This window comes from Pan troglodytes, chromosome 1 (assembly GCF_028858775.2).
Source record: "Pan troglodytes isolate AG18354 chromosome 1, NHGRI_mPanTro3-v2.0_pri, whole genome shotgun sequence".
In the NCBI taxonomy this organism is placed as follows: Eukaryota; Metazoa; Chordata; class Mammalia; order Primates; family Hominidae; genus Pan; species Pan troglodytes.
In genome coordinates, this window is record NC_072398.2 from 120,247,112 (window position 1) to 120,391,290 (window position 144,179).

Genomic DNA, 144,179 nt, shown 5'->3' on the forward strand with positions numbered 1-144,179 from the left:
GGACAGATGTTCTGCCATCACAAATTGACCAACAGAATTCTGTTTCTCCTGATACTCCAGTAAGAAAAGACACGTTACAGACAGTGAGTTCAAGTCCAGTCACAGAAATATCCAGAGAGGTTGTAAATATTGTTTTGGCTAAAAGTAAATCTTCCCAGATGGAGACAAAATCACTTTCCAATACCCAGCTTGCTTCCATGGCCAATCTAAGGGCAGAGAAGAATAAAGTGGAGAAACCATCTCCTTCTACCACAAATCCACATATGAACCAATCCAGTAACTACTTAAAACAGAGTAAGACTTTATTCACAAATCCAATCTTTCCAGTTGGATTTAGTACAGGACACAATGCCCCCAGAAAAGTAACAGCCGTCATTTATGCTAGAAAAGGAAGTGTCCTCCAGAGCATAGAGAAAATAAGTTCCTCTGTTGATGCAACAACTGTTACTTCACAACAGTGTGTTTTCAGAGACCAAGAACCAAAGGTAATTTTCCCATGTCAGGGTGCTCTTTTTATATATCTATATAGAAAAGTTTGTTTTCTTAATTCTCAAAGTTATCTATGATACCTCTTTCCCCCACTGCCAACCCCATCACACACAGACTATGCACATATGAGTATTTAAGTCAAAACTTCCATCTGAGCAAATTTGAGGAGGAGTACAATTGGGTACAATCTTGTACAAAGGAGTACAATCTTTCTCTTGAATCACTTGGCATGCCAAATCTTTAAAACAAAAAATTCACAGAGCAAAAAGGTTTAGAAGAGTTGGGGAAGGATAATGTGAATTCAAAGCTTAGTAAAAATATGTGAGTATATGTATATACATACATGTATATATGTATGTTCATATATAATAGCCTTTTTAGTATATGAGGAGATCAATATGCATGTAAAAGAGTTGGTTTTGGGGTTTTGTGGGGTTTTTTTGTGGTGGTGGTGGTGGTATACCATGGGAAAGGTGAGACAGGGCTAATCAATACCTTTCAGTAGTTTGTGGAAATAAGATTTTATCAGCATCTTTGATGGGTTGATTTTTTTTTTGGTAGACAAATTTCATTTTCCTTTTTATTAGCTCTTTGTGACTCCTCAGCCAGTTACCCAACATGCCCACATAGTTACCTTTATGTTCGACTTAAGGTTTGTCTGTCTGTGTGCTTACTAGATATTTGTACCCATCTTTTCCTTGCTTACTTAGAGGTCTACTCAATAATGTCAGCATTTCTCCCCTTCAGTACAGAAATTCATTGAACTCCAGAGATGTAAGGAGGTAAATTCTGATTGTTAAATACAAGATCGATTAAAGGCATGTGTGACTTTTCCAGAAGACTACAATTTCTAAATAATGTCATATATGTTATTTTAACCTTGTCATTAGTCTGTATTCTCATTTTAGTTGTTTTAGAATTGACTACTTATTACCTTTCTAGTGCAACAAATTAATAGAGAAATTGTAGGGGGGAATATTTTAAGTTTGTACTTCCTTATATTCAGTTTTTTGAGTGTGGGTGGTAAGGCAAGGATAATACAAACCAATCATAAAGCATGATATGTTCTTTTATGTAAGATGAAATAATCACTTAGTTGCTTAATAAAGTAACTTGAATAATTAGCAGTATTGTTTGTGTGTTTTCTTTTCCTAATTCCAGATCCATAATGAGATGGCATCAACATCAGATAAAAGTGCCCAAGGAAGAAATGACAAGAAAGATTCTCAAGGAAGAAGTAATAAGGCATTACATCTGAAGAGTGATGCTGAATTTAAAAAGATATTTGGCCTTACTAAGGATTTGAGAGTGTGCCTTACTCGAATTCCTGACCATTTGACCTCTGGAGAAGGTTTCGATTCCTTTAGCAGTTTGGTAAAGAGTGGTACTTACAAAGAGACAGAGTTTATGGTGAAGGAAGGAGAGAGAAAACAGGTAGGTAATACATTTTAATGTGCTCTTCATAGGTACTACAAATGATACATGAATATTACTTTTCTTGATTTGGTTTTAACCCTTGTGCATTAGTATAAATGATGGTTGTTACTGGTTTTGCAAATACATAATACCAAAATGATAGTTAAAACAACCAGGCCCCAGCACTTTGGAAGACTGAGGCAGGTGGATCACCTGAGGTCAGGAATACAAGACCAGCCTGACCAACATGATGAAACCCCGTCTCTACTAAAAATACAAAAATTAGCTGGACCTGGTGGCGGGTGCCTGTAATCCCAGCTACTCAGGAGGCTGAGGCAGGAGAATCACTTGAACCCGGGAGGCAGAGTTTGTAGTGAACCGAGATCGCACCATTGCACTCCAGCCCAGGCGACAGGGCAGGACTCCATCTCAAAAAAAAAAAAAAAGAACCAGGCCGGGTGCAGTGGCTCACGCCTGTAATCCCAGCATTTTGGGAGGCTGAGGCGGGCGGATCACGAGGTCAAGAGATCGAGACCATCTTGGCCAACATGGTGAAACCCCGTCTCTACTAAAAATACAAAAAATTAGCTGGGTGAGGTAGCGCGCACCTGTAGTCCCAACTACTTGGGAAGCTGAGGGCAGGAGAATCGCTTGAACCCGGAAGGCAGAGGTTGCAGTGAGCTGAGATCGCACCACTGCACTCCAGTCTGGCAACAGAACGAAACTCTGTCTCAAAAAAAAAAAAAATATATATATATATATATATATACACACACACACACACACACACATACATACATACATATATATACACACACATACATATATATATATATATATATATAAACCGCCCCCCCCCCACACACACACACACGCACAGGTAAAAATGCATCCCAGTTAAAGATGTGTTTTAATTTTTTTTATTCACCTCCTACATTTTTTTCCCATTATATTACAAGAAAATGGCCATAGCTTTTTAACTAGTCATCCTACTTTGAGGACTCTATCTAAAGGAAATAATTCAAATGTAGTAGAAGATATAAGCATGCATATGTTCTTAATAATAACCTTTTAAGCAACTTATATAGCTAATAATGATAAAAAGAAATGTCTATAACTTTGCCTACTGTTATACTTTGACTTATGAGTATGTCATTATCATGTAATATTCTGAACTTTAGATCAGAGACTAGTAAACCTTTTCGAATGAAAATCCTCCATATGTGCCTGCTGTGCAAAGGAAAAGAAAAAAACAATCAATTTTATATCTCAGGCACTTTACAAGTGCTATTATATTTCTGTGGTGAGTCAGTATGGCTTCTAATACTTGACTTGAGCAAGAAAATGTGAATTAGGCAATTTCTTCTTACTGAATATGATTAAGACATTTTGGTACCATACAGTGGGAAATATTTCCTTCTTGCTGTAGTTGTCTTCCATAAATTTTGTTAATTGTAATAGCTAAATATTTGTTTCTGCAGACGTTGTTAAATTTGATAGTACCCGGTGCATTTAGCAGTAACATTTTGTTTTTGTTTTGGAATGTTATTCAATATTGCAGCAGAATTTTGATAAGAAAAGAAAAGCAAAAACTAATAAGAAGATGGATCACATAAAGAAGAGAAAAACAGAGAATGCTTATAACGCAATCATAAATGGGGAAGCTAATGTCACCAGTTCCCAACCCCTAAGCAGTATTTTACCAACTTCAGATGTGTCACAACATAACATTCTCACGAGTCACAGCAAAACCAGACAAGAAAAGAGAACTGAGATGGAATACTATACCCATGAGAAGCAAGAGAAAGGCACATTGAATTCAAATGCAGCTTATGAACAAAGTCATTTCTTCAATAAAAATTATACCGAAGATATTTTCCCAGTGACACCACCGGAGTTAGAAGAAACCATTCGAGATGAAAAAATAAGAAGACTTAAGCAGGTGCTGAGAGAGAAAGAAGCAGCTCTTGAAGAAATGCGTAAGAAGATGCACCAAAAATAAAATCTCCTATAAAGACTTCAGTGAAATAGCTGTTTTTTAAAATATACTTCAGCATTAATAAGTTAATTGTAGATGTGTTCTGAAACTGTCTTTGAATATGAAACTTGTTTTTTCATCAGTCGATTATACAACTTTAAGGAATACAGAAAAGGTTGATTCACATATGACTTGTGAATAATTTACATGGGGTATCTATACCTTTGTCTTAGATACCTTTTTTTGGAAGGATAAATTTTATATTTTTCTATTATTTTAACTAGAATTCTCCAAGTTTGAATATTTGGGCAGGGTTTTTGTTATTGTTTGTATCTTTACCTAAATTGCTCAGGCATTATTCCAGTGGTAGATAGTGACTGTGTATTACTGAAATTTTACAATCCAAGAGAGGAAATCAGCTGCAAACTTAGCTTTTCCAGTGGATTTGTATATGTACTTTCTTTATCTCTTTACCCTTAAAATGATGATACCTTGTATTCACCACTGTTTTTTTTAATGTTGTGAAATAATATGTATTATGGCAACACTATTTAAACATTCAAACATTTCTCAAGAATGAGCAACATTTGTAACTTCACAATGTAATTTTATATAATCCAAAGGTATTTTAGAATTCAGGCCATTTGATGTTTTGTTTGCTTATAGTGATGTGTTCCCAGGCAAATGCTGCTTTTTTTTTTTTTGGACTATGTACATATGTTACTGAGATTGTGTAAAAAGTAGATCCTGAACAGTTATCACATTTAATATTTCTTAAACTGTAAAAGTGTATTTTCTCTGTCTGGTTAATCTTTGATTTGGGAAAGTTTGGGAATGGTGTAGGGATAGGGATAAAGAGATGGGGAGTTAGCTGAGCGTGGTGGTGTGTTTGTAGTCCCAGCTACTCAGGAGTCTGAGTGGGGAGGATTGCTTGAGCCCAGGAGTTTGAGGCCAGCCTGGGCAGCACAGTGAGACCCTGTCTCTTAAAGGAGGAGAAGGAGAACAAGGTTATTAAAAAATGATCAGGCCGGGTGCAGTGGCTCACATCTGTAATCCCAGCACTTTGGGAGGCCGAGGCGGGCGGATCACCTGAGGTCAGGAGTTTGAGACAAGCCTGGCCAACATGGCAAAACCCTATCTCTACTAAAAATACAAAAATTAGTCCGGCACAGTGGCGGGCACCTGTAATCCTAACTAAGGAGGCTGAGGCAGGAGAATCGCTTGAATCTGGGAGGCAGAAGTTGCAGTGAGCCAAGATTGTGCCACTACTGCACTACAGCCTGGGCGACAGAGCCAGACTCCGTCTGAAAAAAAAAAAAAAAAAAAAGATCAAATCTCTGGAAGTAAGAGAGGTTAAAGAAAAAAAAAATCTGTGCAATGGCAACAAAAGAGTAAATCAGAAAATACTGTAAAGAAGTGAAATACACAGATCAGCTAGATTTTGCTGCTTTTTATTAACAGCTGTTTTGCAATATAATTCATGTACTGTAAAATCCAGCTTTTTAAAGTACACAGTTCTCTGGTTTTTATTATGTTTACAGAGTTGTACAACCATCAACACTATAATTTTAGAACATTTTCAAAATGTTCAAAACATCCCCCAAACAAACCTTATACCCATTAGCAGTCATTCCCCATCACCTCTCCTTATGCCATAGGCAAGCACTAAAAAGCTTTCTGTCTTTATGGAATTGCCTGTTGTGAACATTTCATATATATGGAATCATACAATATTTTTCTTTGTGATTGGTGTTTTTTACTTAGTCTAATGTTTTCAAGGTTTATCCATGTTGTAGCATTTATCAGCACTTCATTATTTATTGCTAAGTAATATTCCATCATGGATATACCACATTTTATCCATTCGTTATGAATATTTGGATTGTTTCCACTTTTGGCAGCTACAAGTAATGTTGCTGTGTATATTTGTGTACAAGGTTTTTTAATGGGTATATATTTTCAGTTCTCTTGGGTATATACCTAGGACTGTAATTGCTGGGTCATACAATAACTGTGTTTAACTATGTTTTGAGGAACTGCCAAACTATTTCAGTCAGGTTTTGCTCTCCCCACACCACATAAACATATTGTCAAGGTCACCAGTGACTTCCATATTACTAGATTCAGTAGTCAATTGTCAGTCTTCTTGATTTATCAGCAGAATGTAATTTCATGAATCATCACTTCCTTTGAAAAATGTTGAAACATTCTGTCATAGAAACAGTGCAAATGTATTGTAGAAAATATAGGCCAGGTGCAGTGGCTCACACCTGTAATCCCAGCACTTTGGGAAGCCGAGGTGGGCGGATCACCTGAGGTAAGGAGTTTGAGACCAATCTGACCAACACTGGTGAAACCCCGTCTCTACTAAAAGTAGAAAAATTAGCTGGGCATGGTTGTGCATGCCTGTAATCTCGGCTACTGGGAAGGCTGGGGCAGGAGAATTGCTTGAACCCGGGAGGTGGAGGTTGCAGTGAGTGGAGATGGTGCCACTGCACTCCAGCCTGGGCAACAGAGTGAGACTCCGTCTCAAAGGAAGGAGAGAGGGAGGGAGGGAGGGGAAAGAGGAAAGGAAGAAGGAAGGGGGGGAGGGAAGGGCAAGTGAAATATTAAAAATTGAAAATATAGCAAGCAAAATACTAAAAATTAGAACTTCATATTCCCATCCAAAGTTTACCACTAATACCTTATATATCCTTTCTGATCATTCTGTGTGCATCATATATACATATATTTTTGATCAAAATGAGGTCCTTATTTACACTATTCTGAATCCTGCTTTTAAAGTCAAGAATTGGCCTGGCATACTCCTACCTGTAATCCTTACACTTTGGGAGTCTGAGGCAGGAGGATCACTTGAGGCCAGGAGTTCAACACCAGGCTGGGCAATGGCAATAGACCCCATCTCTGCCAAAAATTTAGCCAGGTGTGGTGGCATGTGGCTGTAGTCCCAGCTACTTGGGAGGCTGAGGCGGAAAGATCACTTGAGCCTAGTGGGTCAAGGTCAGAGTGAACTGTGAACATGCCACTGCATTCCAGTCTGGTTGACAGAGTGAGAACATACCTTTAAAAAAAAAACAAAAAAACAGCAACCTTGAGCTTTCCCTTTCAGTGTTTTCATCTCTAATACTAAAGCTAAATTTACCAATTTGGCCTCAAAACATCTTTTACCACTGGTTTTTCTAAAGCAGTATTAAATCTAGGTCTATGTGTCTTATCTAGCTGTTATACCCTGTAGAGCTTTTAAGTGAGCGGTTTTGTTTTAAAATTTTTTAATGACATTGATTTAGAGACCAGCTATTTGTCCTGACTCCTTTTCTCCTTAATATACTTTCATTTCACTTCTGAAAGACCACACTTCTGCCTCATTGGCTAGTCATTCTCAGTCTCCTTGCTGATCCCTTCATTCTCCCTAATCTCTTTACATTAAAACACCTGAGGACTCAGTCCACGGTTTGCCTCTTTGCTTATACTCTCTCTTGGTGATCTCATCCAGTTTCATGGCTTTAAGTACTATCAATGTACTGCCAACTTGCAGTTTTTATCTTTTATTTCCAGGCTTTCTTGAATTCCAGCTGCCTATTTAATATCTCTATTGGATGTCTAAATAGACATCTCAAACCTATGTTCAAGACAGAAATCTTGCTCTTCCCTCAAACTAGCTTCACCCACAGGTATTCTCATTTCAGCTGATGACAACCGCATCCTACCAGTTGCTCAGGCCAAAATCTTGAAGTCATGCTTTACTCCTTGCTCTCACACCTCACACCCAATACAAATTTTGTTGGTTCTGCTTTCAAAATACTCCAAATATGACCACTTTTTATTGTCAGTGCTATCATCAGCCCTGAATTGGATTATTGGTAGCCTCATAAGTTATCTTTCTTATTCCACTTTTGTGTCCCTGCTTTCATCTCAGTAAAACAGTCAGAGTGATCCTTTTAAAACATAACCTAAGCCATTCCCCATAACCCTTCAATGTTTCCTCATTTAATGGAAAATAAGAACCACTATCTGAGGACTAGAGATTCAAGGTGAGCAAAGTGGATTAAGCACAGCTCTTAAAATTTCTGTAATATGCTACTGTAGCCCTCTACTTGTCTTTAGATAAAGAAGTTGAAATTTTTGCCTCGGAGATGATGGTTGAACTGAGATCTGAAGAAAAAGCAGGAATTAAATAAGAAAAGGGACAGATTAAAATAACTTTCCCAGCAGAGGAAACAGCAAACTTAAAGGTTCTAAGGCACAAGAGAGCATGGCATATATGAAGAACCAAAAGAGGGGCCAGATATCTAGACATCTAGAAGGTCTAGCTAAGTACTTAGGGAGTAGTATAAACAGAAAAGAAAAAATTGTGGCCTCTTTTTTAAAAAAATGATTTTAGTTAATTTTAAAGACTGGAAGAAGAAGAGATTAAATTAGTTATATTTATAAATACTTGGAATAGTACCTGACACGTAGTAATCATCAATGTTTGGTTAAATAAATCCTAATAAATATATTGCATCTACCTTTTTTGACTTAAATTTAGCCTCCTTTTTTATTTTTCTGCTCCTTATTAAAGCTTTGCTGCTCATGAAAGTCATCAAACACCTGTATTTCTTCTGATGTTGTATTTCATGACACTGAAATGTGCCTTGAATACTTCACAACATTATTCTTCATAATTTGTCCAATGCTGCTGGTCTCTTACTTAACTTTATTCTGAAATTCAGTCAAATTAGAGTTTTATCTTTTCTGCAAGAGCATTCTAAAGCTGCTGTTGTCAAGGTCTCCAATAACTATCATATTGCTAAATCTAATGGTCAATTCTTAGTCTCTTACTTGACCTGTCAGTAGCATTTGACACTTTTGATCATTTTGTCTTCACTGCAATTTGTTCTTCACTCTGCTTCAGGGACATAATAATCTTTTGTTTTCCTCATACCTCGTTGACTGCTTCTTCTTAGTCTCTTTGGCTAGTTCCTCCCCTTCTCTATGATCTCTTAATGTTAGAGTTATTTAGAGCTCAATCTTTTTATGTCTCTCATTTTACATCTATATGATCTTACCTAGTTCTCATGGATCAAAATACTGTCTATATTCAGGAACTCCTCTTTTGACTCCAAAATTGTATATCCAATTGCCTTCTTGACATTTCTACTTGGAAGTCTAATGGGCATCTCAAAATCAACACAGGCCAAAATCAGCTTCTGGTTATTACCCACACAAAATTTGCCTCAACCAAGATCTTCTGTATCTTAGTTAATGATAAATCCAGGCTTCCACTTGATCAGGTGGAAATCCTTTGGAGTCCACCTTAATTTTTCCTTTGTCTCGTGCCTTACAACCAGTCTGTTAGGAAATTCTCTTGGTTTACATTCAAATTATACCTGGAATCCGACCATTGCTCACCACCTCTACTGTGATTAGCTTGCATTATATCTCTCATCTAGATTATTGAATAATCAACTAACTGTCTCTCTGCTTCTACCAGTGTCCTACAGCTTGTCCTCAGCACAATAGCCAAGCGATTTTGTTAAAATTTAAGGAAGGAGAAAGGACCAAAAACTCAATAGAGAAATGAGAAACATACACGAAGAGAAAATTCACCCTAAAAAAATAAAAATGACCTTAAAACATAGGGAAAATGTTTAAATTCACTTGAAACTAGGCGTATGCAAATTAAAACCACTCAGATACCATTTATCACTTTCCAGACTCCATGAAATGTAAAAATATGGCAATACATTCTGTTGGGAAGGCTGTGGGAAAATAGGTACATTCATACATTGCTGATGGGAATGCAAAAGTTTATTAGTTGCAATATTGTTCTTAGTTGCAAAGTATTGGAAGCAACCTAAATTCCCATCCACAGGAGAGTGATTTAATAAACTATAGCGTGTCATGCAGTGGAATATTAAATAGGTATAAGAAAAGAATGAGGAAGACCTCTATGAACTAATATGGAGTGATTTCCAAGATGGACTGTCAAATGAAAAAAGCAAAGCACAAAAGAGTATCCATAGCATGCTACCTTCATGTAGGAAAGAAAGGATATAGAAAGTAAATAGTTATCTGCTCATTTGTTCAAAAGAAATACAGGAAAGATAAAATACTAGTAAGGCTGATTACCTAGAGGGAAAGGAATAAAGAAGGAAATGAGGTTAGCAAGGATGAAGTACAGTAACATTTCTTTTACTATATCTTTCTGTATAGCTCTGACCCTTGGAATCATAATTATGTCTCACATACCCTTCACATAATCCCAAATAAATAAATGATAAAACCAACCAAGAAGTGTGGGAAACCCTAAATGGAATACAAATACTAACAAATGAAAGTAAATGTATTAAGAATGAATAACAACCACAGTTAAGCAAGTGAGGAAGAAAATAACTAGGTAACTCTAAGTATCTTTTCTGGGCACTAAAGGCTAATGACAAAAAGAATGGTACTAAAGTGCTGTAATCTAGTTAGTAAAAGGGTTTCTTGCAGGGGTATGAATTAGTGCTACTGAAGCTACCTTTACATGTACATTAGAATTGAACAACTAAGTACATATATAGTAGATAATAAGAGCCAGGTTTCTCACTGTTGGAGAAAGACTTATTAAAAGAAAGGAGGTAGGCCAAAATACACCCTGTAATGTTGGATTGGAGTAAGAGGTGTCAGTATAAATTAATGGTTCTTTATATAAATGTAGACAGATTAAGAAATATACATGTGACTATATCTGTGGCATAGTATATACATTTATACATTTCCTAACTCTTAAAGGGCCTAGAAGCAGTGAAACTTCAGAGTAATGAGCACATTTAACACCAGATCTTGTTTTTTATCTTCTTTTTTTACTTTAAACTTTTTATTTTTAATTTTTGTGAGTACATAGTAGGTGTATATATTCATGGAATACATGAGATATTTTAATATAGGCATGTAATGAGAAATAATCACATCATGAAGAATAGGGTACCCACCTTTTCAAACATTTATCCTTTGTGTTACAAGAAATCCAGTTACACTCTTCTAGTTATTTTAAAATGTTCAATCAAGTTATTGTTGACTAGAGTCATGCTATTGTGCTATCACATAGTAGGTCTTATTCATTCTTTCTATTTTTATGTATCCATTAACAATCCCTACCTCCCCCTCCAGTGCCCAACTACCCTTCCCAGCCTCTGGTAACTATCCTACTATCTCCATGAGTTCAATTGTTTTGATTTTTAGATCTCATAAATAAGTGAGAACATACAATGTTTGTCTTTCTGTGTCTGGCTTATTTCACTTAACATAATAACCTCCAGTTCCATCCAAGTTGTTGCAAATGACAGGGTGTCATTCTTTTAATTACTGAATAGTACTCCATTGTGTAAATGCACTACATTTTATTTATCCATTCATTTGTTGATAGACACTTAGGTTGCTTCCAAATCTTGCCTATTGTGAACATTGTGGCAACAAACATGGAAGTTCAGATATCTCTTCAATATACTGATTTCTTTTTTTGGAGGGTACATACCCAGCAGCGGGATTTCTGGATATATGGTAGCTCTATTTTTATTTTTTTCAGGAACCTCCAAACTGTTCCCAATAGTAGTTGTACTAATGTACATTCCCACCAACAATGTAGGAGAGTTCCCATTGTCCACATCCTAGCCAGCATTTGTTATTGCCTGTCTTTTGGATAAAAACCATTTTAACTGGGGAGAAATGATATCTCATTGTAGTTTTGACTTGCATTCTCTGATGATCAGTGATGTTGAACACATTTTCATATGCCTGCTTGCTATTTGTATGTCTTCTTTTGAGAAATGTGTATTCAAATCTTTTGCTAATTTTTTATCAGATTTTTTTTTTCCTGTTGAGTTGTTAGAGCTCCTTACGTATTCTGGTTTTTAATCCCTTGTCAGATGGGTAGTTTGCAAATATTTTGTCCCATTCTGGAGGTTGTCTCTTCACTTTGTTGATTGTTTCCTTTGCTGTGCAGAAGCTTCTTAACTTGATGTGATCCCATTTGTCCGTTTTTGCTTTGGTTATCTGTGTTTGTAGGGTATACTCAAGAAATTTTTGCTCAGACGAATGTCCTGGAGATTTTCATCAATGTTTTCTTATAGTAGTTTCATCGTTTGAGGTCTTAGATTTAATCCTTTAGTCTACTTTGTATATTACTTTTGTATATGGCGAGAAATAGGAGTCTAGTTTCATTCTTCTGCATGTGGATATCCAGTTTCCCAGAACTATTTACTGAAGAGACTGTCTTTTCCCCAGTATATTTTCTTGGCATCTTTGTCAAAAATGAGTTCACTGTAAATTCACTGTAAATGTGTGGATTCGTTTCCAGGTTCTCTGTTCTGTTCCCTGGGTCTGTCTGGTTTTATGCCAATGCCATGCTGTTTTGGTTATTATAGTCCTGTGGCATAATTTAAAGTCAGGTAATATGATTCCTCCAGTTTTGTTCTTTTTGCTTAAGATAGCTTTGGCTCTTCTTGGTCTTTTGTGGTTCCATATAAGTTTTTGGATAGTTTTTTTTTTCTATTTCTGTGATGAATGTCATTGGTACTTTGATAGGGATTGCATTGAATCTATAGATTGCTTTAGGTAGTTTGGACATTTTTAACAATATTGATTCTTTTGCTCCATGAACGTGGAATTTTTATTTTGGTGTTCTCTTCAATTTCTTTCATCAGTGTTTTATAGTTTTTATTATAGAGATCTTTCACTTCTTTGATTAATTCCTAGATATTTAATTTTATTTGTAGCTATCGTAAATGGGATTACTTTTTTCATTTCTTTTTCAGATTGTTCAGTGTTTGCATATAGAAATGCTACTGATGTTGATTTTTTATGTTGTTTTTGTATCCTGGAACTTTACTGATTTTTAAAATTAGTTCTAATAGTTTTTTGGTGGAGTCTTTAAGCTTTTTGACTATAAGATCATATCATCTGCAAACAAAAATAATTTGACCTCTTCCTGTCCAATCTGGATGCCCTTTATTTCTTTCTCTTGGCTGACTTTTCTAGCTAGAACTTCCAGTACTATGCTGAATAACAGTGGTGAAAGTGGGCATCCTTATTGTGTTCCAGATCTTAGAGGAAAGGCTTTCAGTTATTCCCCATTCAGTATGATACTAGCTATGGGACCATCATATATGGCTTTTTTAAATGGTGAAGTGTGTTCCTTCTATCCCAAGTTCTTTGAGGGTTTTTGTCGTGAAAGATGTTGAATTTTATCAAATACTTTTTCAGTATCAATTGAAATGATCGTATCATTTTTATCTTTCATTCTGTTGATATGATGTGTCATGTTAATCGATTTGTGTATGTTGTACCATCCTTGCATCCCAGAGATAAATCCCACTTAGTCATGATGAATTATCTTTCTAATATATTGTTGGATTTGGCTTGTTAGTATTTTGTTGAGTATTTTTGCATCAATATTCATCAGAGATATTGGTCTGTAGTTTTCATTTTTCATGTGTCTTTGTCTGGTTTTGGTATCAGGGAAATACTGGCCTCATAGAATGAGTTTGGAAGTATTTCTTCCTCCTCATTTTTTCAGAATAGTTTGAGTGAGATTGGTATTAGTTCTTCTCTCGATGCTTGATAGAATTGAGTAGTGAAGCCATTGGGTCTTGGGCTTTTCTTTACCAGAAGACTTTTTATTATGACTTTGATCTTACTATTTTTATTGGTCTTTTCAGATTTTGGATTTCTTCATAGTTCAATCTTGGAACATTATATGTGTCTAGGAATTTGTTCATGTTCTCGGGTTTTCTAATTTATTGGCATATAGTTGCTCATAGTAGCCTCTAATGATCCTTTTAATTTCTGCAGTATCAGTTGTAATGCTCTTTTTCATTTCTGATTTTATTAATTTGTGTCTCTTTTTTTCTTCTTAGTCTGGCTAAAGGTTTGTAAATTTTGTTTAACTTTTCAAAAAACCATTTTGTTTCATTGATCTTTTGTATTTTCTCTATTTCAATTTCATTTATTTCTGCTCTTTATTATTTCTTTTCTTCTACTAATTTTGGGTGAGGTTTGCTCTTGCTTTTCTAGTTCTTTAAGATGCATTGTTAGATTGTTTATTTGAAGTTTTCCCCTTTTTGATGTAGGCACTTATAGCTATAAACTTCACTCTTAGTACTGCCTTTGTTGTATCCTATAAGTTTTGGTATGTTGTGTTTCCATTATCACTTGTTTCAAGAAATTTTTCAATTTCCTTTTTAATTTCTTCATCAACCCACTGGTCATTCTGGAGCATATTGTTTAATTTCCATGTATTTGTATAGTTTTCAAGGTTCTTGTTATTAATTTCTAGTTTTATTCCATTGTGATCAGAGAAGATGCTTGATATTATTTCATTTTTTTTGAATGTTTTAAGACTCGTTTTGTTACCTAAAATATGGTATATCCTTGAGATTTATTCATGTATTGAGGAGAAGCATGTGTATTCTGCAGCCGAGGGATGAAATGTTCTATAATTATCTGTAAGTCCACTTGGTCAATAGTGCAGATTAGGTCTGATGTTTCTTTGTTGATTTTCTGTCTGAAAGATATGTCCAATGCTGAATATTGGGTGTTCAAGTCTCCAGCTATTATTGTATTAGGGTCTATCCCTCGCCTTAGCTCTAATAATATTTGGTTTATACATCTGGGTGCTCAAGGCATGCAGATTTAAAATTGTTATATCCTCTTGCTGAATTGACCTCTTTATCATTATAGAATGACCTTCCTTGTGTCTTCTGATAGTTTTTGTCTTGTAATATATTTTGTATGATATAAGTATAGCTACTCATGCTCTTTTTGGGTTTCCATTGGAATGGAATATCTTTTTCCATCCCTTTATTTGTAGTCTATATGTGTCTTTATAGTTGAATTGTGTTTCTTGTAGGCAACAGATTAATGAATATTGTTTTTTCATCCACTCAGCCATTCTCTTTTAATTGGAGAGTTTAGTCCATTTACATTCAATGTTATTATTGATAAGTAAGAGCTTACTCTGGCCATTTTGTTATTTGTTTTCTGGTCTTCTCCTCCTTCTTTCTTTCCTCCTGTCTTCCCTTAGTGAAGGTAGTTTTTTCTGGTGATATGATTTAGTTTCTTGCTTTTTATTTTTTGTGTATTCATTGTATGTTTTTTGTTTGAGATCACCGTGAAGCTTGCAAATACCATCTTTTAAACCATTATTTCAATCGATAACTACTTAACACTGTGTGTATAAACAAACAAAGAAGCAAAAACAAAGCTAATAAAAAGTATATGCCTTAACTTCATCCTTCAACTTTTTAACTTTTTCCTGTTTCTATGTATATCTTATTGTACTATGTCATGAAAAGTTATTGTTATTTGTGATTGGTTCATTGGTCAGTCTTTCTTTTTAGGATAAGAGTAGTTTACATACCACAGTTACAGTATTCGAATATTCTGTGTTTTTTCTGTGTACCATTACCAGTGTGTTTTGTACCCTTAGATGATTGCTTATTGCTTGTTAATGTCCTTTTCTTTCTGACTGAGGTACTCCCTTTAGCATTGTTGTAGAATAGACCTGGTGTTGATGAAAGCCTTCAGCTTTTGTTTGTCTGGGAAAGTCTTTATTTCACCTTCATGTGTGAAGAATATTTTTGCTGAATATACTATTCTAGGGTAAAAAGTTTTTTCCTTCATCATGTTAAATATGTCATGCCACTCTCTCTTGGCCTATAAGTTTTCCACTGGAAAGTCTGCTGCCAGATATATCGGAGCTCCATTGTATGTTATTTTTTTTTTCTCTTGCTGCTTTTAGAAATATTTCTTTATACTTGATCTTTGGGAGTTTGATTATTAAATGCCTTGAGGTAGTCTTCTTTGGAGTAAATCTGCTCATTGTTCTATAACTTTCTTGTATATGGATCTTGATATATTTTTCTAGGTTTGGGAAGTTCTCTATTATTATCCCTTTGAGTAGGCTTTCTAGTTCTATCTCTACCTCCTCTTTAAGGCCAATAACTCTTAAATTTACCCTTCTGAGGCTATTTTCTAGATCCTGTAGGTATGCTTTATTGTTTTTTATACTTTTTTATCTCTTCTGACTGTATTTTCAAATAATAGGTCTTTAAGCTCACTAATTCTTTCTTCTGCCTGATCAATTCTGCTATTAAAATACTCTGATGCATTCTTCAACATGCCAACTGCATTTTTTAGCTCCAAAATTTCTGCTGAAAAAATGGTAATTCTTTTAAATTATGTCAATCTCTTTGTTAAACATATCTGATCAAATTCTGAATTCCTTCTCTGTGTTATCTTGAATTTCTGTGAGTTTCCTTAACACAGCTATTTTGAATTCTGTGTCTGAAAGGTCATATATCTCTGTTTCTTCAGGATTAGTCCTTGGTACCTTATTTAGTTCATTTGGTGAGGTCATGATTTCCTGCATGGTGTTGATGCTAGTAGATGTTCGTTGGTGTCTGGGCATAGAAGAGTTAGGTATTTATTATAGCCTTCACTCTCTCGGCTTGTTTGTACCTGTCCTTTTTGGGAAAGTTTTTCAGATATTCTAAAGGACTTAAGTGTTGTGCTCTAAGTTGTATCTGTTTTGTGGGGCACCCCAAGCTCAGTAATTCTGTGGTTCTTGCAGACTCATAGAGGTACTGCCTTGATGGTCTTGGACAAGATCCAGAATTCTCTGGATTACTAGGCAGAGGCTCCTGTTCTCTTTCCTCACTTTCTTCCAAAGAAGCAGAGTGTTTCTCTCTGTCCTGAACCACCTAAAGCTGGGGATGAAGTGACACAAGCACCTCTGTGGCCACCACTATGACAATGCTGTGTCATACCTGAAGCTAGCATAGCACTGGATCTCACTCAAGATACTACTCCCTGGCTATTGTCTATGTTCACTTAAGGCCCTGGGACTCTACAATCAGCAGGTGGCAAAGCCAGCCAGGCCCGCCTCCTTCCCTTTAGGTTGGAAAGTTCCCTCAGGCCCTGCGTAGGTCCAGAGGTGCCACCTGGGAGTCAGGGACTAGGGTAAAAAACCTTAGACATCTACCTGGTGTTCTATTATACTGTGACTGAACTAGCATTCAAACTACAAGACACAGTGTTTCCCACTCTTCCTTCCCCTTTCCAAAGGCGGAGGAGCCTCATGCTGTAGCCACTGCCACCACAAGCCATGGAGAGTACTGCTGGAGGACCTCCAATGTTCCCTTAAGGCCCAAGAGCTTGTCAGTTAGCTGTGGTGAATCTTCCCCAGCCTGAGAATCACCCTTAATGGCAGGGGGCTCCCTTCCGACACAGGGCAAGTCCAAGGATGCCATCTAAGAGTCAAACCCTGGAATCGGGGAACCCAAGAGCATGCTTCGTTCTTGATCCCCCTGTTGCCATGCTGGTACCTAAGGTGCAAGACAAAGTCTCCTTTACTTTTCCTTCTGCTTTTCTCAAGCAGAGGAATTTCATCCAATAACCACCATAGCTGGTAATGTGCTGAGTCTCACCTGAAGCCAGCAAGTCTCAGTGGCTCACCTAAAGCCCTCAACATAGTACCTGAGTATCACTGCTAATAATTCAGGACTGAAGGGCTTTTCAGTTAGCAGGTGATGAATGCTGCCAGGACTGGGTCCTTCCCTTCAAGGCAGCAGGTTCCCTTCTCATCCAGGGTGTGTTTAGAAATGTCATCCAGGAGCTAGGGTCTGGAACAAGGGTCTCTGAACTCTGACCTGTGCCCCATCCTTCTGTGGCTGAGCTGGTATGCAAGATACAAGACAAAGTCCCTCCTACTATTCCCTTTCCTCTCCTCAGGCAGAAGGAAGGGGTCTCTTTTGGAGCTGTGATCTGTGCACCCTGTGGTTAGGGGAGAGGTTATGTCAGCACTCCTTTAGCCACCCCAGCTGGTGTCTCCATAGGTCACATGTCCCCCAAGTCCACTGCTTCTTGGCCCAGTTCAGCACATGGACTCACCTGTGAGTTGTAGTCCTTATAGTCTGGACTGCCTTTCAAGTTTATGAAGCAACTCAGAATACTGTAACTCTCCATGGCAAGGTTTGCATTAACTCAAGTTTCGACCTCTGGGATGGGTGATTCCCCTCTGGCTAGGGCTGGTTTAAGTTCTCCCTCCATGGGTGGGCATCAGGTGAGTTTGGTTTTCTCCAACAAGACAGCACTGAGTTCAATGTCCCGCAATTGCTGTGCTCTCCCTCCTCAGCACCCAGAGATGCCCTCCACACAACCTGGCCTCTACACCACCTGGCTGCTGTTGGGGGGTTTGGGGAGGGGTGGAGTCAGTGATTCAAGGCTTTTTTTCCCTATGTCTTCAAGGCCTCTTTCAGCAGTACACAGTTAAAACCAGGTACTGAGTGCTCACCTGATTTTTGGTTCTTATGAAGGTGTTCTTTCTGTGTAGATAGTTGCTAAATTAGTGACCTTGTGGGGGCAGCAGGGACCATTGGTGGAGCCGTCTATTCTGCCATCTTGCTCTGCCTCAAGATCTTGGCTTCTAAACACCATTCTCAACATGAGAAACCAATGCTTTTTGGAGAAGCTGATTTCAGAGCTGAGCAAGGAAAATATAAGATGAGCCTAGAACATCTTGTGATGTCAGAAGGTAAGAAAATATTTTGTAACAAATGGGGGCTTATCAAAGAAACAGAGGAGCCAACCTAAAGAAGTTACTAATGACCAAAGTTGGAATAATTTGAACAATAAAATAAATAGTATTTGACCGCTAGAATAAAATATACCTATTAATCTATACCAATATGAGACTGAAGCACTGCCAACTATCCCAAGAGGGAAACTTTTTAATCTATACCAATATAAAAATCAAATAAATAAAAGAGGGGAAAGGAAGCGTTCTTCATTACAGTTGAATTCCAATTAATAATTGTCGATGGAAAGAGAAAATAGAGATTCATCATTGCAAATGCCCTAGTAATAGTAGCTGCAGACAAGATTCACCAATGGATGCTAAAATGAGTGGGCAAAAGTTCGAGGAGAAATAGGATTTCCATAGCCTCCAAAGAAGATACTTATTAACTATAAACAGAAAGACAGCAACTTTGTAGCAGAGAAACCTAGCAGATACCAACAAAAATGATCAAGATAAACATCAATAATAAAACATTACATGCTCATGGATAGGAAGAATCAATATCATAAAAATGGCCATATTGCCCAAGGTAATTCATAGATTCAATGCTACCCATTAATGGTAGCCCATTAAGCTACCACTGACTTTCTTCACAGAATTGGAAAAAACTACTTTAAAGTTCACATGGAACCAAAAAAGAGCCCACATTGCCAAGACAATCCTAAGCAAAAAGAACAAAGCTGGAGGCATCATGCTACCTGACTTCAAACTATACTACAAGGTTACAGTAACCAAAACAGCATGGTACTGGTACCAAAACAGATATATAGACCAATGGAACAGAACAGAGGCATCAGAAATAACACCACACATCTACAACCATCTGATCTTTGACAAACCTGACAAAAACAAGAAATGGGGAAAGATTCCCTATTTAATAAATGGTGCTGGGAAAACTGGCTAGCCATATGTAGAAAGCTGAAACTGGATCCCTTACTTACACCGTATTCAAAAATTCACTCAAAATGGATTGAAGACTTAAATGTAAGACCTACCACCATAAAAACCCTAGAAGAAAGTCTAGGCAATACCATTCAGGACATAGGCATGGGCAAAGACTTCGTGACTAAAACACCAAAAGCAATGGCAACAAAAGCCAAAATAGACAAATGGGATCTAATTAAACCAAAGAGCTTCTGCACAGCAAAAGAAACTCATCAGAGTTAACAGGCAACCTACAGAATGGGAGAAAATCTTTGCAATCTACCCATCTGACAAAGGCTAATATCCAGAATATACAAAGAACTTAAACAAATTTCCAAGAAAAAAACAACCCCAACAAAAAGGGGGCAAAGGATATGAACAGACACATCTCAAAAGAATACATTTATGCAGCCAACAAACATGAAAAAATGCTCATCATCATTGGTCATCAGAGAAATGCAATCAAAACCACAATGAGATACCATCTCATGCCAGTTAGAATGGCGAGCATTTAAAAGTCATGAAACAACAGATACTGGAGAGGACGTGGAGAAATAGGAACACTTTTACACTGTTGGTGGGAGTGTAAATTAGTTCAACCATTGTGGAAGACAGTGTGGTGATTCCTCAAGGATCTAGAACTAGAAATACCATTTGACCCAGCAATCCCATTACTGGGTATATACCCAAAGGATTTTAAATCATGCTACTATAAAGACACATGCACACATATGTTTCTTGCGCCGCTATTCACAATAGCAAAGATTTGGAGCCAACCCAAATGTCCATCAATGATAGACTGGATTAAGAAAATGTGGCACATATACACCATGGAATACTATGCAGCCATGAAAAAGGATGAGTTCATGTCCTTTGCAGGGACATGGATGAAGCTGGAAACCATCATTCTAAGCAAACTGTCACAAGGAGAGAAAACCAAACACCGCATGTTCTCACTCATAGGTGGGAATTGAACAACGAGAACACATGGACACACAGAGGGGAACATCACACAGCAGGGCCTGTCGGGGGTTGGGGGGCTGGGGTAGGGATAGCATTACGAGAAATACCTAATGTAAATGACGAGTTGATGGATGCAGCAAACCAGCATGGCACATGTATACCTATGTAATAAACCTGCATGTCGTGCACATGTACCCTAGAACTTAAAGTATTAAAAAAAAAAAAAAAAGGTCATGCTGCCTTTTGATGGTACCCACAGGCTGGATGACAGGGTCAAGATGCCAGCCCACTAAGTCCATCATCAGAAAGAAACTTGGGGCCAGCCCGTCTCCTAAAAGCTGAGTATGTTGCACAGATTGCTGGTTTTAAATAGGATATTCTAATAAACATTGTTATTATTTAAAAAAAGACATATCAACATCATCAATACCTTAATATAATGCACAATGAAAGACTTTTTGTGCATATTGTGGTAGTCTTGCCAAAAATACAAAGCCTTCTGTAATGGACTGAATGTTTTTGTCCCCCCCTAAAATTCATATATTGAAGCATTAACCCCCAGTATAACTGTAGTTGGAGATGATGCCTCTATGAAAGTAATTAAGATTATAGTTACTTGAGATCATAAAGGTGGGACCTTAATCCAATAGTATATTAGAGTCCTTATAAGAAAGGGCATCAGACAGCTCATTTTCTAATTCCCCACCGCTCCATGCCTGCACACAGAGGAAAGGCCATGTAAGGAAACAGTGAGAAGGTAGGCATCTGCAAGCGGAGAAAAGAGCCCTCACCACAAACGGATCAGCTGAACTCTTGATCCTAGCTTTCAAAACCGTGAGAAATAAATTTCTGTTGTTTAAACCATCCAATCTGTGTTTCATTGTTATGGTAGCTTGAGCAGACTATTACAATTTCCAATCATGAGAAAAATGCTTTAACAAATAAACCCAAATTGAGGGACATTCTACAAAATGGCTGATTAGCAATCTTCCAAGTGTCAAGTCATGAAAGATAAGGAAAAAATTGAAGAACTGTTGCCGACTGGAAATGACTAAGAAAGGAAAACAAAAACAATATATGACTCTGGATAGGATGCCAGACATAAAAAGAACACATAGGAAAAAACTGTGTGAAAATCAAATAAGGTCTGTAGTTTAGTTAATAATATCACACCAAATGTTGATTTCCTTTTCTTCAAAAAACTTTTATTTTAGGTGCAGGGGTACATGTACAGCTTTATTATGTGGTAAACTTGTGTCACGGGAGTTTGATGTACAGATTATTTCATCACCCAGGTGCTGAGACTAGTACCTAATAGTTCTTTTTTCTGTTCCTCTCTTTCCTCCTACCTTCTCTCCTGGTAGGCCCCAGTATCTGTTGTTTCCTCTTTGTTTCCATGTGATCTCATCATTTAGCTCCCACTTATAAGTGAGAACATGTGGTATTTGGTTTTCTGTTCCTGCGTTAGTTTGCTGAGGATAATGGCCTCTAGCTCCATCCATGTTTCTCAAAAAACATGATCTCATTCTTTTTTGTAAACTATGCTTCTGACAAAGATCTAATATCCAGCACCTATAAGGAACTTAAACAAATTTATAAGAAAAAAACCCCATTAAAAAGTAGACAAAGTACATGATCAGACACTTTTCAAAAGAAGACATACATGCGGGCCACAAGCATATGAAAAAAAGCTCAATATCACTGAGCAGTAGAGAAATGCAAATCAAAACCACAATGAGATACCATCTTACATCAGTCAGAATGACTATTATTCAAAAGTCAAAAAATAACAGATGCTGGTGAGGTTGTGGAGAAAAGGCAATGCTTATACACTGTTGGTGAAAGTGTAAGGTAGTTCAATCCTTATGGAAAGCAGTATGGTGATTCCTCAAAGAGCCAAAACCGAATTACCATTTGACCCAGCAATCCCATTACTGGGTATATACCCAAAGGAATAGAAATCATTCTATCATAAAGACACATGCATATGTATGTTCATTGTAGCACTATTCACAATAGCAAGGACATGGAAGCAATCTAAATGCCCATCAATGACAGACTGGATAAAGCAAATGTGGTATGTATACACCATGGAATACTATGCAGCCATAAACAATTTCTTGTTTTGATGTTGGGTGTTTACGTTAGGGAAAGTACAGTGAGGGATATAAGGAAGCTCTGTATTACGTTTGCAATTTTTATGTAGGTATAAAATTCGATGAAAATAAAAAGGTTTAAAACAAAGTCTTAAAAATATAAATCACAGCAAGTCACTCTCCTGTTCAGAACTCTCTAGTGATGTTTTATCTCACTCAAAGTAGATGGCAAATTCTACACAATGACCTAAAAGCCCTACATTAATTTTCCCCATCTGTCTGTCCTCTCTAACCTCACCTACTAGTCCTCTGTCACCACTGAACTTCAGTAAACTAGCTGCTTGCTGGTTGTTAAATATAGTAGGCATATTCCCAGTCTTTGCATTGATTTTTTCCCCCTCACTCTCTGGAAAGTTCCTCTTCTAGCTAGCTGCATGGCCTGCTCCCTGTCCCCACCACTTTGTTTAATATTACACTCACTAGCTTCTTAGAATCTCGTATTCTAACATTTTTTCCTACAGCGCTTATCATTGTTCATATTCTAAATAGTTTACTTATTTAATTCTATTATTGTTTGTTGATACACACTAGAGTTTAAGATACACAAAGGGAGAGACATTTGACTGTTTTGTTCACTGATGAATTACCACTGAACATAAATGCAGAAGGTATAAATAGTCACATGAAGGCTGCTTCACCTCCAATGTCTCATTCTAGTTTCAAGAGCAGGAAGAAGGAAGTGATAAAGGAAGAAATATGTTAGAAAAGCAAAACCTCTTTTCATGTGTCATTGGATCACTGGCCAAAACTGTGTTACATAGCCACCTCTAATTGCAATGAAGGCTAGGAACATTACTATTCAACAAACAAAATTGTATTTTTATTGGTAAGAAAGCAAGGGGACAAATTACTGGATAGCTACTGATAATATCAGTATATCTAGACACTTGTAACAAAAGGGTTAGGTTATAAAGACAAAGAATGAATACAAAAACTATTCAGACCTACCGCGCCAAAACTAGTGTTACTTAAAAGATAGCCAAAAACTGCCAGGAATTTTTACTTTTGTTTTAATAATACTGAGGGAAAACAGCACTTTTACAGAGTTCAGAGGGAAAACATGTAGATCAAGGATTTTCTACACATGCACTTCTTGAATGATGTATAAGATGAAGGAAAAGATATTTTCAAGTATTCAAGAACTCAGAAAAGATACTCACATTTCTTTTTAAATAAAATTTTTAAAATATGTACTATAACAGCTGCTTATTATGTGTTTTTTAAGAAAACTATTTCTACCTCTGATGGTTTTGTAATATGTCAGCCTGGCTAGGGTGAACTACATTTCCCAGAATTCACTTTTTTGTAGATTTCTAGTTAGGGTGGACTGCAAGAGACATTACTGTGGAAAACCTGGAAGGCAAAAGTGAAGCAGCAGCCATTTTGTAGCTGACCCGTATTGTCTCTGATCTACTGACTCATCTCATTGGCATGAAGCAGTGGCCACATCTGAAACTACTCCATCATCCCCTGGATCTTTCTTCAGCTTCTCTTACTCCTTGCCCAGGTAATTGTGTTTAGCTCTGTAACAAAGACTTCTGGCTACTGGAGGCCACCCATACCATTAATGTCAGAGACACTAAGAACCAACATAGGTTTCAATAGGTCCTCATGAGCTTCAGGTTATTCCTCTGTGTTCCAGCGTGTTCTTGCTCGCTCACACTACATTTATCTTTTTTTAATTCCTGACTTCTTATATTATGGACTCCAAGTTCTAGGATCAGGAGGAAAGACAATAGCTCCTCACAAGGAGGCAAGAAGTTCAGATCCCTGGAGCAAATTACTTTACACACACATACAGATTCACACACATACTCCACATTTTAGTGATTCTGCTCCTCTGATTGAAACGTAACTATACACTATTCTGAATTTACAAAGAAATTATCACATAATTTCTTCTAAGAGTTTTTAGAATTTCGCCTTTCAAACAGACTGGTCTTTAATTCACCTCATACTGATTTTACATGTATAGTGTGAATGAAGAGTCCAGTTTCATTTCTTTCCATATGGATAACCATTGTCCCAACATTCTTAATTGAAAAGTCTACCTTTTCTCAACTGATCTGTAATACCAAATTTATTATATGGCAAGTGTCCATATATGTCTGGGTTTATTTTCTAGTCTTTCTCTTAGGTTCCATTGGTATATCTATTTCTCAGTGCACACTTATGTCTTAATTACAATAGCTTTAACATAAATCTTGGCAGATACCCTATTTATTCTTTTTCCGCAGAAGTATCTTGACATTCTTGATCCTTTGTACTTTTATACAAATTGTAGAATTATCTTGTCAAATTCCATAATGCCATCTGTTGGCTATGTATTGGGGTTGAATGGAAACAATAGATTAATGCGGAGGTAATTGATACATATAAAATGTTGAGAGATGCAATCTCTAAGCATGGTACATTTCTTCATTTATTTAAGTCTTTTGTAATGTCTTTCTAAGTTTTACTTTAAACTCTAATATTTTCTTTAAAAGGTCTTGTACAACTTTTTGGAGATTTATTTTTAGTTTCTTAATCTTTTGATATATTAAAAACAGTAATTAAAATATTTTTAGTGTGAAGTGTAATATATAACTCTAAAAGTGCTTAGTATAAATATAATATATATATTAATGTGTAATTTTTCATTCAATATTCTAGATTCATCCATCAGTTTCTTTCCGTTGCCATGTGATATATTATTGTATGAATATACCACCATTTCCATTTTATTGTTGATAGACATTAGGGCTTTTTATCTTCTATTCCCTTAGCCTAACTATCCTTGTGCCAATATTGTGTTGTCATGATTACCCTAGCCTCATTATGTCTTTATATTTGATAGATCAAGTCTTTTACCTTATACTTCACCAAGGATATATTGGCTATTTCCAGTTCTTTGAATTTCCATATAAATTTTAGAATTGTTGTCTTACACATACACAATATTGTGCTTTTGATTATGATGATATTTAAAACTATAAATCAATTTTGGGTGAAAATGACATTTTTACCAATCTTTTCCATCCATCATATTTATCTATTTATTTGGGTCTATCTTAATTTCTCTCAGTAAAATTTTGTGGTTTTCTCCATAGAATTCTTACACATTTGTTATTAGATTTATTCTTTTATTTGCTTGATTAAAGTATTTTTATAATATCTGGCTTCAATTTTGTTTTCTACCTGATTATTGTTAGCATATCAAAATATAATTTACATTTGTATATTGACTATGTACCCAATAACCTTGCTAAACTCTCTCATTCTAGATAATTCATCTCATTAGATTAAATTGGATAGACCAATTCTAACAGATTGGTTTACCTGCAGATGTTTTGGATTTTCTACATATACAATTACATATTATATGTAACGAATGATGGTTTTGTTTATCCCTTTCTCATCCTTTTATCTTATCTCTTTTTTTGTCTTATTCTCTTGCTGTAGAATCTCTAGTATGATACTAAATTATTATTTCCTTCTCAATATGAGAGAGAAATTTTTCAACATTTCCCCATGAAGAATGATGTTTGTTGTATTTTTTTTGTAAATACTCTCTTTTACTGTGTATTGGTCCGGGTTCTACAGAAAAACAGAACCAATAGAGTGTGTATGTGTATGTGTATGCGCGTGTGAAGAGAGAGAGAGAGAAAGATTTTAAGAAATTGGTTTATGTGACTGTGGAGGCTGGCATGCCCAAGATCTGCAGAGTAGGCTGACAGGTTGGAGACTGACCTGAGGAAAGAGTTGCAATTTGAGTCCAAAGGCAGTCTGATGGCAGAATTCCCTCTTTGAGGAAGGTCAGTTTGTTTGTTTGTTTGTTTTTCTTAAGGCCTTCAACTGATTGGATGAAGCTCACCCACATTATAGAGGGAAATCTGCTTTACCCAAAACTACTGAGTTAAATGTTAATCCCATTTATAAAAACCTTCACATAAACATCAAGAATGTTGTTTTACCAAATATCTGTGTACTGTAACCTAGCCAAGTTGATACATAAAATTAATCATCATTGTAGATTTTTAAAGTTTCCTTATACTACTAGTTCATTAAAAGGTGTTTGTTTTAATAATTAGTGAATGTTAAAATTATGTGAAATACTTTCTGGACATCTGTTGAGATGATCATATGTTTTTCTCTTTTATTTGATTAATATGATGAATTATGTTAGTTTTCTAATGCATTCCTAAAATAAACTTAACTTGATCATAATCTTTTATCCATTTTTCTAGGATAAATGCTGCTAATATTTTGTTTATAATTTTTGCATCTATGTTCATGAGTGAGAATGGCTATAATTTTTCTTTATCATAATGTTCTTTTTAAGTTTTGGTATTAAGCTGATATGGTTAGGCTTTGTATCCCCACCCAAATCTCATTTTGAATTGCAATCCCCATAATCCCCATAATTGTCACATGTCAAAGGAGAGACAAGGTGGAGGTAATTGAATCATGGGGGCGGTTTCCCCCATGTTGTTCTCATGATAGTGAGTTCTCACGACAGTGAGTTCTCACAAGATCTGATGGTTTTATAAGGGGCTCTATCCCCTTCACTTGGCCCTTCTTCATGCCACCTTGTGAAGAAGGCACCTTGCTTCCTCTTTGCCCTCTGCCATGATTGTAAATTTCCTGAGGCCTTCCCACCATGTGGAACTGTGAGTCAATTAAACTTCTTTCCTTTATAGCAGTATGAAAACAGACTAATACATAAGCCTGGGGAGTATTCTCTTTTTTTAATCTGGAGTTTTTTGAGAAACATTACAATAATTTCTTTTTTAATATTTTGTAGAATTCACCAGTGAAACCATTTGGGACTAGATTTTCTTTATGGTAATATTTTTTATTATTGATCCAATTTTGTAAATGGCTATCGGACTAGTCATGTTTTCTGCTTGAAATATTTTTGGTAAATTAAATTCCTAGGAATTTTTCCAGTTCAACTAACTTTTAATGTATTGTCATAAAGTTATTCACAATACTTTTATATCTGTTTAATGTCTCTAGAATCTCTAGTGATATCTCCTTTTCATTCTTTGTATTTGTAACGTGACTTTTCCTTTTTATCTACAACAATCTTACCAGAAGGTTTCATTTTTGCTAAATTTTTGAAAGAACCTGTTTCGAGTTTTATTGATCCTATCTTCTACATGTTATTACATATCTTTAATTCCTGTATGAATGTTAATGTTTATTTTGTTCTACTTCTTACAGATTATTTTTGACATTCTGTTTTTACTTCCTAAGGTGAATGCTCAGCTCTTTAATATTCACTCTTTTTTCTCTTCTAATATATGAATTTAGAAAACAAATGTCACTCTGGCACTTGTTTAACTGCATCTCCTACATTTTATCTGTTCTGAAAAATTTTTGGCCACTATCTCTCAATGGTATTTTCTCTGAGTTTTAGTTTAAACATTTTCTAATTGCCATTGTTTATTTCTTTAATTCATGGCTACTTAGGAGTGTATTTCTTATTTTTCAAATATATAAAGATTTTCTGATTCTTTTTGTTATTGATTTCTACCAAAATTGCATCATGATAAAAAATTTTCATGTGATTTTTATCTTTTTATTTTTTTGAGACTCGATTTATGACCCTTGCACATGATAAAATTTGGTAAATGTTCATTTATGTGGTAGACTAATAATGCCCCTTCCCCAAAGATGTTGATGTCCAAATACCTGCAACCTATGAATATTTTTTCTTACATGGTAAAAGAAACTTTGTTGATATGGTAAGTTAGAGTTTTGTTGTTGTTGTTTTTGAGATGGAATCTTGCTGTGTCTCGCAGGCTGGAGTGCAGTGGTGCGATCTCGGCTCACTGCAACCTCCGCCTCCCGGGTTGAAGAGATTCTCCTGCCTCAGCCTCCAGAGTAGCTGGGGCTACAGGTGTGCACCACCACACCCGGCTAATTTTTATATTTTTAGTAGAGATGGGGTTTCACCCTGTTAGCTGGTCTGGAATTCCTGACCTCAGACAATCCGCCCGCCTCAGCCTCCCAAAGTGCTGGTATTACAGGTGTGAGCCACCCTACCTGGCCAAGTTAGAGTTCTTGAGGTGTGGAAGTTATCCTGGATTATCCAGGTGGGTCCAATGTAATCACAAGAGGAAGAGAAGGACAGCTTTGACTATGGAGGAGATAAGGCAATGTTACGATGGAAGCAGAGTCTGGAGTGATGTGGCCAAGACCCAAGAAATGCCATAGCCTCTAGAAGCTGAAGAGGCAAAGAATAGATTCTCCATTAATGCATGCAGAATGAACAGAAATGCTGAGACTTTGACTTTAACCTTTTAAAACTCATTCTGGGCATCTGATATCCAGAACTATGAGAGAACAAATCTGTGTTGTTTTAAGCCATTAAGTTTGTGGTAATTTGTTACAGTAGCAATAGAAAACAACTACAATGTGTGTTTATTTGAAAACAGTTTGTATTATTCATATTGGACGGATAACTTTATATATATGGGTTTGTTAGGACAATTTTATTAATCACGTTTCCTAAATCTTCTCTTTCTTTACTGATTTTTTTTTTACATCTACTAATTCTATTTACCTGTTTTTGTTTTATGCTGCTATAACAGAATATCTGAAACTAGGTAATTTCTAAAAACAGAAATTTATTTCCCCACAGTTCTGGAGGCTGGGAAGTCCAGGATCAAAGCCCCAACATGTGGTGAGGGCCTTCTTGCTGCATCATAACATTGCAGAAGGCACATGATATGAGAGAGGGAAGAAGGCTGAACTCATCCTTTGTAACGAATCCACTCCCACAATAATGATTTCACTTCCCCAATAATGGCATTAATCAATTCATGAGGGCAGAACCCTCAAATCCTAATCATCTCTTAAAGGTACTACCTCTCTACATATACATCATAGAATACTATGCAGCCATAAAAAAGAACAAGATCATATTTTTTGCCGGGACATGGATAGAGCAGGAGGTTTATCCTTTTCCTTAGCAAACTAACACAGGAACTCAAAACCAAATACCACATGTTCTCACTTATAAGTGGGAGCTAAATGATGACAACTCATAAACATAAAGAAAGGAACAACAGACACTGAGGTCTACATAAGGTTGTAGGGTGGGAGGAGGGAGAGGAGCAGAAAAGATAATATTGAGTACTGGGTTTAACACCTGGGTGATGACATAATCTGTACAACAAACCCTCATAACACAAGTTTGTATACCAAACCTTCACATATACCCCTGAAACTAAAATAAAAGCTTTTTTTAAAAAAGGTACCACCTCTCATCACTGTTGTCTTGAGTCTTAAGTTTCTAACACATGAACTTTAGGAGGCACGTCTAAACCATAGCACTATCACTGAAAAAAAGTTTGCTAGACATATCCCACTATAATTATCTACTTGTCTATTTCTCTCTATGGTTCTGTCAGTCATCGCCTTTATAAATTTTGAGACTATATAATTTGACATATAAAATTTTTTAAATTGCTATTATTTTGGTGACTTGAAGTGGTCTTTCACTTATAATAATGTTATTTTCCTTAAACTATTATTTTGCCTGATTTTAATAAAGCTTTTTTGTTGCATTAGTTAAATTTTGTTTTTATTCAATTTTATGATTTTTTAAAAAGTTGGACCTTTAATTGTTTTACATTTGGTGTTTCCATTGAAATATTTGGATTCACATTTCCATTTTATTTTTTATTGTTTATTAGTCCCAACAGAAAAGTCCTTTCTTGATATTTTTTGACTGAATATGTTTTCCTTTTTAATCATTTCATTTTTTTTCTATTAGTTTAGAAGTTATTCATACTATTTCTGTACTTTCACTGGTAACCCAAGCATTGAAAACATGAACACTTAACTACCAAATTCTTAACTTAATTAAAACCTTTACTCACCTACCAGATGATACAAAGCTTTTAGAACACTTTAACTTCATATACACACCTCACAATTCAAATGTTATTGTCTGGGAATTTGAGTAGACCTTTTAAGTACATTTTAAACTTCATAAACATTATTCTGGTTTTAGAAAGTCATGTTCATTTATACTTGCCCACTTTTTTCCCTCTCTTCATTTATTCTTGTATCTTAGACATTCTCCCTAGGACCACTTTCCATTTGCCTGAAGTATATCTTTTAGAATTTCTTCTAAATAGATTTTGCTGTTCATAAATTCTCCCACTTGTCTCAAATTGTTTTTATTTCACTTCAACCTTTTAAATTAATACACTTTATTTATTAGAGCAGTTTTAGGTTCACAGCAAAATGGAGTGGAAAGTACAAATTTTCTATATATGCCTTTTCCCCACCGCATGTACAGCTTCTTCCACTATCGACAGCCCCCATCATAGTGGTGTATTTGTTACAATCAATGAATTTGCACTAACACATCGTTATCACCCCAAAGTCCAGAGTTTAAGATTCACTTTTGGTGTTGTACGTTTTATGGGTTTTGACAAATGTTATAATGACACGTATCTACCATTGTAGTATTATAAGAAATAATTTCACTGCCATAAAAAATCCTCTGTGCTCTGCCTATTTATTTCTCCCTCCCCACTAACCCCTGGTAACTACTGATCCTTTTATTGTCACCATTGTTTTGCCTTTTCCAGAATGTCTTATAGCTGGAATCATACATTAGGTAGCCTTCAGATTGGCTTATTTCACTTAGTAATATGCATTTAGGGTTCCTTCATGTCTTTTTGTAGCTTGGTAATTTTTTTTCGCATTGAATAATATTCTATTGTCTGGATTTACCACAGTTTGTCCATTCATCTACTGAAGTATGTCTTAGTTGCTCTCAAGTTTTGGCAATTATTAATAAAGTTGTTATAAACATCTATATGCAGGTTTCTGTATGAACATAAGTTTTCAATTCTTTTGGGTAAACACCAAAGAGAGCATGATTGCTGGATCATGCAGTAAGAGCATGCTCAGTTTTGCAAGACTATATTCCAAAGTGGGTGTACTTTTTTATTACCACCAGCCACTAGTGAATGAGAGACTTCTGGTTGTTTCACATCCTCCAAGCATTTGATGGTGTCTGCATTTTGGATTTGGGCCATTCTAATAGATATGTATTATATCTCATTGTCTTAGTTTGCAATTTCCTAATGACATATGATGTTGAACATCTTTTTATATGTTTATTTGTCATCTGTATATCTTCTTTGATGAGATGCCTGTTCACATCTTTTGCCTATGTTTTAATTAGGTGGCTCATTTTCTTATTGTTCAGTTTTAAGAGTTCTTGGGTTATTTTGGATAACGACCCTTTGTCAGATGTGCCTGCAAATATTTTCTCCTAGTCTGTGGCTTGCCTTCTAATTCTCTTTTTATTATTTTCATTTTGAAAGACATTTTCATTGAGCATAGAATTCTAATTTGGCAGTTATTTTTCTTTAGCTTTGAAGTTATCATACTACTGATTTTAGCCTCCAGAAAAGTTTAGCCAATTTACCACTTTTTGGAAGATAATCTTTTTTTTGTTTGGAGGTTGTATTAGTTAGGGTTCCCTAGAGGGACGGAACTAATAGGATAGATAGATAGATATAAAGGGGAGTTTAATAAGTATTAACTTACACGATCATAAGGTCCCACAATAGGCTGTCTGCAAGCTTGAGGAGCAAGAGAGTTAGTCCAAACTTCAAAACTGAAGAACTAGGAGTCCGATGTTTGAGGGCAGGAAGCATCCAGCACAGGAGAAAGATGCAGGCTGGAAGACTAGGCCAGTCACACGTTTTCGAGTTTTTCTGCCGGCTTTATATTCGCTGGCAGCTGATTAGATTGTGCCCACCAGATTAAAGGTGGGTCTGCCTTCCCCAGCCCAGTGACTCAAATGTTAATCTCCTTTGGCAACACCCTCACAGACACACCCAGGAACAATACTTTGCATCCTTCAATCCAATCAAGTTGACACTCAGTATTAACCATCACAGATGTTTTAAGGATTTTTCCCATTGACTTTGGTTTTCTAGTTTCACTATGTTGTGCCATTTACTTTGTCAGGTACTTGTAGGTACCACTCATAAGAAACCACCTCAAAGTAAATGTATAGCCAGCGATTTCTTGGCTGACCTAAGCTATGTCTAACTCAGGTGTAAACTGGAGGGCCAGGCCGTGGCTCCCACTTCTTATGTCCAGTTTTGTATTCCCTAAATATTATGCTCTGTTTCCTGGCAGAGAAACTCCTTCCAACTGGGTGGAGGGAGTGGTTTTTCTTCTGGTTGGCTCTTAATCTGAGTGTGTAGTTCTTTAGTGTCCAGTGTAATGTGTGGAGAAGATCTCCTGTAAGACTCCTTGCCTGGGGAAGTTCTTCCTCTGACTTCTGTGCCATGAAGACTCTGAACCAAAGCCCAAGTGTGTGAGGTCTCTAAATGCTCAATACACTTTTGGGTGCTGATGTTTTGCCTGTCTTTCTCATAAAATTGGCCTTGGAGTTTTCTCACTGTCTCTTCAAGTTGTCCATTCTTCTAAGGTGATTTTACAAATATTTTATCCCTCATTTCTATTATTTTCAGTGAGATAGTATATCCAAATAACCTCATCACAATTATCAGAAAACTAAATCTCCTGAGTTTTTTTCTTTCATTTTATAATTCTTTGTCATTTATACATAACGTTTAATTAATCTTTGGATTTGATATATCTTTATCAACTATGATACATTTTTAAATGTTTTGTCTATTAGTAATAATGGATTGACTATAAAATAAAATCATTATCATCTATGAGTAATAACAATATTATTTCTCCCTTTCCATTCTTATTTTTTGTTCCTGTCTTACTACACAGTCCTGATCTTCAGGACAGTGCTGAGTATTAGTGACAGCACACAATCTTATCTTGACATCAGTCTCAAAGGGAATGTTCGGCACCTTATCATTAAGCAAGGTGTTTGTTGCAGAGTTTAGGATTTCTTTTGGTTTTGTATGTGTGTGTATTTATGTTTGTGTAGTGGAGGGGAGGTAGGTGTTTTTAGATACCTTTTATAAATTTAAGAAAGCCAATTTTTAAAGTAATTTTGTTAAAAGTTTTTAATTTTAAATTTCATTCAATGCATTTTGATATATTAAGATAATCTTACATATTTAATCTATCAATGAATTAAATCACATTTAATGATTTTTAAAACTAATGTATTTAATTTCTGAGACAAAATTATTTGAGCATAAAACACCATTTATATGTTGCTGGACAAATTCTGTTAGGATTTTGTTTAGGATTTGTATGTTATGAATAAGATGGTGCTATAATTTTCCTCTCTCATATTGTTCTTTGCAAGTTATAGATCTCAAACTAATCCCAGTCCCTTACCTATATTACCCCTTAGCTGATCTAATTTTTTTCCATAGCACATATAACTTTATAACATACTATAGAGTTTAACTGTTTACTACAGCTATTTTTTTATGTTGACCTCTCTCCAAAAACAAAACAAAACAAAACAAAAAAAACAAAAAAAAATAAGCTCCTTAAGGGCAGGGATTTTTGTTATGTGCATTGATATATGTCAAGCGCCCAAATTCCTGGCATATCATAAACTTTGAGTAAATATTTTAAATAAATGAGTTGAAGACAGAGATTGTGGTACAAATTACCCTATGCCCCTAATTGTGGTCAGTTTCTGCAGATGTTTCACGTGCACTTGAATATACAAATACACACATAACTTGTTACATAAATTTTACTTACACAATTTTGGGAGCTGGTTAAACAATCTCTGAAAAGACATTGTCTTCCCGTCTGATGTTAGAGCTGGAAGTCTGCAGGGTAAGCAATTGGGAAGGAAAGATGGATGGAAATTGGGAGAGAGTGGCAACAAGTAGGAACCAACTAATGTAAGTTGGAATCTGTGAGGACACACGAGCCCCTGTCAGTCCTCACTGCTCCAATAATGGATAATGTAGGTGTCCTGCAGGAGAAACTTTGTCCTGATGCTAAACATAACTCTGGCTCAGGAGTAGGAGAACCTGAAGGAGGATCCAGGAGAAGGGGAAACAATTGCTAGACTGGCTGCTGCCCACACCCACAAGGTGAGTCAGCAAATATGGTGGCTCTGCCCTGAACTCGCTAGTGTAAAAAAACATGACTGCAGTTTCACTATCATCCTCCAAATCTCATGTGAAAATATGTCTTGTGGCACACCCTAAGCAGGAAACATAATTTAGTTTAGACAAATTGGACAAAGTCACAGCAGGAGTTTACAAATTTGAAGTTTTATTTTTTTCCTTATGAGTTGACAGTTTTCTCGTTATAAAGTGACCCTCTTTATTTCTATAAATGCTGTTTGCCTTGAGGTCTATCTAATACAGCTTCATTGGCTTTTATTTGGTTAGTGCCTGCAAGACATATTTTTCCAACTATTCACTTTCAATTTCAGTATCTTTATGTTTTAGAGCTATCTCTTATAAACAGCATATATTGGAATTTATTTTTTAAACAGACAGTTTGGGGCAAGTTTTGTCTTTTTTATTTGTACATTTAGAATATTTACATTACTTATAATTACTAAGATGTTAGTGTTGACTCTTCTTATTTTTATTGCTTTCTATTTTCCAATCTTTTCAATATTTCTTTTTTGGTATCATTTTATATTACTTTGACCGAATTAGGTTTTACTTTTTATCATTTTTGAGTTTTATATGTTGTTTCTCTGCATTTACTGATTAGTTCATGTAACCACGCATATTTAATGTTAGTTGATGTAATGTGTTATTCGACCCTACAAGTCTAAAATTAATCAATATATTCGTCTTCTTTCCAGCAATGAAATTACATTTTAGCACTTTAACTTCATTTGCCACCTTTCCTGTGTCTACAATACTCTTAACTTTGCAAGATATTATTATCATTGTTTATAAAGTCAAAATATATTTAGATTATTTATATATTTATCATTTTACCAGGCTCTTCATTTTTTTCTGGTTTCAGACTTTTCATCTGGAATCACTTTCTGCCTAAAGTACATATTTTAGAATTTCTTTTAGTGAGTAAAGGAAATTCCTTTACCTGCTCTTGATAAACACATTCAGTTTTTGTTTTTTTGAAGGTCTACATTTCACATACATGCTAAAAGATATTTTCCACTACGTGTAAAATGTTACACTGACATTTATTTTCTCCTACCACATCAAAGATAGGCAACAGTCATCAAAGATGTGCTGTTGTCAATCAGCCATCTACTACTAGCTGTTGAGAAGACAGTTGACAATCTGTTGCTTTTTAAAAGTTAGTTTGTCTTTTTGTTTTCACAGCTTTTATTGTTTTTTAAATTTTTACCCTTGTGTGACATAATATCTAAAAAATGAATAAGACATAAATAGCATTTGAACAAGTAGTGATAAAAGAAACACTGGCCTTGTGTACAACACCCGGATCAAGAATGAAACATTACTGGCATCCCAAGAGTTTCCTGCATATTCCTTCACAATCACCACTTGTTCTCCTCCTCCATGGATAGTCACTGTTCTGACTTTATGATAGTGACTTTCTTCCTTTACTTTGTGCTTTTGCTGTTGGTGAGGGTATCCCTAAATAATACGGTTTTGTACATTTTTGAACATAGTAAGTAAATTTATTTATTTATTTATTTATTTATTTATTTATTTTTTGAGACGGAGTCTCGCTCTGTGGCCCAGGCTGGAGTGCAGTGGCGCGATCTCGGCTCACTGCAAGCTCCGCCTCCCGGGTTCACCCCATTCTCCTGCCTCAGCCTCCCGAATAGCTGGGACTACAGGCGCCTGCCTCCGCGCCCGGCTAATTTTTTTTTCTATTTTTAGTAGAGATGGGGTTTCACCGTGTTAGCCAGGATGGTCTCGATCTCCTGACTTCGTGATCCGCCTGCCTCGGCCTCCCAAAGTGCTGGGATTACAGGCTTGAGCCACCGCGCACGGCCGTAAATTTATTTTATAGCCTTTTTATTGTTTAATATTTTATTTGTAGGATTCATCTATGTTGTTAGAAATATTTGTAGCTTATTTTTACTATGTACTATAATTCCTTGTGTGGCTGTACCGTAATTTATTTGCCCATTGTAAGTTTATGATAATGTGGATGATTTCTAGTCACGGGTAGTTAAAAATAATGCTGCTACTGACATTCTTATACTTTCTTTTGGTGCACATAAACATGCATTTATGTTGAGTATATACTTAGGAATGGAATTGTTGGGTCATATCTTCAATTCTACTATGTAATGACATACTGTTGTGAAACATTGTTGTACCATGAAACATTTCCACCAGCAGTTAATCAGGTTTCCTGAGGCTCCATATCCTTGGTAAGATATGTATTATTTATATATCTGATCTTTTAATTATTTTTCTAATCTGATCAGTATTTTTTTTGAGACGGATTCTGGCTGTGTCACCCAGGCTGGAGTGCAATGGTGTGATCTCGACTCACTGCAACCTCTGCCTCCTGGGTTCAAGTGATTCTCCTGCCTCAGCCTTCTGAGTAACTGGGATTACAGGCGCCTGCCACCACACCCAGCTAATTTTACGATTTTTGTAGAGACGGGGTTTCACCACGTTGGTCAGGCTGGTCTCAAGCTCCTGACCTCAGATGATCCACCCACCTCAGCCTCCCAATCTAATCAGTATTTTATTGTGGTTTTTGTTTGCATTATCCCAGTGGCTGATGAGTTTAATCAGTTTTACATATTTATTAGCTATTTAGATTTCCTTTTCTTTTCTTTATTTTAGATTTTCCTTTTCTTCATGCCTTTTGCCACTTTTCCTTTTGGATTATCTGTCTTTTTCTCATTTATTTGTAGGAGTTGTCCCTTTTTTTCTTTTTCAACTTTTATTTTAGGTTCAGGGGATACATGCGCAGGTTTGTTACATGGGTAAATTGTGTGTTGCTGGGATTTGATGTACAAACAATTTTGTCACCCAGGGAGTAAGCATAGTACTCATTAGGCATTTTTTTGATCCTCACCTTCCTTCAAGTAACCCTTCACCCTCAAGTAACCACGGTGTCTGTTGTTCCTCTCTGTGTCCATGTGTACTTAATGATTAGCTCCCATAAAAGAAGTGAGAACATGCAATATTTTATTTCTGTTTCTGCATTATCCTAAGCAAGTCTGCTTAGGATAATGGACTCCAGAAGCATCCATGTCACTGCAAAGGACATAATGTTGTTCTTTTTTATGGTTGTGTTGTATTCCATAGTGTATAAGTACCACATTTTCTTTATCTAGTCCACTGTTGATGGGCATCCAGGTTGATTCCATGTCTTTGCTATTGTGAATAGTGCTGCAATGAACATACAAGTGTGTGTGTCTTTTTGGTAGAACAATTTATATTATTTTGGGTATATACCCAGTAATAGGATTGCTGGGTCGAAGGGTACTTCTGTGTTAAGTATTTTGAGAAGTCTGTAAACTGCTTTCCACAGTGGCTAAACTAATGTACATTCTCACCAGCAGTGTCTAAGTGTTCCCTTTTCTCTACAACTTCACCAACATCTGTTGTTTTTTGACGTTTTAGTAATAGCCATTCTGACTGGTGTGAGATGGTATCTTTTTTGATTTGCATTTCTCTAATGATAAGTGATGTTGAGCATTTTTCATATGGTTGTTGGCCACATGTATGCCTTCTTTTGAGAAGTGTCTGACCATATACTTTGTCCATTTTTAATGGGGTTGTTTTCTCCTTGTTAATTTAAGTTCCTTATAAATTCTGAATAATAAATTTTGTCAGATGTATAGTTTGCAAATGTTTTCTCTCATTCTGTAGATTGATCGTTTCTCTTGCTGTGCACAGGTACTTTAGTTTAATTAGGTCCCAATTGTCTATTTTTGGTTTTGTTTCAGTTGCTTCTGGGGACTTTATCATGAAATCTTTGCCAAGACCTATGTCTAGAATGGTGTGTCCCAGATTTTCTTCTAGGGTTTTAATTATAGTTTTACATCTCACATTTAAGTCTTTAATTTATCTTGATTTGATTATTGTATATGGTGAAAGAAAGAGGTCCAGTTTCAGTCTTGTGTATATGGCTAGCCAGTTATTCCAGCACCATTTGTTTAATAGGGAGTCCTTTCCCCATTGCTTGTTATTGTCAAAAATCAGATGGTTGTAGATGTGTTGCTTTATTTCTGGATTCTCTATTCTGTTCCATTAGTCTGTGTGTCTGTGTTTGTACCAGTATCATACTGTTTTGATTACTATAGTGTTGCAGTATAGTTTTAAGTCAGATTGTGTGATGCCTCCAGCTTTGTTCTTTTTGCTTATGATTGCTTTGACTATTTGGGCTCTTTTCTAGATCCATGTGAATTTTAGAATAGTATTTTCTAATTCTGTGAAAAATGACATTGGTAGTTTGATAGAAATAGCACTAATCTACAAATTGCTTTGGGCAGTATGGCCATTTTAACAATATTGATTGTTCCTATCTACGAGCATGGAATGTTTTTTGCATTGGTTTGTGTGGTCTCTGATTTCTTTCAGCAGTGTTTTGTAATTCTTTTTGTAGAAATCTTTCACCTCTGTGGTTAGCTGAATTCCTAAATATTTTATTATTTTTGTGGCTATCATGAATGGGATTACATTCCTGATTTGGCTCTCAGCTTGGACATCATTGGGGTATTGAAATGCTACTGGCCGGGTGCAGTGGCTCACACATGTAATCCCAGCCCTTCGGGAGGCTGAGGCAAGTGGATCACCTGAGGTCAGGAGTTTTAGACCAGCTTGGCCAACATGGTGAAACCCCATCTCTACTAAAAATACAAAAAGTAGCCACATGTGGTGGTGCATGCCTGTAATCCCAACTACTTGGGAGGCTGAAGCATGAGAATCGCTTGAACCCAGTAGGTGGAGGATACAATGAGCCAAGATCATGCCACTGCACTCCAGTCTGGGCGACAGAGCCAGACTCGGTCTAAAAAAAAATAAATAAGTAAAGGAAAGAAAGAAAAAAAAGAAATGCTACTGATTTTTTTACATTGGTTTTGTATCCTAAAACTTTACTTGTTTACCAATTCTAGGAGCCTTTGGGCAGAGACTATGAATTTTTCTAGGTATAGAATTATATTGTCTATGAAGAGAGATAGTTTGACTTGTTCTTTTCCAGTTGGGTGTCTTTTATTTCTTTCTCTTGCCTGATTGCTCTGGATGGAATTCCAGTACTATGCTGAATAGGAGTGGTAAGAGTGGGCATCCTTGTCTTGTGCTGGTTCTCAAGGGGAATGCTTCCAGTTTTTGCCCATTAGTATGATATTGGCTGTGGGTTTGTCATAGATAGCTCTTAATATTTTAAGGTACATTCCCTCATTGCCTAGTTTTTGAGGGCTTTTAATATGAAGGGGTGTTAATTTTTATCAAAAGCCTTTTCTGCATTTCTTGAGATGATCATGTGGTTTTTGTTTTTAGTTCTGTTTATGCGACGAATCACATTTACTGATTCATATATGTTGAAGCAAACCTTTTATCCCAGGGATAAAGCCCACTTGATTGTTTGGTAGATTACCTTTTTGATTTGCTGCTGGATTCAATTTGCTCGTATTTTGTTGAGGATTTTGTGTTTGTGTTCATCAGGTATATTGGCCTTAAGTTTTCTTTTTTCTTTTTATCTTTGCCAGGTTTTAGTATGAGAATGATGCTGGCCTTGTAGAATGAGTTAGGAAAAAGCCCCTCCTCCTCAATATTTTTGAGTAATTTTAGTAGAATTGGTACCACCTCTCCTTTATATATCTGGAAGAATTCAGCTGTGAATCTTTCTGGTCCAGGGCTTTTTCTGGTTGATAGGGATTTTAAAAAAATAACTCATTAAATTTTGAAACTCATTAATTGATCTGTTCAGGATTTCAGTTTCTTCCTACTTCAGTCTTGGGAGGTTGTATGCTTCTAAGAATTCATCCATTTCTTCTAGGTTTTCCAGTTTGTGTGCATAGAACTGTTCATAATAGTCGCCAGGTTATTTTTTCCCTGGGGGGTTGAGGGTAGCGTAAACTTTATCATTTCTTATTGTGTTTATTTGTATCTTCTTATTCTCATTTATTAATCTATAGTGAGCTACTGTTCCTGTTTATTCTTTTGGTGGACCAACTCTTGCCTTCATTGATATTTTGTGTGAATTTTCACATCTCAATTTCATTTACCTCAGCTCTGATTTTGGTTATTGCTTTCCTTTTGCTAGTTTTGGAGTTGGTTTGTTCTTATTTTTCAGTTTCTCTAGGTGTGATCTTAGGCTGTTAATTTGAGACCTTTCTAACATCTTGATGTAGATATTTAACACTATAAAATTTCTCCTTAACACTACTTTAGCTGTGTCCCAGATATTCTGGTATGTTGTATTTTTGTTTTCATTCATTTCAAAGAACTTTTTCAATTTTTGCCTTAATTTGATTCTTTACCCCAAAAGTCATCAGGAGCAGGTTGTTTAATTTTCATGTAATTATGTGGTTTTGAGAAATCGTCTTGGTATTTATTTCTATTTTTATTGCACTGTGGTCTTAGAGAGCATGGTTGGTATGATTTTCAGGTTTGTTTTGTTTTGTTTTGTTTTTTTTGAGACAGAGTCTCACTCTGTTGCCCAGGCTGGAGTGCAATGGCACGATCTCAGCTCACTCCAACCTCTGCCTCCTGGGTTCAAGCGATTCTCCTGCCTCAGCCTCCCAAGTAGCTGGGATTACAAGCCTGTGCTGCCATGCCCAGCTAACTGTTTTGTATTTTTAGTAGAGACGGGGTTTCACCATGTTGGCCAGCCTGGTCTTGAACTCCTGACCTCAGGTGATCCACCCACCTTAGCCTCCCAAAGTGCTGGGATTACATGCGTGAGCCACTGTGTCCGCCCCAGGGATTTTTTTTTTTTTTTGAGAATTGCTTTAAGACCGAATGTGTGGTTGATCTCAGAATATGTGCCATGTGTAGATGAGAAGAATGAATATTCTGTTTTCAGGTGGAGCATTCTGTCGATGTCTGTTAGGTCTGTTTTTTTCAAGTGTCAAGTTTAGATTCTAGATATCTCTCTTAGTTTTCTGCGTTGATGATCTGTGAAACTGTCAGTGGAGTGCTGAAGTCTCCCACTAATATTGTGTGGTTATCTAAGTCTCTTGGTAGGTCTCTAAGAGCGTGCTTAATGAATCTAGATGCTCCAATGTTGGGTGCATGTATATTTAGGATAGTTAAGTCTTCTTGTTGAATTGAACCCTTTATCATTATATAATGTCCTTTTTGATTGTTGTTGGTTTAAAGTCTGTTTTGTCTGATATAAGAATAGCTACCCCAGCTGGGCGCAGTGGCTCACACCTGTAATCCCAGCACTTTGGGAGGCAGAGGTGGGTGGATCACCTGAGGTCAGGAGTTCGAGACCAGCCTGACCAACATGGAGAAACCCCGTCACTATTAAAAATACAAAAATTAGCCAGGCGTGGTGATGCATGCCTGTAATCCCAGCTACTCGGAGACTGAGGCAGAAGAATCACTTGAACTCGGGAGGCGGAGGTTGCGGTAAGCCGAGATCGCGCCACTGCACTCCAGCCTGGGCAACAAGAGCGAAACTCCGTCTCAAAAAAAAAAAAAAAAAAAAAAAAAAAAGCTACCCCTGCCCTTTTTTGTTTTCTGTTTGCTTGATAGATCTTTCTCCATCCCTTTACTTTGAGCCTATATGTGTCATTGCATGTGAGATGACTCTCTTGAGGACAGTATAGAGTTGGGTCTTGCTTCTTTATTCAACTTGCCACTCTGTGTCTTTTAAGTGGGGTGTTTAGCCCATTTACATTCAAAGTTAATATTAATATGTGAGAATTTTATTCTGCCATTACGTTGTTGGCTGGTTGTTATGTAGACTTGATTGTATAGTTCCTTTATAATGGCAGTAAGCTCTATGTATTTAAGTGTGTTTTTGTGGTGACAGGTATTAGGCTTTCATTTCCATGTTTAGCCCTCCCTTAAGGACCTCTTGTAAGGCAGGTCTGGTGGTAACAAATTTTCTTAACATTTGCTTTCCTGAAATGGATTTTATTTCTCATTTGCTTATGAAGCTTAGTTTGGCTAGATACGAAGTTCTTGGTTGGATTTTTTTTTTTTCTTTAATGATGCTGAATATAGGCCCCCAACCTTTTCTGGCCTGTAAGGTTTCTGCTAAGAGGTCCACTGTTAGCCCATGTACATGACCTGCCCCTTCTCTCTAGCTGCCTTTAAGATTTTTTCTTTCACATTGACTTTGGAGAATCTGATGACAATGTGGCTTGGGGATGGTCATCTTGCATAATATCTTACAGGGGTTCTCTGAATTTCCTGAACTTGTGCGTTGACGTCTCTAGAGATGTTGGGAAAATTTTCGTGGACAATATCCTTAAATATGTTTCCAAAGTTACTTGCTCTCTCTCAATCTCTTTCAAGAATCCAATGAGTTGGGTCTCTTTTACATAATTTCATATTTCTTAGAGGTTTTGTTCATTTTCTTAAAATTTTTTTTTATTTTTATCTGCTTGTATTGATTCAAAAGAATGGTCTTTGAGTTCTGAGATTCTTTGAGTTCTGAGATTCTTTCCTTAGCTTGGTCTATTCTGATATTAATGCTTCCAATTACATTATGAAGTTCCTGTGCTAATTTTTCATTTCAGAAGTTCAGTTTGGTTCTCTCTTAAAATGAATATGTCCTCTCTCAACTCTTGAACCATTTTACTGTTTTCTGTGGATTGAGTTTCAACCTTCTGTATCTCAATGAGCTTCCTTGACATTGAGATTCTGAATTCTATGTTATTTCAGTCATTTCAGTCTGGTTGAGAACCATGGCTGGGGAGCTAGTGTGATCATTTGGAGGTATGAAGACACTCTTGCTTTCAGAGTTGCTGGAGTTATTGCACTCGCACTTTCTCACCTGTGTAGGCTGATGTTCTTTTAATCTTTAAAGTTATTGTCTTTTGAATGGGGCTTTTTGCTTTTATATTCTTCACCATCATGCCCAGACTCCCCAAAGCTTTCTATATTTGTCTTTTACATCTAAATATTTAATTCACTTGAAATTGATTTACAAATTGCTGTGATGTGAGATAGGAATCAAAACTTATTCTTTTTATATAGAATTTCTGTTTTCCCAGGAACATTTGTTGAAAAGACCCTTCTTTTATCATCTCTCTGAAAGGTCACCGTGATATAAATCAAACATATTAGCATTTTGAAATATAAACAAGTTGGGCACTAGTTAAAGCAGTAAAGGCAAATTGTATTCAGTAATAACTATTGCAGTAGGGGAGAGAACCACATGTCATCTGAGTTCAACTCTGTTGAAACAAAAGGCAAGAGATTTTTTTAACATCTAGAGTATGCTAATAGTAAGGTGCTGAAGGATGTTAAAGTGGGTTGGTGTGTGTGAGTAGGCCATCTGGGTTTACTAATTGGCACTTAACTGGAAAAGAAAAAAACTTCTCAAAACTTTTTTGTGTGTGTGTGAGATGGAGTTTCACTCTGTCACCCAGGCTGGAGTGCCGTGGTGCAATCTCGGCTCACTGCAACCTCTGCATCCCGGATTCAAGCAATTCTCTGCTTCAGCCGCCTGAGTAGCTGGAATTACAGGTGTGTACCACCAAGCCCAGCTAATTTTTTTTTGTATTTTTAGTGGAGAGGGGGTTTCACCATCTTGGCCAGGCTGGTCTTGAACTCCTGACCTCGGCCTCCCAAAGTGCTGGGATTACAGGCGTGAGCCACTGCGCCTGGCTCAAATCTTAATCACAGGAGGCAGTGGTGGAAGTTGGAGCAAGATGCCCACCAAAATTAAGTCCTTATCCTCCCACAGAGACTGACAGTTAGTTATCTCCCTTAATGTTTGCATTTCTAAAATCTCTGAGAAGAAAATTCTGGTAGAACATTTACATCTCAAAGGGTAGCAAAAAATATATAATTGCAAGCCTTCTAAAGTCAATGTTTTAAGAGGAGGTTCAGGGATCTACTTACCTTCACCAGGTTTTGGCTGGAACAAACAGGAAATTATCCCATCATTTTTGAGCTTTCTTAAAGCTCAAAAGGGGGATTTGGCTATTTTTCAAGACATGACCTTAGGCTGCTAGAAGCCATGCTAGAGTATGGTCAGGTCTCTTAGTGCAGGGGTTTGGACTGAGTTGTTATATGCTGAGAGTTCTTTTGTACTTCTCAGCATGGGGCCTCTTTAAGAACTCTAATATATTCTACTGGTCTGTTTAACCTGTCCCTGAAACAACATAAACTATTATAATTTCCATACTATTGTAATAACCTTAAAATATGTATCAATATTTTTAAAGTAAGTTCTCCAACTTGGTGTTTTTTCTTCAAGAGCATCCCAGTTGTTTTGACCTTTTGTATTTACATGTAAATTTTAGAATCAGCTTGTTCAAGTTCCATTAAAAAAGTTTGTTGGGATTTTTTTTTGAGACTGCATTGAATCTATAGCCCAATTTGGAAAGAATGGACATATATAAAATATTGAGTCTTCCTATTAGTGAGTATGATAGTTTCCTGTGGGTATACATCTTCAGGATATAGCTCTCTTCTTTAGAATTCCAATCAAATTAGAATATTTTCTGTGTAAAGGTCTTGTACATCTTTTTCAGGTTTATTTATTTATTTTTTTGATGCAATCATAAATGTTCTCTCTCTCTCTTTTGAGACAGGATCTCACCCTGTCACCCAGGCTGGAGTGCAGTGGTATAATCATGGCTCACTGCAGCCTTGAACTTCTGGGCTCAAGTGATCTTCCTGCCTCACCTTCCTGAAGAGCTGGGACTACAGGCATGAGCCACCATGTTTGGCTTTTAATTTTTCTTTGGTAGATATGGGGTCTCGCTATGTTGACTAGGCTGGTTTCAAATGCCTGGCCTCAAGCAATCCTCTGCTTCAACCTCTCAAAGTGCTGGCATTATAGGCATGAGCCACCATGTCTGTTGTCTCTTTTTTATTTTATGTTTCTGGTAAGTAGAAATACAGTTGGCTTTAGTATATTGATTTTATACCCAATAACATTGCCAAAATCTCTTATTAATTCTTACAGTTTATCTGTAAATGTTTACATTTTATCTAGTTGTTTTGTGGTCTTCTCTTCCTTCTTTCTTTCTTGTCTTCCTTTAGTGAAGATTTTTCTCTGATGATATGATTTAGTTTCTTGCTTTTTATTCCTTGTGTATCCATCATATGTTTTTGCATGAGACTTGCAAATACTATCTTATATCCCATTATTTTAACCTGATAACAACTTAACACTCTCTGCATTTAAAAAAAGCAAAAAGAAAACTAATAAAACCTCTATGCCTTAACTTCATCCTTCTGCTCTTTAACTTTTTGTTTTTACTTATATCTTATTGTACTGTCTATGTCTTAAAAGTTATTGTAGTTATTATTTTTGATTTGTTTCATTATTTAGTCTTCCTACTTAGGATAAAAGTAGTTTATACACCACAGTTACAGTGTTATAATATTCTCTGTCTTTTTGTGTACTTACTATTACCAGTGAGCTTTGTATCTTCATATGATTACTTATTGCTCATTAACATCCCTTTCTTTCTGTTTGAAGTACTCCCTTTAGCATTTCTTGTAGGACAGAACTGGTGTTGATGAAATCCCTCAGCTTTTGTTTGTCTGGGAAAGTCTTTATTTTGCCTTCATTTTTGAAGGATATTTTTGCTGGTTATACTATTCTAGGGTAGATTTTTCTCCTTCAGCACTTTAAATATGTCATGCCACTCTCTCTTGGCCTGTAAGGTTTCCACCGAAAAGTCTGCTACCAGATATATTGGAGCTCCATTGTATGTTATTTGTTTCTTTTCTCTTGCTGCTTTTGGAGTCCTTTCTTTGTCCTTGATCTTTGGGAGTCTGCTTATTAAATGCCTTGAGGTAGTCTTCTTTGGATTAAGTCAGCTTGGTGCTCTATAATCTTCTTATACTTGGATATTGATATCTTTCTCTAGGTTTGGGGAATTCTCTGATATTATCCCCTTGAATAAACTTTCTACTTCTATCTCTTTCTCTACCTCCTCTTTAAGGCCAATAACTCTTAAATTTGCCCTTCTGAGGTTATTTTCTAGATCCTGCAGACATGCTTCCTTGTTTTTTATTCTTTTTTTAAATCTCCTCTGACTGTATTTTCAAATAGCCTGTCTTCAAGCTCACTAATTCTTTCTTCTTCCTGATCAGTTCTGCTACTAAAAGATTCTGAAGCATTCTTTAATATGCCAATTGCATTTTTCAGCTCCAGAATTTGATTCTTTTTAATTATTTTAATCTCTTCATTAAATTTATCTGATAGAATTCCTAATTCCTCCTCTGTGTTACCCTGAATTTGTGTTTCCTGAAAACAGTTATTTTGAATTCTGTCTGAAAGCTTGCATATCCCTGTTTCCCCAGGATTGGCCCCTGCTGCCTTCTTTAGTTTTTTTGGTGAGGTCATGTTTTCCTGGATGGTGTTGATTCTAATAGATGTCCTTTAGTGTCCGAGCATAGAAGAGTTAGGTATTTATTGTTGTCTTCACTGTCTGGGCTTGTTTGTACTTGTCCTTTTTGGGAAGGCTTTTCAGATATTCAAAAGGACTTGAGTGTTGTAATCTAAGCTGTATCTGCTTTAGGGGCACCTCGAGCTCAGTAATACTGTGGTTCTTATGGACTCATAGAAGTACTACTTTGATGGTCTTGGATAAAATCGGGGAGAATTCCCTGGATTACCAGGCAGAGAATCTTGTTCTCTTCCCTCACTTTCTCCTAAACTAAGGGATTCTCTCTCTCTTTCTGTTCTGAGCCATCTAAACCTGGGGATGGAGTGACACAAGCACGCCTGTGTCACTCTATGACCACCACTATGACTGTGCTGGGTCATACCTCAAGCCAGCACAGCACTGAGTCTTGCCCAAGGCCTGCTGTAACCACTCCCTGACTACTGCCTATGTTCACTTAATGCCCTGGGGCTCTACAATCACAGATGGCAAAGCCAACCAGGCCTGCGTCCTTCTCTTCAGAGTGCCAAGTCCCTCTAGACCCTGGGTGGTTCCAGAGGTGCTGTCTGGGAGTCAGGGACTAGAGTGGAAAACCTTAGAACTCTAGCTGATATTCTATTGTACTGTGACTGAGCTGGCATTCAAACCATAAGACTCAGTTTTCCCCACTCTTCCCTCCCCTTTCCAAAGGAGAGGAGCCTCACCCTGTAGCCACTACCACCACAAGCCATAGGGAGTACTGCCAGACTACTGCTAATGTTCCTTTAAGGTCCAAGTACTCATAAGTCAGCTTGTGGTGAATGCTGCCTGTCTTGGGACTCACCCTTCAGGGCAGTGGGCTCCCTTCTGGCCCAGGGCAGGTCCAGAGATGCCGTTCAAGAGTTGAGTCCTGGAATCAGGGACCTCAGGAGCCTACTTGGTGCTCTATTCCCCTGTGCCCATGCTGGTACTTAAGGTGCAAGACAAAGTCTCCTTTACTTTTCCCTCCGCTTTTCTCAAGTAGAAGGAGTTTCAGCCAATAGCCACCACAGCTAGCCATGTGCTGAATCTCACCTGAAACAAGCAAGTCTCAGAAGGTCACCCAAAGCCCTGGACATAGTAACTTGGTTTCACTGCTGGTTATTCAGAGCCTGGGGGCTTTTCACTTAGCAGGTGATGAATGTTGCCAGGACTGGGTTCTTCCCTTCAAGGCAATGGATTCCCTTCTGGCCCAGAGGTTGTCTAGAAATGCTATCCAAGAGCTAGGGCCTGAAACAGGGACCTGACAACTCTGACCGGTGTCCTATCTGCTGTGGCTGACCTGGTATCCAAGATGCAAAACAAGTCCTCCTCTCTCTTCCCTCCCCTCTCATTAAGCAGAAGGAAGGTGTCTCTTTCGAAGCTGTGAGCTGTGCAGCCTGGGGTTAGGTGAAGGGTGATGCCAGCACTCTCTTAGCCACCCCAGCTGGTGTCTTAGTAGGTCACATGCCCCTCCCAGTCCACTGTCTCTGGGCCTGGTTCAATGCTAGGACTTACCTAAGATTTGCAATCCTTATGGCCTAGACTGCCTTCCAAGTTTACTTAGAAACACATAGCACTGTAGCTGTTGGTGATGAGGTTTGCAGGAATTCAAGTTTTGACAATTGGAATTGGCGATTTCCCTCTGGTTAGGGCTGATTTAAATGCTCCCTCCATGGGCAGGCACCAGCAGAGTTTGGTCCAGTTTCCTTTCTGCTCTAACGGGATGGCACTGAGTTCAGTGCCACACAATTGCTGTGTTCTCCCTCCGCCGGCACCCAGAGACACTCTCTGCATCATGCTGCTGCTGCCAGGAGTGGCATTAGAGATTCAAAACTGTTTTACTCACCTCTCCAGCATGACTTTCAGTGATACCAACTTAACAGCAGGTCCTATGAGGACTCACCTAATTTTTGGTTCATACGAAGGTGTTTTTTTGTGTTAGTTAGTTGTTAAATTGGTGTCCTTGGATGGGGAGGGGAAACTGGTATTCTAGTCCACCATCTCGCTATACCTTCTATCTTTTGTTTATAATTCAAGGAACACATTGTTATAACTTTTATGAAATCAGTGGTCATTTATATTTTCCACATATTTACATCTTCTCTTTGATCCTTCTTGTATTTCAGACGTTCCGAGATCACTGTTTTTAATGCCTGAAATTTATTTAGAATTCTTTCTTTCTTCTTTCTTCCTTTCTGTCTGTATTTCTTTTTGTCTTTTTTTTTTTAAGTGATTGATTTAGTTTGATTTGATCACTGTAAGGAAGGGTTAGCATGCTATTAAGGGATGTTTCTTGCCTTTGTTCCACAAAGCCTTATTATGAAAGGTTTACATATACCCATTTAAAAGGTAAATCTAAGCATGCTTCTTTTAAGATGCACTATGTGCTGTATTATTTTGGTGAGTAAAACAAAATGAGAATGGCAAGAGGCAGGCTGGAGAGCTAAGAGTGAGCCATCTCATGTAGGGCTTGACAGCTATAATAAATAAAAAATCTAGACTTTATCCTAAGAACAACAGAGTCATTGAAGAGTTTCAAGCATAAAAGTGTCATTATTACATTTATGTTTTAGAAATATTACTTTGGCTGCTATATGCAGAATGGTGTAGATAAGGGCCAATGGTGAATACTAGAAAAGCAGATAGTAGACTATTGAAGGAATACAGGCAAGTTAATGAAATAGGGAAAATTAATGAATTTGGTGATACTTGGTGGGTGAATCCTCAGAGCTTCATGACTGACTGTGACTTGTTTTTGGGAGTAAAGGACAGGCTAGAGTTAAAGACAAAGCCTAGGCTTCTGGCTAGGAAAACTAGGTGGGTGATGTTATCACTCACTCATATGGGGAACAAAGAAGAGAAGCAGATTTGGAAGATAGAATGATAAGTTTCATTTTGTGCATGTTTAATGTGAGATACTTTTGAAACTTGTGATACTCAAGAGAATGTCTCACCGGGGACGGTGCCTCACGCCTATAATCCCAGCACTTTGGGAGGCCAAGGCAGGTGGATCATCTAAGGTCAGGAGCTTGAGACCATCCTGGCCAACATAGTGAAACCCTGTCTCTAGTAAAAATACAAAGATTAGCCAGGCGTGGTGGTGTGCCCCTGTAATCCCAGCTACTTAGGAGGCTGAGGCAGGAGAATTGCTTGAACTAGGGAGGCAGAGGTTACAGTGAGCCAAGATCAGGCCTCTGCACTCCAGCCTGGCCACAGAGTGAGACTCCATCTAAAAAAAAAAAAAAAAGGCCAGGTGCGAGGTGGCTCACACCTGTAATCCCAGCACTTTGGGAAGCCAAGGTGGGCAGATCACAAGGTCAGGAGTTCGGGACCAGCCTGACCAAAATGCTGAAACCCCATCTCTACTAAAAATACAAAAATTAGCCAGGAGTGGTGGCGTGTGCTTGTAATCTCAGCTACTTAGGAGGCTGAGGCAGGAGAATCACTTGAACCCAGGAGGTGGAGGTTGCAGTGAGCCAAGATTGCACCACTGTACTCCAGCCTGGGCAACAGGAGCAAAAAACTCTGTCTCAGAAACAAACAAACAAACAAACAAAAACAAAAAACAAACAAACAAACAAAAAACAGAGAGAGAGAATGTCTCCTCTGCTACTTCTTTGTCTCAGGAAAATGCAAAAGTTGTAGGTTTTTCTACAGACTACCACTGAAATACTAATTTTTTTAAAAGGAGAGGGGAGATGATACATAAAACTTCAGGAACAGAAACCAGTTTTTCTCTATTCCTTTCTGTGACTTCTCTACATTTGGCTCCCTATTAGATATGGTCTTATTTTCTGCCTTACAAAGTGTGGTTATATGTAGATAATTAAATTTAGCTTATAGACAATTCAATTTAGCTTCTTTTTTTGACCAAACAAATATGGTGGGGTTGGCAACCTCTTAGATGACCTCCAGTGATCTCTATGTGCTACAGATTTATACCCTTGTCTATAATCTCCTTTTTTTTTTTTTTGAGTGTGAGCTGAACAATTCAACTCACTTTTTAAAAACAGTATATGGCAGAACTGATGTGGTGGCACATCTGGGGTTATAAAAAAAAACCGTGGCGTGGCTCACACCTGTAATCCCAGCACTTTGGGAGGCTGAAGCGGGTGGATCACCAGAGGTCAGGAGTTCAAGACCAGCCTGGCCAACATGGTGAAACCCCATCTCTACTAAAAACACACAAAAAATTAGTCAGGCATGGTGGCACACACCTGTGGTCCCAGTCAGGAGGCTGAAGCAGGAGAATTGCTTGAACTTGCGAGGCAGAGGTTGCAGTGAGCCGAGATTGTGCCACTGGACTCCAGCCTATGTGACAAAGTGAGTCTCCATCTCAAAACAACAACAACAAAAACAACAAACTGTGGCTTCTGTTTTGGGTGCCGAATCTCATGCCCTTTCTTGGATGTCTTTAAATGGGGGGAAGCCAGCTTCCATGTCATAAGGAAGCCCCGTGGAAAGGCACAAGTGGCAAAGATCTGAGGCTTGCCAACAGCGATGTGAGAGAGCCTGAAAGTAGATCCTCTTTCAGTTGAGCCTTAAGGTTACTGCAGCCCAGGCTGACATGTTGATTGCAGTTACGTGAGAGACTGTGAACCAGAATCACCCAGCTAAGCTGCTCCTAGATTCCTGACCCACAAAAACCATGAGATAATAAATGTTTGTTGTCCTCAGCCACTAAATTTTGGAGTAATATTTTATGCAGCAGGAGACAATTAATACACCTGGTTTGGTGCATTAATCAGGGTAATCAGGCTGGGTCATGGAAGGAGTGTTTGATATATAGGAATGTTGTGATTGAGATAATAAACTGTTTTATTTATTGAAGAGTAAAATAGTACATTAACAAAATCTTATCTGATAGAGAGAGAATACCAGAAGTCTTCTTACTGTGATTATCAGCTAAGTGACTGGTTGAAGTCAGGATATAAATCACTGGATAGTTTTTTTCTGGAAAGACTTAGAACACATCAATAAGGCCCTCTAATAAAGAAATTGAAATGAGATCTTGCCCTTTGGAGAAAGAGAACTGTGTAATTCCTGTAGCCAGGGCTCTTAGTCAAAGAGAAACAGAGGGTTGTGACAATGGTCCAGTGAGCCTGGCCCCAGAACTCCCTTCAACTAGTCTCTTGCTTGACTTTGGGGAGAAGACTGGGCATTATTTAGAGGCTGGAGACTAATTCGACAATGGGAAGATGCAAAAATTCATATCCTGGGTTCACCCTTTGATGTTGGGCCATTAGATCCAGTTTCTCTTTGCCTCTCTTGTCTAAAAGATGCTCAGATATTAGTTTCACCACTTTGAGAGACATGGCTGCTGCCATCAGTGAGTGAAAGATTGTCTTGCTGCCTGAGATGGGATATGCCTGGCCAACACCCACTTCTCTGGTTGTATAAGACAGGGACCTAAAAAGGGAAAGGATGGGAGGAGGATCATCCCGCAGTGATCATGTAGGGCTTCATGCTATAAATGGTTTTGCATTTCCATAGATGAAACAAGTCTCTTCACCACAGGACCACTGCAGATCATAGCCCTATGGTCTGGCTGGTTTTGTCAATCTGGCAGTTCAGGGTCAGTGCAAAGGACATCCCCAACACCTGTGAAAAGAGTTGGGAAAATTTGAAGTCTTCATAAGAAAAGCCATTTCTTTCACAATGCCTGGGATTGGCCTCTGAGAAAAAGAATGTATCCGTTACACTGAAACCACCCTTCCAACCATTACTTTCAAGTCTCTCTCAGGATCTCTTTCCTTTGGTTAAAGAATAGCAGTGAGGAGAGAAACGGGGTCAATGATGACAAGATAACAGGCTGTAAAGTACTGGAGCATGTTTTATCTTCTGAGGAAGTCACAGAAGCCCTGCTGCTAGGATGGTCATATTCTGCTCACTGAACACTGTGCAATGAGTTATCTCTATCCACGCTCTGTGCCTCCTTTGTTTCCAAACAGAGAAAAATCATTTTCTCTGAGCTTCCTGGTTGAGTTTTAACTAATCTATGATATACCCAACACTTGGGTAGAAAAATGTTAGAAATATCACATTATTTTTGTCCTTTTTTATTAAAAAGGACAAAAAACTACCCTCAATTCACCCATCACTTGTCAAACTAAGCACAGAAACAAAGAGGAAATTGATTACAATTTTCGTCATCAGCCCCTTAACATGCAAGATCAGGTTTTCAAATGAAATACTTTATCAATTCGTATTTTTCAGACCAGCTGAGGAGGGATCACAGTGGGATTCTGCTTGGTGGCTTTTTGTTTGACTGTGAATCATGTGAATCACTCATATCTCTGAGGAATGAATTGACCAGAGAGATGTTCTTTTTTTTTTTTTTTTTTGGAGACAGTCTCGCTCTGTCGCCCAGGCGGGAGTGCAGTGGCGCGATCTTGACTCACTACAAGCTCCGCCTCCCGGGTTCACGCCATTCTCCTACCTCAGCCTCCCAAGTAGCTGGGACTACAGGCACCTGCCACTACGTCTGGCTAATTTTTTGTATTTTTAGTAGAGACGGGGTTTCACCATGTTAGCCAGGATGGTCTTGATCTCCTGACCTCGTGATCTGCCTGCCTCGGCCTCCCAAAGTGCTGGGATTACAGGCGTGAGCCACCACGCCCGGCCAAGAGATGTTCTTATAGCACATTTTCTATATACCTTAAAGCAAATTGTTAATTACATTATTTGCTACTTGGCTGGGGGAATTCATATACTAGTAAAAATAGCTAACATTTATTGTGTAAATACTGTGTACCTGGTATTATTCTGAAATCTTACCTGACTTAACTCATGTAATCCTCACAATAACCCTGTGGTTAAGCTCTTACCTCAATCACACATACACAGATGGTGATGATTCCGATATACAGGAAATTGGAATGAAACCACAGTCTTGCTTTCGCATAGCAACCCTAGAAGACATTTCAGTTACAAATGATGCTACTCTATAATTCCACCATATCAAGAGGAAGTATTTGGAAGATACAGTGCTTTGCATTTTGCTTTATGTAATACAAAGAGGCTTAGGTATTATATTTTTATTTTCTTTGCATGAATGAAGAAATAGGCATAAGGTGGGAAATATTAAACTAGAGACTTTTCTGGTGGTGTTATCATTACAGTGGTAACTAATGTAGAAGTCCTAGATCCTTACCCGCTGAGTTAAACTAGCTTCTAAGAGGCAGGTCAGCAACTGACATCCTACTGTCTTTGAACATTCAGTGCTGACCAGAGATTAACATAGGGCATGCAATACTAAAATTGGTTTGCATTTCACTTTCTGCTTCAACATTCAGTAAATCCATCATAGCCCTACCAAGCGCCAGGGCAGTTGCTGGTCAATGGTTGTCCTAGTCTTTCTCCACAAACCTGAAAAATCCTGGAGATTTCCAAACCCCTTCAGGAGCAGATAACATGAGGAGACAAGACCTCAGGGATTCGGTCTAGTTGGAAGATAGTTGTGGCTTCTTCTCAGAGCCTATTCTGGAGGTCCAAATTAATTGGACAGGTTGTTTCAGTAGTTCCACTAACTCTGTCTCCCTCAACTCCTTACTCCTTCACCTATGATTCATTTCCCTAAGGGGCTGGATTCTGCCATCTCCAAGGAAGAAGAGCAGAGAAAGAGGGAGAGGGAGAAACTTTTCTATCTCAACCCTATACATTTCACTTTTAACCATAAGGAGACCTACTTCTTGCTTAAGAAATATCTAGACACAACCCTCTCCTACTTTCACACAAAAGTAACTGTTCCCCTCTAATGTAATAGTCTAGTGTAGCAAGATCAATCACAGTGTCTCTAGTCTAAATGAGTTTGTTCGTATGTTTTTCTGACTTTTCTAATTACCCAAGGTTGTTGCCCTGGCCTCTCTTTTATTCAAGGTCCCCTGTTTCTCAATAGAAGGTCTAGGTCCTCTGTGACTGCAGTTTCCAAGGTAATTAAACATTTAAACAAAGAGGTCAATAACAGAAACATTGCCGACAAAATTACCTCCACTTTTCGATCTGAGGGGCAAGATGCTGGTGGGCCACTGGTCCAATCACTCGTGCCATTTATACCACAACACTGCAGCTAAAAGCCAAACCCCCAAAATGATGATGGTTAGAAAGTCAACAGTGAAAAAAAGCTGTGGACCTTAGAGGAAAAGGTGTGCCCTTCAGATCTGACTCTATAGCAGAAGTCCAGAATTGGTCTGATTGCTATGGGCTCCTTAAAACAAAGTGCTTTCTAATCTGTTATACCATTTCATTCACATAAGATCCCTGTGGAGTAGAGACCCCTGTGCTTAATCTAGTCACATTTTACAAATCAAGAATAAGGCACCCAGGGACTGCATAATGGAGGGATTAGGCTGACCACCCCTGGACCCACCAACCAGTCTTAAGATCACAGAAAGGAGGACCATCAGACATTATGTACCTGCTTACATGATGCAACAGGAAGTGACAGCTATGGCAATCTTACCACAAAACAAAAACCACATCAAACTTTTAAGTTCGTGGGGCTTATGGGAGACAGAGACTCTCTGATACCAAAATACTCGAGGAAGCAACTAGCCTGATCTAGAGAGTGGAGAAGTCTAAAGGACAAATAGCCTAATTTCTTTCCACAAAGAGCAAGAACAAAGAGGTGTACTATTATAGATTAAAAGATAAATAGAGAGACCTATCATTCAAATATAAACACATAGGCCTTGTTAAGATCTTGATTTGAACAAGTCAATTAAAATTTTTTGAGAAAATTAGGGAAATTTAATTATAGACTTTATTAGTGGTATTAAGAAATTATAAAATTTTAGGTGTATTAAAAAGAAGTTCTTTTATATTTAGTGGGTGAAATAATATATTGTCTAGTATTTGCTTTAACATATTCTAACGAAAAAAGTGTGGGGAATTAGATGAGATGACACTGGAAAATATTAACTATTGAAGAATTGGGAGATTCATTTTTCTGTTTTTCTCTTTTGTGTATTTCTAAAAATTATATAATAAAAAGTTTTCTAAACTGAATTAAAAAAATAAAGAATTGGAGATCTAAATAAGTTAAGTGACTTCCCCAGGGCTACCCAATTCTGGTCTCCAGGCTCTAATTCCTGTGCCATTTCTTCTACTCCACACTAAGCCGGTGTGCTTTCATAGTGGTACTGTTTTGAGACACAAATAGATTATACTGGTGCAAGGCTCCATCTTTATCTCCCAACACATCATGTCAGGAATGCAGAGCTTGTATATGCTGTACATATACATGTTTGTGGGTGGAAACAGCACATGAGGAATGGGATGTTGGTGGGCTAGGTAACAAGCCTGATTTGGGCAACTCGGGAACTCAATGGCAATTTCTTGTGTTATACAATGCTGTTTTCAGTAAAATTTTGGAAAATACATAAACTAATCCAGTTTGCTGTGTTTGGGTCTTCTTCACATCCTAGCAGAACTTAGAAAATAAACCTATTCATGTTAGAAAAGGATGAAAGAGAGAATGTAGAGAACTTTGTACTAATCAGACTAATTACTGGGCTCCCATGTTTGTGATAGCCAAGGCATTATTCTGGGATTCAGGGATGTGGACCTTAGATTCTGAAACTTCCAGAAAAAGGAACTAGCCCCCAAGGATTTAGGCTTGAAAATGAAGTCTGGGCTGATCTGAAGAGGATTCCACCTGTACTCACAAATGACTGGATGGAGTCCCACGCTGCCTTGGTGCTATTGTCTGAGTGGTAACGGTGGATGCTGTCGGTCAGACCCTTAGCCACATACTCATTCAGCTGGGCAGGCACATTCCAGCAGAGGAGACATGGTAAAAAGCAGGTGAGTTCAAGGAATAAGGAATTTCCAGTATAGGTTAGTGGTTCCACTTGCTCTTCCCTTCCAAATGGTCTCCTCAGAACTAAGGGTGAGGGGAGGCTGTTTATCTATGGGCATACATGCTGAGCATGAGGTGGCATTGAAGGAAGAAGTATTTAGTAGGCTTGCTTCCTTCTAGAGCTCTGGCTTTACAAAGGAGGAAAAGGAGCAATTAAAGCAAGGGCTATCCTTAGGCACTGAGGCAGACATTCTCTCCTGCCAAACACACAGAGGAAAGCAAGTAGAGGAAGAGACACTTGTTTTACTGCTCTTTCCAGGCACCCCTCAAGATACCACTCAGATACAATCTCTTTCATACAAATTTTTTCTCCCCCAATTACAATTACTCTCTGTTTCCTCTATCCTTCCACTTCATTTCTATCTCTATTATAGAACTTATTCTATAATTTTGTACCAACTTCTCCACTGCATACTCCCCACTTTCAGTATTAAGACAATAAGTTGTTGTCTTTATAACTTACCTTCTGTTCATATACAAAGAGCAGGATGGCCAAGGTCACCTCAGCAAGGAGGATAATCAGCAGCAGGATGAAGAACTGGGACAAAGCAGATACATTCTCACAGCACTGATCCCCATTCTCGTCCCACTCCCACTCAGCTCTGGGAGCATCCAGGGGCATTTGCACACGTACGGGGTGTTCCTGTTCTGCCTCCTCAGGCCGTTGTAAGCCTTCTTTTGTTTTGTGAAAATGTGTGTTCTTTTTCTACAATTAGACTCTAGAGGGCAGATCAACTGTCTTCTTTGCTCTTTCCTACCTGCTGTGCCTATCAGAGCACTACATGCGTAATACATACACACCACCACCTGTTGAATAAGTTAAGCAATTTTGACATCTGCCTATTGAAGCAGTTAAGCAAAAGGTTGGTAAACTAGATCATTTGGGGCCTGGTCCTTTCTACAAGATCAGGGATACCTCTGGGTGGAGGACTGCTGGTAGTGGCTGAGAGGAGCCCTGTACAATGCTAGAAAGAAGGGTCCTAGCCATGGTTCTAACTCATATTTGTTTCCAGCTTTCGATGCTTACTCCTTTTATGCTAATAACACACAACAGAAAACATTTTCACTTATTCCTTCTCCTTCACCTTTTTTACCCCAACATTAATTTTGACTGCTTAAAACATTTACCTTACCCCATGTCTGCTATCTTCCATCCTTTGCCATTAGTCTGAGAACTATCTGAGAAGAGGGACTTTTAAAAAAATTCTTTCTCTTGGCTCCAGTTTAAGAGTTGACCCATACAGACTGGGCACAGTGGCTTACGCCTATAATCCCAACACTTTGGGAGGCCGAGGCAGGTGGATCACCTAAAGTCGGGAGTTAGAGACCAGCTTGACCAATATGGAGAAACCCTGTCTCTACTAAAAATTCAGAATTAGCTGGACATGGTGGCGCATGACTGTAATCCCAGCTACTCGGGAGGCTGAGGCAGGAGAATGGCTTGAACCCGGGAGGCGGAGGCTGTGGTGAGCTGAGATCATGCCATTGCACTCCAGCCTGGGCAACAAGAGTGAAACTCCATCTCCAAAACAACAACAACAAGAAAAAAACAAAACAAAAAACCACCACCAAAATGTTGAACCATAATGGAAAAAAGATTAACCAAATGACTTAAGGAAGAACCAAAGTGATTAGAAACCCACGCCTATTGGTAGAGTGGCACCGTTACACCAAGCTCTGTTCTGGGAACACTACAGAAATGTAGAGCTCAGTGCTCTACAGGCACTGTGCTTACAGGCAAAACCTAAGCCTTAAGGTACTCCTCAGGATAGTACCTGATAGGGAACATGCAAAAGGCTGTAGCATCTCTCACATTAGACCTCAATGGCTGCAGCCAGAGCCCTCACCTAAGTTGGATCTCTCTACGGAGTATCTTGTGCAGACATGAGTTAAGGAAGCATCCTTTGGCATTTGGGGAGGAAAGAGTCTAGAAATTATTTTCCATTAGTTAGCGACTCTCAGTCAGAATCTGAAAGTACATAATAATAGCTAGCATGAGGAGGATTTTGGAAGATGGATGACACCTGATTTCATCCAGACATAAAGAAAAAATAAAATGCTATAAAGGGGAATTACAATAATGACAAAAGTCATTATTAGCAATGTAAAAATGGCTACAAGGGGGATAGCAATGCCCTCTTTCACCTGTCCATGGGACCCTAGTCATACATAATATACTATTGGTCTGGGCAGACTTGGCTGATCTGAGGTACCAATCTCATTTTCCTGTGATCTTTCTGTGCCTATAAGTGATCTACCAATAAACATCTTGCCTGGGATTTAGGCACCATCTCCCTGACTTGGGGCACCACATCTGCTGTAAGGACTCACCGACATAAGCAGACACTTGTTTTCCTTGATAGAGCCCATGCAGCCCAGGAAGGCAACTACCATGATAATAGAGCCCACGATGACAAACACATTGCCCAGCGTGAGGGAGGGGAGGTTATGGAAGAGCACTCCGAAATTGTTGTGGATCAGCAGGTAGATCCCAAAGCCCAAAATGCAGCAGCCACAGATCTGAAAGGAAGAATCCCACAACATCCTGAAGCAAAATGTGGTTCTTGGGTATCTCCTCATATTCTCACTTCCTTGAGATCAGAATCACTTTATTTTTAACTGGCTCAATCAAGAGTCTCATGAACAATTTCTTTACCAAACTTTTCCGTGCTTACATTGGAGAGGCAATCTCAGCTTTCTCATGTGGAGACCTACTCACAACTCTTCCTACCCATCTCCAGATACCAAGGAAAGATCACTTCTGTGAGCCACACAATATCTTCACCATATATAGGTCTAACTTCTTGTTCCTTATCTTTTCAGTCGTTCACACATGGCTTTCTCTGTAGAAACCATGACCATGTAGAGAAGATGCCCTGCTTGAGGAAGCTCATCTTGCTAGGCAGAAAACTAGAGAAGTCAAACTTATAATAATCTTCTCATATACACAAGTACCAACCCATCCTATATCTGAAATTCAATTGCTGAATTTTGTACAGTGAAACCTCCCTGGAAAGGGTGACTTTCCTTTCAATCACTTATTGTTTCAAGGAATCTAGAAAAAAAGACAAGAAAAACAGAGGCACTCAATATCCAGAGCACAGTCTCAGGTTTCTCACCTATATATGTTAGCTATGAGTAGTAGTAAACTAAAGCCCTCAGAGAGAAACAGCACCTCCATTAATAACTGCACTGGTACCTTTCAATTTTGCAGGTTTATTCTGTGGCAGGAAGAGGGGAAAAATTATTACTCCTTTGTTTCTAGGATGGTTGTGCTGGACATGACCCAAACACGCATGCATTTTACCCCACACCAGCCTCTTCAGTAGAGGAATGAGGAGAGCTTAGCTGGGCAAAGGTGAGCTAAACCATGCTCAGAAGAGACACACTTACCCAAAAGAGCAAGTTGAAGAAAAACAGGACATACTTCAGCAGTTTCAAGCTACTCATGCCCATGCCGTGATATTCTTGCCCTAAGGAATAAGGAAGAAGAAAGTTAAGTTACCTCGCTCTGTAAAGTAGCCAGAGATCAGAGTGCACAAATGTTCAGGGATCTCTAGCATTACCTTGGGTTTGAGCTGTGGCTCTCCTCTGGAAAGTTTCCCCAAACTCTGCGCTTTCCTAGTTCTAAACTGAAATACCAACTGGCTCATCTTAGACATTCAGTTTTTGTCCAATTCAGCAAGCCAACAATGCTTAACATTGAATTAAGTATTGTAGAAGAAAATAGAGCCATTCTTAGAAGAGGATGAGTCACAGTGACAGAGACCAGGCCAGTGCTTTAGCTCTAACTGCAGCATTAGCAACTAGTGCCTGGGCACTTAAGCCCTTGAAGTCAGGGATGGACTGGTCAATCAGCCATCAAGAAAGCCAACAGCTTGATCAGCCAGTTTCTTAAATACTCTGTGATTCATGTACATGCTACATTTGATCAGTAAACTTCTCCACATGAAAGTAGGGGGAACATATCCACGCCTCATTTATTCTTTTATTGCAGAAACATTTATGTTTTCTGTTCTAGATGTTGTGGAAGATGCAACCGTGACTAAGCAGTAGCTATCCTCCAGAAGACAACAGCCTTACAGCAAAGATAAAACAAGCCAACAAATATGCAATGGGGAAGTAAAAAGAGATAGCAATGTAAGCTTTATTTTTTTCAACTAGAATATCATTTTCTTAGTGAGGACATCAATGTCCAATGTCTGGTCCTCAATTCTAGAAATCCAGATACAGAATTTTGACTTTTCCTTTTCATTTTCATTTTCCTTTTCCCTTTCCTTTCCTTTCTCTTTCTCTCTTTCTTTCTTTCTTCTTTCAGGGTCTCAATCTGTCACCCAGGCTGGAGTGCAGTGGCACAATCTCAATTCACTGCAACCTTCACCTCCCAGGCTCAAGTGATCCTCCCACCTCAGCCTCCCAGGTAGCTGAGACTAAAGGCATGCACCATCATGCCCGGATAATTTTTGTATTTTTAGTAGAAACGAAGTTTCACCATGTTGCCTAGTCTGGCCTCAAACTTCTGACCTCAGGTGATCCGCCTGCCTCGGCCTCCCAAAGTGCTGGGATTACAGGCATGAGCTACCGCACCTGGCCAGAATTTTGAATTTTCTGTCAGAGGTAATGATATTCTATAAAGTGACTCATTTTTAAAACTGTGCACAGGACTGATATATCAAGCAGAATGTTGAGGCAGTGATTTTTTTCCATTAAAATTGTGCCTTTTCCAGTGCACGGGTCACTTGTGCAATCCATAGTATCTCCTTTGCAGTTTCAAGGTACCCGGGAATCACATGGTCTTGAGGGAATAGTTCATCCAGGCTGTAGATAAGCCTGATGAGCTACTTCTCTTCCACAATAAAGTGAATTTCTCTGTTGTAAACACCAAATACTTGTATCTATCTCATATCCTTTTCCTTTACTTTGTGCTCTTTTCCCCTCTTTTCTTCTTGTCTTACTCCTCAGGATTATTCTTAAATCTACATGATTACTTTAATAAAATAAAATAAATTAGATTATAAATGCATTTGAATATATATCAGAAGTAAAGTGTGATAATTTACTACCCAGGCTTTGGGGTCAAACTTGAATTTTCCTCTTACATATGCCTCTAAACAGCTGTGTGAGAATTGGACACCAACTTAACAGTTCCAGTCACAATTTCTTCCTATGTAAAACGGGCCAACACTTATCCCTTATAGGGTGGTTGTGAATATTAAATGATCTTATCACACAGACTGGCATACAGCAAGACCGGTACTCAATAAATTGAACCCATGATTATTCAGTCTTTATTTATTTATTATTTATTTATTTATTTATTTATTTATTTGACGGAGTTTTGCTCTTTCGCCGAGGCTGGCATGCAGTGGCATGATCTCAGCTCACTGCAACCTCCACCTTCCAGATTCAAGCCATTCTCCTGCCTCAGCCTCCCGAGTAGCTGGGTTACAGGCACCCGTCACCACGCCTGGCTAATTTTTGTATTTTTTTTTTTAGTAGAGACGGGGTTTCACCATGTTGGCCAGGCTGATCTCGAACTCCTGACCTGGTGATCTACCCGTCTCAGCCTCCCAAAGTGTTGGGATTACAGACTTGAGCCACCGCACCCGGCCGATTATTGAGTCTTAAAGAACTACTCTGTTTATCAGGAGTGAATGATGAATTTGAGTGTTTCCCAGCCCTTTATCAGTATCACACTGACAAAATATCTCATAGAGTAAGACACATCTATGAATAAATAATCTTATTCATTTTATCTAGAATTTTAAAAAATTAAATTAACTCTTAGAATGTGACATTTGCCAGTCCTCATTTCCAAATTCTTGAGAATCCTTCCTGTTGCCCTTTGCACAAGCTACATCAATCAATAAAAGATAAAATATCTCAAGTCCCAAAGAACAGTAACAAAGGCCATGAAGATGCAAAGATTTTCAGCTGGGTTGATCAAAGAATATTTCATGGTGGAGGACATAAAAGCTGAAACATTCAAATGAATGTAGTCCCCTTGAGCAGCTAAATACAGACTCTCATGATTCACTGTACCCTAGAGCTGTGCTACAGCTTTGAGCACTTAGAATCTGGCTAGTCTGAATTACTATGTGCTATAAGTGTAAAATATACACTTAGTACAAAAAGGATTATATCAGTAATTTTTCAATATGGATTACATTTTTAAATTATAGTATTTTGTACATATTGAGATAACTAAAATGTTATTAAAATTCATTTCACCTTTTTCATTTTCCTTTTCTTAACGTAAAAATATAAAATCACATATTTGGGAAATGTGCCTCTGGCCAATGGATTAACAGGGACCAGATTTACCCCCTCACCTGAAACAGCTAAAAAATGTAGATTATAAAATAATGGTCTGCAAAACACTGAATGTGAGACAATGAAGGGCACGGACCCATGAGAGATGGGAAATAAATGGTGTGAGCCCTGTGATTGCCTCAGCTTATATTCACAGACAGTTTCCAAACCATGGAGCATAGAGGGAGAGCCTGGCAGAGCTGAGATTTTGAGGAGACCAAGGCAGCTAGGGTTTATAGGACACTGCAATGTACAAAAGAAAGGTGCACAGAGAGCAAACCCCAGAGATTCGCAGCAGGTGCTTGCATCAGTTTCCTATTGCTGCTAAAACATTACCACAAACTTCGTGCCTTAGCAACGCAAATTTATTATTTTACAGTTCTGAAGGTCAGAAGTATACATTCAGGTTGTTGGCTAGGCTACATTTCTTCTTAAGGGCTCAGGGAGAGAATTTGTTTCCTTGTGTTTGTCAGCTTCTAAAGTCACCTGCATTCCTTACCTCCTTTCTTGCATCGTGCAACTTCTTGCTTTTGTCATCACATCTGCTACTTTCCACTCTTATCTCCTGCTTCATTCTTATAAGGGCCCATATGATTAGATAAGAACCACCTGGCTAATCCAGGATAATCACCCCATTTCGAGATGTTTAATTTAATCACAACTTCAAAGTCATCTTTGCCCTATAAGGTGCATGGACATATTTGGGGCCTATTATTCAGTCTACCAAAGTGTCCATTAAGAATTTAGCTGAGTCCTGATTAGCACCTGCATGTACAAAACTACCCAAGGATAGGAACCATCTGAGCAGTGCCTGGCATTCACACAGCACCAGTGACTATTCCCACCAGTCAGACTGGAAAACTCCAAGATTCACAGGCTAGAGTACACAGAAGGATGTGGCCTCAATAATAGGGAACAGATAGCTCTAGACTGAACACTGTTCTACCCAACAAATCTTAAGAGTAAGGGCCCAAAATATTAAACACTTTCCAAGTAACTTAAGTGCATCCTAAAACAAAGCTCAATAAGATTTATAGGAATGCCAAATATTTAGCACCCAACAAAGTAAAATTTACACATAGATTCACTCAAAATATCAGGCATGCAAGAAGCAAGAAAGTACAACCTATAATATGGCAATAGATGAAAACCAACCCAGGTGTTAGATTAGTAAAGCCATTAAGCCAGATACTATGTTTTCAAAAAAATAGGCTGGGCGCAGTGGCTCACTCCTGTAATCCCAGCACTTTGGGAGGCCGAGGCGGGCAGATCACAAGGTCAGGAGATCGAGACCATCCTGGCTAACACGGTGAAACCCCGTCTCTACTAAAAAATAGAAAAAATTAGCCAGGCGTGGTGGTGGGCGCCTGTAGTCCCAGCTACTCGGGAGGCTGAGGCAGGAGAATGGCGTGAACCCGGGAGGCGGAGCTTGGAGTGAGCCGAGATCGCGCCACTGCACTACAGCCTGGGTGACAGAGCGAGACTCCGTCTCAAAATAAAATAAAATAAAATAAAATAAACATAAATAGAGAGATGGAAAATATAAAAAGACTCAAATCAAACTTCTAAAGATGAAACTACAATGTGTGACATGAAAAATACATTGGATTGGATTAATGGCAGATTAGATATTGCTGAAGAAAAAAACTAGCGAACTTGAAGACGGCAAGAGAAAATATCCTCAAAGAAACACAGACAGAAAAAAAAAAAATATATATATATATATATATATATTGGAGACAGAGTCTCGCTCTGTTGCCTAGGCTAGAGTGCAGTGGCGTGATCTTGGCTCACGGCAGCCTCCACCTCCTGGATTCAAGCAATTCTGCATCAGCCTCCCGAGTAGCTGGGACCACAGCGCGTGCCACCATGCCCAACTAATTTCTGTATTTTTAGTAGAGACAGGGTTTCACCATGTTGGCCAGGCTGGTCTCGCATGCCTGACCTCAAGTGATCCACCCACCTCGGCCTCCCAAAGTGCTGGGATTACAGGTGTGAGCCACCATGCCTGGCCAGAAAATAAAATGTTTTAAATGAACAGAGCATCATGAGTTGAGAAATAATATCAGGTGGCTTAATATACATGTCACTGGAGTCTCTAAAATTGAGGAGAGAAGAGAGATAGAAAAATATTTGAAGAAATAACGACTAAATAAAATCCTAAATTTGATGAAAATAATATCCCTATGGAACCAAGAAGCTCAATAGCTCAATGAACTCCAAGCACAAGAAACATGAAGAAAGCTACACTAAGGTACTTTATAATCAAAGTACTCAAGGAATAGTGATAAAAAGAAAATCTTAAAACAACCAGGGGAAAAAAAGACATGTTATGGACCAAGGAACAATTGTAAGAATAAGAGCAGACTTCTTATTGGAAAACAGGCAAGCTGGAAGAAAGTGGAGCAACACATTTAAAATACTAAAGAAAAAAAATTGTCATACTAAAAATCTATACCCAATAAAAATACATTTTAATAACTTAAAAAAAGGACTTTAAGATATACAAAAGGTGAAAGAATTCCTCATCAGTAGATCCATACTACAAGAAATGTTAAAAGCAATCCTCTAAGTAGAAGAAAAATGAGACCAGATGGAATTACAGATTTACACAAAGGAACAAAGAGCACCAGAAATGGTGACTACAGGAATAAATGCACAATACTTTTTTTCTTGTTATTTAAATCTCTTTAATTTATTTTTATTTTTATTTTTTTGAGACGAAGTCTTGCTCTGTGACCCAGGCTGGAGTGCAGTGGTGTGATCTCGGCTCACTGCAACCTCCGCCTCTCAGGTTCAAGAAATTCTCATGCCTCAGCCTCCTGAGTAGCTGGGATTACAGGCATGCACCACCACGCCCAGCTAATTTTTTGTGTTTTTAGTAGAGAGGGGGTTTCGCCATGTTGGCCAGGCTGGTCTCGAACTCCTGACCTCAGGTGATCTGCCTGTCTCAGCCTCCCAAAGTGTTGGGATTACAGGCTTGAGCCACCGCACCTCGTCTTAAATCTCTTTTTTTGTTGTTGTTGTTTGTTTTTTGTTTTTTGAGACAGAGTCTCGCTCTGTCGCCCAGGCTGGAGTGCAGTGGCGCGATCTCGGCTCACTGCAAGCTCCGCCTCCCTGGTTCACGCCATTCTCCTGCCTCAGCCTCCCGAGTGGCTAGGACTACAGGCGCCTGCCACCACGTCCAGCTAATTTTTTGTATTTTTAATAGAGACGGGGTTTCCCCGTGGTCTCGATCTCCTGACCTTGTGATCCGCCCGCCTCGGCCTCCCAAAGTGCTGGGATTACAGGCATGAGCCACCGCGCCTGCCCAAATCTCTTTAATAGATACTGAACTGTTCAAACAAAAATAGTAACAGTATTGCATTGCATTAATAATAAATGTAAAAGTAAACTTTATGATAATAATAGTGTAGAGACTGGGAAGGGAGAAATGGAAGTATACTACTGTGAGCTTCTTATATGTAAAGTGGAAATCTCACTTGAAGGTAAAAATCTTTAAAAATACTCGATTAATCAAAAGAAGCCAGAAAAAGAGAAAAGGGGGAACAACAAATGGGAAAAAATAAAGAACAAGTAGAAAAATGAGACAAATAAAAAACAAATATGCTAAAATCCCAACCATACCAATATCACAGTAAATGAAATGGTCTGAATACTTAAAATATGAAGCAGGAATAAATAGATGGATTAAAAAAACAAGACCCAATTATGTTGCTTACAAAAAATGCATTTAAAATATAAAGAAGCAAATACATTTTAAAGTAAAAGGATGGAAAAAGATATACCATACTAACACTAATAAAAGGGGGGAAAAGGCTGGAGTGTCTATATTAGACTAAAACAAACACTATTACAGAAAAAATTATCAAGGATAAAGAAGATTACTTTATAATTAGAAAGGGACTGATTGAGCTAAAAAACATAAAAATCCTAAGTGTTTTTGCACCTAGTCAAAATTTATGAGACAGAAATGAACAGAACTGAAAGAAGATATAGACAAGTATAAGTTATACTTGAATAGTTCAATATCCTTCTCTCAATAGTTGATGGAATCAGTAGACAGAAAAGCAGTAAATATTTGAACAACAGCATCAGTCAACTTAAACTAACTGATTGTGATAGAACACTCCACCCCACAACAGCAGAACATACATTCTTTTCAAGGTTACATGAAACATTTACCAAGATAGACCATTCTGGACCATAAATCAAGTTTCAACAAATTTAGAAGGAATTGAATTAGAAATCAATAACAGAAATATCCCTAGAAAATTTCCTCAAATTGGGAAACTAAATAGCATACTTCTAAATAGTTCATAGATGAAAGAAGAAATCAAAGAGAAAATTAGAATTCTGAATTGAGAAAAACTTTAAAAACATGTTGAAAATGTGGGAATGTCACTAAAGCAATATTTTGGGGTGAATTTTAGTGCTAAATGTCTATAGCTGAAAGGAAAGTGGTCTCAAATTAATGACTTCAGATTGCATCTTGAGAAACTAGAAAAAGTATAACAAACTAAACCCAGAATAAGCAGAAGGAAGTAGATAATGAAGATAAACACTGAAATCAATTAAACAGAAGAACAATTTTAAAAACCCCACAAAAGTTGGCTCTTTTAGAAGACTGATAAAATTGATAAACTTATACACAGGTAATCAATTTTAAAATAGAGAACAAAGATTATCAATATTAGGAATGAGAGAACAACACTACAAATTCTATAGATATCAAAAATATAAGTCAATATAATAAATGACTTCATGCCAATACAACTTAGATGAAATAGATGAATTCACTGAAAGGCACAAATTACCAAATCTCACTCAAAAAATAGATAACCTGAATAATCCTATCTCTAATAAGAAACTGAATTTGGAGTTTAAAAGTCTTCCCATAAAGAAAACTGCTAGTCCAGATGTCTTATTGATGATTTCTACTAAACATGTAAGGCAGAAATAATACTGATTCTATATCAAATCTTCCAGAAAATAGAAAAGGAGGGTACACTCTCTACCTTATCCTGTGAGGCCAGACTTTTCAGATACTAAAAGCAGAAAGGAATTACAAGAAATAAAACCACGGGCCAATGTTCCTCAGAACAAGATGTGAAAATTATAAACAAGATTTTAGTAAAAAGCATCTAACGATATAGAAAAATGATAAGAAATTATGAACAAATGGGGCTACTCTCAGGAATGCAAGTTTATTTTAACATTGAAAAAAGTACTTAATTAATCATATTAACGAATTGAAAGAGAAAATAAATTATCATCTCAATAGATACAGGAAATTTATTTGACAAAATTCAACATCTATTTTTGATAAAAACTCTTAGCAAACTAGGAATAGAAGAACGCTTATGCAAACTTATAAAAGGCATTTATGAAGGGCATAGAATTAAGAACATCATACTTAATGGTATAACACCAAATGCCTTACCCTTATATAAGGAGGAAAATAAGTCTGTTTACTCTTAACTACTCTATTTGGCATTGTACTGGAGTTTCTAGGCAGTGCAAATGAAATATGAAAAGAATGGAATCCAAACCAGAAAGAAAAAAAGTAAAACTGGCTTTGTTCACAGATATCATGAATGTCTTTGTAGAAAATCTAAATAAATCTACAAAAATACTACTAGAACTAACAAGTAAGTGTAGCAAGGTTGCTAGAAACAAGATTCAATCCACAAAAAATAATAGCATTCTATGCACTAGTAACCATTAGAAATCAAGTATTTTTAAAAGTATCATTTACAATAGCATCATATATGAAATACTTAGGCATAAATCTGACAAAAGTTGTGAAAGAATTGTACACTGAAAACTTAAAAACAAACATTGCTGAAAGAAATTGAAAAGATGCAAATAATGGAGAGATATACCACGTCCATCTACCAGGAATTCAATATTTTTAAGATGTCAGTTCTTCCAAATTTATCTATAGATTGTAATCCCCATCAATATTACAGCAGAATTTTTTGTAGGCTTCAAGAAATTAATTCTAAAATTCATTTGGGAATGCAAAAGACTTAGAATAGTAAAAATGAGTTTGATAAAGAACAAAATTGGAGTACAAACACTACCTAATTATATTGCTTTCTATAAAACTACAACAATAAAGACAGCATAGCACTGGTGTTAAATAAATATATCAAGAGAACAGAATAGAGTCCATATGTATATGGACAACTGATTTTCAAAAAAATTACAAAATTAATACATTACAGAATGAAGAATACTTTTTTCAACAAATGGTGCTGGAACAATTGTCTATTAATATGCAAAAATGAACTTGCATTTCTACCTCTCTCCATATGAAATCGTAACTAGTGATGAATCATAGATCTAAAGGTAAAATCCAAAACTATAATTCTCCAGAAGGAAATATTTGCAACCTTGGTTACGCAAAGAGTTCTCAGATAAGACACCAAAAGCACAATAAGTTGATAAATTGGACTTCTTCAAAATTAAAAACTTCTGCTCTTCAAAAGACACCGTTAAGAGAATGAAAAGACAAGGCACAGAAGGGAAAAAATATTTCCAAATCACACAGGAGATAAAAGGCATGTATCCAGAGTATAAAAACAACTCTTGAAGCTCAATGGTAAGAAAATAAACAATCCAATTTTTTAAATGGGCAAAAGATCAGAACAGACAATTCACCAAAGAAGATACTACATGGATGGCAAATAAGGACATGAAAAAAATTCTCTACTTCATTAGTCATTAAGGAAATGCAAATTAAAACCATGGTAAGATACCACTCCACATCTCCTAGAATGGCTAAAATGTTTTCAAAACCTGACCACACCAAGTGTTGGCGAGGATGTAGTGAAACTGGAACTCTTATACACTGTTGGTGGGAATGTAAAATGGTATAACCATGTTCAAAAGCAGTTTGCTGGTTTTGTACAAAGTTAAACATATACTTATCATATTATCCAGCCATTCTACTCCTAGGTATTTACTCAAGAGAAATGAAAGCATATGTCCATACTAGGACTAGTACAGGAAGGTTCATAGTTTTGTAGTTTTATTTGTAATAGCCCAAACTGGAAGCAACCCAAATGTCCATAAACAAGTGAATGTATAAATAAATAGTGGTATAATTTTACAATGGAAACTACTTAGCAATTAAAAAGAATGAACTGTTGTTACCCTCTACAGCACAGGTGAATGTAAAAATAATCATGGTGAGTGAAAGAGGTTAAATAAAAAAGAGTACATTCTGTGTGATTCCAGTTATATAACATTTTAGAAAATGAAAACTAATCTATAGCAACAGAAAGCAGATCAATGACTGTCTGAGGATGAAGATGGGGGAGGGCAGGAGTGAGTAGAGAGGGAGCAGGGAAGGGTGAGAGAAAGGGATTACAGAAGGCCACAACAATCTGTGGTGAGTGATGCATACGCTCAGTGTTTTGACTGTGGTGATGGATTTGTGCATGTACACTTACGTCAAAGGCCCCTCCTAATTTGCTCCTGTCCATCACTCCACACTCATGGCAACACCTCCTGTATTATACTTTAAAATTTAGCAAAGCAATATTGAATCCTTGTCTTAATGCTTCCTTCCTTACTTTGGTAATGTGTTTCTTTGCTGAAATTTTCTCTTTTCTTTCTGGCTTCTTATTCTGGTTAGTTACTCATCATCCTAATGATGTGTCACTTTTCCAGGAAGTTCTCTCTGTTTGTGTCTAAGTCTTCACACCCAACCCTCACTTGCCCTAAGGAGTATCTGTAATACCTGTGTACCTCTGCCATTGTACTAACCATTTTGTTTTGTAAGTGACTATGCCCTCACTAGAATGTGAGCTCCTTGAGGGTAGGATCTATGCTATTCATCTTTGAATTCTCAAAGCCTCATTACCTCAGAATTATCTGATGTAGTGGAATGAACATGACACTGCAGAGTCAGGAGCCTTGGGCTTGAATTTTCAGTCTGCTAATAAACTGATGTTTTGGACATAGGAAAATAACTAACTTACCCATCAGTAACAGAAAGGAATTGAGCTAGATGCCTCCTAGAGTCACTTCAGCCCCAGCATCCTGGTATCCTGTGACAATTCAGGCCAGTGTAACCTGATTGTCCACAGAGCACCAGCTGGCTAGGTGCCCACAAACTTAGGGACATTCCTACTGATTCTTTCCTTCACAGACAGGAAGAAGAACCTCTTCTTCCTTCCTTTCCCACTTTCTACCTCTCCAGACTCATACTAAATTGAGTAAGAAAATCTTCTCACCTGGTGAAGATTGTCACTACTTTTGCCACATGCCATAAGGGCCCCAGAGAGAATGCTGCTCCGTTTCCCCTTCCCCTTCTTCACTGTTACTGGGCAGTGATTAAGCCTCCCACCCCTTCCAACTACCATCTAGAGGAACTGACACCCCTCCCACAGTCAAAGTCTATGACTCTTAGCCGCATGACTCATGGTTCTATGCAAAAAGCCACCAACATCAGTTTCCAGGAAACCTGCGTGACCAAACTGCACTTAACTGTGGCTACCTTCCACAACTCAACATGGAGGTTAGGGATCAACTTTGCCCTTTAGTTTCCTCCAATGGGCTTGAGATGGTAGAACCTGTGGATTTCTAATTCCATCCCTGTCTTTTTTTTGACCTGTACTAACAGCACCATGTAATCTACTCTTGAATTTAATCAAGCTTAGAAGTGGTTAAGGTTGGATAGAGGCTTCAAGAACCTCTATCAGCCTGGCCGTGGTGGCTCACACCTGTAATCCCAGCCATTTGGGAAGCTGAGGTGGGAGGAGCCCTTGAGCCTAGGAGTTCAAGACCAGCCTGAACAACATAGAGAGACCCTGTCTCTATTTAAAATTTTTTTTAAGTTAAAAAAAAAAGAACCTCTAGCAGTTCTTCATCTTCAGCCTTATCTGATCCAATATTACAAGCTAGTCTGGAGCCACATAAGACAGCTTTGGTGCTACATAGACCATTACGCTTATGAGATATTAATAAGTGCTCCTCAAACAAAAGCCAAGATAAAGAAAAAAACAGTGTAAGAGAAAAACTTGTTATATGCTAATGTGCGCTGTGAGTCTCTAAGAGAAAAATATGTTTATATAACTACAAACCTAGTTTTATGTTGGAGATCACTTATTAACAGGTCAAATAACATAGTATTCTGTGGAACACAGTTTGATAAACACTAGCTTTGTAATCAGACAGGTCTAGTTTTGAATTCTGGTAGTACTACTTATCAGAAGTGTGACCTTGGGCAACTTGCTTAACCTGTCTTTCACTATATCTTTGAAATAGGGTTATTAATACTTACCTCAGAGGTTGTTCTGAGGGCTAAATGAGATACTATTTCCAGGATGGCTCAGTCCCTGAGTATCTGCCTTATTCAGTGAAAACTCACTGAAAGATCAAGTTCAGAGCTTACCTACCAGTCCATTCCTAAGGGTAACCCTTAGCTTCTAACAGATTTTTAGGAATAAGATATACACGGGGCAAGAATAATCCCTTGCTTGTTTCATACGTTTTAAAAAGAGGTTTCGTGTGCCATTTGTAAAAAAAATAAAAAAACAAAAAGAAATCAAACAATAAAGAAAAGCACATGTTTTTTTTTCCATTTGTACCTATTAGGACAAATTGAAAATTTTAAATTTCGGTAATAAAAGATAAATAAATAAATGCAAGTACAGTTTCTGTAAGACTTCCTTTCAGTGAAGAAAAGCGTTTAATAGAAAAACACCTTTCTATGCTAAGATTGAGAATACGTTATTAGAACACATTTCTTTCTCCACTGAAATCTGTTAAGACATGTTGGAAAATCCCAGCAATAAAAGGCAAATGTAAGCACAGTTTCTTTAAGATGCATAAATTGTTTTCTTTCAGTGAATGGAAGTATTTGGTAGAGAAACACCTTTGTAAGCTAAGATTGAGAATATATATTATTAGAACACATTGCTTACTCCATTCAAACCTATTAGGAAAAGTTGAAAAATCCAGCAATAGAAAGCAAATGTAAGCATGCTTTCTTTAAAAAAAATTCTACATTTAAAAAATAAAGTATAAAGAAGAAAGCATAAAATCTTCTGAAATCCCACCTCCCAGAGATAACCATCATTAGCATTTTGGCAAACGTCTTTCCAGACACTTCTCCATATACATTTCTCTATGTACAGATTGTCAATTTACATACAAGAGCATTCGCAAGGTAATTACGGCTCCCTATCCCTTCCTACACAGAGCCTGTGGCAGTCTTTGTTCCTTAGCAAAGACAATTGAGGCTGTGATTAAGAAAAAGTTTTTCTAAATAGGAGCGAAAATCTGCCCCAGTGAGGGCTCCCAAATTTAGGCCTTGCTCAAACAAACTTAGATACGTAATAGATAGTTCACTGAATCCCACAAAATAACTAAGTTCCTCATAAATGTCTTATTTATGATCCTCAAATCAGCCTGACAACTTAGTTGTCATTAGCCCCATTCTGCAAATAGAGAAGCCGAGGACTGGCACAAGGTCACCCAGCTAAGAATCATCAAAGGCAGGGTGAAGGCCAAGTTCTTTCAGCCTCCAAAGCCCATGCTCTTTCCACCACCCCAGGCTCTGGTTTTGTGCCTATTACTTCCCAACTCATTTGGTACAATGTGTTGAGCATCCAGGAGAAGACCTTCCATTTTTCGTCAGCTTGTTTGAACTCCTGTGAGCAGTGGCTGAGGTGCAATCAAAGTTATCGCTGTACGTCCTTTTGAAGAGTAATAAGCAGTTGTAGAGGAAGAAGTAGGAGTAAAATAAAACGAAGCCAAAGCATCAACTCTCATGTATTCGTGTCCACTCATCTCTCCATCAACTAATCAAGGAATATGTTATCTTATTCCTTCCTAAAATTGTAATCTGATAAAAATTTTGTTTCTTCTAGGCCGCTGTTAGGGGAGAGGATTTGGTGATTTATAGAAGAAGAGAGAAATAAGGAAGAAGAAAAGAGGAGAGAAAAAGTGAAGAAAGACAAATCCAGATGATCTTGGAAGCTCACTTCCTCCCATGTGGGAGCTTAGCAAGATACTAATAACAGCTGAGGTGGGACAGGGACTCTTCTAATAAGCTTACTTCCTAAATCAGGAACAGTTACCTAAAACAGTTAGCACTGTTACAGAGTCAAGAGACCAGAGGTTCTCCGTCCTCCTAGGTAGAAATATGCAGAACTTTACATACAGGGTCCCTCGGCTAGAGGCCTGTCCATGGTGTCTGCAGGCTGGCTATGCTCAGATTAAGCAAGATTCTTTGTGGGATAAGAAAAGCCACTTTGTTGGTATTCCTATCAAAAATTTAAATAACCTGAATCTAATCATGAGGAAACATCAGATAAACCCAAATGGAGAAACATTCTAAAAAAGAACTGACCTTACTCTTCAAGAATATCAATGGCAAGAAAAACTCAGGAAGTGTTCCAGACTAAAGGAGACAAAAGTGACAGTTGAAGGCAATGCGTGACTAGAAATTTCCTTTTGCTATAAAGAATATTAAAGAGGTAATTGGTGGAATCTGAATAAAGTACATAGATTGTTAATTATATTGCATAAGTGTTTATTTCCTGGTTCCGATCATTGTAAAGTAGTTATATAAGAGAATGCATTTGTTTGTAGAAATATACACTAACATACTTAGGGGAAGGGGCATCAATCAAGTTACTAATTACTCTCAAATGAGAGAGCCAGAGAATAAACAAATGAAGTAAAATGTTAATATTTTGGAAATCTGGGTGAAAAGGATTTAGAAATTTTTCATAATATTTTTTCAACCTTTTATCAGTCTGAATTTTGTCATTATTTTTTTAAAGAGATGGGAAATAAATAAATGATCTAAGGGATTCTCATCTCAAAATCATTACAATTTGTCTTCTATGTTATAAATACTGAGATTCTACAATAGTTATTTTAAGAAGACTAAACCATGGAATAATTCTTGAATGCCTTTATTTGCTCCTGATATAAAGTAAGCCATAAGTTCAAATTTACTTTAACAAGTAAACTTTAACAAGTTTTAAAAGATATGAGGCATTAAAATCATTTCTTACCCCTATTCCTCAATCTAGTTCTCCTGAAATAGAAAAGGCCAAACAAAAAGGTTTGGAAAATAAAATATATGTTAAGTATTTAGTTTGCTAGCATAGTGGCTTAAGATCAATTACATTTACAATTAAGTGGTATTTTTATGTTTGCTTATGTTAAAATGCACTAGGAATTTATGTAAATGAAGAATACAGTCTAATGATGCTTACTTAATAAAAAATCTCTTAGAAAAGGGACTATAGTATAATGTAGAAGAAAGGGCATGCCATAGAGAATCAGAAGACATTCTAAATAAATATTAAGTAATTTTATGATTTTTGCCCAAGTCATTTTACCTGAAAAGTAAGCAGATTGGACAGTTGCGACAGCTCCCATTTATTGGCTCTCATTGTGAGTTAGATACTTTATTTGAATCTAAATAATCTCTAACTTCGCTTTAAGTACCAATATTCTAATTCTTGGAATATAGCACTCTCATTTTAAATGATTATAAAAATGTATGCTTGTGTCATATTTTCTTTTACAACAATTCTTGGTCAGAGCTATGACATATTGATGCTATTGCTTGGGTAGAAATTCTGCTGTGTGCTTATGAAATGGATAATGAAGAGAGAGCACTCACCTCTAACTCTCAGCATAGAGATTCCTGGCCTTTACTCTGAGTGGTCATCCACTGGCTTTGCAAATGCATGTCTTTCTCTTTCCCAAACCCACCTCCAGACAGCCTTCCCAAACTGACCACCCAACCTCCAGTTCAATCCTTCCCTCCTCTGCCCCAGCAGCCATGCTGGAGTCCTGCTCTGCATAGCTGTCTGTTTTCTCTGGGTTACTTTGCTTCAGTGCACTGCACCTGCAGTGGCAGATGGGTCCTAGGAGCTTCCTGAGGACAGGTGCCCAGTCTCTAGGGCCCAGGGTGATCTACACACAGTGGATGCTTGCTCGGTACAAGAAGTGCCCTAGGCTGACTAATCTAGGAACGCAGAACAAACCACTATAACTGAATCAACGCAGTACTTCCTGGAACAGAAGCTAAGCTGAAAACAATGGCTGTAACCTCACAAGAAGCTCCACCCTTCCTTCTGCTCTAAGTGAAAATCTAGGTTGAGGAGGCAAAAACCTGCCTCTTCTCCCTCATTTCAAACCCACATCCCATCAATTCTGTCGTGTGAACATGGTGGGCATAGCCCCACCCAGAGCTGGACCTAGGACCTGCCTGGTCAGCGATCTTGCCCTCCACTTTCTGGTGCCAAGTAGGAGAAAGGGCTTCCCACTTCATGTGGCTCTGTAAACATGGTGTGTTACACTGCAGTCTCACTTGCTTTCTCTCATTTCTAACATGCCTGGAGGTACACACTTCTTTGAATTTGAATATACAGCACCCTTGGTCTAGAATGTCTCTATAGCAAACCCATACTTCTGTGAAAGTGAACCCACCAGTCACCTCTCCAGGCAGTTTTTGGCACAGTCCTAACTCCTCCTACAGTTTGTGCACGTTCTCCATCTATTATAGAAAAGAGCACATTGCACTGTATTTGTATATTGCTGTGACTGTCATCCATAATAAACTCTACAACTCCTTTCAGATGATAATCTTTTCTGTTATCCTGTATCTCCAGCACCAAGTGCCATATCTGGTCATGGGGTAGGAGTGGGAAAGGAGAACCAGAGTCCGAGGGCTTCTGTGCAGTCAGAGGTCAATCAGAGGGCACAAAAAACCAAGGACCAACAGACTTTGTCCTTTCCAGTTTGTGCCTCTTGTCAGTGAACAAAGGTGAGGTCACTTAGGTGGTGGTAACCATAGCTGTGAAGGCATGAACTTGGAATCATTCCTCATGAATATAAAGGTACCCAATCCTTTCATTTAAAAGTTAAATGTTCTTAACTGGCCCACACAGGAAACATCACAGGAAATAATGTTTCAGTTCAGTCTTTGCTCCCATTCAACCACAATTTCAAAATAGTACAGATTCTCCTCAAGATTGAGAAAGCAAAACCTCTTTGTTTGTCCAGCAGCTGGGAGTTTGCTTTTTCTCAGCTTTCTTCCAAAGCACATGCACAGTATGATATCTCTTATCTCCCATGGGAGTTTCTTAAGAGTAGGACTGTTTGCTAGACAAATATTCTCCTTCTACCTTTTCATCTCCCTCCCCCACAATTCCCAAAGCACAGTGCCTGGCCTCAGGAGGCACCTACCACTTGATTATTAAGTGAATTTATTTAAAAGACTGCTTTTTATTTTTTAATACAAGGCTCAATAAACTCTGAGGTGTTTTGGGAATCTAGAGCCCTCTCCCCGTCCCCACCCCTCTTGGAAATCTAGAGCCCTCTGCCCTGTTCCCAATCCTCATACTTAGATGGGTGGGTGTAGTCAAAGAGAACTTTCTCCTTTCTGCTCCAGGGCATAATCAAGTGAAATTCTCACAGGTCTTGGAAGAAGAAAGCTCTTATATAGAGTTTCCTATGGTGGTCACAGAGAGTCAGGACCGAAGCTCTGCTAACACTTTGCTGAGTCCATGCAACCTCAGTCATTAGTTACAGCACATGATTGGAAATTACTGCAGTATCAAGTTTTGGGGATTGCACTTTATACGTGCATTTCATGTTACATTTATCAGTGGTCATGTTTTGTACACCAAGGATAATTTGGGGAAATGCTGAGGATCACAATGTGCTTCCTGCTCCTTAAAAGCCAACAATCTATGCATCCTTTAGAGATGTCTAGCTTTCACCTTTTAAAATACAGTTACTGAGCACATCCTGGTGTTTTGATTTTTAGCCACCTTTCTATTTAGTGGCTTTGAAGAACCACAGTGGGAGTCACTAAATTTACTTTTGAAATTTTCTCAAATGAAAAGGAACTGTGTCTTCTAGCTGTCTTTCTAAAGACAGCTCTGGCTGTGGGTTCTTTCTTACTTTAAAATCACAAGACCAATTTTCTGAAGACCAGAGCACATAGGAAATCTCCCCAATGTCATCTCACATAGAAAGCTCCAGGCATCAGAATTACTACACAGAGTAATTCAAGCTCTGAAGCAATTAAGGCATGTGAATGCCTCGACTCAGAGATTTAGATAATGGGAACCTGATTAAGTAAAAGTATTTCTGGCCTGATTGCCTTTGGGGATGTTACTAGGATCTTGCTAATCTGTTTTACTTTGTGCACTAAATATTTGTGAAAGAGAAGTTGCCGGAGATTTTTTGGTTACTAGAGAGGTATATGGAGACCCCTAAGAATACGCCCTACCCCACATTAGACAGCAAGCCAAGTTAAAACGTCATCAACCTTACCTTTTCCAGGCACCGTTCCTCAGTCCTTTAGACAGAATTTAGTGATTATCCTTGAGGTGGCCGAGACAAGGCTGGTAACACAGATATCCGGGGCTATTTGTGTAAAAGCAGAAGTGAAGGGTGAAAAAATATGATCATGCTGTGACGACAGGAAGCCCAGATGAGAAGAAGGAGGAAGTGAGGCTGAGTCCGCCCTCTTTAGTCTCAGAGATTTAGTACTTTCCCAGTGGCTTTTTAGAAGCTTCCTCTCACAGCCCACCCTAAATTAGTTTTGTGAAACAAAGGAAAACTTCAAAACCAAGTTGGTTCAGGCACAGATCTGTGAGCAGTGGTGGATTCTAGGGTAATTTGGCAATGATTTTTGCTTAGAAAAGGACAGTGCTTCTCAATCAAGGTGGCATCTCAGAATTAACTGTGTATTTGTTCAAAAAGAAGTATGCCTGGCCCCACCACCAGTTTCCCATTCAGGTAGACAGACTGGAGGGGAACACAGGAACCAATATTTCTAAACATTTTCTAGGCCCGAGACTTTGGAATGTCTTTCTGAAGATTCTCTGCCCCCTCCTCATACTCCCTCTGTCTGGCTTCAGCCAGTCTCTAGACTTGAATTGGACACCATTTGCAGACTTCTCTGTCTCGAGAGCAAGACTGTCTTAAGGTGAGTCCCCAAGGCATAATCCCAGGGGCACTGGTAGAAATGATTTGGTTAGTACAGGAAACACCACATTTGGAGCCAAAGATCTGAGTTTCAGTTCCAGCTTTATCTCTTTTAGCTGTGAGATCTTGAGCAAGTCTCAATCTGTCAGCCTCAGTTTATTAATGGTAACACCTAATAATAATCCTACTAGTTACTGTTACATCCTTATTTATATACAAGAAAACAGGCGCTCAAAGAGGTTAGAAAATTTGCCCAAGCTCATACAACTAAGACATATCAGAGGTAGGATTAAAATTCAAGGTCACAGAGAATGCCTTTTGAGAAACACTGTGATCAATATATTTTGAAAAATGTGTTTCTAGTTTCACTATGCTGCATCACTGGAATTTTCTTAGATTGGGTCAAAGGAGTATGTGACAACCCAAATGTATCACTAGCTAGCTATGAAACTTGGAAGCAATCACTGGGCCCCAGTGTTTTCATCTTATAAATGAACAGATAGATGACACTCTGCGGTGCTGACTTGGGGGCATGTCTCTGGGAAAGCTAGCTGTCTCCTGCTTCCTTCACCCTGAGACATTCAGATCCAGAGTAATCTCCAGCCAGGGCTGTCTTGTGGGGAAAACTGAATTAAATGAAGGTAAAAAGGTCTTTACTGCAGAACTTGTCAGTCCTTAATATTCTCTAAGCAGGGGAAATAATATATAGATTTCTCCAAACTTATCTGAGCATGGAACTGTGTGGGGGGTGTGTGTGTGTGTGTGTGTGTGTGTGTAGTTTCTCTTGGGGAACAATTTTTCAGTGTAACTACACTTTAGGGAATGCTATTAAAAACTCTCTGCACCTCGGCTGGAATCACTGCCCCTCACTCAGAGCTGCTGCCATGCTTACAGGTCCCTGAAGTGGTGGGGCTGAGGAGAGGCTTCTGGCTGAACTCATATTTTCCTAGTTATCTCACCCATTCTGATGGCTCTAATTACTATCTGTCTATTCCAAAGATTCACAAATCTATATAGATGCCATGATCTCTCCTTTGAGCTCCACTCTCTCCCAGGCACCTCAAATTCAATATCCAAATTCAGTTTGATTAACTTGGCATCCCCACACTCAAGCCTGCTCCTCCCACCGTGTCCACCACCCAGGAAAGGCCTGACTGGCCTTTCAGCCACGTTCATGAGAAACCAGGTGTCCTCTTAAGCTATTCTCTCTCCCACACCGCCACCTATTATCAGCCACCAAGTCCTGTCAGTTATGCTTTTGCCTAAATATTTCTCAAACCAGACCACCTCTCTCCAACCCCATAGAAATTACATTAGTCTTTATCTTTTACCTGTGTTACAGGATCCCACTCTCCTTCAAGACCAGCTTGGATGTTTCTTCAGTCTGTCCTCAGGAAGAAGGGAGGAGAGCCTTCTAAAATGCAAATTTAATCACATGACTCCCCAGCTTAAAACTCTCAGCTGGCTATTTCTTCCCCGGCCCCACCCCCAAGATCTCCTCACACTGGGTAACACTGGGTGTGGAATTCCTTTTAGTTGCTTAAACAAATCAATCTAGTTCTGTCTCACGAGCTCTCTCTAGAATATCCTCTCACCTGTTCACTTAATTCCTTACTCATCCCCCATCATAGCACCAGAAAGCCCTCCAGGCAGGAACAGTTACTCCTGCTCTCTGCTCCCATTGCCCACAGGCATTCCTCCACCCTCTGTCATTCCTTGTTTTTCATTGTTTTCCCCACTAGACTGAAAGCTCTGTAGGTTCTATGTTACTCTGTGTATGTTGGGTGATCTTGCTCATGACTGTATTTTTAGTGCCTGGTATTGGGTCTGGCACATAAGAGGTGTTCTATAAATATTTGAATAGTTTCAGGTAATGTGAGGCCTGAAAGTTAGGGGAACCAGAAATTTGGGACGGGCAGAGAGAGTAAGGGGAAGAAAGAGATAGGCAGACTGAACATCTGCAGAGAGAGAAGTGATAAATAAGGGGGAATCTTAGGAATATCGGGAAGACTATCTCAAGACAAATTGTTCACAGCAAAATAGGTGACCATTTTAATGCAGAACATTTTTCCTTGAATGTGCCTCTTTCCATCATTTCACTGGGAAGAGTTGTTCCAAGTGCCAGACAACTAGAGGTGGCTGTTTCCTGGGTTTAGGGGTTTGGTAGAGAACAACGTGCCCACTTATACCCATACCTATAAAATTTTATTGAGAATTAATTCTGTTTCTGACCATCAGATATTTAGAATTCATTTGGAGGGACAAGAACAAAAACAAATAGAGAATAAGACAATGTCAGGGAACCCCATGTTATTGAATAATCCAAAAGAACGCTCAAAAACTTTGAAAAAACTAAATTAGAAAAGGCATTTAGCAGAAGCTCAGACTCATGGCTTGGTCTTCTCAATACGGGGTATACTGATCACCATCATAGATGATAATAGAACCTGAGAGTTTAGGAAACTTGAACTTGGCCAGACGAATAGTGGGAATACAAATTATGAGTACTCTACTATTGTGCGGTCGTATTTGCCCAAATACATTCTGAATAGACAAATACTCACATAGACATTTTGAATTTAGTCCCCATTTAGGCCTTTTTCAAAAGCCTTCTAAGTGAGCAGTTCTGTTTTATTATTGGAAGATAATCACTGTTGAAATATGAGAATATAGATATAACTTCCAAGTTTATTTCAGAGTTATTTAAATATATAAGGATATTAGAGTTTAGGAGGCATAGATTTTGTGAGAATTATAAGATTGGAAACTTCAAATAGGAGATTAAAGTTAACTAGTAGTACATTGGATTTTGCTTATGGGCTCTAAGAGTAAAGTTTTGAAGAAAATGCTATAGAACATCATTCTTAACTTTCATTTTAGGTTCAAACGTACATATGCAGGCTTATTATACAGGTAAATTGCGTGTGACAGGGTTTTGGTGTACAGATTATTTCATCACCCAGGGGTAAGTATAGTGACCAACAGGTAGTTTTTTAATCCTCTCCCTCCTTCCCCGCTCCACCCCCAAGTAGGCCCTAGTGTCTGTTTTTCCCTTCTTTGTGTCCATGTGTACTCAGTGTTGAGTTCCCACTTATAAGTGAGAATATGCGATATTTGGTTTTCTCTTCCTGCATTAAATTGCTTAGGATAAGGCCTTCTACCTGCATCCATGTTGCTGCAAAGAACATCATCTCATTCTTTCTTATGACTGCATAGTATTCCATGGTGTATATATACCACATTTTCTTTTTCCAGTCTATCATTGATGGGCATTTAGATTGATTCCGTGTCTTTGTTATTGTAAAGAGTGCTATGATGAACATACACATGCGTGTGTCTTTATGATAGAACAATTTGTATTCCTTTAGATATGTACCCAGTAATGGGATTGCTGGGTCAAAAGGCAGTTCTGTTTTATGTTCTTTGAGAAATTTCCAAACTGTTTTCCACACTGGCTAATCTAATTTACATTCCCACCAACAGCGTATAAGCATTCTCTTTACTCTGAAACCTCGCCAACACCTGTTATTTTTTGGCTTTTTAATAATAGGCATTTTGACTGGTGTGAGATGGTATCTCATTGTGGTTTTGATTTGCATTTTTCTAATAATTAGCGATGCTGAGTATTTTTTCATATGCCTGTTGGCTACATGTGTGACTTCTTTTGACAAATGTCTATTCATGTCCTTTGCTCACTTTTTAATGGAGTTGTTTGGTTTTTGCTTGTTAATTAGTTTAAACTTCTTATAGATTTGGATATTAAACCTTTGTCAGATACATAGTTTGCAGATATTTCCTCCCATGCTCCAGGCTGTCTATTTACTCTGTTGATAGTTTCCCTTTCTGTTCAGAAGCTCTTTGGTTTAATTAGGCCTTATTTATCAATTCTTGTTTTTGTCACAATTGCTTTTGGCATCTTCATCATCAAGTCTTTACCAGGGCCTTTGTCCAGAATGGTATTTCCTAGGTTATTTCCCAGGGTTTTTAAAGTTTTAGGTTTCAGATTTAAAATTTAATCCATCTTGAGTTGATTTTGGTATATGGTATAAGGAAGGGGTCCAGTTTCAATCTTCTGCATATGGATAGCCAGTTAGCCCAGTACCATTTATTGAGTATGGAGTCCTTTCCATATTGCTTGTTTTTGTCAGCTTTGTTGAAGATCAGATGGTTGTAGGTGTGCAGCATTATTTCTGGGCTCTCTATTCTGTTCCATTGGTCTATGCGTCTGTTTCTGTATCAGTACCATGCTGTTTTGGTTATGATAGCCTTGTAGTATAGTTCAAAGTCAGGTAACATGATGCTTCCAGCTTTGTTCTTTTTGCTTAGGATTATCTTGGCTATTTGTTTTTAGCTCCATATGAATTTTAAAATAGTTTTTTTCTAGTCCTGTGAAGAATAGTGTTGGTAGTTTGATAGGATTAGCATAGTATCTGCAAATTGCTTTGGGCAGTATGGTCATTTTAACAATATTGACTCTTCCAATTTATGAGCATGGAATGTTTCCCATTTGTTTCTGTCATCTCTAATTTCTTTGAGCAATGTTTTGTAATTCTTATTGTAGAGATCTTTCACCTCCCTGGTGAACTGTATTCCTAGGTATTTTATTCATTTTGTGGTGTTCGTGAATAGGGTTGCATTCTTGATTTGGTCCTCAGCTTGGAAGCTGTTGATGTATATAAATGATAGTGATTTTTGTACATTGGTTTTATATATGTTGACACTTTGCTGAAGTTGTTTATCAGATCTAGGAGCTTTTGAGCAGAGACTATGGGGTTTTCTAGATATAGAATCATATTATTGGCGAACAAGGATAATTTGACTTCCTCTCTTCCTATTTGGATGGGTTTTATTTATTTCTCTTGCCTAATTGCTCTGGCTAGGACTTCCAGTACTATTTGAATAGGAGTGGTGAGAGTGGGCATCCTTGTCTTGTTGCAGTTCACAAGGGGAATGCTTCCAGCTTTTGCCCATTCGGTATGATGTTGGCTGTGGGTTTGTCATAGATGGCTCTTATTATTTTGAGGTACGTCCCTTCAATGCCTAGCTTGTTGAGGGTTTGTAACATGAAGGGATGTTGAATTTTATCAAAAGCCTTCTCTGCATCTATTGAGGTAATCATGTGGTTTTTGTTTTCAGTTCCGTTTATGCGGTGAATTACATTTATTGATTTGTGTATGTTGAACCAACTTTCCATCCAAGGGTTAAAGCCTATTTAATCATGGTGGATTAGCTCTTTGATGTTCTGCTGCATTCAATTTGCTGGCATTTTGTAGGAGATTTTTGTGTCTATGTTAATTAGGGGTATTGGCTCGAAATTTTCTTTTTTGTTTTTTTTTTCTGCCAGGTTTCGGTATTAGGATGATGCTGGTTTCATACAAGTAGTTAGAGTGGAGACCCTCCTCCTGAATTTTTTGGAATGGTTCAGTAGGAATGGTAGCAGCTCTTCTTTATACATCTGGTAGAATTTGGCTGTAAATTCTTCTGGTCTTGTGCTTTTTCTGGTTGGTAGGATTTTTATTACTGATTTCATTTTGGAAACTGTTATTGGTCTGTTCAGGCATTCAGTTGCCTCCTGGTTCAAACATAGGAGGTTGTATGTTTCCAAGAATTTATCCATTTCTTCCAGGTTTTCTAGTTTGTGTGCATACAAGTGTTCATAGTAGTCTCTGAGAGTTTGTGTATTTCTGTGGAGTCATTGGTAATGTCCCTTTTGTCATTTCTGATTGTGTTTATTTGGAACTTCTCTCTTTTTTTATTTATCAGTCTAGCTAGCAGTCTGTCAATCTTATTTATCCTTTCAAATAACCAGCCCTTTGATTTGTTGATCTTTTGTATGGTTTTTGCATCTTAATTTCCTTCAGTTCAAATCTGATTTTGGTTATTCCTTGTCTTCTGCTAGCTTTGGGGTTACTTCACTCTTGTTTTTCTAATTCCTTCAGGTACGATGTTAGGTTGTTAATTGTGATCTTTCTACCTTTTTGATGTGGACATTTAGTGCTATAAGCTTTTCTCTTAATACTGCTTTAGCTGTTTCCTAGAGATTCTAGTACAGTGTATCTTTGTTCTCATTCATTTCAAAATATTACTTGACTTATGCTTTAATTTCATAATTTACCCAAAAGTCATTTGGCGGCAGGTTGTTTAATTTCCATGTAGTTGTGTGGTTTTGAATGATTTTCTTCATACCGATTTCAATTTTTATTGCACTGTGGTCTGAGTGTGTGTTTGGCATGATTTGGGTCTTTTTAAAATTTGCTGAGGGTTGTTTTATGGCCAACTGTGTGGTTAATTTTAGAGTGTGTGCCATGTGCAGATGAGACAAATGTATATTCTTTTGGTTTTGTGTGGAGAGTTCTGTAGATGTTGTTTAGGCCCATTTGGTCAAGTGTCAGGTTCAGGTCCCAAATATCTTTGTTAGTTTTCTATCTCAATGATCTGTCAGTGGGGTGTTGCAGTTTCCCACTAATATTGTGTGGTTACCTAAGTCTGTTTGCAGGTCTCTAAGAACTTGCTATATGAATCTGGGTGCTCCTGTGTTGGGTGCATATATATTTACGATAGCTATGTCTTCTTGTTTAATTGAACCCTTTACCATTATGTAATGCTCTTCTTTGTTGTTTTTGATCTTTGTTGGTTTAAAGTCTGTTTTGTCTGAAATTAGACTAGTAACTCCTACTTTTTTCTGTTTTCTGTTTGCTTGATAGATTTTTCTCCACTTATTTACTTTGAGTCTGTGGGTGTTATTGCATGTCAGATGGTCCTCTTGAAGACTACATACAGTTGGATCTTGCTTCTTTATCCAACTTGCTACTCTGTGCCTTTTAATTGAGGCATTTTGTCTGTTTACATTCAAGGTTAATATTGATATGTGAAGATATGATCCTGTTGTCATGTTGTTAGCTGGTTATACAGACTCGTTTGTGTGGTTGCTTTATAGTGTCAATGGTCTCTGTGCTTAAATGTGTTTTTGTGTTGGGCTGGTAACAGTCTTTCATTTCCATATTTAGCACTCCTTTAAGGGCCCCTTGTAAGGCAGGACTGGTGGTAATGAATTGCCTTAGCATTTGCTTCTCTGAAAATGATCTTATTTCTTATTTGCTCATGAAGCTTAGTTTAGCTGGATATGAAATTACTGGTTGAAATTTCTCTTCTTTACAGATGCTAAATATAGCCCCCAGTGTCTTATGGCTTATAGGGTTTCTGCTGAAAGGTCTGCTATTAGGCTGATGGGGTTCCCTTTGTAGGTGTCTCCTCCCTTCTCTTTAGCTGCCTTCAACATTTTTTCTTTCATTTCATCCTCTGAGAATCTGATTACTATGTGACTTGAGGATGATCATCTTGTATAGTATCCCAGAAGAGTTCTCTGCATTTCCTGAATTTAAATGTTCATCTCTCTAGCAAGGTTGGGGAAACTTTAATGGATGGTGTCCTCAAATATGTTTTTCAACTTGCTTGTCTTCTCTGCCTCCTTTCAGGGATGCCAATGAGTCATAGATTGATCTCTTCACATAAGCCCATATTTCTCAGAGGTTTTGTTCATTCTTCCTTATTGTTTTTTCTTTATTTTTGTCTGACTGAGTTAGTTTGGAGAACTAGTCTTCAAGCTCTGAGACTATTTCCTCAGCTTGGTTGGTTTTGCTGTTAATACTTGCATTTTATTATGAGATCCTTGAAATGAATTTTTCAGCTTTATCAGATCAATTTGGTTCTTTCTTAAAATAGCTATTTCATCTTTCATCTTTTATATCATTGTATTGTATTCCTTAGATTCCTTGGATTGAGTTTAGACTTTCTCCTGTCAATGATCTTTGTTCCTATCCATATTCTGAATCCTCTTCCTGTCATTTCAGCCATTTCAGCCTGGTTAAAAGCCATTTCTGGGGAACTAGTATGGTCATTTGGAGGTAAGAAGACATTCTGGCTTTTTGAATTGCTGGAGTTCTTGCATTGGTTTTTTTTCTCATTTGTGTGGGCTGATGATCCCTCAGTCTTTGAAGATGCTGTACTTTGGATTTTTTTTTTTTTTTGGCTTTTATCTTCTCTGATGCCCTTGGTGGTTTGATTGCAACATGAGGTGGGTTCAGTCAACTGAATTCATATCTGGAAAGTTTTACAGGGCAAAGGCTCAGCTCAGCACTTCTGATCTGCATGCTGTGACTCTGGGGGGCTGGTACTCAGCTTCTAGCTTTGTTCTCCAGTCCCTGGAGATTAGGAACCTGCTATGCTGGTGGGGCCAAAGTGCTCCTAGTCTACTGGCCACAACACTCCAATGGGTGGTTCTAGCAAAAGTGTTTTATCAGGATCTATGTTCACTCATGTATGCCAGCAGCCATGACAGCATGGTGGAATCAACCAGTACATTTCCCAGCCTCCATATGTTCTGGAGTCTTTTCTATGGATCTCCTCCCAGTACCTGCAGGTCACAGGATGACAGACAGAGGCTGCAGTAGAATCACTCAGGGACTCCTGGAACAGAGAAGATGGAGCAGTGGAGACAGCAACTAAGCTCAGTGCCAGAACATCATCTTTAATAAGAAAATGTATCATATAATTTCATTTCTATTGTTACTTAGAAATAAGCATAAGTGTTTAAAAATTCTAATATTTGACTTCATATAATCTGGATATTTCTGGAGTTTCAAAAAACCATTCATTTGCTGTGGGACAACAAATGGTTTTTCAAAACTCCAGAAACATTATATTGAATGGGCAAATGCTGGAAGTATTCCCCTTGAAAACCAGCACAAGACAAAGATGCCCTCTCTCGCCACTCTTATTCAACATAGTATTGGAAGTCCTAGCCAAAGCAATCTGGCAAGAGAAGTAAATAAATGGCATCCAAATAAGAAGAAAGGAAGTCAAACCATCTCTGCAGATTACATGATTCTATATCTAGAAAACCCCATGGTCTTAGCCCAAAAGCTCCTCCAGCTGATAAACAACTGCAGCAAAGTTGTACAATACAAACATCACTAGCATTCTTATACACCAACAATAGTGAAACCAAAAGGAAATTCCATTCACAATCACCACAAAATGAATAAAATATCTAGTAATCTAGACTATAACTACCCAGGAAGGTGAAAGATCTCTACAAAGAAAATTACAAAACACTGCTCAGAGAAATCAGAGAAGACACAAACAAATGGAAAAACATCCCATGCTCATAAATAGGAAGAATAAATATCATTAAAATGGCTACACTGCCCAAAGCAATTTACAGATTCAGTGCTATTCCTATCAAATTATTAATGTCATTTTTCATAAAACTAGAAAAATCTATTTTAAAATTCATATAGAACAAAAAAAAAGAGCCCAAATAGCCAAGACAATCCTAAGCAAAAAGAACAAAGCTGGAGGCATTACGTTGCTCACTTTCAAACTATGCTATAAGGCTATAGTAACCAAAACAGCATGGAACTGGTACAGAAACAGACACGTAGACCAATGGAACAGAATAGAGAGCCCAGAAATAAGGCTGCACATCTATGACCATCTGATCTTCAACAAAGCTAACATAAACAAGCTATGGGGAAAGACCCCATATTCAATAAATGGTAGTGAGCTAACTGGCTATCCATATGCAGAAGATTGAAATTGGACCCCTTCCTTATACCATATACAAAAATCAACTCAAGATGGATGAAATATTTAAATCTAAAACATAAAACTTTATAAAACCGTGGGAGATAACCTGGAAAATACCATCCTGGACATGGGAATGGGCAAGATTTCATGACAAAGGCACCAAAAGCAATTACAACAAAGGCAAAAATTGACAATTGGGACCTGATTAAGAGCTAAACTTAAGAACTTCTGCACAGCAAAAGAAACAGTCAACAGAGTAAACAGACAACCTACAAAATGGGAAAAAATATCTGCAAACTATGCATCTGACAAAGGTCTAATATCCAGAATCTATAAGGAACTTAAACAAATTTACAAGAGAAAAACAACCCAATAAAAAAGTGGGCAAAGGACATGAACAAACACCTCTCTAAAGAAGACATACATGTGCCCAACAGGCACATGAAAAAAATCTCAATATCATCGATCGTTAGAGAAATGCACATCAAAACCACAATGAGATAATATCTCACACCAGTCAGAATGGCTGTTACTAAGAAGTCAAAAAACAATAGATACTGATAAGGCTGCAGAGAAAAAGGTATGCTTATACACTGTTGGTGGGAGAGTAAATTACTAGTTTAACCATTGTGGAAAGCAGTATGGCAATTCCTCAAACAGCTAAAACCAGAACTACCATTCAACCCAGCAATCCCATTACTGGCTATATACCCAGAGGAATATAAATCATTCTACCATAAAGACATATGCATGCAAATGTTCATTGCAGCACTATTCATAAGAGCAATGACATGGAATCAACATAAATGCCCATCAATGACAGATTGGATAAAGAAAATGTGTTACACACATACCATGGAATACTATGCAGCCATAAAAAAGAATAAGATTATGTCTTTTTTGGGAACATGGATGGAGCTGGAGGCTTTTATCCTAGACAAATTCATGTAGGAACAGAAAACAAAATACTGTGTGTTCTCACTTGTAAGTGGGAGCTAAATGATAAGAGCTTATGAACACAAAGAAGGAAACAATAGCCCCTGGGTCTACTGGAGGGTGGAGTCTGGGAGGAGGCAGAGAAGCAGAAAAGATAACTATTGGGTATTGGGCTTAATACCTGGGTGATGAAATGATATGTACAACAAACCTCCATGACATATGTTTATCTATGTAACAAAACTCCACATATACCCCCAAACCTAAAATAAAAGTTTAAAAAAATCATATTAAATATGAATTAAAATCTGGATTTCAGAAATTGGGAGTGTATTATCAAAAGCCCATATCATTACTAGTGCCTAATTCAAGTTATGCATAATATGTCACAGATTACGTAAAAAGTACCAAACTATTTGGCAGTATGGCATCTGGGACAGTGGTACCAGCATGCAGCTACCATGGATGCAAGCTTTCCAATCTGTATCATATTGGATTAAGCCCCAAAGATAAGGCAGTATTATGGTTATTGTAACTGTAATTAAATATATATATTTTTATATAGCTATAATTATATATAAATATATATAACTGTGTGTGAGCATATATATATATATATATTATATATATAAATTCTATTTCTTTCTGTCATTTCATCCATTTCAGTCTGGTTAAGAGCCATTGCTGGGAAACTAGTGTGGTTGTTTGGAGGTAAGAAGGCATTCTGGCTCTCTGAGTTGCCAGAGTTCTTGAGCTGGTTCTTTCTCATCTGTGTGGGCTGATGTTCCTTCAGTCTTTGAAGCTGCTGTACTTTGGATGGTGATATATGTGTGTGTGTGTATATATATATATCTCCAGAAGAAAAACACTGAATTATGAAATCTTAGAGCTAAGAGTGTGATGTAATGGAATGTTGGAAACCTGAAGGCATTCACAGAGACACTTTGTGAAAGTTGTTTAGCATCTTTGAGTCTTAGTTTTTTCATCTGTGCCATGGAGATGGTTTCTACTTTACAACTAAATGAGGAGCAAGTGAGTAACTGTGTGGAAAAGTTTTATAAAGTTTAAAATACCATATAAATATTAGTTATTATTCTTAGTATGTTCCTTAGAAAACACCTAGCCAATATTCCTGGTTTTTCAGATTTGGAGTCTGAGCCCCAAAGCAGTTAAGAGACTGGCCCAGGTCTGTCAGCTACATAGGAACCATCACAAACTTGACTCACTCAGTGGTTGAGGGACAGGTAGGTCCCAGGAGGATGTACGAGAAGTGGTCTCCTTAACTGTCATTCTGAGCAAACTATCTCAAGGACAGAAAACCAAACACCACATGTTCTCACTCATAGGTGGGAATCGAACAATGAGAACACTTGGACACAGGATGGGGAACGTAACACACAGGGGCCTGTCATGGGGTGGGGGGAGGGGGGAGGGATAGCATTAGGAGATATACCTAATGTAAATGACGAGTTAATGGGTGCAGCACACCAACATGGCACATGTATACATATGTAACAAACCTGCACGTTGTGCACATATACCCTATAACTTAAAGTATAAAAAAAAAAAGTGGTCTCTTGTGCTGCAGACTCTTGATTTCAGCATGAAGGCTGTGACTCTCTCTTGTTTAGGTTTCATCTTCTTTGAGCTCAGATGGATGTGGATAGTGAGAAACCACCAAGACTGGATGACACCGTAGCCCAGACTGAATGGGCTTTCTTGTCCCAACTCAGAGAGGGAAGAGTGAGAAGTCTCTCAGGAAACACTGCTACGTCCTGTGATGACTGCAGTGGCTGTGATATCTCCCATGTAGTTCCCCAGTCCAACCTTGACTGTACATCAGTATCCTCTCCCATTTATCACCAAAGGACTGCCAGCTATAAGGCAATAATCAGTAACTTATAGATCATCATGTAGCATTACTCCCTTTTCTTGTCCTCAGAAGTAATTTGACTGTGGATGACAAGACATACCTTTTGAAGGCCATCTCACACCTGAGCTTCAAAGAACAAATATGTCAGGGTATAGCCAGGCTAACTGGTGGTATCCCATGCCATACAGGGATGGGCATTGTTCATAAATTTGGAGAATATATTGGCAAGTGTTTTTTTTTTGTTTTGTTTTGTTTTGTTTTTGAGACAGAATCTGGCTCTGTCACTGAGCTGGAGTGCAGTGGCGATCTTGGCTCACTGCAACCTCCGCCTCCCGGTTTCAAGCCATTCTCCTGGCTCAGCCTCCCGAGCAGCTGGGATTACAGGCGCCCACCACCACGCCCAGCTAATTTTTGTATTTTTGGTAGAGACGGGGTTTCACCATGTTGGCCAGGATGGTCTCCATCTCCTGACCTCGTGATCCGCCCACCTCGGCCTCCCAAAGTGCTGGGATTGCAGGCGTGAGCCACCGCGCCTGGCGGCAAGTGTTGTTTTATGACTCAATTTGTAGAAGAAAAGTCAGTTACAGAGATTCAGAAGGCTTAAAAAGGTATAGTGCTTGTAATGGTGATGTACAAAATTATCTATAGAAACTGGTCATTCTCTGTTAGCTGTAGCCTTCTCCAGATACTCTCTCCTTTTTCTCCTCTCAGCAAGGGCACACCAACTGTCTTTGAACTCACAGGATATAAATTAAGCCAAACATGACCCTTGTGTTTTGCATGTTTTCTAGCAGAAAAATAAGGTAAGCTCTAAAGAAAGAAAAGGCCTACCAAAAAGATATATGTGTGAAAGTGTGTGGGCATGCATGTATAGCACCAAAAGTCTTTATTCAAATGAAGTTTTAAACGGAATAGAAGTAAACAGGATAGATAAAAGCAGAATTGCTCAGCGAGCACAGGGGTGGGGCTCAGAGACTGCTCAGCCACTTTCCTCCTTTGGTGGCTTCTTAGGCGCCTTTGCCCAACTCTCAGGATAAAAAACCACTGGTCCAGGGGGTCAGACTTCTGGGTTCCTTGCCAGTGTTGGAATTTATTTTCAGTTGTGAGACCAGGGGTGTGGCTCCTCCAGTCCTACATCCCTCAGTGACCTGGAAGGAGAGTCTCCAGTCTTTGTGCTTCATTGTCATGTCACAATGAAAATAAGCCAGTTCTATACCCAGCATTTCCCCTTCCCTATTTAGAAGGCTGGGAGTTGTGGCTTTTTGCAGAAAGAATAACGGGAATATCTCCCATCTGATAGGGGTTTGCTCACCACAAAAATCTGAGGCCGTGTTACCTAATTCAAGGCTGTGACTTTGTAGAAGGTACAACGTGGAGCTCAGTGCTGGCAGGGGATGTCAATGGCACTGGCATGTGCTGTGATACACTGCACTCTATCCCTGCCGAGCGTAACCTAACAGTGATCCTAGAGGCAAATCTGGCATATGCAGTAGTCTCCTCTTATCTGCAGGGGATACTACACTTCAAGACCCCTGGTGGATGCCTGAAACCACAGATACCACCAAACCCTATATACACTATGTTTTTTACCTATACATACACACCCCTGCTAAAATTTAATTTATAAATTAGGCACAGTAATAACTAATAATAACATAAAACAATAATAACAATATACCAACCTCACTACTCTTGCACTTAGGGGCCATTATTCAGCAAAATAAGGGTTACTTGAACACAAGCTCTGTGATACTAGGACAATTGCTGTGACACTCAAGAGGGCTACCGAGTGACTAATGGGGCAGGTAGCCTACACAGTGTGGATACACTGGGTAAAGAGATGATTCACTTCTGTGCAGGACAGAGTGGGACAGTGAAAGATTTTTAACATGCTACTCAGGAGAACAGGCAAGTTAAAACTTATACATTTCTTACTTCTAGAATTTTCCACTTAATATTTTTGGAGCATAGTTTACTGAGGGCAACTGACACCATGGAAAGCAAAACCTCAGATAAGGGGAGCACTACTATAAAAGGGAAGTTTCTTAGGTGCCTCTGGACAGAGAGAGAAGCCACTTAGTTGGTAGGTGGTGTGTCCTTGGGGAAGAGGCCTAGATTTGGAAACAGAAGCACTGGATTCTAGCCTTTGTTATATAATTACCCAGGAAAAATCCACCTAAAGTAGGAGATCACTTTTCTATCTGTGAAATAATATATAGACTAGGTAAGCCATATATTCTCTGTGCACCTTAAAAATTCTGAGCATTGGCTGGGCACGGTGGCTCATGCTTGTAATTCCAAGCCTTTGGAAGGCCGAGGCGGGCAGATCACCTGAGGTTGGGAGTTCAAGACCAGCCTGACCAACATGGTGAAACCCCATCTCTACCGATAATACAAAAATTAGCCTGGCTTAGTGGCACATGCCTGTAATCCCAGCTACTCAGGAGGCTGAGGCAGGAGAATCGCTTGAACCCCAGAGGCAGAGGTTGTGGTGAGCCGAGATTGCACCATTGCACTCCAGCCTGGGCAGCAGAGTGAAATTCTGTCTCAAAAAAAAAAAAAATTCTGAGCATTTATCACTTTATAATATCAAAAATAATTCTTAGTAGAGCATAGTTTTGACTAGGATTTGGTGCAGAAGGTGGAACCTAGAAGAATTACAAGAGCTCTTCATTTACTGAGCTTTTCCTGTGGGCCAGACCGTGAACTGGACATGTTCTTAGCAGTATGAGATAGACATGACAGGCAGGGCACGGTGGCTCATACCTGTAATCCCAGCACTTTGAAAGACCGAGGTGGGCAGATCATTTGAGGTCAGGAGTTCGAGACCAGCCTGACCAACGTGGTAAAACTCTGTCTCTACTAAAAATACAAAAAAAAAAAAAAAAAAAAAAAAAAGCCAGGTGTGGTGGTGCATGCCTATAGTCCCACCTACTCAGGAGGCTGAGGCAGGAGAATTGCCTGAACCCGGGAGGTGGAAGTTGAAGTGAGCCGAGATCGTGCCACTGCGCTCCAGACTGGGTGACAGAGCAAGACTCTGTCTCAAAAAAGAAAAAGAAAAAGAAAAAAAAGACATGGCATTTTCTCCTTTACAGATAGGAAATCCTAAGATTCGTGATGTTGGATAACTTAACCAAAGCCACACTGCTAGAAAGTGGCAGTGCTTGAATTCAAACTTGCCCTTGATGCAGATCTTGCTCTCTTATCCAGCCATCCATCTTCTTTTAAATTTAGTCTGGCTTTGAAACTTGCTGCAGATGAGCCACCTGCAGATAATTGAAAGCTGACAACTTTTACTTTTGCTGAAACTACTCTAAGATGATTTCAACAATATTCTTCTAGTTTACAAGAAGAGGGCAATTAATTATCTTTTCATAAGCAAAGCCTGAGAATGTCTTCAGATACTTATGAACTGTTTCCCAGCCAGAGTTTTGAGTAACCTCCATGAATGGTGAATATAATCTCTTTGCTTAACTCAAAAAAAGAGAAAAGTTTGGATAAGAAAGACTCCTGTTCCCAGCACTGGGGGAACATACTTTGTAGGAACCAGAGAAGGAGGCAGGTACTATCCGTGTGCAATGCTGACCTCAGCTTTTCTACTCTGAAGTCAATTCTGCTCTTTAGAATTGCATAGAGCCAAGAACAAACACAAGCTCAACACACCCTGTGTTCTAACTGCTGAGAGTATGTGCCAACAGGAAGAGGACCCAGTACAGACAACAGCCTGGCAGGAAGAGGTGGCACTCAATAAATATAAATCCCTAACTTCCAACTAAGCCTACCGCTGTGGCAGCGGAGGAGATGGAGTATTGGAGATATTGTCATAGGTCCTTTGTCTAGCTTATTTCCCCAAATCTTCATTTTCCCACTTCTAATTTCCAGAGTACAAAGGACTAGAAAATGCTTTTCCTAGGCAAAATCTACTCCAAAGAGACTGAAGTTTTACATTATTAATATACACTTAACATCTATAATAATAGTTATTCTTTTTAAATTGATTTTTTAGAGCAGTTTTAGGTTCACAGCAAAACTGAGCAGAAAATACAGATGGTTTCCACATATCCTTCACCCTCACACATGCACAGCCTTCCCCACTACTGACATCTCACACCTGAGTGGTACATTCTTTATAATCAATGAACCCACAATGACACATCATCAGCAAAGTCCGTAATTTACATTAGGGTTCATGCTTAGTGTTGTACATTGAATAGGTTTGGACAAATGTATAATGGCATGTATCTACCCCTGTATTATCATACAGAGTAGCCTCACAGCTGTAAAATTTCTCTGCGCTCCGCTTTGTGCTCTTATTCCTCCCTCCCTCCTACCTCTTGGCAACTACTAATCTTTTCACTTATTTCCATAATTTTGCCTTTTCAGATTGTTTTTTTTTTTTTACTTAGTAATATGCATTTAAGGTTGCTTCATGTCTTTTCATAGCTTGATAGTTCATTTCTTTTTAGCACCAAATAGTATTCTATTATCTGGATGTACCACAGTTTATTTATTCATTCACTTACTGAAGGACATCTTGTTTGCTTCCAAATGTCAGCAATTATGAATAAAGCTGCTATGAACATCCATGTACAGGTTTTTGTATGGACATACGTTTTCAACCAATTTGGGTAAATAGCAATGAATGTGATTATTGAATTTTGTTGTAAAAGTATATTCAGTGTTGTGAGAAACTGCAAGAGTATACTCCAAAGTGGGTGTACCATTTTGTATTCCCACCAGCAGTGAATGAAAGTTCCTGTTGCTCCACATCCTCACCAGCATTTGGTGTTGTCAGTGTTTAGGGTTTTGGCCGTTCTAATAGGTATGTGCTGGTCATCTTCTTATTTTCAATTTTGAATTACAAGTACAGTTTTATATCATATATGTAGTTTTATATTCATTACTTGATTAATGTTTTTCTCCCCATAGACTGTGAGTTCAGTGAAAGCAGGAACTGCCTCTGTTTTTGCCCATCACTTTATCACTTATGTCCAACACAATGCCTTGAGCATTAACAAACCCTTGATGAATATTTTAATGAACGAATGAACACACTTACTGGCTCATTTTGAATATGGGCTTCTACATAAGAATCCAAGTCTACTGGAGATGATGGAGCACAGTCTGACCTGCATAGATCATATCCTGGAACAGCAGTTTACCTGGGGCTGTCATAACTCAGTAGAGGTATCTGGTCATCTGTTTTAGGTAGCTCTTCATTTAGGCAATTGCGTTTTATGTAGAATTTAAATGACTCAGCCCAGTTCATCAACATTTAGACAAATACAACTTTTTTCCTTTTCGTATTATCTAAGGCAAACACCTGACTTCTTCCTCAAGCACTTCTTCAGAGCTTCATGGATGTCTCTGTTTCTCAGGCTATAAATGATTGGGTTAAACATGGGTGTCAGGATGATGTAGAGCAGAGAGGACCCTTTGCACAAGAGTTGGGATGAGTTGGCTGAGGGCACAAGGTATGTGGCAATCAGTGTCCCATAAAACACCATGACCACAGTGAGGTGGGAAGAGCAGGTGGAGAAGGCCTTTTTCTGGCCTGTGCAAGATGGGATTCTTAGGATAGCAGAAAGGACGCAGGAGTAGGAGGCTACAATGAGGAGAAATGGGATCAGAGTTACTGCAGAAGAGGTGGCAAAGGCAATGGTCTCAGTCACTGAGGTATCCATGCAGGAGAGATGAACCAGAGGGGTGAAGTCACAAAAGAAGTGATCAATTTCATAGGGTCCACAGAAGGTTAGTCTACATAGCAAGACCATGGTGATTGCTGTAAGGAGGAAGCAGCAGAACCAAGAGCCAGCAGCTAGCCTGATGCAAAGGGGGCCAGTCATGAGGACACGGTAGCAAAGAGGCTGGCAGATGGCTAGGTAGCGATCATAGGACATCACAGCGAGCAAGAGGCACTCCGTGGCAGCCAGGGATCCGAAGAAGTAGAATTGTGCCAGCCAGCCAGCCACAGAGATAGTCTTCTATTCAGCTATGATAATCAGCAACATTTTGGGGATGATGTTAGAGGTATACCAGATCTCCAGACAGGACAAGTTCACCAGGAGGAAGTACATAGGGGTGTGGAGATGATGTCTGACTAAAACTAGAAGGACAATGAGGATGTTTCCAGAAACAGTTAAGATGTAGAAAACTAAAAGTATCATAAAGAGGAAAATATTTAACTGTCTGATGGAAGAGAATCCTTGAAGCACGAATTCCACTCTCATCGTTTGGTTTTCCCAGGACAGGATCACCATGCCTCAGCTTCACTAGAAACAGAACACCCAGTGATAAAACAAGAAAATGTAGAAAGTTCTAGCTTACACAAAGAACATGGACAGTGAATGGTTTTCAATCCCCACTCAGGTTTTTGGAAGGTTTCTTATTTGAGTGGAGAGAGATCATCTTTTCATTTCAAGGTCTAAAATGGGAAAGAAAAAAATTTGGACTAAGAACCTATGCCTTCAATCTCCCCTTTTCTCTTATCTTGTATCTTCACTTCCTCAGGAGCAATGTCAGTCTTTGAGGAAAATGGAAACAGAGGAATGCAGAGAAAAATGGAAGCAGGAATGCAAAGGGGAAGGAGGACAAAGAAAGAGAGGAAGAATCACCTACTATATGCCCTTCCTGCATGTACTGTGTTCATCTGGTGAGTTATGAAAAGGAAGGAAGAAGATCTGAAGGGAGGTAGGACTGAGAGGAGGATGAGGAGCACATTCCAGAGGATTCGAGAACTCTCACAGAGGCCCTAAGAGAGTCACAGATCCAAGACAAAGAACCCCTCTCCTCCCACCTCAAGCATTGTTTGTCTTTAGTGAAATGGCCCTGTCCTATCAATCATGTATCCTTTTCTTTTCAGTTTCTTCCTGAGCTGGGAAGGAAGTTTTTTATTTCTGTTTCGGTTTCCGTGGCACTATCAAGAGAAAATCATGTGAATGTGAGGTTTGAGATTCTCTGATTCTTTTTTTTGTTGTTGTTTTTTCTGAGACAAAGTCTCACTCTGTCACCCAGGCTGGAGTGCAGTGGTATGATCTTGACTCACTGCAACCTCTGCCTCCCGGGTTCAAGCGATTCTCCTGCCTCAGCCTCCCAAGTAGCTGGGATTACAGGTGCACACCACCATGCCTGGCTAATTTTTGTATTTCTACAAGGGACAGGGTTTTACCTTGTTGGCCAGGCTGGTCTTGAACTCCTGACCTCAAGTGATCTGCCCGCCTCAGTCTCCCAAAGCTCTGGGATTACAGGTGTGAGCCACCGTGCCCAGCTGAGATTCTCTGGTTCTGAGGTCAGCGTGCATGCTGGTATAACCCAGGAATGCCTTATCTCACAGTTTTAAATAGATAAAATCAGATCATTGAAAATATTTTATCTAGGACTGCAGTAAATGGAAAAGAAGATTCAGAACTAACTGGCCTAACACACTGTGTGCAACCAACCAATTGAGTGTAAGATAGCCTTGGGTTATTTTAAATGAGTTAAGGAAGCCGAAGTCTCATCTTCAGTACCATATTGGTTAAAGCCCACCACGCACCCAACCAAAACGCTCGGGGTGGATAGACAATCTCCCCCAACCCCCACAAAAAAACTGCTAAGGCCACAGGCAAGGTCTGAAGCTGAACCCACTTTAGTATCCTCAACTCCCTTGTGCTGGATCTGCACCTGCTTGAGGTAGTTTTAGAGGGACTAGTTGGCTGCAGGAAAGCAAGTGGAGTTGGGAAAGTCTACACACAGGCACAGAAAGCACTGTGTGGCTATAATAATGAGGTAGCTACCATGAGTAGCCAGAGAGTCCCAAACAAAGCAGGAGCTCTGTTTATGCATCAAACTTTGAGCAAGTTGTTTAACAGTTTGCCATAAACTATAAAACGGCATTTAGGACCGGAGAATGTCACATGTGCTAAGTAGGTACAAAAAGCATATAACTAAAAAGACTGGGAAATCACTGGTTATTCAGGGCTGCAGACATTACTTAAGTTTACCAAGGAATTGCTTTTACTTTGAAGGGAGCATTGGAAACAAAGCTCAGTCTCCTTTGCAGTATCCCGTAGTGTGTGTGTGTGTGTGTGTGTGTGTGTGTGCAACTGCATGAATAATTAAGCTGTTCCTGCTATCTGTTCTCATACCAATAGCCTTTGGCAATACACTGATTGCATGTTTAAACTGATCCAATGTCCTGGGAACCATCTTGTGGAGCATCAGTTCTAGCTTTCCAGGTGGCTTATAGAAATAACCTGGAATCTGTGCTGCCTGGCAGTCCTGGTGCCTAGAGGATGCCCTGGTGCCCAGAGGATGCCCAGCAACTGGTGATTCAGACCCTGAACACATTGAGTGGAGTATGGGGAAGGTGCAAAGAGGAAACTTCTCTCCAGCCCCTGCAAAGCACAAATGATGGTCTGAGATCTCAAAGAGAGGGCTTCAGTTCTGACAGAACACAGCCAAACTCCTGGCTGGGGCTGCTGCTAATGATGGTGATGTTCTTTATCCCAGGCACTGTTCTAAGTGCTGAAAATATAGAACTAAATTTCATCATCACAACAACCCTATGTAGTGAGTACTCTTATTACAGATGGAGGCACACTTTACATGGAGGCACAGAGATGTGAAGTAACTTATCCATGATAATCCTCTAAAAAGTGGAAGAGATGAAATTTAGACTCACTCTAGATCTCTCGTACCTGACCGCTAACACTGCCTGTCATGGAGCCTGAGTACGTAGGCTCATGTGCATCATCTCATAGAGGCAGGAAGATAAAAGTTTTCACAGGGCAGCCTTTCATCCTGTTTTAACTTCAGGGAAAGTGAGGCCTGCTTTGTTGCTTGGTGAGGGTGCAATCCCATAAAGAGTCACACTCTCTGACAACTTTCTATATCATCTCCTGAACTTGCCTTCACGCTGCTACTTTTATGTGCACAGGGCATTACCTCTTACCCTCTACCAGGCAGTTACATTTCTGCTGCAGGACTGCCTCACCACCTGGATGCAGGGCAGAGCCCCATGATGGAGAATGGAAAGCCAGGTGAAAGTAGGAGAGAATTAACTAGAAAGACAGTGAAGCCTGTGAGAGCATGGACTGTAAAACTAAATAGGCTGGCTTCAATTGCTGCTCAGCCACAAAGACATTGAGCAAAGGCAAGTTGGACAATCTTTAAGGGAAAAACAATTCTACCATCTCCAGGTCTGTGCAGGAAGAGGCCTTCAACGGCAGCAGAGAAGCCAGTGATACTGACCTCCCACCCTAGGATGCAGCCACTATCTCCTCCCTTATCTCCTCAGCAGAAGAGAGCAAATTTTAAAAGGGTATTAATGAAAAAGCTAGAGGTGTGAACTCTGCTAACATGCTCTTATGTTAACTCTGCTCACATAAGGCAGCTTGACTCTAGAGCCACAGCCCAGCAAATTGCACAATATATCTGTAAATGATGTTGGCACAGGGCTGAGCCCAGGGAATGTGCTCTGTAAGTGGCAGTGCTTTCTCCTCATCCTCTCCTCTCAAGCTCTTTCTCATCTACTCCCTCCTTTCCTTCCAAATATGCCCAGCACAGTTAGTATTGTCTATAGGTAAATGGAAGGAATCTGCTCCCCATCACTGGAGATGTTCAATGAGAAAAACATGTGAAGACAACTAAAGGAGACTAAATCAGTAGAGAATTATTTGGATCTGATGATTTTAAACATTCCTTTCAAACTTAAGATTTTTTTTCCTAATTGAGAAGCATTTCATTCCCCCAGGACACACACATAAAGCAAATTCAGGCAAAAGATAAGAGGCTTATCACAAAGCCAAGAAAAAACACAAGTACTCGGTGAATTATCCTGGGCTTTGTAACTTCCACTAACAACAACAAAAAGCAGAGGAGGATTCAGGGGCTGTCTGAATAGGATCTACCCTCTTAGCTGAATTAAGTGGTCAGTGAACTAACCAATCCATTTAGCCAGCATCTAGCTGATGATAAGGACAGTTAACTCATGCCAGGTGCTGGTCAGTTCAAGTGAACAATTGGGCAACCAGATAGGCAAATAATTTGATTTTGCCACCAAACCAACATGGAATAGTTTATTTAATATAGTAGGCAATTGTACACACGGACTCATCTAGCAAATTAAGGACTCAAAACAGGAAAAATTCAAGTGTACACCATCAGAATAGATGAGCTTTACCTGTCAGTGCCTTACAGGAACCCACTCCCAATTTGGGGAGCCAGGCCACAAAGACTATGGTGTGTCCACCTCCCCTGGATTTGTAGAACTGGGCTAGATCTCTGGAATCCAGCTTTTATCCAGAAATACGCCACGTGCTGCACTTGACAAAAACCATGTCAGAGCTGTCTCTCCCCATGAACGTAGGAGGACACTTGAGTTTGGGCCTCATTTCTCAACCTTCTTTTTTCTGTGTAAACCTGAGTCCCTCTGTGGGCAAAGCCATCATCTCCCCTGATACCGGTGCTCGTGGGCGTTTCCCAAATGACTCTGGCGGGAAATTGTTGTTTACCTTACAAATTCTATGAAACCAAGGTACCTTCACCTTAAAGAAAATGTCTTTTTCCTCCTTGCTTTGCATTAAGCTTTTACTTTGATAATGACTCTTTTTACTTATATGACCTTTATAAAGAGATTTAATTGAAAATGAGTGATTATGCTGTGCTTTAGGGGAATGGATTAAAAGAATATTTTGAAGGAAGTATTCAATTTGTTTCTACCTCCTGAAAGAAAAATTACTGTGTATCTCCTTATTGTCACACGTTTGGTAGGGAACTGAAACAATTATCTGCAATAGTAAACATTTATCATCAAAGCCATCAATTAAGATTCTAAAGAACTTGTGTCCTCCTGGATTCCTGTCATTGATTAAAAATAGTGACTGCAGGGCCTGGCACAGTGGCTTACGCCTGTAATCCCAGCACTTTGGGAGGCCAAGGCAGGTGGATCACGAGGTCAGGAGTTCAAGACCAGCCTGACCAACATGGTGAAACCTCGTCTCTACTAAAAATACAAAAACAATTAGCCAGGCGCGGTGGCAGGTTCCTGTAATCCAAGCTACTCGGGAGGCTAAGGCAGGAGAATTGTTTGAACTCGGGCAGCAAAGGTTGCAGTGAGCCGAGATCATGCCACTGCACTCTGGCCTGGGTGACAGACTAAGACTCTATCTCAAAAAAAAAAAAAAAAAAAGGCCTACCACTGGTTCTTGGGGCGCAGAGAGGGGCCGCAGTCTCCGTGGCTGCATCGCGCTCCCTTGCAGTCCCCTCCATGTTCCCCAGCGCCACGACTTCCCTTCCTAAGGCCACCGCTTACCCCGGGGTCTATGAAAGTAATGGAAGGACCCCTCAACCCCGCTCATTAACAGAGCAGACGAGCAGACCACTTATTAGCTGCAGGCAAATACGAAGAGGCTATTTCTTGTCACAAAAAGGCTGCAGCGTATCTTTCTGAAGCCATGAAGCTGACACAGTCTAAGCAGGCTCATCTTTCACTGGAATTGCAAAGGGATAGCCATATGAAATAGCTCCTCCTCATCCAAGAGAGATGGAAAAGGGCCCAGCGTGAAGAAAGATCGAAAGCCCAGCAGAACACAGACAAGGATGTAGCTGCCCATCTTCAGGCATCTCACAAACCCTCTGCAGAGGATGCAGAGGGCCGGAGTCCCCTTTCTCAGAAGTACAGCCCTTCCACAGAGAAATGCCTGCCTGGGATTCAGGGGATCTTTGACAGGGATCCAGACACACTACTTTATTTACTTCAGCAAAAGAGTGAGCCAGCAGAGCCATGTATTGGAAGCAAAGCCCCCAAAGATGATAAAACAATTATAGAGGAGCAGGCAACCAAAATTGCAGATTTGAAGAGGCATGTGGAATTCCTTGTGGCTGAGAATGAAAGATTAAGGAAAGAAAATAAACAACTAAAGGCTGAAAAGGCCAGACTTCTAAAAGGTCCAATAGAAAAGGAGCATGTACAAGTTTTTGTTCAAACACCTGTTTTCAATTATCTGAAATTGCCGGATAATATAATAATTCTATGTTTAACATATTGAGAAACTGCTTATTTCTTTTTGACAGCAACTGTACCATTTTGCATTATCAGTATGAGGATTCCAACTTCTCCACATTCTCACCAACATTTATTTTCCTTTTTAAAATTATTATTATAGCCATCCTAGTGGGTGTAAAGTAGTATAAAACTGTGGTTTTGATTTGCAATCCCTGTGACTGGTGATATTGAATATATTTTCATGTGCTTATTGGCCTTTTATATATCTTCTTTGGAGAAATGTCTATTCAAGTCCTTTGCCCAGTTTTAAATTAGGTTGTCTTTTTGTTGTTGACTTGTAAGAGTTCTTTACATATTCTGATTACCAGACCTTATCAGATATATGGCTGCAAATATTTTCTCCTATTTTGTGAGTTGTCTTTTCACTTTCTTGATGATATGCCTTGATGCAGGAAAGTTTTAAATTTTCATTAATTTCAACTTATCATTTTCTCTTTTGTGTCTTGGGCTTTTGGTGTCAAATCTAAGAATCCATAGCAAAATCCAAGATCATGAAGATGTATCACTACGCTTTCTTCTTTGAAAGATTCTGAGTTATATTCTGTATATGATGTGAGCCTACATTCTTTTACATGTCAACATCAAGTTGTCCCAGCATAATTTATTGAAAAGATGATTTTTTTCCAAATTGAATTGTCTTGGTATCTTTGTTACAAATGAATTGTCCGTGAATGTGAGAGTTTATAATTGCACTCTGAATTCTGTTCTATCAGCCTGTGTGTCTATCCTTATGCCAGTACCATACTACGTTTCGTTTCTGTGGCTTTGAAATACATATTAATATCAGAAAATGCAAATTCTTCAACTTATTCTTTTTCAAAATTGTTTGACTAGAATCTATTGTAATTCTATATGAATGTTAAGATCAGATTTTCCATTTGTGCAAAAAATGACATTAAGATATTGATAACTATTTTTATGTATCTGTATATCTGTATATCTCTTTGGGGAGTATTGTCTTCTTAATATGAAGTCCTCTAATCCATGAACATGAATATCTTTTTCTTTATTTAGGTCTTTAATTCCTTTCAGCAATGTTTTTGTAGTTTTCAGTATACAAGTCTTGTCTTGGTTAAATTTATTCTTAACTTTTTTATGGTATTGTGAATGAAATTTTTTTAAACTTTCATTTTCAGATTATTCATTGTTAGCATGTGGAAATAAAACTGATATTTTGTATGTTTACCTGGTAATCTGCAACTTTGCTTAATTCATTTATCAACTCTAGTAGTTTTTTTGTGTGTAGATTCTTTGGGATTTTCTTTATATACGATTAGGTCATTTGCAAATGGAAATATATTTACCTTCTCCTTTGCAGTTTTGATACAGTGCCTTTTATTCTTTTTCTTATCTAATTTTCCTGCTTAGGATTTCCATAACAATGTTGAATGGAAGTGACAGAGATGGACATCCTTGTCTTGTTCCTGATCTTAGGGCAAACCTTTCAGACTTTAATCATCAAATATAGTGTTAACTCTGGGTTTTTTTTATATAAGGTTTTTATCATGTTGAGGAAGTTCTCTCCTATTTCTAGTTTGTTGAATATTTTTATTATTATAAGGTGCTGGATTTTCTCAAATTCTTTTTCAGCATCAATTGAGACGATCATATGCTATTGTCCTTTATTCTGTTACTGTAGTGTATTATATTGATTGATTTTTTTATATGAAACCATACTTGCATTCTTGGGATAGATCCCATTTGGTCGTGGTGTGTAATCCTTTTAATATGTTGCTGAACAAACTCCTGGGCTCAAGCAATTCTCTGCTCCAGCTACCCAGGAGGTTTTTAGTATACATATCTTTCACCTCCTTGATTAAATTTATTCTTGACAATTTTGATTTTTTGTATATATTATAAATGGTATTGTTTTCTTCATTTCTTGTTCAGATAGTTTGTTGTTAGTGTATAGAAATGCTACTGATTTTTGTATGTTGCTTTTGTACCCTGCTACTTTATTGAATTTGTTTATTAGTTCTATTTTTTGCTGGAATCTAAATTTTTCTAAATATAAGGTCCTGTCATATGCAAACAGACAAGTTAACTTTTTCCTTTCCTATTTGGATGGCTTTTAGTTCTTCCTCTTGCCTGATTACTCTCGCTAGGGCTTCTAGTACTGTGTTGAATATACACGCAATGGAATACTCTTCAGCCTTTAAAAAAGAAAATCCTGTCATTTGCAGCAACATGGAAGAAGCTGGAGGACATTATGTTCAGTGAAATAAGCAAGGCACAGAAAGACAAATACCACATGGATTCTAAAAAGGTTAAATTCATAGGAACAGAGAGTAGAATAGTGGTTACCAGTCTGGGAAATGGGGGTAATAGAGAGATGTTGGTCAAAGGATATAAAATTTTAGTTAGACAGGAGGAATAAATTCAGGAAATCTATTATACATCAAGGTGAATACCGTTAATAACAATGTATTGTATACTTGAAAATTACTAAAATAGTAGATTTTAAATGTTTTCACCACAAATATAATAAGTATGTGAGGTAATGCATATATTAATTAGATTGATTAGGCATTTCACAATATATACATATATCAAAACATCATGCTATACAAAACTAATATATATAATTTTTATTAAGTAAAAATAATTAGTTTTGAAAAGAGTTTAATGTAATATTTTAACAGTTTAAATTACTGTAAAAATCAATGATGAATAAAATATTTAAAAGTTTAAATCATTTACCTGCCACTTATACGTGAGAACATGTGGTATTTGGCTTTCTGAATGCAAAGAAGGGAACAACAGATACTGGGGCCTACTTGAAAGTGAAGGGTGGGAGGAGGTAGAGGAACAACAACAAAAATAACAATTAGGTACTAGGCTTAGTACCTGGTGAGGAAATAATCTCACAGCAAACCCCCATGACACAAGTTTGCCTATATAATAAATCCACACATGTATCCCAAAATCTAAAGTAAAAGCTAAATAAATTTCCATAAAAAATTTGCAAAGTGCATATATGACAAAGAACTAGTAATCGGAATATATAAAGAACGGTCAAAACTCACCAGAAAATAATCTAGTTAGAAAATGGCAAAAGACATAAAAAGACATTTCACTAAAGAGGATATACAGATGGCAAATGAGCACATCAAAATATGTTCAAAATCATTAGCCATTATGGAACCACAAATTAAAACAGCAATAAAATATCACTACACACCTATCAGAATGGCTAAAATAAAAACAAAGACATCAAAATCTGGCAAGGATGCAGAGAAATTGGATCCCTCATATCTTTGTAGAAATGTAAAACAGCATAGCTGCCATGAAATACAGTTTGGCAGGTTCTTTCAAAACTTAACCTGCAATTACCATACAACCCAGCAATTGAACTATTAGGCATTTAATCCAGAGAAATAAAAACTTATGCTCACAAAAAATGTGTACAAATGTTTATAGCAGCTTTATAGTAATAGCCAAAAACTGGAAACAATCCATATATCCTTCAGTAAATGCTTTTAAGCAAACTGTGGCATATTCATACCATGGAGTATTAATCAGCAATAAAAAAGAGTAAACAATTGCTACATGCAGCAACCTGGACAAATCTCTATAGAATTATGCTAAATGGGGGGAAGAAAGCTGATTTCAAAGGGGTTACCTTCTCATGAGTCCATTTATACAACATTCTTTTTTTCTTGAGTGGAAACAAACCAAACTTTAATTTTTATAATCTTTTGAGTGACCGGATTACAAGGAGTTTTTACTTTCTGTTTCATACTTGAATTTTTTCTAATTCTGTTACAATAAACATACTACAAAGTAAGCACTAAAATAAATAAGTAAGCAACGTACTTCATTACTGAGGCCTCAATTCAAATGCTACTTCTTCCAAGCAGAATCTAATGTCTACTATCCTGAACATTTCTGTCATTACTAGTACCTTCTGCAAGCACTTATCACATTTCACCTTTTATGATAATTATCTATGTCTCCCATCCATTCTAGATGCTATGCTCTCTGACAGCAGGGAGTGAGCCCTATTTTTATGATACTGTAATTAGTATATTCAACATATATATTCAATAAATGTTTGTTGATTCGATAAGCCCTTACACAAACTGAAGTAAAGATAAAAGAGCAGTGAAAATGTAAATTACTTACCCCCCAGTTGACCATTATGGTTATAAGAGAAAGGATTCAGATTTCTTTCTAAAGATCATATCAGGCTGGTTTCTTAAAAAGCACCAAAAAGCTCAAGCTCAAGCTCTCCCTCTCCCTCTCCCTCCCCCTCTCCCTCTCCCTCCCCCTCCCCCTCTCCCTCTCCCCCCTCTCCCTCTCCCCACGGTCTCCCTCTCCCTCTATTTCCACGGTCTCCCACTGATGCCGAGCCGAAGCTGGACTGTACTGCTGCCATCTCGGCTCACTGCAGCCTCCCTGCCTGATTCTCCTGCCTCAGCCTGCCTGATTCTCCTGCCTCAGCCTGCCGAGTGCCTGCGATTGCAGGCGCGCGCCACCACGCCTGACTGGTTTTCGTATTTTTTTGGTGGAGAAGGGGTTTCGCTGTGTTGGCCGGGCTGGTCTCCAGCTCCTAACTGCGAGTGATCCGCCAGCCTCAGCCTCCCGAGGTGCCGGGATTGCAGACAGAGTCTGGTTCTCTCAGTGCTCAATGGTGCCCAGGCTGGAGTGCAGTGGCGTGATCTCGGCTCGCTACAACCTCCACCTCCCAGCCGCCTGCCTTGGCCTCCCAAAGTGCCAAGATTGCAGCCTCTGCCCGGCCGCCACCCCATCTGGGAAGTGAGGAGCGTCTCTGCCTGGCTACCCAGTCTGGAAAGTGAGGAGCGTCTCTGCCCGGCCGCCATCCCATCTAGGAAGTGAGGAGCGCCTCTTCCCGGCCGCCATCCCATCTAGGAAGTGAGGAGCATCTCTGCCCAGCCTCCCATCGTCTGAGATGTGGGGAGCGCCTCTGCCCCGCCGCCCCGTCTGGGATGTGAGGAGCACCTCTACCCGGCTGCGACCCCATCTGGGAGGTGAGGAGCGTCTCTGCCCAGCCGCCCCGTCTGAGAAGTGAGGAGACCCTCCGCCTGGCAACCACCCCATATGAGAAGTGAGGAGCACCTCCGCCCGGCAGCCACCCCGTCTGGGAAGTGAGGAGCATCTCTGCCCGGCAGCCACCCCATCCAGGAGGGAGGTGGGGGTCAGCCCCCGCCCGGCCAGCCGCCCCGTCCGGGAGGGAGGTGGGGGGGTCAGCCCCCCGCCTGGCCAGCCGCCCCGTCCGGGAGGGAGCTGGGGGGGTCAGCCCCCCGCCCGGCCAGCCGCCCCGTCCGGGAGGGAGGTGGCGGGGTCAGCCTCCCGCCCGGCCAGCCGCCCCGTCTGGGAGGTGAGGGGCGCCTCTGCCCGGCCGCCCCGTCTGGGAGGTGAGGGGCGCCTCTCCCCGGCCGCCCCTGCTGGGAAGTGAGGAGCCCCTCTGCCCAGCAAGCCGCCCCATCCGGGAAGGAGGTGGGGGGGTCAGCCCCCTGCCCGGCCAGCCACCCTGTCCGGGAGGGAGGTGCGGGGGTCAGCCCCCCGCCTGGCCAGCCGCCCCGTCCGGGAGGGAGGTTGGGGAGTCAGCCCCCCCGCCCGGCCAGTCGCCCCGTCCGGGAGGGAGGTGGGGGGTCAGCCCCCCGCCAGGCCAGCCGCCCCGACCGGGAGGGAGGTGGGGGGTCAGCCCCCCGCCCGGCCAGCCGCCCCGTCCAGGAGGTGAGGGGCGCCTCTGCCCGGCCACCCCTACTGGGAAGTGAGGAGCCCCTCTGCCAGGCCACCGCCACGTCTGGGAGGTGTACCCGGCAGCTCATTGGGAACGGGCCATGATGACAATGGCGGTTTTGTGGAATAGAAGGCGGGGAAAGGCAGGGAAGGGATTGAGAGATCGGATGGTTGCCATGTCTGTGTAGAGGGAGGTAGACACGGGAGACTTTTCATTTTGTTCTGTACTAGGAAAAATTCTTCTGCCTTGTGATCCTGTTGATCGGTGACCTTACCCCCAACCCTGTGCTCTCTGAAACATGTGCTGTGTCCACTCAGGGTTAAATGGATTAAGGGTGGTGCAAGATGTGCTTTGTTAAACAGATGCTTGAAGGCAGCATGCTCGTTAAGAGTCATCACCACTCCCTAATCTCAAGTACCCAGGGACACAAACACTGCAGAAGGCCGCAGGGTCCTCTGCATAGGAAAACCAGAGACCTTTGTTCACTTGTTTATCTGCTGACCCTCCCTCCACTATTGTCCTATGACCCTGCCAAATCCCCCTCTGTGAGAAACACCCAAGAATGATCAATAAAAATAAATAAATAAATAAATAAATAAATAAAAAGGAAAAAAAAAAGAAAACGGCAAGAATTTTTCAGGCAGCTTACAAAAAAATAATTGTATAAAACAAGACAACTAAAATTGAAATTGGAAAAAAAAAAACCTGGGTAAAAGGAGTAGAGAAATAGATGTTATCAGACATCTGAGATGAATTCATGGTTTGAAGTAAGTACTGGATTTAGCTGAGTTTCCTGGCAGCCAAGGTAAAAAGGACACTGGAATCTTTACACCTCCATTTTATAAAAGAAAGATAAAAGTTCATCCAAAAAGTCATTTTCCTGATTTTGAATTAGGTTATTTTGTAAGGGATGACCTCTATAATCTTTGCCACGGCAGAGATTATGTGCTTCTAAGCAAAGTTCTAAGAGAATATGAGCAAAGGAGTTCAATTCCAACTGGCGACGTGGGCTTTTTAGGGGAGGCTTCTGAGTGACCTCTCTTCCTGTGTCACAAGGAAAAACTCTTTCTGACTTTCCTTTCATTCCATAGTACTCTTGTTTAAGACACATTCTTGTTCCAGGGACTTCTCTGGGCCCTCTGGGGCAAAAAGTGTCCTAGTTTTGACAGGGGTCCTAGTTCTGAGTTTTCTAGAAATTTCAGCAGAGACTGCCACTGGCTTCTTGGAGAGTTTGACTCCTGGGAATCACACAGGCAGCCATTTTGTTCTAAGGCTGTATGGACTTCTTACTGGAAAGAATGCCTAACGGTGGAGCTTAAAAGACCAATGGAAGGGGACATGAAGGAACTTTCTGGGGTGATGAAAAATGTTCTCACTCTGGGTTGCTTGTATGGATTATAGATTTGTCAAAACTCATTGAACTGTACACTTAAGATCTGCGCAATTCACTCTATGTAGATTTTACCTTGCCAAAAAAAATTACTCAGCTCCCTAAAAAAAATAATAATAATAAATAAAATCAACAACACAGTGTTTTAAAAAAAAAAAAGATCATATCAGTTACATAAAAATATAATAATATACTATTGCTGTTCTATATTTAATAGTTTTTCACCAAGATGTTTCATGTTCATTTGGTTGGTTAATATTAAAGCCATTATTAAATCACTTATCTTTTCTTCACAAATTCACTAACATGTTTGTCTCATTTAGAAAACCTCTGGTGTCCCCAAATCCTGATATTTGCAAACAACTCACTCCAATGCATCCATCTTGGCCCCCACTAGCATCTGAAGTCCGAAAACCCAAAGACTCCAGTAGGATTATAAAGGAAGATCATAAACCCCTGGTTAATAATGTCCTCACATACTAGGGATGAAGCCAACTTGATCGTGGTGGATAACCTTTTGGTGTGCTGCTGGATTTGGTTTGCCAGTATTTTATTGAGGATTTTTGCATCCATGTTAATCAGGGATATTGGTCTAAAATTCTCTTTTTTTGTTGTGTCTCTGCCAGGCTTTGGTATCAGGATGATGCTGGCCTCATAAAATGAGTTAGGGAGGATTCCCTCTTTTTCTATTGATTCGAATAGTTTCAGAAGGAATGGTACCAGCTCTTCTTTGTACCTCTGGTTTTATTCGGCTGTGAATCCATCTGGTCCTGGACTTTTTTTGGTTGGTAGGCTATTAAATATTGCCTAAATTTCAGAGCCTATTACTGGTCTATTCAGGGATTCGACTTCTTCTGGTTTAGTCTTGGGAAGGTGTATGTGCCCAGGAATTTATCAATTTCTTCTAGATTTTCTAGTTTATTTGCGTAGAGGTGTTTGTAGTATTTTCTGATGGTAGTTTGTATTTCTGTGGGATTGGTGGTGATCTCCCCTTTATCATTTTTTATTGCATCTATTTGATTCTTCTCTCTCTTCTTTTTTATTAGTCTTGCTAGCGGTCTATCAATTTTGTTGATCTTTTCAAAAAACCAGCTCCTGGATTCATTGATTTTTTGAAGAATTTTTTGTGTCTGTATCTCCTTCAGTTCTGCCCTGATCTTAGTTATTTCTTGCCTTCTGCTAGCTTTCGAATTTGTTTGCTCTTGCTTCTCTAGTTCTTTTAATTGTGATGTTAGGATGTCAATTTTAGATCTTTCCTGCTTTCTCTTGTGGGCATTTAGTGCTATAAATTTCCCTCTACACACTGCTTTAAACATGTCCCAGAGATTCTGGTATGTTGTGTCTTTGTTCTCATTGGTTTCAAAGAACATCTTTATTTCTGCCTTCATTTCGTTATGTACCCAGTAATCATTCAGGAGCAGGTTGTTCAGTTTCCATGTAGTTGAGTGATTTTGAACTTGACAAAAACAAGAAATGGGGAAAGGATTCCCTATTTAATAAATGGTGCTGGGAAAACTGGCTAGCTACATGTAGAAAGCTGAAACTGGATCCCTTCTTTTCACCTTATACAAAAATTAATTCAAGATGGAATAAAGACTTAAATGTTAGACCTAAAACCATAAAAACCTTAGAAGAAAACCTAGGCAATACCATTCAATACATAGGCATGGGCAAGGACTTCATGACTAAAACACCAAAAGCAATGGCAACAAAAGACAAAATTGACAAATGGGATCTAATTAAACTAAAGAGCTTCTGCACAGCAAAATAAACTACCATCAGAGTGAACAGGCAACCTACAAAATGGGAGAAAATTTTTACAATCTACCCATCTGACAAAGGGCTAATATCCAGAATCTACAATGAACTTAAACAAATTTACAAGAAAAAATCAAACAACCCCATCAAAAAGTGGGTGAAGGATACAAACAGACACTTCTCAAAAGGAGACATTTATGCAGCCAACAGACACATGAAAAATGCTCATCATCACTGGCCATCAGAGAAATGCAGATCGAAACCACAATGAGACTCCATCTCATACCAGTTAGAATGGCGATCATTAAAAAGTCAGGAAACAACAGGTGCTGGAGAGGATGTGGAGAAATAGGAACGCTTTTACACTGTTGGTGGGACTGTAAACTAGTTCAACCATTGTGGAAGACAGTGTGGTGATTCCTCAAGGATCTAGAACTAGAAATACCATTTGACCCAGCCATTCCATTACTGGGTATATACCCAAAGGATTATAAATCGTGCTGCTATAAAGACACATGCACACGTATGTTTATTACGACACTATTCACAATAGCAAAGACTTGGAACCAACCCAAATGTCCATCAGTGATAAACTGGATTAAGAAAATATGGTACATATACACCATGGAATACTATGCAGCCATAAAAAAGGATAAGTTCATGTCCTTTGCAGGGACATGGATGAAGCTAGAAACCATCATTCTGAGCAAACTATTGCAAGGACAGAAAACCAAACACCACATGTTCTCACTCATAGGTGGGAATTGAACAATGAGAACATTTGGACACAGGAAGGGGAACATCACACACCGGGGCCTGTCGTGGGGTGGGGTGAGGGGGGAGGGATAGCATTAGGAGAAATACCTAATGTAAACGACAAGCTAATGGGTTCAGCACACCAACATGGCACATGTGTACATATGTAACAAACCTGCACGTTGTGCACATGTACCCTAGAACTTAAAGTACAATAATAAAAAAAGTCCTCACAAATTTCCTAAGCACTATTAAACATATGGATAAATGTCATTCTAGGTTGACAGAAATAGCTGGCATTTCCATCATTTTTTATCAAAGAAATGAAGTGGTATGCTCAAGTATGTTCGTAACCCAAACTGCCAAATGGTCTATTCCAAGCAGATGCCCTGCAAAACTAGCTTAAAAGGAGGCAAAATTCATATAGACTCAGTTGCATTAGATTTAAAACACATCAAACATATAAAGTCCTTATAAAGTGTTAATCTCTTACAGTGATTTGGCATGACACTAAGCCATTTTTCACATAATTAACAGGTAGAAACCAGTTTTCTCATAGATAACAATAAATTTCAGAGAAAATATGAAGTCTTCTAATTATATAACATTCTTTAAATGGCAGAGTTATAGACTAGAGAACGAATTAGTGGTTGCCAGGGGTTAAGGCCAAAGAAAAGGGTTGAGAGTGGCAGGGAAGAGAGTGTAGCTATAAAAAGGGCAGCATGAGGAATTCTTGCCTTGATAAAAAATAATTTTTATCTTGACTGTATCAAAGCCAATATTTTGGTTGTGATATTGCACTATAGTTTTACAAAATGTTACCATTGGAGGGAACTATATAAAGTGTACAGGGAATCTCTCTGTGTAATTTTTTACAACTGCATGTGAATCTACAATGATCTCAAAATTAAAATTTAATTGAAAAAACGTATCTAAGTTACTGAAAGAGTGCCTTAAATCATCCCACTGTCAGTGTGGAATTTTCTATTTCCTCTAATTCTCTCATTTTTGTCTTTGTTTTTGTTTTGTTTTATTCAGATTTAGGCTATACTATTCCATTCACATAAATTTACAAATTTCCTAACTCTCTGATGAATTTTGTTATTATGATATAACTCTCTTTTTCTCTAGTAATATTTATTTCTATTTTTCTTATACATTCACGTGTTGTTTAACACTGAGGACATATTCTGAAAAATGCACCATTATACAATTTTGTCATTGTGTAAACATCAGCGTATGTATACAAACCTAGATCGTATAGCCTACTATGTACCTAGGAAATATGGTATATAGCCTATTGTTGTAGGCTACAAACCTGTACAGCCTGTTACTATACTGAATACTGTAGGCAACTGTAACACAAAGGTAAGTATTTGTGCACCTAAATGTATCTAAGCACATGTTAATTAGACTGATTAACCATTTTACAATATATACCTATATCAAAACATGCTAGATATCATAAGTACATATGATTTTTATTAAGCAAAAAGAATTTTAAAATTTTTAAGATAATTTAATGTAATATTTTAAGAGTTAAAGGCACAGTAAAAATCAATGATAAATACAATAGTAAAATTTTAAAATAAAAAATTTGCAAAGTGTGTGTTTTGCAAATACCTTGAAATACTTTGCAAATACTCTGAAAAATATTTTGTATTCAAAGTACAAAAGTATTTTGTACTTTGGAAATGTATAGTAAAAATATGGCATTATCATCTTGTGGGGTCACCATCACATATGTGGTTTGTTGTTGACTAAAACATTATGTGCCACATGATTTTATTAATATGGCTGTATCTCCTTGATTTGGTTAGTGTTCAAAGGTTACATAGTTTTTCGTCCTTTAACTTTTGATCTTTTAAAATTTTTTAAATTTTATTTATGACTTTAAAACAACATATAGTTCTGTTTTGTTCTTCTATCAAGCCTGAAAATATCTCAAATTGTAAAATTTAATTTATTTTCATTTAATATATATGTTTAGGATGTAATTTTTATTTTTCCCATCTATTCCATGTTTTTACTCCTGATTTTGTTTTTTCTTCTGATTTTGTTTTTGCTTAGATTCATTTTTAAGTTTTATCTAGATACAATTTACATACCATATGTTTATTCATATAAAGTGTACAATTCAATGGCTTTTAGTACATTCACAGAGTTGTGTATATGTTGCCACAGTCATTTGTAGAACATTTTTATTACCCCAAAAATAAACCCCACACATTGTAGCCATTACTTCATCCTCTATACCTGACTCCCTCCAAGCCCTAGGCAATCATTAATCTATTTTCTGTGTCTATAGATTTGCCTGTTCTGGACATTTGAAATTAATGGAATGACACAATATCTGGTGACTGACTTTTTTACTTAGCATAATGTTTCAAAGGTTTATCTGTGTTGAATCATCTTTGAATACTTCCTTTTTTAATGGATGAATAATATTCCACTGTATAGACATACCATATTTTATTTATCCACTCAGGGGGAATTTGGGTTGTTTCACTTTTTGGCTATTATGAATAAGGCTGCTATGAATATTTGTGTATTTTTTTGGTGTGGACATATATGCTTTCAATCTTCTTGGGTATATACCTAACAGAGGAATTGCTGGATCCTATAGTAACTCTATGTTTACCTGTGTGCGGAACTGTAAGACTGTTTTCCAAAGCAGCTGAACCAAATGCATTCCTTTCAGCAGTGTTTGAGGGCTCTCATTTCTGTACATCTTTGCAAACACTTATTACCTGTATTTTAAAATATAGCCATTCTAGTGGGTATGAGGTGACGTTTCATTTTTTAAATGATTCTATTTCTGTCATATATTAGCTGTGACATTTTTTATTCTTTTAGAGGCAAACCTAGTCATATGGTTTGGATGTTTTGTCCCTTCCAAATCCCATGATGAAATGTGACCTCTAATGTTGGAGGTGGGCCTAGTGGGAGGTGTTTGGATCATGGAGGCAGATTCCACATGAATGGCTTAATGCTGTCCTTGCAGTAATGAGTGAGTTCCCACTCTATTTGTTCATGTGAGAGTTGGTTGATAAACGAGCCTGGCATCTCTCTTGTTCTCTCTCTCTTGCTCCCTCTCTCTCCATGTGATATGCCAGCTCTCCCTTCACTGTCCACCATGATTGTAAGCTTCCTGAGGCCTCCCCATAAGCTGAGCAGATGCTGGCGCCATGCTTGTACAGCCTGCAGAACAGTGAGCCAAATAAATCTATTTTCTTTATAAATTACCCAGTCCCAGGTATTTCTTTATAGCAATGCAAAAGGGACTAACGCACCTAGAAATCACAACGTTCTTGAATTATCCATTTCTAACATGAATCATTTCCTTTACCGTCCTCTTCAGACAATTAAAGGGACGCAGAACTACTTTTTTCCTCTGTTTTTAAGTTTCTATTTCCTATTTAACATATATTTTCTTTCCCATTTTCTCTATCCTTTCTGAAATGCCAGTGAAACATTCAATATACCTCTCCATTATATGCATGTCTTTTATCTTCTCCTATATTTTCCAATTTTTGACTCTGTGCTTGTGGCATAATAAGAAACATATTTAGTCTTTGTCCCCAGTTCCTGGCACAGTGCTTTTAAAACCCTTGGGATTTCCTGAGTGTTAGGAGTGTTGTTTGTTATTCAGAACAAGCCCCTATCTATCATACCTGAGTTTATATTATTGAGGTGACTTAGGGTAGTACCCCTAGATAGCCTCAAGATGGCACTGGTCACCAGAAAGGTCAAGTGACTTGAGGGTTGGAATTTTCAGCCTCACCTATCAACCACTAGGGAGGGAAAGGGAGTGGGGTAACTGAAGATTGAGCTCTACTAAAGGCTTTTGAACGATGAGATTTGGTTAGTGAACACATCGAAGTGCTGGGATAATGGCCTACCCAGAAAGATCATGGACGCTCCATACACCCCTCTCCCTATACCTTGCCCTATGTATCCATTTGGTGTTCTTGCGTTGTATCTTTTATAGTAAACTGGTAAACATAAGTAAAATACCTTTTTGAGTCCTGTGAGCTGTTCCAGCAGATTATCAAACACAGGGGCAGACAGCGGGGAGCAGATCATGGGAATCCTAAATTTATAGCCAGTTATTTAGAAGTATGGGTGTCCTGGAATTTGCAATTAGCATCTGAAGTGAGAAACAGTTTTGTGAGACTGAGTACTTAAGCTGTGGGGTCTGCACTAACTCTGGGTAGTGTCAGAATTGAACTGAGTTGTTGAACACCAGCCAGCTGGTGTCTAAAGAATCAGAGAATGGGTTGCTGGTTTTGGGAAATATTCCAGTGCTTGGCCCAAGTTTCAATGTTCTTATTCCCCGTTTAGTTCTATTGTTAAACCATTCCTTTTAAATTTTAAATTTTGATTACTGTACTTTTAATCTACAGTTTTCTTATTTTTCAATTCTTCTGTGTAACATATCATGGTTTTTACTACACTGCCAAATTTTCAATCTTAGCTTTTATTTCCTTGAACATAAGTGTGATCTTTTTAGACTATGTCCATTAATTTCAGTATCTGGAGTCTCCGCATATGTTTCGAGTGTTGTTTTGACTACCAATAATGCTCTTTATCCCCAAAGATAACCACTATCTAGGATGCTATAGCAAACAACTAATTACCTTTCTCTATATATACTTTTATCGTAAAAGCATCCCTGAACACTATAGTTTATTTTTACAAATGTTTTGTCAATTTATGCACACACAAAACTTTTGGGATTTTCACTGAGATTGCATCAAAATCTGTTGATCAGTTTGAAAAGAATGTACATTTTTTATAATACCCAGATTTTCAATCCATAAACATAAATGAATACTTTTATTTATTTAGAACTTTTTCATATTCTCTCAATTGTGTGCTTAAGTTTTTAATGTAAAGTTTCTGGTCCATAATTCTTTACTAACTCGTTAGCTCTTTGGCACATCTAATCTTATTTTTTACAACTTTTTTAGTTGCTAGTGGTGGGAGGGTTTGGTTTATCTGAATCACCTAGCTCACCATTATTTGCATCAAAGGTCTCTATTTTTAAGTTTAGCTCTCCTCTTTCTTTCCTTTATTCTATTCTATTTGCTTTTTTTTCATTTTTATCCCAATCTTTTTTATTTGAACACCTAGCTCATTAACTCACACCTCATTCTATGACATGAACATTGAGAACTATGCAATTTTTTCTGTAAATACAAGGTTAGCTGCAGTCCACAGTTTTGAAATGTATTTTCATTATTGTCTAGTTCTGCTTTTGTAATTTCCATTTTGTTATTTTTCTTTGACATTTACATTTCTCAGATGTAGGGTTTACATTTTGGATTCATGTTTTATTTGTTTGGAATTATCATTTTGTTATTGATTTCTGGTCCAATTAACTTTTACTCAGAGATTGTACTCTCTTCGTCATTCATTCTTCAAAATTTGTTGAGCATTGTTTCATGGCTTAGCATATATGGCCAATTTTCAAAAAGTTCTATGTATACTTGTTAAGAATATATACTCTGTACTTTTGGATAAGGTTAACATTTGTAGCTATAGATATAAGTATAAATATAGCTATAAATATATTCATAAGATCAAGCTCACTAATTTGGATGTCCGATTAATCTTTTTGCTAATTTTTGTTGTATATGAATGAGTAATTACTAAAGAATTATGTTTACTGTATTTGTTGTGTCAGTTTCTTCCTGTAATTCTAATAATTTTTGCTTTATGTAATTTTGAGTCTACATTTTAAAAATACTTCAATCGATATACATGCCTTTTGAATTTAACACATTGCATAGTCAATTAAGTAAAGCATTTTCACTTTATACAGGTATTCTCTTTATCCCTAATCATGGGTTTTGCTTTAAAGTTTATTTGTCTGGTATTAACATGGCTAAACTAGTTTGCTTCTGATTAGTATTCTCTTAGAATTTTTTCACCACTTTATTTGTAACCTTATTGTATCTTGGGAATTTAAGCATATGTCTGTAAATAGTATGTATCTGGCTTTTTAAAAAAGCAACAGTCTCCATCTTTTAGTTGTAAAGTTTATTTTATCTATGTTTACTATAATTATTAATATGCACAGATGATTCTTTAAATAATAACTTATTGAGGTGAAATTAACGCAACATAAAATTAACCATTTTCATCATGCCAAAGTAAGGTCCCTTACTCATTATTGTGAGTTGAACTGTGTCACCCAAAAAGACATGTTTAAATCCCAGCCCCTACCTGTGATACCTGTGAATGTGGCCTTATTTAGAAATAGCGTCTTTGCAGATGTAACAAAGTTAAGATGAGGTTGTAGGGTTTCCTACTATAATATGACTGGTGTCCTTATAAGAAGAGGAAAATGCTGTGTGAAGGGAAAGACATACAGGGAGAGCGCCATGTGACAACAGCAGCAAAGACTGAAGTGAAGCAGCTGCAAGCCAAGGAGTTCCAAGGATTGCTGATCACCACGAGAAGCTAGGAAGAAGCAATAAAAGATTCTACCCAGAGTTTCAGAGGGATCATGGGCCTTGTGATTGCTTGACCTCCTTTTTAATGAAATGTATTATAAATAGGCAATTAATAGTTATATATATTTATGGGTACAAAGTGATGTTATGATTTATGAATACAATATAGAATAATTAAATCAATCAAATTAACATATCCATCACCTCATATACTTATTATTTTTGTAGTGAAAATGCTTGAAATTTACTCAGCAGTGTTGAAAAGTACAATATGCTGTTATTAACTATATTCACCACGTTGTGTGATAGTTCTCAAAAATTTTATTTCTCCTGTCTACTTGAAATTTTGTACCCTTTGATCATCATCTTTCCATTCCCCTTACCTCCCATCCTTTGTAGTCACCATTCTACTCTCTACTTCTATTTTGATTGTTTCAGATTTCACACATAAGTGAGAACATGAAATATCTGTCTTTCTGTGCCTGGCTTATTTCACTTAGTATAATATTCTCCAATTCAATCCATGCTGTCACAAATGACAGAATTTCCTTTTATAAAAAAGCTGAATAGTATCCATTGTTAATATCTATTGTATATTTACATACCACATTTTTCTTTATTCACTCATTGATTGACATTTAAGTTGATTCAGTAACTTGGCTATTGTGAATAGTGGTTCACTGAACATGGGAATGCAGACATTTCTTTGACAAATTAATTTTATATAAGCAATGTACGCTAACTGATTGCACCCCTGGAGCTCCTGAAAAATTAATTTTAAATATTTTGGCCAAATATCTAGAAGTAGGATTGCTGGATCATGTAGTAATTCTGTTTTTATTTTTTTTTACGAACCTCCACACAGGTTTCCATAATGGTTGTACTAATTTACATTCCCACCAACGTACAAGGGCTCTCTTTTCTCCACATCCTTGCCAACACTTGTTACCTTTTGTCTTTTTGATAATAGCTGTTTTGTCTGACAGGTGTGAAATGATATCTCATTGTGGTTTTAATTTGCATTTCCCTAATGCAAATGAATTAGCAATGTTGAACATTTTAAATACATCTGTTGCCCATTTGTATGTTTTCTCTTGAGAAATGTCTATTCAAGTCCCTTGCCCATTTGTAAATTGAGTTATTTGTTTTGTTGCTTTGAATTGTTTCAGTTCCTTGTATATTTTGAATATTAACCCCTTATTGAATGTATGGCTTATACTATTTTCACCCAATCGATAAATTGCCTCTTCACGTTGTTGTTTTCTGTGCTGTGCAGAAGCTTTTTAGTTTGATACAATACCATTTTTGCATTTTTCCTTTTGCTGTCTGTGCTTTGGGTAAATTGAAAAAAAAAATTGCCCAGGCCAATGTTGTTTAGTTTTTCCCCTTTGTTTTCTTCTTGTAGTTTTAGGGTTTCTGGTCTTACATTTAAGTCTTCAGTCCATTTTGAGTTGATTTTTTTATATGCTGTGAGATGAACAGCTATGGTTAGAATGTTTAGACTACTTTCCTACTCAGGTGGTCTTTGCTTTCTCTCTTTGACAGAATGTATCTGTTTTCTAGTCCATTTTTCCATTGAGTATATAGGACATATAGGATTGGCTTTAGGCACAGGCCTATGTTCAAACTCTGTGTCACATTTGGGTCCCAAACTGTATTTCCTGGCTTCATGTAGTCATCAAAAAACAAGTCTCTTGTTTACTGAGATTGATTAATGTGCCAATAGTAGCTGTGACTTTAGCATCTACTCAATACTCTATTTTTGCCTGCTCTGTTTTTTATTTTTCTCTCTCTTTGAAGTGAGCCATGCACCTGAAAGATGTTATGCTTTTCTGAATCTAGAATGTAGGCATTTCTAGGAATTTTTAGGTGGAAAATATTCTATATTATCTACTCCACTACATTATCCCTTCTTTAGTGTGTTATTATAAGTAGATATTTGAGTTAGATTTTTCTGATAATTACAATCAAATGCATCCTAACTTAATCACCATGTCCTATCGTGATACTATCTTTCTTTGTAAGTGTTTCATCTCAGCTGCTTTAAAATTAACGACTCCACTAATTAGTGAACTCTAGAGAGGATAGTGACGCCAGACAAGTTTGTTTCTCCTATACCTAACTTCCCAGGAATAACTGATGTAGAGATAACCTAAGTTACCACCTCCCTTTCCACATAAACAAAAGTCTTATTCCTAGGGGAAGAGCCAAGATGGTCTACTAGATGCAGCCAGGAGGAGGAGCTTCTTCCACAGAGACAGACCAGACCATCGAGGAGACCAGCACACTCAGAAGAGATCGTTGGAAATAAGGCATTGAGAGTGGATACAGGGAGGACTCAGACTCTGAGGCTGAAAGCGGAGGAAGCTGGGAACCCTGCACAGGGTTGCTGACCACCAGCACTCGTTTTTAGCCCCAAGCCGCACTTAGGGAAGGGGTGAATGAAATAGGCATGGAGTGACCTACTTTCACCATGGACCTCAGTGATTCCAGCTGCAGGAGACCCCATGACCCTCATGGATATTTGGGTTGGCAAAGAAAACTTCCTGGGAAGTTGGAAGAGACAGAACTTCAGTGTGAGTGGAGCCCAAGCATTTGGCATGGGAAGGGCTGTAGTGTAGCATGGCCATGGACGCCCATTCCCCAAGGCTCGCCATGCTCTTGTAGGTGGATTTAGCCTTTGTTAGCAGCCAGACCTGAAGACAGCAGGGCTGTCCTGACCACAGGCTGGAGCCAGTCTGACATAAATGCCCCAGTCTGCCAGGCTTTCCCATCATCCTGGCATGACAGGACACACTTAAAGTGCAGCCTCAGCTGCCCTGCTGAAATGCTTACCAGCGGTCACCACCGTAGCTCTTTCACCAGCAGCCCCTGCCTTTCTGTCCCAGAGAATTTGCTGCCATACATCCACCTGCAGCCTTCCTCCATGGGCGTACCTGCCTGCATTACTGCCCCCACCCGCCTTGCTGCCTTGCCAGAGGATATGTACCAGGACCCACTGCTACCCCACCAGTGTGCACTCACCTGCAGCACCCCTACTGCCCTGTTGATACATACCTGCTGGCATCCCCCACACCACCCCAGTAGGGCACACTCACTTGCACCCCCCACCCCACCACAGCACAGTATCCTGTGGCCCTCCAGTCCCCCTGCTGCAGCACTTTTGCCAACAGCACCCATCAGAGTGTTGTTCCCAGTAGTCTGTGAACACCATGCCCCCTCCAGTGCAGCAGGTGCTGGACCTTGAGTGGACAGAGAATGAAGTTGTGGGCTGGATTCCAGCTCTCCAGTGTTAGAATATATAGCCCAGGAGTGCTGAGCTGAGCTGTGGCCCCCTGAAAGAATCCAGAAATGAGGCCAATTGATGGTATTCAACATGTACAACAATCAAACCCTCAAAGACATTAAAAAAAAAAAAAGCAAAAAGCCCCATCCAAAGGACAGTAACTTTAAAGATTGAAGGAACTTCAAACCACACAGATGAGAAAGAACCAGCACAAGAACTCTGGCAATTCTAACACCCAGAGTGTCTATTTATCTCCAAATGCCCATGCTAGCTCCTGAGCAATGCTTCTTAACCAGATTGAAGTGGCTGACATAATAGATATAGAATTCAGAATCTAGAGGACAAGGCAGTTCAACAAGATATAGGAAGAGGCTTAAACCAATATAAGGACAGCAGTAAACAACCAAAGAGTTGAAATGTGACAAAGCCATTTCAAGAAAAAACCAAATAGAACTTCTGGAAGTGAAAAATTAACTATAGGAATTTCATAATGTAATTTGAAGCATTAATAACAGAATAGAGCAAGCTGAGGAAAGAATCTCAGAGCTTGAAGACTGCTCCTTCAAATTAAGACAGGCAGACAAATATAAATAAAAAATAATTTTAAAAAATGAGCAAAACCTCTGAGAAATATGGGATTATGTCAAGAGATCAAACAGATGTCTCATTGGCATTCCTGAAAGAGATGGAGAGACAGCAATTAACTTGGAAAACATATTTGAGGTTATTGTCCATGAAAATTTCCCCAACCTTGCTAGAGAGGCCAACATGTAAATTTAGAAAATTCAGAGGACTCCTGCAAGATACTCTACAAGGTGACCATCCCCAAGACACATAGTAATCACATTCCCAAAGGTCAATGTGAAAGAAAAAACCGTAAAGGAAGCTAAAGAGAAGGAGAAAGTCATTTACAAAGGGAACCCCATCGGGCTAACAGTGAAACTTTCAGCAGAAACCTTACAAGCCAGAAGAGATTGGGGGCCTATATTCAGCATCCTGAAAGCAAAGAAATTTCAACCAAGAATTTGATATTCAGCCAAACTAAGCTTCATATGCAAAGGAGAAATAAAATCCTTTTCAGGCAAGGAAATGCTAAAAGAATTCATTACCACCAGACCTACTTTACAAGAGGTCCTTAAGGGAGTGGTGAACTTGCCTGATCCATACCTGCTCCCACAAAGCACATCATGCTTTTGTACATAGCCCACTAAGTACATAGCCCACCGACACTATAAAGCAACTGTATAATCAGGTATACATAACAACCAGCTAACAACATGGTGATAGGATCAGATCCTCACAAATCAATACTGATCTTTAATGTAAATGGACTAAACACCCCCACTGAAAAGGCATAGAGCAGTAAGTTTGATAAAGAAGCAAGACCTAACTGTATGCTGTCTTCAAGAGATGCATCTCATATGCAATGACACTCATAGGCTCAAAATGAAAGGATGGAGAAAGATCTATCAAGGAAACAGAAAACAAAAAAGAGCAGGAGTTCCTATGCTTATATCAGACAAAAGAGACTTTACACAAACTATGATCAGTAATGACAAAGAAGGACATCTTATAATGATAAAGCGTTTAATTAAACAATAAGACTTAACTCTTCTAAATATATATGTACCCAACATTGGAGCACATAGATTCATAAAACAAGTTCTTAGAGACCTGTGAAGAGATTTAGATAACCACACAATAATAGTGGGAGACATCAACACTCCACTGACAGTGTTAGACAGATCATTGAGGCAGAAAAGTAACAGTAATATCCAGAACCTAAACTCAACATTTGACCAAATGAACATAGAGAAGTTTACAGAATACCCCACTCAACAAAAACAGAATACCCATTCTTTTCATCTGCATGCAGCACATACTCTATGATCAACTACACACTTGGCCTTAAAGCAATTCTGAAAAAAATTTAAAAAAGCAAAATCATACTAATCACACTCTTGAATCACAGCACAATCAAATAGAAATCAATATCAAGATGATCTCTCAAAACCAGACAATTACATGGAAATTAAACAACCTGCTCCTGAATGACTTTTGAGTAAAGATAGAAATTAAGGCAAAAACACCAAAAGCAATGGCAACAAAAGACAAAATTGACAAATGGGATCTAATTAAACTAAAGAGCTTCTGTATAGCAAAAGAAACTACCATCAGAATGAACAGGCAACCTACAAAATGGGAGAAAATTTTTGCAACCTACTCATCTGACAAAGGGCTAATATCCAGAATCTACAATGAACTCAAACAAATTTACAAGAAAAAAACAAACAACCCCATCAAAAAGTGGGCAAAGGACAGGAACAGACACTTCTCAAAAGAAGACATTTATGCAGCCAAAAAACACATGAAAAAGTGCTCATCATCACTGGCCATCAGAGAAATGCAAATCAAAACCACAATGAGATATCATCTCACACCAGTTAGAATGGCGATCATTAAAAAGTCAGGAAACAACAGGTGCTGGAGAGGATGTGGAGAAATAGGAACGCTTTTACACTGTTGGTGGGATTGTAAACTAGTTCAACCATTGTGGAAGTCAGTGTGGCGATTCCTCAGGGATCTAGAACTAGAAATACCATTTGACCCAGCCATCCCATTACTGGGTATATACCCAAAGGACTATAAATCATGCTGCTATAAAGACACATGCACACGTATGTTTATTGCGGCACTATTCACAATAGCAAAGACTTGGAACCAAGCCAAATGTCCAACAATGATAGACTGGATTAAGAAAATGTGGCACATATACACCATGGAATACTATGCAGCCATAAAAAATGATGAGTTCATGTCCTTTGTAGGGACATGGATGAAATTGGAAATCATCATTCTCAGTAAACTATCGCAAGAACAAAAAACCAAACACCGCATATTCTCACTCATAGGTGGGAATTGAACAATGAGATCACATGGACACAGGAAGGGGAATATCACACTCTGGGGACGGTTGTGGGGTGGGGTGAGGGGGGAGGGATAGCATTGGGAGATATACCTAATGCTAGATGACGAGTTAGTGGGTGCAGTGCACCAGCATGTCACATGTATACATATGTAACTAACCTGCACAATGTGCACATGTACCCTAAAACTTAAAGTATAATAATAAAAAAAAAGCAGATCAAGAAAAAAAAAAAGAAATTAAGGCAAAAACAAAAAAAATTTGAAATGAGTAAAAACGAAGATATAACAGAATCTCCGGGACACAGCTAAAGCAGTGTTAATAGGAACATTAAACACCTACATCAAGATATTAGAAAGATCTCAAATTAACAACATAATATCACATCTAGAGGAACTGGGGGAAAAAGTGCAAACCAATCCTCAGACCAGCAGAAGAAAATAAATAACCAAAATCAGAGCTGAACTGAACAAAACTGAGCATGCAAAAGATGAACAAAAACAAAATTCAGTTCATCAAAAGATGAACAAAATTGATAAATCACTAGCTAGATTAACAAAGAAAAAAGAGAAAAAGAGAGAAGATCCCAATAAACACAATCAGAAATGACAAAGGTGACATAAGCCTCAGCCCCACAGAAATACAAAAAATCCTCAGAGACTATTATGAACAGCCCTATGTATACAAACTAGAAATCCCAGAAGAAATGGATGAATTCCTGGAAACATACAACCTCCCAAGACTGAACCAGAAAAAAATTGAAATCCTGAACAGACCAATTAATGAGTTCCAAAATTGAACAGTAATGTAAAAAGAAAAAAAAAAACCCTATCAACCAGAAAAAGCCCTAGAACAGATGGATTCACAGCAAAATTCTACCAGATGTACAAAGAAGAGTTGGCACCAATCTTACTAAAATTGGTCTGAAAAAATCAAGGAGGAGAGACTCCTTCCTAATTCATTCTGATACCACAACCTGGCAAAGACACATTGAAAAAAAGAAAGCTTCAGACCAATATCCTCAAATATCCTCAAAGCTTCAGACCAATATACACAAAAATCCTCAACAAAATACTAGCAAACCAAATCCAGCAGCATATCAAATAGCTAATTCGCCATGATCAAGTAGGCTTTATTCTTGAGATGCAAAGTTGGTTCAACATATGCAAATCAAGAAATGTGATTCATCACATAAAGAGAACTAAAAATAAAAATCCACATGATTACCTCAATAGATGCAGAAAGGTTTTGGATAAAATTCACCATTGCTTCATGTTGAAAACTCTCAACAAACTAGGCATTGAAGGAACATATCTGAAAATAGTAAGAGCCTTCTATGGCAGATGCACAATGAACATCATACTGAATGGGCAAAAGCTGGAAGCATTCCCCTGGAGAACTGCAACAAGACAAGGATACCCACTCTCACCACTCCTATTCAAATAGTACTGAAAGACTGGACATGGTGGCTCATGCCTGTAATCCCAGCACTTTGGGAGGCTGAGGTGGGCAGATCACCTGGGGTCAGGAGTTCAAGACCAGCCTGGCCAACATGGTGAAACCTCATCTCTACTAAAAATACAGAAATTAGCTAGGTGTGGTGGCAGGTACCTATAATCCCAGCTACTCGGGAGGCTGAGGCAGGAGAATTGCTTGAACCCAGGAGGCAGAGGTTACAGTAAGCCGAGATTGCCATTGCACTCCATCCTGGGGGACAAGAGTGAGACTGCGTCTCAAAAAAAAAAAAAAATAGTACTGAAAGTCCTAGCCAAAGCAATTAGGCAAGAGAAATGAATAAAAGGCATTCAAATAGGAAGGGAGAAAGTCAAATTACCTTGCTTTCCAGATGGTTTGATTCTACACCTAGAAAATTCCATAGTCTTTGCCAAAGGCTCCAAGTACTGATAAACAACTTCAGTAAAGTTTCAGGATACAAAATCAATGTAAAAAATCGTCAGCATTTCTATACACCAACAATATCCACACTGAAAGTTAAGAACACAGTCTCATTCACACTAGCCACACACACAAAAAATATCTAGCAATACAGCCAACCAGGGAAGTGAAAGATCTCTACAACAGAATGACAAAACACTGCTGAATATAATCAGAGATGAAACAAACAAATGGAAAAACATTTCATGGTCATGGATTAGAAGAATCAATATTATTAAAATGGCTGTACTACATAAAGTAATTTACAATGTTATTCATATCAAATTACCAATATCATTTTTCACAGATTTTTAAAAAAAAACTATTCTAAAATTCACAAGGAACCCCAAAATAGCCACAATAGCCAAAGCAATCCTAAGCAAAAAGAACAAACTGGATGAATCACATTCCCCAACTTCAAACTATACCACAAGGCTATAGTAACCAAAACAGTGTGGTGCTGGTACAAAAACAGACACAGAGACCAATGGAACAGAATAGAAAGCCTAGAAATAAAGCCACACACCTACAACCACCTGATCTTTGACAAAGTCAACAATAACAAGCAATGGGGAAAGGACTCCCTATTCAATAAAAGGTGCTGGGCTACCTAGCTAACCATGTGCAGAAGATTGAACCTAGACCCCTTCCTTATACCATATACAAAAATTAAATCAAGATAAATTAAAGACTTAAATTTAAGACCTAAAGCTATAAAAATCTCTTTAAAAAAAACCTAGGGAATACCATTTAGGATATAGGCCTTGGCAAAGATTTCATGATGGAGTCTCCAAAAGAAATTGCAACAAAACAAAAATAGACAAGTGGAACCTAATTAAACTAAACAGCTTCTGCACAGCAAAAGAAACTATCAACCTACAGAATTGGAGTAAATATTCATAAACTATGCATCTGACAAAGTTATAACATCCAGAATCTATAAGCAATTTAAACAAATTAACAAACACAACACAAACAACCCCATTAAAAATGGGCAAATGACATGAATAGACATTTCTCGAAAGAAGACATACATGTAGCCAATAAGCATGTTAAAAAATATTCAACATCACTAATCATTAGAGAAATGCAAATCAAAACCACAGTGAGATATCATCTTACACCAGTCAGAATAGCTATTAGTAAAAGTCAAAAAATAACAGATGTTGGTGAGGTTGTGGAGAAAGAGGAATACATACACTCCCAGTGGGAATATAAATTAGTTTCCACTGGGGAAAGCAGTTTGGAGATTTCTCCAAGAACTTAAAACCAAACTACCATTTGACCCAGCAATCCCATTACTGGGTGAATAACCAAATGAATATAAACCATTCTATCAAAAAGACACGTGCATCTGTACATTCATTGCAGCACTATTCACAATAGCAAAGACATGGAATCAATCTAGGTGCCCAACAGTGGTAACTGGATAAAGAAAATGGTACACATACACCATGGTTTGCTACACAACCATGAAAAAAATAAAATCATGTGATTTGCAGCAACATGGATGGAGCTAGAGGACTTTATCCTAGCAAAGTAATGCAAGATTAGAAAACCACACACCACATGTTCTCACTTATAAGTGGGAGCTAAACATTGAGTATACATGAGCATAAAGATGGGAACAAAAGACACTGGGGCCTACTTGTAAGAGGAGGGTTGGAGGAGGGTGAGGGTCAAAAAACTACCTATCAGGTACTATGCTCACTACCTGAGTGATGAAATCATTTGTACACTAAACCATAGTGATACACAATTTACTCATGTAACAAACCTGCACATATACCCCCTGAACCTAAAATAAAAGTTGAGAAAAAAAGAAAGAAACTTTGGGAAAGGAAGGAAGGAAGGAAGGAGGAAGCTTTACCCAACACAGTGATATATTTTGTGTCCTGACTATTTGTTGAACCCCTTGAATCTGTGCCTCGCCATGTGATTTGCTTGGGCTCATGAGTTGTTAGCAAACATAATACAAGTAGGGACTTGACAAGTGCTTAAGTAATTGGATTTGTCCTTGCTGTTTTATCTCTGCCATCAACACGAGAACATGTCAGGACAATTATGTTGAAGGTTGAGAAACAGGTGGAACAGAAATGATTCATCTGCTAGCTCATATAAAGCATCCTAGATCAGCTAACAGACAGCTTACACTTGGACATGTGAGCGAGCCAAACCAAGATTAGCAGAGTCACCTAACCAACCTCCAATAGGCTCCAGACGTATGAGCAATAAATGTTTCCTATTTAATGTCACCAAGGCTTTATTGTTATTTCTTTTACAGTACACTTTTGACACATTTGTGGCAATAGATAACCAATAAGCAGAAAAATATTGAGGGAAGTTTATCTTGTCTCTTTTTCCTCCATGAGGGTTTCCTTCTCTTTGCTCTTTCATAAATCGATCAGTAACAATTTTTAGTTATGAGTTACAGAAAAGTTATCTACATTGTGGTTAAACACATTTTCAATGTTTTTGTTTGTTTGTTTGTTTTTTGAGACAGAGTCTCTCTCTGTCGCCCAGGCTGGAGTGCAGTGGCGCGATCTCGGCTCACTGCAAGCTCCGCCTCCCGGGTTCATGCCATTCTCCTGCCTAAGCCTCCTGAGTAGCTGGGACTACAGGCGCCCACAACCACGCCTGGCTAATTTTTTGTGTTTTTAGTAGAGACATCATATACCAAAATATGTTTAGTTAAGTAGTTGCTGGCATAGGTTCAATGGCCTAACATGGTAGGACTGAGATCTCTACGATCTCTACTTTTCCTTCATGATTACAAGAATATTCTACTTTAAATCCTCATATTTATGTTCTTGGAAAAAGGAAATTGGAAAAGAGAAGGAGGAGGAGGGGATAATATCAGGAAAGCAAGGTTTTACCAGAAATCCTCATCCAATTTTCACATATGATACATTGGATAGAACTGGGTCACATGATCATACCAGCTGCCATGGAGTCTAGAAAGAGAAGTTTTTAATATTTCAGCCCTTATCAGAGGAAAGCAAGATAAAATGTTATTGGAATTATGTGTTAAGTGAGCTGTAACATCTGTCCATAAAGGCATCAATCTGTTTGTATCCCATGTCTATTATCCTTTGTTTCTCCAGAAGTCTCATGTGCTTCCCTGAAGCAAACAAGGCACTTGTATGAGTTTGCATACAGGCTAAGCTCCTATAGTAAAAAGATTCCCAAATACAGTGATTGTAACAAGATAGAACTTCATCTTTATCTACCACAACAGAGGCAGGCACATGGTCCAAGCTTTGTAGCTGGCATTGGTCCCTGACGTTCCCTCTGTGTTATTCTACATCCTCCCTGGAGCGTTGTCCTCAACCACATGACTGGAAATAGCTCAACAGAAGCATACCTACACACCATCCAAAAAGAAGTGAGGAAAGGAGAAAGCGGAAGGCAAGCAGTGTCCTTTTAAAGATTCCACATGGAAATCGCACACACACTGCGCTTACACACCACACTGTATTCACATGGGTGTGAACGCAATGCAAGGAGGGCTGGAAAATGTCATCTCTAACTTGTTAGCCATATTCCCTGGAAAATTTTTTTTTGGGGGGAAAGGTTCTGTTACTACTTGGAAGAATGGGAGAATGGCTGCTAGGGGACTTGAATTTAATACAGCAAAGCAACTAGTTCAGCTGTTTAATTTTGTCTTTTATTCTGAGTATCCTACGAAGTAGATCCAACTGTTAATTTGCCTTCTCAATCATGAGTCATTCTTGCTTTTATTCTTCTTCCCAATAGGGTTTATTAACATTGGGAGATAATTTTGAAAAGTTATCTGCTCAAGTTGAAAGACTGGAGAGAAAGCAGATAATTTTTTGAGAACATAGGTGAACAAACTACATAAAAGATATTATGAATAGGATGTTTAAGCATCCTATTCATAACATAACACTGAGCAACTAGATAATAGCAATCAAGACTACCATCCTCACAAACAGAAATCAACCTCATTCAAAATCAGTACCAGTAATCAAGCACATCAAACTACAGCATTCAAAACAAACATTTTTTGAGTATCTGCTATGTGTCTGGTTCAAAAGAAAATCAAACACCATGTACATATTCCTGTTATTACCCTTCCACACAGCTTTATAAATCTATTTAAAAGTCCATCTACCCAATTAGATCTTGAGCAACTTTTAGGCAGGGATTGGATCTTCTTCACCATCATGCTATCTCCGATATCTAGCACAGTGCCGAACATACAGCAGGGGCTCATTGTACAATTGCTAAATTAAGATGTAAATGAATGAACACACTGAGGATTCATTGAACAGGTATGATGGTTCTATTTTCACTGAGGGATTCTTATATATAAAGAAATATCAAAAAGTATATCCCCCAAATAGAAAAGTATGGATTAAAGAAAAGCATGAAGACGTACGTAGTTGTCTATAGGAGCTAAAATTCTGAGACACTCATGCTGTGTATACAGTTAAGCTTCACTGTGTAAATTTTATCAAGTCATTAAATATTTAGGAGTCTTTGTTTTCTCAATGGGGAAAGGAAATAATAATACAGATGAAAAGCTTTGTAAACTATAAAGCAATACAAATGTGGATTATTATTTTCATTATTGATAATTGTGTTATGCAAAATTAGGTGACAGTAGAAAGTCAGGACTGAAGCTAGAGGAATTCAGAACTTCAGCACTGGATTGACCTGTGCAACACAAAGTTTCACTCCAACATTTTTGCAAATAAAAACTTGACTTATGACGTTATAGATTGACTGAAATTAGAGACTATGCTTTTTAAAAGCCCTCTCTAAAGTAGAAAATAAGATTACCACATCTCATCACCTAATGATAAGCACAATTAATATTTTGATGTATATCCTTTCATATCCTACTCTCTCTCACTCTCACTCTATTCTTTTCCCTCTGTTAGTGTGCCCACACACATTCATACATACACCACATATATTCTTACAAAACTAAGATAATACTGTTCAATCTGATTCCGTGGTCTGATTCAGTGGTCAGTGGTTCTATGAGGGCATCAAAGACCCATAGGAATTTTGCCCATAATTCTACTTGCCACAGTATCAATGTCATGTTTAGACTGGCTTTCTTCACAGGCTGCTGTGATGGCTGCAGCAGTGATTAAAGCCGTGTACTTCCCTGTGCATAGCCAACAGGCAGAGAAAAAGTAACCCCATCTAAATCAGAGAATGAGAGTTCTCTTTAATCTGGACCAACTGAAGTCCCAAGCCCGTCCCTGGGCCAAAACCTTAGCAGAGAATGCCATGAAATTAATGGCTGACAACAGAGTTTCTGGGTTATTGCCTAGGGGAATAAATTAGCATGATTGACTTAATTAGAGCCCAACCATGAAGTTGAATTTGTTCTCCTAATCATACTGCAGCTATACAGTGAAGGATAAGTGGCAACTGAGGATTCCACTACAGAGCCCACTATACCTAGTCCTGACTGTCTTAAGGTTTAATGTTGTATAATTTGGGAATTTGTATTTATTAAAGAGATTATAATATTGGTTGCTGTTGGAAAGTCTTGTGGGATTATAAAATTTCTTTAAAAATCATATTTCAATCTTATGAATATGAGTACACAAACTGACAAACACAAAAGGATTTTATAAACTTTATTTTCATTGAAGACTAATCTATTTGTTTCTGGAAACCGATGGTTTCTTGTTAATTACTCCACCTACATTTTTTCGTAATCTTCCCTGGAACCTAAGTGTCATCCCTAGCTTTACCTTAGGGAAAGTATTGGCCAGGTGCAGTGGCTCACACCTGTAATCCCAGCACTTTGGGAGGTCAAGGAGGGAGGATTACTTGAGGCCAGGAGTTCAAGACCAGCCTGGGCAACATAGTGAGACCCTTGTTTCTACAAAAATAATAATAATAGCATGGTAGCACACACCTGAAGTCCTAGTTATTCAGGACACTGAGGCAGGGGATTGCTTGAGCCCAGGAGATTGAGGCTGCAGTGAGCTATGATCATGCAACTGCACTTCAGCCTGGCCAACAGAGCAAGACCCTCTCTAAGGTAGAAGGAAAAGTAGAAATAGTTCTTTCTCAAAACTCTAGAGCCTCCTTTCAATCACTGGATTTGTTTAACCAAAATATGATTATACACAATCTGCATGTTTATTGCAGTGCAACTTTCATTTAGCTTATTATGAAGGTATTTTTCTCTCTCTGAACGACCATCCAACCCCAGTTCCATGTGTGCTTGTCCGTGAGTCTGTATTCATATTTGTCTTGGGAGCATGTACTAGATTTCCTGTTGATTCCAGCATTTGGTTCTTTTGAATTTGGGCAAATGTCTTGCATAGAGAGAAAGAATAAATATATTTCTCCTGGGAGAAGTGAAGACAATAGAGTCCTTCAAAAGAAGTGCCATACCTCTCTCCCTCTTACGACGTTCTCTAGAAATAATTAATTGAGGACTCCCTTACTCTTACCATTAAGTCCTTTCAGTTTTACATCCAAAATATCTTATAAAAAAAGCTCCTTTCTCCCACCTGGGTTATTACTTTAGTACAAGACACTAGCCTTGGGCATTACAGCAGGTTCCTAGCTAGTGTCTCCACTTAAACTCTTGTTCACTGCAATTCTTTGTTTGGTAGTCAGAAAACAAAAATATTCTCTGATGAAGACCTGTCTATGACTTCTGATTATTAGGATAGAGTCTCAAATCTCCACAATATGACTCCACTGTAAGTCCCTCACCAGATGCATCATACCTATGCTCTTTGGCTCATTAGACTTCAACCAAATTGGCATCCTATATGTTCTTAAATGCACTATATTACTTTAAGCTTTAGGACCTTTTTATAGACCATTTTTCTGCCTTCAGTGGTCTTATTCCAAATTATTATTTGCTTCATGGTGTGAGTGTGTGTGTGTGTGCTTGTGTGTTTTTTTATGGAATATCTTTTCCTATTCTTGCATTTTCAAACTTTCTGCTTTGAAAGTATTTTTGTAAGCCTGGCCAACATGGTGAAACCCCATCTCTACTAAAAATACAAAAATAGCCCGGTGCGGTGGTGGGTGCCTATAATCCCAGCTACTAGGGAGGCTGAGGCAGGAGAAACTATTGAACCCGGGAGGCGGAGGTTGCAGTGAGCCGAGATCAAGCCACTGCACTCCAGCCTGGGTGACAGACTGAGACCCTGTCTCAGAAAAAAAAAAAAGAAAATGTTTTGTAAATAGAATCTCATTAAATTTCTTTAGTATAGCTTCCTTCTCCTAAAGGCAACCACTGTTTTGACAGTTTGTGTAATTATTTCCTCGCTATGTTTTAAAGTTTTACTACCTAAATATGCATCCCAAAACACAATAGTTTCATGTTTGAGATTTATATAAATAAAATAGTACAATATGTACTTTTTATACTTAATTTTTTTTCCCTCAGCATCTACAATTCTTACATGTTACTGTGTATAGCACTACTGTTTTTAAAAAATATTTATTGTGTATATTTAAGATATACAGCATGCTATATGGGATGATATATAGATAGTATAATGATTACTATAGTGAAGCAAATTAACATATCCATCATCAAAAAAATCCATACCACTTTTTCTGGTTTTGTTTTTGTGGCAAGAACAGCTGAAATCTACTTATTTAGCAATAATCCTAAATACAGTACAATTTTTAGTAACTATAGCCCTTATGTTGTTTATTAGATCTCTAGACTTGTTCATCCCACATATATGCTACTTTGCATCCTCTGACCTAATTTCTGCATTTCCTCTCTACCCCCAACCGTGCCCCTGGTAATTACTCTTTTACTCCCTATCTTTGTATATTTGACTTCTAAAAACAGACTCCACATGTAAGTGAGATCATGCAACATTTTTTTCTTTCTGTGCCTGGCTTATTTCCACTAGAATAATGTCTTCCAGGTTTATCCATGTTATAGCTAATGGCAGGATCTTTTTCTTTTTTAAGGATGAATAATATTCTTTGTGTGTGTGTGTGTGTGTGTATACATATATTTGTTTATCTATTTGTCCACTGACAGACACTTAGGTTTCCCTATCTTGGCTATTATGAATAATGCTGCAATGAACATGGAAGCACGCATTTATTTTTGAGGAGGTGCCTTTATTTCCTTTGAGTACATGCTGAGAAGAGGGATTGTTGGATCATATGGTACCTCTGTTTTTAATTTCTGTAAGAACCTCTATATTGTTTTTCATAATGGCTGCACCAATCTACATTCCTACAGTGATTTCCTCACACCTTCACCAACACTTGTTCTCTTGAATTTTTGATAATAGTCAACTTAACAAGTATAAGAAGATATCTCAAAATGGTTTTCATTTGCATTTCCCTGATGATTAATTATGTTAAGCATCTTTTTCTATACCTATTGGCCATTTTTATGTCTTCTCTGGCAAAAATGTCTATTCAGATCCTTTGCCCACTTTTAATTGAAAACACACACAATAGTAGAAAGCAAATAATTCAAAACAAATAAATTTTAGATATTAACCCTTATCAGATATATGACTTGAAAATATTTTCTTCCATTCCATAGGTTGTCTCTTCACTCTGTTGATAGTTTCCTTTGCTGTGCAGAAGCTTTTTATTTTACGTATTTATTTATTTACTGAGATGGGAGTCTTGCTATATAGCCCAGGCTGGTCTCAGACTCCTAGGCTCAAGGGATCCTCCCACCTCAGCCACACAAGTAGCTGGAATTACAGATGCATGCCACTGTGCCCAGTTAGCTTTCCATTTTTAAATAGTATCATGTATTTATCTTTGCTTTTGTAGCCTTTCTGGTGTGATGTTGAAATAAGTCATTGACAAGGCCAATGTCAAGGAGCTTTTTCACTGTGGTCTTTTCTAGGAGTTTTATGGTCTTAGGTCTTACATTCAGATTTCTTATCCATTTTGAGTTGATTTTGTGTGTATGGTGTAAGATAAAGGTCCAGTTCCATTCTTTGCATGCAGAAATCTAGTTTTTCCAGCACCATTTATTGAAGAAGCTATTTTTTCCCATTGTGTCATTGTAGTGCCCCTGTCAAAAGTTAGTTAACTATGTAAGTTTAAATTTACGTCTTCACTCTCTATTCTGTTCCACTGGTCTATGTGTCTGTTTTTCTACCAGTACCAAACTGTTTTGATTACTATCATTTTGTAACATAATTTAAAATCAGGAAGTGTGATGTTTCCAACTTTATTCTTTTTTCTCAGAATTGCTTTGGCTATTCAGAAACTTTTATGGTTTCATATAAACTTTTGGATTGTTTTTTCTATTTCTGTGAAGAATGTAATTGGGATTTTGACAGAGATTACATTGAATGTGTACACTTTGGGTAGTATGTACATTTTAATAATATTAATTCTTTTTATCTAAGAGCATAAGGTATCTTTCTGTTTATTTGTACCTTCTTCAATTTCTTTCATCAATGTTTTATAGTTTTCAGTGTACAGATCTTTCATCCCCTTGGTTAAATTTATTCCTAATTATTTTTTATGCTACTGTAAATGTGTTTTCTTGATTTTGTTTTCATATAGGCTATTGCATTAGTCAGGGTTCTCTAAAGGGACAGAACTAGTAGGATAGATTAATATATGAAGGGGAGTTTATTAGGAGAATTGACTCACATAATCACAAGGTCCAGCCATCTGCAAGCTGAGAAGCCAGGAAGCCAGTCTGAGTCCCAAAGCCTTAAAAGTAGAGAAGCCAACAGTGCAGCCTTGAGTCTACAGCCAAAGGCCTGAGAGCCCCCGGCAAACCACTGGTGATATTGGTGATATTGGTGATAAGTAATATTGGCCTATATATAGTCTTTTTGTTGTTGTTGCGTCTGTGACTGGTTTTGGTATTAGGATAATGCTGGCCTCGTAGAATGAGTTTGGAAGTACTTTTTCCTCTTTAATTTTTTTGAAGTCTTTCAGTAGAATTGGTATTAGTTTTTATTTAAATGTTTGCTAGAATTTAGCAGTGAAGCCATCAGATCCTAAGCTTTTCTTTGATGGAAGACGTTTTATTACAGTTTTGATTTCATTACTCCATATTGTTGAGGTTTTCTATTTCTTCATGGTTCAATCTTTGATGGGAGATGTTTTATTACAGCTTTGATTTCATAACTTCTTATTGGTTTGTTGAGGTTTTCTATTTCTTCATGGTTCAATCGTGGTAGGTATGTGTCCAAGAATTTGTCCATTTCCTCTAGGTTTCCCAATCTATTGGTGTATAGTTGTTCATAATAGTCTCTAATGATTCCTGTATTTCTGTGGTATCAGTTATTATGTCTCCTTTTTTGTTTCTAATTTCATTTATTTGCATCTTCATTTTCTCTTAGTCTAGGTAAAGGTCTGTCAGTTTTGTTTATCTTTTCAAAAAACCAATTTTTCATTTTGGTTATCTTTTGTATTTTTTTTATTATTATACTTTAAGTTTTAGGGTACATGTGCACAATGTGCACGTTAGTTACATATGTATACATGTGACATGCTGGTGCGCTGCACCCACTAACTCATCATCTAGCATTAGGTATATCTCCCAATGCTATCCCTCCCCCCTCCCCCCACCCCACAACCGTCCCCAGAGTGTGATGTTCCCCCTCCTGTGTCCATGTGTTCCCATTGTTCAATTCCCACCTATGAGTGAGAATATGCGGTGTTTGGTTTTTTGTTCTTGCGATAGTTTACTGAGAATGATGATTTCCAATTTCATCCATGTCCCTACAAAGGACATGAACTCATCATTTTTTATGGCTGCATAGTATTCCATGGTGTATATGTGCCACATTTTCTTAATCCAGTCTGTCATTGTTGGACATTTGGCTTGGTTCCAAGTCTTTGCTATTGTGAATAGTGCCGCAATAAACATACTTGTGCATGTGTCTTTATAGCAGCATGATTTATAGTCCTTTGGGTATACACCCAGTAATGGCATGGCTGGGTCAAATGGTATTTCTAGTTCTAGATCCCTGAGGACTCGCCACACTGACTTCCACAATGGTTGAACTAGTTTACAGTCCCACCAACAGTGTAAAAGCGTTCCTATTTCTCCACATCCTCTCCAGCACCTGTTGTTTCCTGACTTTTTAATGATCGCCATTCTAACTGGTGTGAGATGATATCTCATTGTGGTTTTGATTTGCATTTCTCTGATGGCCAGTGATGATGAGCATTTTTTCATGTGTTTTTTGGCTGCATAAATGTCTTCTTTTGAGAAGTGTCTGTTCCTGTCCTTCGCCCACTTTTTGATGGGGTTGTTTGTTTTTTTCTTGTAAATTTGTTTGAGTTCATTGTAGATTCTGGATATTAGCCTTTTGTCAGATAAGTAGGTTGTGAAAATTTTCTCCCATTTTGTGGGTTGCCTGTTCACTCTGATGGTAGTTTCTTTTGCTGTGCAGAAGTTCTTTAGTTTAATTAGATCCCATTTGTCAATTTTGTCTTTTGTTGCCATTGCTTTGGTGTTTTAGACATGAAGTCCTTGCCCATGCCTATGTCCTGAATGGTAATGCCTAGGTTTTCTTCTAGGGTTTTTATGGTTTTAGGTCTAACGTTTAAGTCTTTAATCCATCTTGAATTGATTTTTGTATAAGGTGTAAGGAAGGGTTCCAGATGATTGTATATCTAGAAAACCCCATTGTCTCAGCCCAAAATCTCCTTAAGCTGATAAGCAACTTCAGCAAAGTCTCAGGATACAAAATCAATGTACAAAAATTACAAGCATTCTTATACACCAATAACAGACAAACAGAGAGCCAAATCATGAGTGAACTCCCATTCACAATTGCTTCAAAGAGAATAAAATACCTAGGAATCCACCTTACAAGGGACGTGAAGGACCTCTTCGAGGAGAACTACAAACCACTGCTCAATGAAATTAAAGAGGATACAAACAAATGGAAGAACATTCCATGCTCATGGATAGGAAGAATCAATATCGTGAAAATGGCCATACTGCCCAAGGTAATTTACAGATTCAATGCCATCCCCATCAAGCTACCAATGACTTTCTTCACAGAATTGGAAAAAACTACTTTAAAGTTCATATGGAACCAAAAAAGAGCCCACATCACCAAGTCAATCCTAAGCCAAAAGAACAAAGCTGGAGGCATCACACTACCTGACTTCAAACTATACTACAAGGCTACAGTAACCAAAACAGCATGGTACTGGTACCAAAACAGAGATATAAATCAATGGAACAGAACAGAGCCCTCAGAAATAACGCCACATATCTACAACTATCTGATCTTTGACAAACCTGAGAAAAACAAGCAATGGGGAAAGGATTCCATATTTAATAAATGGTGCTGGGAAAACTGGCTAGCCATATGTAGAAATCTTTTGTATTTTTTTAGTCTCAATTTTATTTATTTCTGCTCTGATCTTTATTATTTCTTTTCTTCTACTAATTTTGGGTTTGGTTTGTTCTTGCTTCTCTAGTTCCGTGAAGTGCATCATTAGGTTATTTATTTGAGGTTGTTCTACTTTTTTAATATACGTATTTATTGCTATAAACTGTCTTCATAATACTGCTTTGCTGTGTCTCATAGATTTTGGTATGTTGTAGTTCCATTTTCATTTGATTCAAAAAAATTTTTATTTCCTTCTTAATTTTTTATTTCCTTCTTAATTTCTTCATGACCCATTGATTATTCAGGAGCATGTTGTTTAATTTCCATGTGTTTGTGTGGCTTCTGAGGCTCCTCTTGTTATTGATTTTCTAGCATTATTCAGTTGAAGTCAGAAAATATACTTGACATGATTTCTACCTTTTTGAATTTTTTGAGACTTGTTTTTTGGCCTAAGATATGATCTATTCTGGAGATGTTCCACATGCTAATGAAAAAAAATGTGTGTTCTGGAATAGTTGGGTGATATGTTCTGTAAATGTCAGTTAGACCAATTTATTCTAGTGTACAGTTTAACTCTGATTTTTTTGCTGATTTTTTTGTCCGGATGATCTGTTCATTGCTGAGAGTGGAGTGTTAAAGTTCCCTACTATTACTGTATTGCAATCTATCTCCCCCTTTAGATTTGTTAATGTTTGTTTTATATACTTGGGTGCTCTGGTGTGGGGTGCCTTGATAGTTATAGTTGTTATATCCTCTTGCGGAATTGACCCATTTATCTTTATATAGTGACCTTCTTTGTCTCATTTTATAGTGTTTAACTTGCAGTCTGTTCTATCTAAGTATAGCTACTCCTGTTTTTTTTTTTTTGGTTTCCACTTGCATGGAATAACTTTCTCTTCACTTTCAGTCTATGATGTCTTTATAAGTGAAGTGGGTTTCTTACAGGTAATACATACTTGGGTCTTGTTTCTTTATCCATTCACCCACTCTGTGCCTTTTAATAGGAGAACTGAGTTCATTTAACTTCAGTGTTATTATTAAGTAAAAACTTATTTCTGCAATTTTGTTTGTTTTCTGGTTGTATTGTAACTCCTCTGTTTCCTTCTTCCTTTCTTAATGTCTCTCTAGGTGGATAAGTATTTTTCACTGATGTATGTTTTAATTTATTACTTTTTTAGTGGAGCTATTATAGGTTTTTGCATTGTGGTTACCATGAGGCTTACAAACAAACATCTTATAGATATAACAAGTTATTTTAAAGAGATAACAACTTATCTTAGATCACAAAGAGAAGAATAGAACAAAGAAAAAATGAAAAAAAAACCCTCTACATTTTAACTTCACCAACCCAACATTCTCACATTTTATTGTCTCGATTTACATATTATTATATTGCCTATCCCTTGACAGGTTGTTGTAGCTATTATTGTCTTAAATAATTCTGTTTTTTTTAGGCTTCATCCTGGAGTTATTGGTGGAATACACACTAAAATCACAATAGTAGGTTATTCTAGGTTTACCTCTACTTAATTTTACCAGTGGGTTTTATGCCTTCAAATGTTTTTCTTTTGCATGTTAGTGTTTTTTCTTTCAGACTAAAGAACTCCCTTTAGCACTTCTTGTAAGACAGGTCTGGTGGTGGTGAATTCTCTCAGGTTTTGTTTGTCTGGTAAAGACTTTATTTCCTGGTATTTTTTATAGTTTTAGGTTTTACATTGAAGTCTTTAATCCATCTTGAGTTGACTGCTGTATGTGGTGAAAGGAAGGGGTCTGGTTTCAATCTTCTACACATGGCCAGCCAGTTATTCTAGCACCATTTATTGAATAAGGGGTTCTTTCTACATTACTTGTTTTTGTGGGCTTTGTTGAAGATCAGATAGTCTTATTCCATAGGTCTCTGTGCCGGTTTTTGTACTGGTACCATGCTGTTTTAGTTACTGTAGCCTTGTAGTACAGTTTGAAGTCAGGTTGTATGATGCCTCCAGCTTTATTCTTTTTGCTTAGGATTGCTTTGGCTATTCAGGCTGGGGTTTTTTTTTGTTCCGAATTAATTTTAGAATTTTTTTTCTAATCCTGTGAAAAATGTTATTGGTAGTTTGATAGAAATAACACTGAATCTGCAAATAGCCTTGGGCAGTAAGGCCATTTTAACAATACTGATTCTTCCTAAAATCTAGAAAATACTATTCTGGACATTGGCCCAGGCAAGGACTTCATGATGAAGACTCTGAAAGCAAGTGCAACAAAAACAAAAATTGATAAATGGAGCCAAAGAGCTTCTGCACAGCAAAAGAAACTATCAACAGAGTAAATGGACAATCTACAGAATGGGAGAAAATACTTGCAAACTATGCATCCAACAAAGGTCTGATATACAGAATCTACAGGGAACTCAAACAAATCAACAAGTACAAAACAAAGAACCACATTAAAAAATTGGCAAAGGACATGAACAGACACTTCTCAGAAAACGACATATACATGGCCAACAAGCATATGAAAAAAGGCTCAATGTCACTAATCATTAGAGAAATGCAAATCAAAACCACAATGTGATACCACCTCACACCAGTCAGAATGGATATTATTAAAAAGTCAAAAAATAACAGATGCTGATGATGTTGTAGAGAAAAGGGAATGCTTATACACTGCTGGCAGAAATGTAAATTAGTTCAACTACTGTGGAAAGCAGTTTGGAGATTTCTCAAAGAATTTAAAACAGAACTACCATTTGACCCAGCATGTCCATTACTGGTTACATACCCAAAGGAAAACAAATCATTATACAGAAAAAAAAAAAAAACCACGCACTTGTATGTTCATCGCAGCACTATTCACAATAGCAAAGACATAGAGTCAAGCTATATGACCACCAATAGTGGACTGGATAAAGAAAATATAGTACATATATACCATGGAATATTATGCAGCTATAAAAAATAAGATTATATCTTCTGCAGCAACATGGATGGAGCTAGAGGCCATTATCCTAAGCAAATTACCACAGAAACAGAAAACCAAATACTACATATTCTCACTTATTAGTGGAAGCTCAATATTGAGCACACATGGACATAAAGGAGGGAACAAAAGACACTCAGGCCTACTTGAGGGTGGAGGCTGGGAGGAAGGTGAAGATAGACAACCTACACATATGGTATTATGCTGATTATCTGAGTGACAAAATTATCTGTACACCAAATCCTTATGACATGCAACTTACCAATGTAACAAACCTGCACATGTGCCTCTTGAACCTAAAATAAAAGTTGGGAAACAAAGACTATCTCTTCTTCATATTTGAAGACTAGCTTTGCTGGGTACAGTATTCTTAAAAAGAAGGGTTTTTCCCCCCCTTTCAGCACTTTGAAAATGCCATTCAATTCCCTTCCGGCCTGTATTGTTTCCATTGAAGAGTCTGCGGCCTGACAAATTGGAGTTCCTTTATATGCTATTTGCTTATATTCTCTTCCTCACTTAAGGATCCTCTCTTAGTCCTTTCCCTTTGAGAGTTTTATTATTATATGCCTTGGGGTAGTCTTATTTGGGTCAAATCTGTTTTGTGTTCTCTGGCTTTTCTGTACCCGGATATTTATATCTTTCTCAAATTTTGAAATTTTTTCTGTCATTATTTCTTTCAATAAGATTTTTATCCTTTGTTTTTGCTCAACTCTCTTTTGAACACCAATAATTCTTATATATAGTGTTTTGTGGTAGTTTTCTATATTTTATAGGTGACCTTTGGTCCTTTTTATTCTTTTTTCTTTTTCTCCTCTGTGTATTTTCAAATAGCCTGTTGTTAAGCTCACAGATCCTTTCTTTTGCTTGATCCATTCTGCTGTTGAGAGCTTCTGGTGTTTTTTCTAGTCCAGCAAATGTATTTCTCAGTCCCAGTATTTCTGTTTGATTTATGTATTATTGTTTCAAGTTTTGTTAAATTTCTCTGATAATTTTTTTTTGTTTTTTTGAGACAGAGTCTCTTTCTGTCACCCAGGCTGGAATGCAGTGGCACAATCTTGGCTCACTGCAACCTCTGCCTCCCAGGTTCAAGTGATTCTCCTCTTCAGCGTCCCGAGTATCTGAGATTTCAGGCACCTGCCACTGCGCCCGGCTAATTTTTGTATTTTCA

The 144,179-nt window shown here is 38.2% G+C and overlaps 3 protein-coding genes, 1 long non-coding RNA gene and 1 pseudogene across 13 annotated transcripts in view; 3 read left to right on the plus strand and 2 right to left on the minus strand.

Moving 5' to 3' along the window:
• Positions 1-4,675, plus strand: part of LRIF1 (ligand dependent nuclear receptor interacting factor 1) — a 17,094-nt gene extending 12,419 nt beyond the window's left edge. For 3 of the 7 annotated variants that reach the window (XM_003308332.6, XM_063798497.1, XM_063798498.1), the window contains 2 exons: positions 1,651-1,923; positions 3,467-4,675. In XM_003308332.6, coding sequence (XP_003308380.4) covers positions 1,663-1,923; positions 3,467-3,907 — 702 coding nt within the window. In that variant the 5' untranslated portion in view covers positions 1,651-1,662 and the 3' untranslated portion in view covers positions 3,908-4,675. Of the gene's footprint in view, positions 486-1,650; positions 1,924-3,466 lie in introns of all 7 variants that reach the window. The other 4 variants (XM_001162269.6, XM_009429599.5, XM_009429591.5 and 1 more) reach the window with 2 other exon arrangements.
• Positions 4,676-23,845: 19,170 nt separating this feature from the next.
• Positions 23,846-74,615, plus strand: LOC129144205 (uncharacterized). Its single transcript, XR_008548398.2, has 3 exons — positions 23,846-24,035; positions 60,791-60,909; positions 73,968-74,615. It is a non-coding gene; the product is annotated as an uncharacterized LOC129144205 (long non-coding RNA).
• CD53 (CD53 molecule) lies at positions 51,711-81,156 on the minus strand. 4 transcript variants are annotated; one of them, XM_063798500.1, is made up of 9 exons: positions 80,394-81,156; positions 78,406-78,498; positions 60,163-60,242; positions 59,101-59,824; positions 57,233-57,307; positions 56,576-56,671; positions 54,898-54,978; positions 53,738-53,821; positions 51,711-52,511 (listed from the first exon to the last, which is right to left on the minus strand). In XM_063798500.1, exons 4-9 carry the CDS (start codon positions 59,347-59,349, stop codon positions 52,440-52,442), a joined length of 657 nt encoding a protein of 218 aa, XP_063654570.1. In that variant the 5' UTR covers positions 59,350-59,824; positions 60,163-60,242; positions 78,406-78,498; positions 80,394-81,156; the 3' UTR covers positions 51,711-52,439. The 4 variants fall into 4 exon arrangements, with proteins under 4 accessions (XP_063654570.1, XP_003308382.1, XP_009427899.1 ...); XM_003308334.5 differs by having other exon boundaries at positions 59,101-59,289; positions 80,394-80,618; XM_009429624.4 differs by lacking the exon at positions 53,738-53,821 and having other exon boundaries at positions 59,101-59,289; positions 80,394-80,584.
• Positions 81,157-96,765: 15,609 nt separating this feature from the next.
• LOC469411 (olfactory receptor 1468-like) lies at positions 96,766-97,359 on the minus strand. The gene has a single exon (XM_063788671.1). The coding sequence runs from the start codon at positions 97,357-97,359 to the stop codon at positions 96,766-96,768; it is 594 nt and encodes a 197-aa protein (XP_063644741.1).
• Positions 97,360-102,775: 5,416 nt separating this feature from the next.
• On the plus strand, positions 102,776-103,488 carry LOC100612299 (nuclear receptor-binding factor 2-like; annotated as a pseudogene).
• Positions 103,489-144,179: the final 40,691 nt, after the last annotated feature.

What these genes read in the sequence shown, in the direction of transcription:
- LOC469411 (XM_063788671.1), bottom strand. Translation starts at nt 97,359, where the DNA reads ATGTCCTATGATCGCTACCTAGCCATCTGCCAGCCTCTTTGCTACCGT.
- CD53 (XM_003308334.5), bottom strand. Translation starts at nt 60,225, where the DNA reads ATGGGCATGAGTAGCTTGAAACTGCTGAAGTATGTCCTGTTTTTCTTC. An exon ending in ACAAGTGTCTGCTTATGTCG is followed by an intron (nt 57,308 to 59,100) that starts GTGAGTCCTTAC and finishes GCTTTGTCCCAG; the next exon opens with TTCTTCATCCTGCTGCTGAT. An exon ending in TCTTTGTATATGAACAGAAG is followed by an intron (nt 56,672 to 57,232) that starts GTAAGTTATAAA and finishes GTGCCTGCCCAG; the next exon opens with CTGAATGAGTATGTGGCTAA.